At 48.2% G+C, this 112,444-nt stretch overlaps 2 protein-coding genes across 3 annotated transcripts; one reads left to right on the forward strand and one right to left on the reverse strand.

The window, feature by feature from the left end:
* The first annotated feature begins 1,083 nt into the window (after nucleotides 1–1,083).
* vars1 (valyl-tRNA synthetase 1) lies at nucleotides 1,084–87,474 on the forward strand. Its single transcript, XM_041212459.1, has 31 exons — nucleotides 1,084–1,177; nucleotides 3,273–3,657; nucleotides 8,921–9,064; nucleotides 14,573–14,717; nucleotides 15,717–15,886; nucleotides 19,396–19,480; nucleotides 22,831–22,931; nucleotides 24,172–24,296; nucleotides 26,389–26,553; nucleotides 29,208–29,289; nucleotides 34,152–34,271; nucleotides 38,908–39,016; nucleotides 42,523–42,611; nucleotides 45,797–45,887; nucleotides 47,790–47,914; nucleotides 48,732–48,835; nucleotides 50,921–51,079; nucleotides 52,660–52,750; nucleotides 53,850–53,955; nucleotides 56,770–56,840; nucleotides 60,535–60,660; nucleotides 62,221–62,325; nucleotides 64,222–64,290; nucleotides 66,061–66,139; nucleotides 70,746–70,873; nucleotides 74,569–74,724; nucleotides 76,019–76,225; nucleotides 77,671–77,782; nucleotides 78,784–78,956; nucleotides 81,403–81,552; nucleotides 86,955–87,474. The coding sequence occupies exons 2-31, from the start codon at nucleotides 3,295–3,297 to the stop codon at nucleotides 87,021–87,023; spliced, it is 3,819 nt and encodes a 1,272-aa protein (XP_041068393.1). The 5' UTR covers nucleotides 1,084–1,177; nucleotides 3,273–3,294; the 3' UTR covers nucleotides 87,024–87,474.
* Nucleotides 87,475–94,033: 6,559 nt separating this feature from the next.
* Nucleotides 94,034–105,680, reverse strand: LOC121291377 (suppressor APC domain-containing protein 2-like). Of its 2 annotated transcripts, none has more exons than XM_041212464.1 (5): nucleotides 105,527–105,680; nucleotides 102,990–103,136; nucleotides 101,428–101,484; nucleotides 97,952–98,074; nucleotides 94,034–95,573 (listed from the first exon to the last, which is right to left on the reverse strand). In XM_041212464.1, exons 1-5 carry the CDS (start codon nucleotides 105,602–105,604, stop codon nucleotides 95,445–95,447), a joined length of 534 nt encoding a protein of 177 aa, XP_041068398.1. In that variant the 5' UTR covers nucleotides 105,605–105,680; the 3' UTR covers nucleotides 94,034–95,444. The 2 variants fall into 2 exon arrangements, with proteins under 2 accessions (XP_041068398.1, XP_041068397.1); XM_041212463.1 differs by having other exon boundaries at nucleotides 101,428–101,529.
* Between the last annotated feature and the right edge of the window lie 6,764 nt (nucleotides 105,681–112,444).

Genomic DNA, 112,444 nt, shown 5'->3' on the forward strand with positions numbered 1-112,444 from the left:
ATAATCTATGCCTCTATTCTTCCTACCAAAGTGCATGACCTCACACTTCCCCACATTGTATTCCATCTGCCACTTCTTTGCCCATTCTCCTAACCTGTCCAAATCCTTCTGCAGCCTCCCCGCCTCAATACTACCTGTCCCTCCACCTTCCTCTCATTCTATTTCACAAATCCCATTAATTACATCTTACTATATCTTATCGGGTAGATAAGGATCTAGTATCCAGAGACTTGATTTAATGCTCTGAGGACCTGGGTTTGAATCCCACCATGGTAGATGGTGGAATTTGAATCCAGTAAAAATCTGGAATTAAAAGTAACCATGAAACCATTGTCATAAAAACCCATTAGGGAAGCAAATCTGCTGTTCTTACCTGGTCTGGCCTACATGTGACTCCAGAGCTACAGCAATGTGGTTGACTCTTAAATGCCCTCTGAAATAGCCCAACAAGTCACTCCGTTGTATCAAACCGTTACAACCACAGACTGCAGCGGTTCGAGAAGGCAGCTCAACACCACCTTCTCAGGGGCAATAAATGCTGGCCTGGCCAGTGATACCCACATGAAAAGAAAGATCCCTGGAAGATTTTTACAGTTCAAAACTATGTTAAAAATAGTTCCATCCTCTGGTCACTAGCACATAAAGGCGACATTCTGACGCAGAAATGAATCTCGAGTCAAACCCCTGATTTCAGCGGCCTCTGAATGAAGGGGAGACATGGGAGAAACTCGGGCTTTTAGACCAAGGAAGGAGATGTCTGAGGGGTGATCTTACTTAAGGTAGCTCTGAGAACATTACTGGACATTTAAAGTGCCTGTATGAGGAAAAGATGTACTGCTGATACAGAAACAGAAATGCTGGAAAACCTCAGCAGGTGGAGAGAGAGAGAAAAAAAAAACAAGAGTTAACGTTTCGAGTCGGTATGACTCTTCTTCAGAGCTGATAATCTTCCAGTTTCCATTTACTGGAAGGAAAGGTCGCTGAAAAATGTTGCTCGGGTTGTTCTTTGGTTGCAGAACTCCTCTCGCCCGCCAGATGTCACTCGGCTCGCAGCTGAAATCCGCATGCGCAGTTCAGTCAGCTGCTGATGCGTCTTCCTCTGTGCCTGGCCAGAATCAGGGGGAAACAATTTCTCTCTCTCTCTCCTCTGCTTTTCCGCAGCGCCAATAGGCAGAAGGTTTGTACTTTTACCTCAACGAAAACCTCGGAACGGATCGCGTTATCATTCTTACCATTATGCTGCAGAATTTTTTTTTTTGAACGTGCCTGTGCGGGAATCGACTCCAGGCAGGGGAAAGTGGGCAGACCAAAGACATGGGGTCCTGGTTCTGCCGGGAGCACGAGGGTGTCAGTGTGTGTGTGTGTGTGTGTGGGGAGCCGGTGAGTGTCGCCGCGTTCCATTCGAACCCCGCCGGCTGTCGCCGCGTTCCATTCGAACCCCGCCGGCTGTCGCCGCGTTCCATTCGAACCCCGCCGGCTGTCGCCGCGTTCCATTCGAACCCCGCCGGCTGTAGGCAGTGCTCATGCCGATCGGGGAGCGGGGGCGGGGGCGGGGGCAGGTGCACATCCCAGTCTACAAGAGACGTGATCGACCCGTCCTGTTCCAGCCGCAGTCTCCCCGTTTATCCCTTGCGACTGTTTGTTCCTTCCCTACCCCCCCCCCCCCCCCCCCCCCCCCCCGGTGCATCTCTGTTAGGGCTCACCTCCCCTGTTGGGCCCTGACAAGCCGAACAGCTGACGCAACCGGCAGCAGCAGCAGGAGGAAGGGGAGGAGGAGGGATCTCAGCAGCGCGTCCAGCGGGAACATTTTAAAATCTGTCAGATTGAGAAGTATCCTGACTTTGCCACTTTTTCCTCCCACTGTTTCCGATCTCTCCTAGATATAATCTTATATAAAGATATAATCTTCATAACCTATATAAAGATATAATCTTTATAAGGAGCTTGTGCGCTTTCACCTGAAAAGGCAGCTGGGGGAATTTAAACTCAATTAATAAGTTTGAAATTGAAAGCTAGTCTCAGTCATGGTGACCATGAACCATCATCAACGGTCATAAAAACCCATCTGGTTCACTAATGTCCTTTAGGAAAGGAAATCTGCCGTCCTTACCCGTTCTGGCCGACATGTGATTTCAGACCCACAGAAATGTGGTTGACTCTTAACTGCCCTCTGAACTGGCGCAGCAAGCTACTCAGTTCAAGGGCAATTAGGGATGGGCAACAAATGTTGGCCCTGCCGGCAACACCCACATCCCATGACAGAATAAAGAAAAACTCTGAGGTGCCTGAATGCAATTGCAATACACTTGATATTTACAATATATATTCCATGTCAGGCATACAGTCCAAGGGCAAATCTTTTCAGAATGAAAATGACAGAAGGTGCAATAGAATTGAACCTTTCAGCATACAATACCTTTCGCTCTGAGTTGCGCTCAGGTCAGTTGCTACATCTGCCCTGTCAGTCACCAGACCAAACCTGAGATGTGCTGGCGTAGTTTTAACTTACTGCTGTGCCTTCAGCTGCCTGCGGCCCTCTGGAATTCCCTCCACCTCTTTACCTTGCCTCCTTCAAACGCTTCTTAAAACTTTCATCTGACCGACTATTTATTTCGATGTGGCTTGGAGTCATTTTGTTGTTGACTACTGTAAAGGAACTAGAACTAGGAGGCACTGTTTAAAAATAAAAGCTCTCCCATTTATGATGGAGATGAGGAGACATTTTTTCTCTCCGCGGGTCATTAGTCTGTGGAATTCTCTTCTCCAGAGAGCAGTGGAGGCTGGATCACTGAATACTTTTAAGGCTGAGTTAGAGAGATTCTTGATTGACGAGGGAGTCCAGGGTTATTAGGGGGTAAACAAGAAAGTGGAGTTAAGGCCACAATCAGATGAGCCAAACAAAAACAAAAATTGCTGGAAAAACTCAGCAGGTCTGTCAGCATCCGAAGAAGAGTCAGACAGACTCGAAACGTTAACTCTGTCTTTCTCTCCACAGATGCTGACAGACCTGCTGAGTTTTTCCAGCAATTCTTGTTTTTGTTTCAGATTTCCAGCACTGCATTATTTTGTTTTGATGAGCCATGCTCTTATCAAATGGCAGAGCAGGCTCGAGGGGCTGAATGGCCTACTCCTCCTAATCGAATGTCTGACATGCCTTATCGCGTTTTTCCACGTTCAAGGTTACGATACAACTCCCAGCCGATGTTACCAATGTTGTGCAAAGTCGGGAAGAATAGCAATTTAACATTTCCCCTGCTTGTGTCCCCTTGTAGTTCGACTCCTGCCTAACCCAGAATGGCTTTGCCCGCACTCTACCTCTCTCCTCACCCTCACAACTTCCAGAACGCCAAGGTCCTTGTCACGCTGGAGTATGGGAGGTCAAAGGTGAAAGTGGTGGAGATCCGAGGGCCAGCCGCAGGGGACACTCAGAGCCAATTGACGCTGTCCAGGCTGCCAGCAGTGGAAACCGAGTCCAAGCGCTGCATCCATGGAGCGACAGCTGTGGCTCAGTACCTGGCCCCGGACAGGATGAGGGGGTCCAGCAGGAAGGACGCCGCCTTGGTGCAGCAGTGGCTGAACTTTGCGGACAGCGAGGTCATTCAGCCGGCCTGTGCTTGGGTCTTCCCAGTCCTGGGCTTACTGAAGCACAACAAAAAGGTACGGCGAGCACCCGGTTTACTTTTTATAACTTGCTTACTCAGTAACTCGCACACCACCCCGACTTGGAAATATATCGGCCGCTCCTTCACTGTCGGTGCGTCAAAATCAGCATCTCTCCCTGACAGCATTGTGCGTGTACCTACACTACATGGACTGTAGTGGTTCAAGCAGGTGGCTCACCACCACCTTCTCAAGGGATGGGTGTTGAATGCTGATCTTGTCAGCGCATGCTTGCATCACATGAATGAAATTTTTAAAAAGAAATTGCTCATTGCATGAACTGGGAGCTCATCCAGAGTTAGTCGCCGGTTATCAGAACTCACACCAAGCCTCATTTAACAATCAGCCCCCCTCCCCCTCCTGAACGTGTTTTCTGACTGGCTGTTGGTCTAGCAGTGCCTTGAGATTTTAACCTTCTCATCCTTGTATTCCGTTTCATCCACAGCCTTGCGCTTTCCCTATCTCTGTAACCTCCTCCAGCCCCACAATACTCCCACAACTCAGTGTGTAACTCCCAATTTGGCCTCTTGCTTCATTTCACCAATGGCTCCCTTCCACTCGTTGTCCAGGCCCTCACCTCTGGAATTGCCTCCAGCAAACTCTCTCCCTCTTTTTCTCCTTTTTAAGATGCCTCTTAATACCAACCGCTTTGATGAAGCTTTTGGGGTCAGTTGTCCCAGTATTTTCCTTGTGTGGCTGGTGTCATTCTTTAGACTGATCATTCCTGTGAAGCACTTTAGGATGTTTTACCATGTTGAAAGGCACTATGCATTTGCAGGTCCTTATATGCTATTAGTGACAGATTGATTAGATTTACAGCACGGCACTGTTAGATGAGGCTATGGGTGGGGTGGGGTGGGGGTGGAGCTAACCAAACATGACTTGCAATATTAGAGGAATAAAGGAGTGTACAGTTCCAGAAAAGCTGTTGCCATTTAAGAATAAGAAAATATAGAAAAGCAGAATGCTTTTTCAAAGGTGAGAGAACCTGTAAGTGTCGATGTTCAAAAAGTCTTGGTTGTCTCGTACAGGGAACACAAAGTCTTGGGTGTGCTCATACAGGGAACACAGAAAGTTAACATGCAGCTGCAGCAATTAGGAACACAGGTGGCATGTTGGCCTTTATTGCAAGGGGATGGAGTACAAGAATAAAGAAGTCTTTTTACAGTTGTACAGGGTTTTGGTGAGACTACTTGTAGAGTAGTGTGTGCAGTTTTGGTCTCCACATTTAAGAAAGGATAGACTTACATTGGGGTCGGTACAGTGAAGATTCACTAGATTGGTCCCTGGGATGAGGGGGTTGTCCGATGATGAGAGGCTGAGTAAATTGGGTTTATAATCTCTGGAGTTTAGAAGAATGAGAGACGACCTCATTGAAACACACAAGATTCTGAAGGGGTTTGACGGGGTGGACGCTGAGAGATTGTTTGCACTGGTCGGGGAGTCTAAAACACAGGGGCTCAGTCTCAGGATAAGGGGCCGATCATTCGTTCATGGAATGTGGACTAGGCCGGCATTTATTGCCCATCCTTGTTCAGAAGGCACTTAACAACACAATGTTGTCCTATTTAAGCTGGATGGGTTTTTACGACAATCAGCAATGGCTTCATAGCCTTCATCAGATTTTTATTGAATTCAAATTCCATCATCTGCCATGGTGGGATTCAAACCCAGACCCCCAGAGTATTACCCTGGGTCTCTGGATGACTAGTCCAATGATGGTACCACTATACCACTATGTCACCACTACATACATCACCGCTATGTGGAGAAATTGGTTCACTCAAAGGGCCGCTGAGTCAAAACCCTGGAACTCCCTCCCTAACAGCACTGTGGGTGTACCTACAGCACATGGACAAAATGCTGGAACTCCCTCCCTAACAGCACGATGTGTGTACCTACACCACGTGGACAAAATCCTGGAACTCCCTCCCTAACAGCACTGTGGGTGTACCTACACCACATGGACAAAATCCTGGAACTCCCTCCCTAACAGCACTGTGGGTGTACCTACACCACACGGACAAAATCCTGGAACTCCCTCCCTAACAGCACTGTGGGTGTACCTACACCACACGGACAAAATCCTGGAACTCCCTCCCTAACAGCACTGTGGGTGTACCTACACCACATGGACAAAATCCTGGAACTCCCTCCCTAACAGCACTGTGGGTGTATCTACACCACATGGACAAAATCCTGGAACTCCCTCCCTAACAGCACTGTGGGTGTACCTACACCACACGGACAAAATCCTGGAACTCCCTCCCTAACAGCACTGTGGGTGTACCTACACCACATGGACAAAATCCTGGAACTCCCTCCCTAACAGCACTGTGGGTGTACCTACACCACACGGACAAAATCCTGGAACTCCCTCCCTAACAGCACTGTGGGTGTACCTACACCACATGGACTGCAGCATTTCAAGAAGGCAGCTCACCACCACCTTCTCAAGGGGCAATTAGGGATGGGTAATAAATGCTGGCTTTGCCAGTGACACCCACATCTCATGGACGGATATAAAAAATGTTTCCCTGGCTGGGGAGTCTAGACTTAGGCTTTGCAGCCTCAGGATAAAGTGTCGGCCATTTTGGACTGAGATGAGGAGGAATTTCTTCATTCAGAGGGTCGTGAACCTTTGGAATTCTCTACCTCAGAGGGCTGTGGATGCTTCATCTTTGAATATATCCAAGACAGAGTTTAGGAAGGGAATTAAGGGATATGGGAACAGCGCAGAAGATGGAGTTGAGCTGGAATATCAGTCATAATCTTACTGACTGGCGGAGAAGGCTCGATGAGTCCTGTGGCCTACTTCCATCCCATTCCTTCTGTCCTTCGATTTTCCCCCAGTAAAGGACAGATGACCTGGGCCTTTGGAAATTTCACCACACTCATCTCTTTATAGCCCATTAATTACTTCCTCTGCCTTAAATTAGGTATTTGTTTGTTCTGCACTGTCTTGAGTTGTGTGCCGTTGTTCAGTTACCACCCTCTCTGTGTGAAGTAACTATCTGTTTACCTACTTTCCCTCTGGTGTTGAGTCACTGTGTACTGGTTACAGAGTTTCTGTACAGGATCCTCTGTTTAAAGCACATTCTAACAGTCTTTTCATTTAACCCCGTTTGTCAACAACACAACTTTGCCCCAGTACCGCTGCCTCGATGTTTGTTTTAATGTGATTACAGGCTGTGCCAAGAGCACCGTTGTAACTCCGCATGGTCAGTCTGTTCTTCAAATACACTGCCGCTTTGCTTGCTTCCCCTCACTCCCCCTCACTCCCTCCCAACTCCCTCTCTCCCGACCCCCTCACTCGCCCCTGCTTGCCTCTCCCGACCACCTTGCCCCCTTTCCAAAACAGAAAATGCTGGAAACACTCAGCAGGCCTGGCAGCGTCAGTGGAGAGAGGGAGAAACAGAGTTAACGACCTGAAAGGTTAACTCAGTTTCTCTCTTGGCAGATGCTGCCAGACCTGCCGAGAATTTCCAGCATTTTCTGTGTTGATCGCTGTTACCTTACCCCTTTAGGTGGCTCAGTGTCAGATTTTGTTTGATGGCCCTGTGAAGGCCCTTGGGACATGTAACTGTGTTAGCGGTGCTATAGGAATGTAAGTACCAACCAGCACTCTCTTCTCATTTGGTATAAATTGTTGTTCCGTTTACATTTGGTATTATTACGAAGTGTCCTGATCACAGAACTACAGAATTGTAATGGTGTAGAAGGAGGCCATTCGGCCCATCGTGTCTGCACCAGCTGTCTGAGCATTTTAACTTAGTGCCAATCTCCTGCCTTTTCCCCATAACCCTGCACATTGTCTCTATTTAGCTAATCATCCAATGCCCTCTTGAATGCCTAAGTTGAACCTGCCTCCACCACACTTCTAGGCAGTGCGTTCTAAACCCTAACCACTCACTGTGTGAAAAAGTTGCATTTGCTTCTTTTGCAAAACACTTAAAAATTGTGCCCTCTGGTTCTTGATCCATTTACGAGTATCTACTCTGTTCAGACCCCTCATGATTTTGAAAACTTCTATCAAGACTCCTTTTAGTCTTCTGCTTTCCAAGGAAAACAGTCCCAACTTCTCCAGTCTTTCCTCAAAACTGAAGTGTCTCATCCCTGGAACCATTCTCATAAACCTCTTCTGCACTCTCTCCAATGCATCCTATAGTGTGGTGCCCAGAATTTTATGCAATACTCCAGCTGAGGTCTAACCAGTGTCTTATATAAGTTCATCATAACCTCCCTGCTGTTGTACTCTATGCCCCGATTAATGAAGCCTAGAATATTGTATGCTTTAGAAACAGCTCTCTCTACCTGTCCTGCCACCTTTAATTACTTATGTACATGTACACCTAGGTCTCTCTGCTGCACACCCTTTAGAATAGTATCCTTTGTTTTATACTGTCTCTCCATGTTCTTTGTACCAAAGTGCATCACCTCACACTTCTCCGCATTGAACTTCATCTGCCACCTATCTGCCCACTCCACCAATGTGTCAATGTCCTTTGAAGTTCTACACTGTCCTCCTCATAGTTTACAAATCTTCCACGTTTTGTGTCATCCACAAACTTTGAAACTGTCCCCTGCACACCAAGATCTAGGCCATTTATATATACCAGGAAGAGCCAGGGTCCCAATACCGACCCCTGGGGAACTCCACTACAAACCTTCCTCCAGCCTGAAAAATACCCATTACCCATTAGTCTCTGTTTCCTATCCCTCAGCCAATTTTGTATCCACTTTGCTACATCGCCTTTTATTCCAAATAAATATCTAAAAACCTCTCCTTGATTAGTATCAGAATCCCTCACACTTGGTGCCCGTAAACTAATTCAAACCGAGTAAACGATTGCATGCCTCCCCCAACCCCAACAGGAAAGAAAATTGCAGGGAAGGTGTGGGGAAGTGGCAGCTGCTGAGTTGCTCTTGCAGAGACATGATGGGCTGAGTTGCTTCTTGCTGTGCAGTAACCGTTCTATGATTCTAGAGTGTCAGCTCAGGTGCCTGGAGTGGGGCTTGAACCCCGAATCTCAGACTCCCGCTGAGCCACAGCTGATAACCCTTTCTGAGCCTATCCGAAACACCGCAGAGGTAAACAGACCGAGGTGGTGAACATCCCTGGAGCTCGCCACCTGCAGACCTGAAGTGGAATAACAAGCTCTCTGAGCCACTTACGCTCGACGGGTGCTGAGTTAACATTTTTCTTTCTTTTTCTCTTGTCTCTCTCTTTCACTGGTTCTCTCTTCTGTTTTTCCAACAGGCCGTTGAAAGAGCCCAGCTGGACCTGAAGAAGGTTCTGTGCTTTCTCGATGGCCACCTGAAGCTGCGGACCTACCTGGTGGGAGAGGGAGTCACCTTAGCGGACATCGCCGTGAGCTGCTCGCTGCTGCTCCCCTACAAGCACGTACGTAGCAAACCTTTAACCTGCAAACGCTGTCTGACTGCGCGGCAGAGCAGTCCGCTCTGTCGAACCTCGACTGATTTTAGCGTCCGGAATCCGCGGCGGAGTTCCTAACGGACAGCTTCACCCTGAGTTCTGTGTTTGGTGACTGAGAAGGAACAGAAAGCGGGTAGTTAAATAAGCACCTTGACATCGACCTGATGTCCCACATCGTGTGTTTGTGATCTGCCCGCACCTGCCACTTAATATTCTGGAGCATCCCCAGGTGGGAATTTGGCATAATATGCAATTTATTGCTGGTTGTAACTCACACAGCAGTACCTTACTGGAGAAATGTTAAACCACAACCCAGTCAACCTCTTAAAATGCCCATGTGTCTCAAACCTCGAACACAAAAGAAGCCTTTCTTATGGACTGAATTCCCTGGATGTGAAACTCTTACTTATCATTAGGATAGCGACTGCACATCATGTCTGTGCCTGGCTCTCTGCAAGAGCAACTCAGGTGGTCCCACTCCCTCCCCCCCCTGCCCCGCCAACCCTGCCTTTTCCCTCCAGCCCTGCAATTTTTTTTCTCTTCAGATAATGGACCGATTCCCTTTTGAAAGCCTTGATTGACCCTGTCTCCACCACACTCTCAGGAAGCACATTCCAGACCCTAACCACTCAATTGACCCTGTCTCCACCACACTCTCAGACAGTGCATTCCAGATCCTAACCACTCGATTGACCCTGTCTCCACCACACCCTCAGGCAACACATTCCAGATCCTAACCATTCGATTGACCCTGTCTCCACCACACCCTCAGGCAACACATTCCAGATCCTAACCATTCGATTGACCCTGTCTCCACCACACACTCGACAGTGAATTCCAGATCCTAACCACTCGATTGACCCTGTCTCCACCACACCCTCAGGCAACACATTCCAGATCCTAACCATTCGATTGACCCTGTCTCCACCACACTCTCAGATAACGCATTCCAGATCCTAACCACTCGATTGACCCTGTCTCCAACACACTCTTAGGCAGTGCATTCCAGATCCTAACCACTGTATTGACCCTGTCTCCACCACACTCTCAGACAGCACATTCCAGATCCTAACTACTCGATTGACCCTGTCTCCACCACACTTTCAGGCGGCACATTCCAGATCCTAACCACTCGATTGACCCTGTCTCCCCGACACTCTCAGACAGCGCATTCTAGATCCTAACCACTCGATTGACCCTGTCTCCACCACACTCTCAGGCGGCACGTTCCAGATCCTAACCACTCGATTGACCCTGTCTCCCCCACACTCTCAGACAGCGCATTCCAGATCCCGACCACTCGATTGACCCTGTCACCACCACACTCTCAGACAGCACATTCCAGATCCTAACCACTCGATTGACCCTGTCTCCCCCACACTCTCAGACAGCGCATTCTAGATCCTAACCACTCGATTGACCCTGTCTCCACCACACTCTCAGGCGGCACATTCCAGATCCTAACCACTCGATTGACCCTGTCTCCCCCACACTCTCAGACAGTGCATTCCAGATCCTGATCAGTCGTTGCATTTTTTTCAAAAAGGTTTTTCCTTGTGTTGCTTTTGATTCTATTGCCCATGACCTTGAATCGATGCCCTCTGGTTCTTGCTGTATTGCAACCACACATTTTGGTGAAGTGTAGCCACTGTTACAAGGTAACAAACGTGACAGTCAATTTGTGCACAGCAAGCTCCCACATACAGCAATGTGATAATGACCAGATAATCTGTTTTTTGTGATGCTTTGGTTGAGGGATAAACCCTGACCAGGACACTGGGGAGAGCTCCCCATCTCTTCTTCGAAACAGTGCTACAGGATCCTTTACATCCTCTTGAGAGGACGGACCGCCCCTTGATTTAACATCTCATCCAAAAGATGGCACCTCCTACAGTGTGGCACTCACACTTCTCCACTGGGATTGTCGGCCTAGACATTGCGGTCAAGACCCTGGCTGGGGGATTTGTACTCTCAACGTTGAGAGGTGAGAATGCTACCCACTGTGCCGTGGCTGACACTTGCAAGAGCATCGCCCTTGCAGACCGGCCTGTAATGTATATTTCCAAATCCCACCTTTTGCCCACAAACGGCAATTTCCAGTTTTCGTGATTTTTGGTGACTTTGTCCTGATGACATTTCCATTACAAATTCCTACGTCACCACTTCCCACTGATTTTCAGTGCATCCTCTGTCAAGATGCACTCGCAGGCTCTGGCCGTCAGCTTTCTTTTCTCATTCCTTCAAGAAAGGTGGGCGTTGCTGGCTAGGTCAGCACTTTTGCTGCCCATCCCTAGCTGCCCTTGAGAAAGTGGTGGTGAGCCAGCTTCTTGAACCGCTGCCGTCCATGTGTGTACATACGAAACAGGAGCAGAAGGAGGCCATTCAGCCCCTCGAGCCTGCTCCGCCATTCAGTAAGATCATGGCGGATCTGTTTGTGTTTCGAATTCCCCATTCCCATCTACTGCCATTCACCTTTGATCCCCTTGCCTAACAAGAATCTACCTACCTCCGCCTTAAAAATATTAAATAACCCCGCCTCCACCACCTTTGGAGGCAGAGTGTTCTAAAGGGGTTGGTTAGCCCGGTTGGCTGGATGATTGGTTTGTGATGCAGATGATGTCAACAGTGCGGGTTCAATTCCTGTACTGGCTGAGGTCACCATGAAGGCCTTCTCAACTCCACCCCTCACCTGAGGTGTAGTGACCATCTGGTTAAACTCACCACCTCACCTCTCTCTGATGAAAGAGCAGCCCGTGGTCCCCTGGGACTTTGGTGACTTTCACTTCCAAAGTCGCACAACCACCTGAGAGAAAAACATTCTCCTCATCTCTCCCCTAAAAGGGCGACCCCTAATTTTAAATCGTGCCCCCTAGTTCTGGACTCACCCACAAGAGGAAACATCCTTTCCACATCCACCTTGTCAATATCAGGATCTTATACACTTCAATCAAGTCACCCCTCACTCTTCTAAACCCCAGTGGAAACCAGCCCAGTCTGTCAACATTTTTTCATAAGACAACTGGCTCATTCCAGGTATCAATCCAGTGAACCTCCTCTGAACCACCTCCAATGCGTTTACATCTTTCCATAAATAAGGAGACCAAAACTGCACACGGTATTCGAGATGTCTTGTATAACTGAAGCATAATATCCTTACTTAATTTAATGTTCAATTCCTCTTGAAATAAAGGATAGCATTCCAGTAGCCGCCTTAATTACTTGCTGCACCTGCATACTAACTTTTTGTGACTCGCGCACTAGAACACCTAGATCCCTCTGCACCTTGGAATTCTGCAGCCATTCTCCATTAGGTAATACTCTGCTATTTTATTCTCCCTGCTACCGTGAACAACTTCACGTTTTCCTACATTAAACGCCATCTGTCAGATTTTTGCCCACTCCCTTACCTATGTATGTCTGTCTGCAACCTCCTTATGTCCTCTTCACAACAAACTTTCTTACCTATCTTTGTGCCATCTGCAAATTTAGCTACCATGCCTTTGCTCCTCTCATCTAAGTCATTGATATAAATTGTAAAAAGTTGAGGCCCCAGCCCAGAGCCCTGTGGTACTCCACTCATCACATCCTGCCAATCAGAAAAAGACCCATTTATCCAAACTCTCTGCTTTCTGCCAGCCAACCAATCTTCTATCCATACTAATATGTTACCCACTACACCATGCACTTATTTTCCACACTGACATTTGATGTGCCACCTTATCAAATGCCTTCTGGAAATCCAAGTACAATAGATCGACAGCCTCCCCTTCATCCACAGCGCATGTTACTCCTTTGAAGAACTCTAATAAATTGGTTAAACATGATTTCCCTTTCACAAAACTGTGCCTACCCTTCTTGATTACCTTGAGTTTCTCTAAGTGCCCAGCTATAACCTTAATGGTTGATTGATTGTAACACCTTTCCCACAGCAGAAGTCAACTCTCCTTGTAGCAGAGGGATGGATACCTAGGAGATCATGGCTCAGTACAGAAGATATTTGGGTACATGGTCCAGACTGATGGAACCTTTCTAGAATCTAGTAATTTTTGGAAAATTAGCGCCAATGCATCTACCGCCTCATTCGCCACATCCTCTAAGACCCTATGATGAAGTTTAGCTGGACCCAGAGACTTGTCAGGCCGGTTTGGTGTAGGTACACCCACAGTGCTGTTAGGGAGGGAGTTCCAGGATTTTGTCCGTGTGGTGTAGGTACACCCGCAGTGCTGTTAGGGAGGGAGTTCCAGGATTTTGTCCGTGTGGTGTAGGTACACCCGCAGTGCTGTTAGGGAGGGAGTTCCAGGATTTTGACCCAGCGACAGTGAAGGAACGGTGATTTATTTCCAAGTCAGGATGGTGAGTGACTTGGAGGGGAATTTCCAGGTGGTGGTGTTTGCATGTATCTGCTGCCCTTGTCCTTCCAGATGGTTGTGGTCGTGGGTTTAGAAGGTGCTATTGAAGGAGGCTTAACGCACTGCTCATTTCTGTGATTGATTGGTATTCATTACCCAAAACCACAATCACTAGCAATCCGTCACTTGATGCTGAAATTAACTCTCACATTGTTAAAAACCGGATCTGTTCTGTCCAAACTGAGTAAGAGTGTGGAACTACAGTAACCTGAGTGAGTACACCAAACTGTGAGTCTACCAAGCCTGCGTCCTCAGTGGTGGGACCTGGACAATGTACGCTCGGGTTGGAGAAAAGGCTGAATAGTTTCTGCATTCACTGTCTCAGACCTATCCTCGGCATCTCTTGGCAGGACAATGTCACTGACTCAGTTCCTGGTGCCTGCTAATTCCACCGGGATACCATTGCTAAGCCAGTGACATCTACACTTGCTTGGTCATGTTCCTTGAATTGATCATAGCCACATACCCAAATATCTTCTGTACTGAGCCAAAATCTCCTGGGTATCCATCCCTCTGCTACAAGGAAACTTGCAAGTGAGCTATAAAGATGACGGACATTGACACTGACAACTGGGAGACAGAGCCCATGGCTGTGGCCTCTGGAGGCTGACTGTTTGGAAGAGTATTGGAAGTGGTGAGCAGAAAGGGAAAGCTCATCCAGCCAAGGAGAGGGTCCAGAGGAAACAGAGGCCAGGGAATTGTGCACCTTCTCAGTCCCACTGTCTCCCTCTGTAGCAGATGCGGCAGAGACTGCCATGTCAGAGTGTGGCTCCTGGGTCACACCAGGTGATGCACAACGCAGAGTTGATCACCGTGGCACAAACCATTGCCTCACAAGCTTACACCAGAAAATAAAGTTATTAAAGGATTACGGGGTGAGTGTGAGGTATGTGGAGTTAGCAGATCAGCCATGATCCCATTAAATGGAGGAACAGGCTCGAGGGGCCAGAAGGCCATCCTCCTCCTGCTCCTATGTTCCAATGTTGAATTATATGTTGGGGCTAAACTAAGAGGGTCTCGTCCATGGCAGTGAAGGTAGCTGATGCCACTGCTTGTTCCCCTACAGGTCTTTGAGCCTGACTTCAGGAAGCCCTTCATTAATGTGAACCGCTGGTTCCTGACCTGTGTGAATCAGCCCGAGTTCATACGAGCGCTGGGAGAGGTGAAGCTGTGCGAGAAGATTGTACCTGGGACCGCTGAGAAGTGTGCAGGTGCGTGGAGAAGTGACATCGAGGGATGGCATGTCACGGGTTGGAGAGGGCGCAGTGCTGAAGTTGGATGCGAGAATTAAAGTGGGTGGGCACCATTACAATTTCCCAAAGAAAACCAAAGTTAGGAGGGCTCATAGTCACAGAGTCACTGTGGCACAGAAGGAGGCCATTCGGCCCATCGAGACCATGACGGCTCTCTGTAGAACAACCTGGTCAGTCCCAGTCCCCCTCTATCCCCGTAGCCCAGCAAGTTTGTTTCGGTCAAGTGTCCATCTAATTCCCTTTTCAAATCATTCATCGTCTCCGCTCCCACCACCCTCCTAGGCAGCAAGTTCCAGCTCATTACCACTCGCTGTGGAAAGAAAAGTTTTTTCTCACATCCCTCCCTGTATCTCTTGTCCAAAATCTCAAATTAGTATCCCCCTAGTCCTTGTACCATCAGCTAATGAGAATAGTATTTATTTGTCTACCTTATCTAAACCTGTCATAATCTTGTACACCTCTATCCTCTTTTCTCCAAGGAGAACAACCCCAGCTTCTCCAACCTAACTTTGTAACTAAAACCCCCCCACCCCTGGAACCGTTCTGGTAAATCACCTCAAGTATAGAACATTAAGGGATGATCTAATGGAGCGGTTTAAAATAGTCAAATGGGGTAAGGGAGTAGATGGATAGAAATTGTTTACTCTGCTGAGAGATGGGTGATGTCAAGGAAGCACTTGGAGAAGAGTGGGAATCTGGAACTTGCTCCCCCAAAAAGCTGTTTGAGGCTGGGGGTGGGGGGGGTTCGATGGAAAATTTCAAAGCGGAGATTGATAAATTTTTGTTCAGCAAGGGAATCGTGTGGTTAAGGTGGATAGACGGAGTTAACATACAGACCAGCTGTGTTCTAACTGTATGCTGGAGCAGGACCGAGGGGGCTGAATGGCCTCCTCCTCCTGCTCCCACACTGGCTGCTTCCTTTCCTTGCACTGAAGGTGTCTTCCCTCGGCTACACAGGGCAGCAGCTGGAGCAGAATGCGCTCAGTCCGGAACCAGTCCCGCTCGCCGAGGAGCCGGTTAAAAAGACACCGGCGCAGCTGAAAAAGGAGGCGATGAAGAGAGAGAAAATGGAGAAGTTCCTGCAGAAACAGGACAAACTGAAGGAGCAGCAGCAGAAACAGCCGGAGGTCAGTGGGGGTGGCTTTGGGGGGGTGGTTGGGGGGTGTGGGGGGGTGCTGTTGGTGGTGCTTTGTCCATCAGAGGCCAGTGTGGGAATCAGTGTGAAGGTCGGCAGGGAAGTGAGTGAGCCACTGTTGCCAGTTTGGGCTACTCCAGAGTAAGCCACTCTCCTTGTGACCTGTGTTGCTGCCTGTGACCTAACGTGTTCCTAGCCTCCTTCCCCATTACCCTTGTACTCATTGCTTGGCATCGGCTCCAGGTCCAGCAGCGCCTTAAAATCTTCACCTTATTTTCAGATCCCTCCATGGCACTGCCCGGTCCCCATCTCTGCAATCTCCTCCAGCCCTGCAACTCTCCAAGATATCCACGCTCCTCTAATTCCGGCCTCCTGAACATCCCTGACTTTAATCCCTCCAGCATTGGTGGCTGCACCTTCAGTTGTCTAAGTTCCAAGCTCTGGAATTCCCTCCCTGTACCTCTCTGCCTCTCTGCCTAGCTTTCCTCCTTTAAGACACTCCTTGTAACCTGCCTCTTTGTCCAAGCTTTCGCTCATCTGACCTAATATCTCCTTGCGTGGGTCGGTGTTACGCTTTGTTTGAGAATGAAGCTTGTGAAGCACCTTGGGATGTTTGCTATATTAACGGAGCCGTCTTAATAACAAGTTGCAGTTGTGTGAATATAGTTCAATTGTGACTTCCAGTGCTCGCACAACACCCTGCAGAGCAATTACTCTGGCTTTCAATTAAGTGTAGGCATTCCAAATTCATGTTTTTCTGTTTTTTAAATAAAAATTCCTGTTATATTTTCAGGAAACATTATTGTATTGCAGGAAACAACAGCGTAGGGGTTTGCCAAAACAAAAGCACAATACTTTCGACGCTGAGAACCCAAAATCAAAAGAGAAAATGCTAGAGAAACGCTGGGCACATGATGCAGCATTTGTGGAAGGCCCTGGTCCTGAGGGGTTAACCCTTAAGACGAGCTTTACTGATCTCAGACGATCTAATTGCAGTTCCTTGGAAGTCTTCGTCCCAGATCAGTGTGGATGCTCAGGCGTTGAATATGTTCAAGGCTGAGATCAATAACGTTTTCAGACATGAAGGGATATTGCGTATGGGCGGGAGAGAGGATTTTGAGGTTGACAGTCAGCCATGATCTGTTACGACTGGGATGGGAGGAGTGCATGAATTAACAAGCCCCACTACTCCGCAGGCTGTACCACTTAAATTGAGTGTTTAATCTTCTCACCAAAATGGCCAATTGTTTACCTATAGTTCTGGTACCCAGAAGAAAAGAGACTTTGACCAGGCTTCTTTCAAAAACTCAATGATTCATTTGTTTTAAAACACAACTCCTTTCTAACAAGGTGCAAGAACTGGTTAATACATAATTGTCATCGGGAAGTATAACTATCTATCTCTTCCTTAAGAATTCCCCAAGCACACGCACACAGACAAACAAAGGACAAACAGATAGAGTCCCTCTGCAGAGATGGGCTTTGGAGGATGGGCGTTATAAACTAAAGGAAAAAGTCCGAAGGGTCTCGACACTGTCGACCTGGAGTTCTAACGTGTACAGATTGGCTGCTGGTCCCGGTGGACGCCTGGAAGTTCCCACCAACTTTGGAGGTCCAAATGCAGACTGGTTACGCTCATCTGGATGGCCACACACAATTTTAAGCAAGGTAGAGAGAGGGAACCTTCCTTTCTCAGCTTGTTCCCCAACAAGACTGCCTTCAAAACAAGCAGGTTGTTGCAGCTTAAGTTTTTTATCTCCCCTCTCTCCCGTGTGATTTCCAGCAAATTATCAACCCTCCTTTCCAGTTTTGTTTTCTCTCCATCAATTAAGTGGTTGCTTTTCAAAACAAACCACCAGGTCTTCCTCAAGTGCCATAAAGGTCAGGTGATTTCTCGGAAGAGGCCTGCTTGCTGATGGTTCCAAGGTGAATTTATGACCTTTTTAAAAAAAAATCCCAGCTTAGCATCCAAAAGTCCCGATCATGCCATGTCCTTCTCTTTTGTAAAAGAAAACTTCAGTCTTGAGAGATGTGACTCTAATATTACCGAATGGTGGAGCAAGTGTGAACAGCCACGTGGCCTACTCTTGCTCCTCTTTCCTAGGTTTTGAATTGCACCCGGATTATGATCTCACTTGGCAGACGTACTTGGAAAGACGTGGCCTGAGAATTCGTGAAGGCCAGCCTGCCCTCCCCGAGCCCCTTCAATCCCTGATCTCTGAAGAAAGACTTGCACCTTCTCACACCTCCCTGGAAGGACCCAAAGCCAAGTTTGTCATACAGTGAGTTTCCTTGGCCAGGCTGTGGCTGTCATTTGGATAGGGTTACATAAGATATGCAGCACAGAAACAGGCATTTCGACCCAACCCATCCATGCCGGTGTTTATACTTCACTCGAGCCTCCTCCAGTTTTGCTTCATCTAAATCTATCACTTTAACCCTCGATTCCCTTCTCCCCCATATGCTTGTATAGCTTCACCTTAAGTATGTCTATGCTATTCACTTCAACCACTCCCCATTCTCACTGCTCTCTGGGTAAGGAAATTTCTTCTGAATTCCCTGTTGGATTTCTTTGCGAATATCTTATGTTGATGACCTCTAATTATGGGTTCAATGTCCACTGACCGAGGTCAGCGACAGGCATTCTTAGGTTACACTGTGATACGCTTACGATTCCCCAGTGAGGCTGACTTTAACACAACTCAATGGGCCAGAATCCCACTGGATCGGGTGAAATTTCAGTCTTATACCACCCCTCCACCGTACCCCTCACCCCATCCGCTATTGATGTGCCTTGACTTCAAGGGATAGCGAAATTGGACGGGATGTAAAAACTCTTCCCCACGAGAGGGTGGTGGGATGCATCCTGAGATCATGAAAGGTGTGACATGGATGTAAGCTATTTACCTTCTAGCACCTTTTCTCATTGCTGGGGGGGAGGATGGAATTCTTGCCTAACCCACCTGATAAGCAACTGGATTATTCAAATGCACGGCCATTCTTTTTACACCCATCCCCTGAAGTTGAGGGAGATCAGTCCTGGACGGGGTGGTGGGGCTGGGGGGTGCTGAGGTCAGGGGGGTTGGAGGGCTGGTGTAAAACTGAAGTGCCAGCCGATCCAGTGGAATTCCAGCCGCTAGAATCGGGTTAAAGTCACCCTGACAGCCTCACTGGGGAAATCGCAAGCGTTTCGCAATGCAATCTAAGAATGCCTGTCGCTGACCTCGGTAAGTGGACATCCAACCCGTTTGTGCGACCTCCCTCAATCCTCTGTTTTGACACAGCAGGTGGTAACCCTTTTCCCTTACCACCTCCAGCCAGAATAAAGAGTGGGATCTAGTGCAGGGAACAGACATCCGCCCAGATCGGCAGCTGTCAGCACTGGACCTGTGTGGCCCACGCCCTTCTGCCCTCCGATTTAACAGAACCACAGGATGAGAAGCTGATCGATTTTAAACATTTTTCTCCCCCCCCACCCCCACCCCTCTACCACATGTCCAGAAAAAAGCCAAAGCGGAGAAGAAAGAAAAGAAGGATCTGGGAGTGATTACGTATGACACTGCGACTCCTCCTGGAGAGAAAAAAGGTGAGGCGACTTCAGTGTCTAACATCTGATCCCTTGTTAGCTGGGATCATTAGACTGCTACTAGTAGTGGATTTATAGACTGCTTGGAGGCACTGTGCTTAACATTGCTTTGAAATTGAGTCCCCCATGGAGGTCGATAACTTTTTTTAGAAAAAAGATATGAATTTCCCAGTGACCAACAAAAAGCATCACGCAAACATGATTTCACATTTTAAGACTTTTACGTTACCCACTATACAGCTAATGCGCAAACTGCAGAAAAAGACATTCCCTAATAACTCCTTAGCATAACTGAGAACCCCACACCACATTTACATATCACACCGCATTCCCTGTAGGAATGTGGTCCTTGCGTTGAAAGACCCCTAGCTCCTCCCGCTTTCTGCCTGCCCCACTGGGATGAATCTTCCAGCTTCCTTTTAAACAAAGTCCCTTTCACTCGATCTTCTCAGTCTCCTTTGACAGCACCTTCCAAACCTGTGACCCCTTCCATCTAGAAGGGTAAGGACAAGAGCAGCAGACGCATGGGAACACCACCACCTGCATGTTCCTCTCCAAGCCACTCACCATCCTGACTTGTCGCCCCCTTCACTGTCGCTGGGTCAAAATCCTGGAACTCCCTCCCGAACAACACTGTGGGCATACCTGCACCACATGGACTGCAGTTCAAGAAGGCAGCTCCCCACCACCTTCTTAAGGGCAATTGGGGATGGGAAATAAATGCTGGCCTAGCCAGTGACACCCACATACCATGAACAAATATTTTTTTAAAAATACTCAAATGGACTTCCAGGAGCAAGGCACTCACTAACAACTCTTTAGTCTTGAACTCTCCACAATCCAAGCACTCTGCTTGGAAGTTAATTTGAGAACAGTCCTTTCTTTTTGCTTTGCATAGCAGAACCTGGTGTGGGTCTCCTTCCCCAAATCCTTCTGGATTACTGTTTCTGAGAGTCTATATGCAGCAAGAACAGCTACCTCCTTTTCTTTTGTCCTTGTGTTAAAATTTGTACCTTACTTTCAGTAAGTTTTGACCTGGACCCCTGTCCCAATGGTAACCAGATCATATTGGCTTGTCTCTGGGCAGCTTCATAGGAAGTCACATTCCCCCTTTCCAAGCTACTCCATTTTCCCTTGAATCAAAGGGGACAGTTTAAAGTAGAGCCATCTTAAAACGTCCAGCAGACTGATCACCTTCCTTCCCTAAGAAATGAAACGTCATTATCTAGTAATTACTGTGGTAATAATTTCTATTCAACACTGTCAAAATATAGCAACTATAATATTGTACACATCAGTTGTTTGGTAGTGCCGAACTTGAGTATTGCTGAAAAGAGAGACATGAAAACTTTTGTCTTGCACTCTTCAGGACACTCCACATGCATACCAGTATAGGGAGAAGACAGTGTAAATTGTTGTCTTCCCACTATATTGGTAATTTTGCGAAGTGTCCTGAAGAGTGCAAGATGAAAAGCTTTGACATGTCTCTTTTTTCAACAATATTGTACACATTTTAATAACAAACCTACTGCATACAACACCGTTAATATTCTTTCCCCCCACTTTTCACATTTCACTATGAAATATTTTGTTCTGGCAACAATCTAAGGCCATAACAACTGACCGTATGTGATAGTTAAGATCAGCAGGATTCCGTTTTTACAGTAGTGTGTTTCAAAATTTTCTTTCTCCATTATACCCCTGTTTTAAACTCTGGACAGAACATTGGCACTCACATTGCTTTTTCCTGGAACGTGTTGCAACCATTTACCCTAAAAGTTATACATTGAACTGATGGAATAGTCTGAGGTTTTAGGTCCTGAATTTCTTCAAAATCGAAAGTGGGTCATGGTAATATTTCCCCCTGACTGTTAGTCGCTTATGCTTCAAAACTATTGGATGAGCCAGTACAAGAATTAAAGCCTCTTTCTGGATAGCTGAGTACTTCCTTTGATACATAAGAACTAGAGAAGTACCTGACCGGTCATTCTACAATAGTGTCAACATCTAGGAGCGACACTGCTTCTTCCTCTGTGTCACTGACATCAACAGACACTTTGAACGGTTTACTAGAATTTGGCATGGCAAGAACTGGTTCATTTACTAAAATAGCCTTTAACTTCTTAAATGTTGTTTGACAGAACTCTGTGCATTCGATTTTCACATTTTTCTTCAACACATTCGTCCTTACAGTGACTACTGTACTGAAGCTGGGGACAAACCTCCTGTAGAATCTGCAAATGCCCAGGGAACATCATGGCACCTTTTTTTTGTCTTGGGTATAGGGAAGTCTGTTATTGCCTGGATTTTGGCCTTTCTAGGCCTGGATCCACAATATGCCCCAAATTGGTGACTTTGGCCTTGGAAAACTCACTCCTTGCCAACAGTATGAGTAGATTAGCTTTCTTCAGTCTGCCGAACAGAGCTCTTAACTGTTCGATGTGATCTTTCCGGGTATCATTGTATATTAACAGGTCATCAGTATACACAATACAACTCAGAAGGTTGTGAGTTCAAGTCCCGCTCCAGTGGTGGCTTGAGCACATAGTCAAAGGCTGACCCTCCCAGTACGGTACTAAGAAGCATTAGAAATAGGAACAGGAGTAGACCATTCGCCCCCTCGATACTGCTCCACCATGCTAATGTTGCAAATGCTGTGACAGTTAAGTGCATGGCCGAGTTGTGATTAAGAGCAGCTGATATTGGGTAAAAGTTAGGGTAGATACATAAGAATCAGTTCCCAATGTTGGGGAATGTGTGGAAGGGAGAAGTAGTCTGCACTTGTATTCTTCTGTGCTTGAAGGAATCATGTGTCCATCTGTCCCCAGCTGGGGAAACAACCTGTCAGTGCCTGCCCTGTCCAGCCCCTTCAGAATCTGGACATTTCAGTCAGATTACTCCCCTTTCTTCTAAACTCCAGAGAATGTAGACTCAATTTACTAAGCCTTTCATTGTAGGACAGCCCTCTCATTCCTGGGAGTACTGGGGGAGGTGCTGTCTCCTGGAAGTTAAACCGAGGCCCTGCCTGCCCTCTTGGGTGAATGTAAACAATTGCACCATACTGTTTGGAAGAAATGCAGAGGTGCTCTCGCCAGTGCCCTGGCCAATGGTTATCTATCAACCCAGGGTTACGCTCTGCATTCTTTCCCTGAATGCTTGCCAGGGCTACTCCCCCACTCTTCCATTTTGTCCATCCGCCTCCCCATCCCACCACCCCCAACACCTCCCCCCCCACCACTGCCCGCCCAAGTGTATTCTCACACCTCCCATCCCCAACCCCACTTCAAGAGCCTTTCTGAAGGTTGGAGTGTGGGCTGCAGTCCCTAACCTGCTGTTTCTCTGCACTGTAGATGTGACCTGCCCAATGCCGGACTCCTACAGCCCGCAGTACGTGGAAGCTGCCTGGTACCCCTGGTGGGAAAAGCAAGGATTCTTCAAACCCGAGTACAAGGTAAGCTAAACCCGCGCAGTGTCGTTAGTGTTGGTGCTGAAGCGACCTGACCATGTGGCCGTGACCTTTCCCTGCTGCCTCGTCCGGAATATTCACAGGGCAACGTTCCTGGTTCCGAGGTCTTGGACTAGGTAGGGGGGGTGGTAGTGAGAAGTGGCGGGGTGGGGGAGAGTGGACACGGTGGGGGGAGTGGACACGGTGTGGGTATCGGCCACTCTCCTTGGTCTTCACACTATCTGGAAAATACGTGGGCTGTCAGCTGAAGAGAGAGTTAAGCTCGTCTGTGACAGCATCTGCAATTGGCCAGCTCATTGTTCTCCCCACCAAAGCAGAGCTCTGGTACCTTCATTTGCTTTCTTCCCCATAGCCCTGCTATTTTACCCAGCTCCCTTTTGAAAGTTACCATTAAATCTGCATCTGCTGCCCTTTCAGGCAGAGCATTTCAGAGCTTGAGAATACTCTCTACATTTAAAAAAAAAAAATCCTCACCCTGTCTCATGATCTGTCGGCTTTTATTGATACTCGCTCCTGTGAAGCACCTTTCGTTATGTTCAAGGTCAGAGGCTGGGAATCTTGAGGCGAGTAACTCACCTCCTGACTCCCCAAAACCTGTTCACCATCTACAAGGCACAAGTCAGGAGTGAGATGGAATACTCCCCACTTGCCTGGATGACTGCAGTCCCACAACACTGAAGAAGCTGGACACTGTCCAGGGTAAAGCAGCCCGTTTGATTGGCACCACATCCACAAACATTCACTCCCTCCACCACCGACGCACTGTAGCAGCAGTGTGTGTACCATCTACAAGATGCACTGCAGCAACTCACCCAGGTTCCTTAGACAGCACCTTCCAAACCCACGACCATCTAGAAGGACAAGGGCAGCAGACATATGGGTGCACCACCACCTGGAAGTTTCCCTCCAAGTCACTCACCATCCTGACTTGGAAATATATCACCGTTCCTTCACTGTCGCTGGGTCAAAATCCTGGAACTCCCTGCCTAACAGCACTGTGGGTGTACCTACACCACATGGACTGCAGCGGTTCAAGAAGGCAGCTCACCCACCACCTTCTCAAGTGGCAATTAGGGACGGGCAATGCTGGCCCAGCCTAGCCAGTGACACCAACACCCTGCAAAAGAATGAAGAGAAAAATGTTCAAAGCGCTATATAAACGCAAATTGGTGTTATTTAGGAGTTGAACTGATGTCCAAATCATTTCTCTTTTATGTTCCTGCAGCAAAATATCTCTGAGCCCAACCCAAAGGGGATGTTCATGATCTGCATCCCTCCGCCCAACGTGACAGGATCCCTACATCTGGGCCACGCCCTGACCAACGCAATTCAGGACTCGCTCACCCGCTGGTAATGCCCCACCACGTTTGACACAGTGCGCCTGACCTGGGCGCTGCCTCGGCCACCATCTGTCCGCAGTTAGCGGCTGGGCAGGGAACGTCTGCCCATCAGGGACTCGCTGAGCTCAGCCGTGGTCCTCCTGGGAATGATTGGCTGTTCTGGAAAAGGCTCAGCAGGTTGCTCGGTGCCTGGCTGAAAGAGAAAAGACAGCGTTTGGAGTGTGGCTCCAGTTCTTAAAAAGTTTATTCTGTATTGATGGAAAGCTCACAATGAGGGGACCTTCCCTGATGTTGATTGCATTGAATTCAGGGCTTTGGAGGGTTTATAAAGTTGGCTTGAAATAGTGACCTCTCCCAATTCCAGCAGGCCCTCCCCTCCCTTTATCTCGCTCTCGCTCATTTGGTAAAGACGCTAACACTGAAACCCATGGATTTGAACACCCATTATTGATCTGGCTTGGAAATTGGCTGAGCGATAGGAAACAGAGGGTTGGGATAATAACAGGTACTCTAATTGGTTAGTGGTGTCCTGCATTGATCTGTGTTGGGGATTTTTAACTGTGTTTATTAATGATTGGTGTCGATATTGGGATAGAAGGCCACATACACAGAGTTGCGAGTGACAAAGGTAGGCAGCATTTTAAGAAGTATTAAATTATCAAGAGATATTGATTGTGAGGAGATGGTGGCATAGTAGTAATATCTCTGGACTAGTAATCCAGAGGTCCAGGCCATTGTTTGGGGAATATGGGTTCAAATGCCACCATGGCAGCTGGTGGAATTTAAATTCAGTTAAGAAATCTGGAATTATAAAGCTAGTCTCAGTAATGGTGACCATGACAACTATCATTGATTGTCGTAAAAACCCATCTGGTTCACTAATGCCCTTTAGAGAAGGAAATCTGCTGTCCTTACCCGGTCTGGTCTACATGTGACTCCAGACCCACACAAGGTGGTTGGACCTTGGAAGGAGTGCAGCGTAGATTTACCAGAATAATACCTGGATTACAGAAGTTAAGCTACAAGGAGAGATTACACAAATTCGTGTTGTATTCCTTGGAATTTAGGAGGTCAAGATGTGATTTGATCCAATTTTCAAGATATGAAAGGAAACTGATGGGATAGAGAGAGGGAGAGATTTTTGCCTTTAGCTGGGGAGTGGAGGACTCGGGGAGATTAGAGTCAGAGCTCCCAGCAGTGATTAGGAAATGCTCCTGCAAAGGGTGATGGCAGTTTGCAATTCTCTCAGGCAAACATCAACTGATGCCCAAAGAATTGTTATTTTTCAAACTGAGGTTGTTGCATTTTAATTATACAAAGATAATAAGGGACATGGGGCAATTGGTGGAGTTAGGTTGCAGATCAGCCAAGGTCTGATTGAATAACGGAACAGGTTTGAGGGGCTAAATGGCCTCTTTCCATTAGCGCCTCTCTCTCTCTCTCTCTCTTTCTCTCCACTACCCCTTCCTCTTCTTTCTCTATCTCTATCTACTACACGCTCTGTCTCTCTCTCTCTCTCTCTCCATTACCCTCTCCCTCCATTAACCCCTGTCTCTCTCTCTCTCTTCCTCTCCCCGATCCTCTCTCCTCCCCCCCTCTCTCTCTCTCACTCCTCCACCCACCCCTTCCCCCTTCTCTCACCTCTATCCCCTTCTCTCTCCCTTCTCTACCCCCTCCCTTTAGCCCTCCCCAGCCCACAACTCTCTTGCCCCATCCCCCCAAGATCAGCTTTGGGTGTGACGGCCCTTCCACCCCCCCCCACTCCCAGCCACCGTGTTTTTGTAGCAAGTGTTGGCTCGCGCAGTCTGAATTGTTTAAATGGGGAAGCTGAGGGAGAGTGGGGAAGTCTTTGGAGACTATGATTGTTAATGGAATTGCTGAATGGAGGTGTGGGGTGGCAGTGGTGAAAGCAATAAGATCTGCAAGTTGGTTTGTTGCCCTCCCAGTGGGTTCATACCATCGGCGCTCGACTAACTAAAACAAAAGGCCGGTGTCAGTCGCAATTCTCGGTAACCACTCGCCTTGTCTTGGGTGGGATTTTCCATTTGACGCTGACCGGATTCCAATGGGTTCTTGGTGTTTCTTTTCCTGTTTGGAACCAGGCACCGAATGCGAGGAGAGACCACCCTGTGGAACCCGGGCTGCGATCATGCTGGCATCGCCACGCAGGTGGTGGTGGAGAAGAGGCTGTGGCGCCAGTCCAGGAAAACCCGGCATGACCTCGGTCGGCACAGCTTCATCGAGGAGGTGTGGAAGTGGAAGAACGAGTAAGTGCGAGCGAATCTCCCCCCCACCCCCACCCCACCCCCCCCCCAACCAACCCCTCCCCCACCGCATCCCCCATCAGCACTTCCTCTATGGGGGGCTGCACGAATCAGGAGTTGCCGATGCCGGCTGAAATTCCTCCATTTGGTATCGGAGGGAGGATGTGGAAGAACCTGGGGATCTTTCGATTTGGCTGCAGTTGAGTGGTGGTGGTTTCACTGACCAGGACCTGACTCTCCCTGAGTCCGATTTTCAGGGCATTTCATGAAGTTGGCATCCTCGGGCCCAGTTCCCAAAGTTCGGAACACTACCCTCCGCTTTCCTGGGTTGGTGCAACAGGGTGTGCTGGGAATGTGCAGCTCCTTCGCTTCCTTCTCACTCTTTTCAACCTTCATCCTCTCTCACCTCCTCCCTCCTCCGCACTCACCCCCCACCTCCGTACTCATCCCCACCCCCTGCACTCAACCCCACCCCCCACACTCACCAACGCCCCCCCCGCACTCACCACGCCCCCCACACACTCACCCCCCTCCGCACTCACCCCCCTCCGCACTCACCCCCCTCCGCACTCACCCCCCTCCGCACTCACCCCCTCCGCACTCACCCCCTCCGCACTCACCCCCTCCGCACTCACCCCCTCCGCACTCACCCCCCTCCGCACTCACCCCCCTCCGCACTCACCCCCCTCCGCACTCACCCCCCTCCGCACTCACCCCCTCCGCACTCACCCCCTCCGCACTCACCCCCCTCCGCACTCACCCCCCTCCGCACTCACCCCCCTCCGCACTCACCCCCTCCGCACTCACTCCCCATCTGCACTCACCTTCCCCACTCACCCTCCCCTCCGCACTCAGCCCCCCTCCGCGCTCAATCCCCTCCGCGCTCACCCCCTCCCTCCGCGCTCACCCCCTCCCTCCGCTTTCACCCCTCCCTCCGCTTTCACCCCCTCCCTCCGCGCTCACCCCCTCCCTCCGCGCTCATCACCCCTCCACCCTCACCCCCACTCCGCGCTCTCCCTCCCCCACCCCTCTCCCTCCCTCCACTGTCGCCCTCCCTCCGCCCTCGATCTCCTTGCGCCCTTGCCCTCCCTCCCTCCTCCTGCCCTCTCTCACCCTCCCACCACCCGCTGCCCCTCTCCACTGGCCCTGCCCTCCCTGCGTTTAGCCCCCCCTTTGCCCACTCCACGCCCCGCCGTCTTTGGTGGGCGGGGGGGCGATGGTAAAAGAAACTCGAGGAATTATTCAGCCCCCCCAGCTTTTGTGATCCTCAATTCCGGCCGAAGTCAGTGGAGATTTAGGCGGCTCCACCCCACCCCCAACAAGCCCGTAAAACTCCACCCCCTGTTTGTGATGTGGTACTTTCTCTCTTCTCGAGGACACCTCACAGTGAAATCCATAGTCACCTCTCTGATACGGACGAGGGCAGCAGCCTGTCGCTGCACAGCAAGCTCCCACGGCTGGTGGAATGCTGGCCAAGGCAGTGGGAAAATCCCCCTCCCTTCATCCAAACAATGCTCTGCGATCCTCGAACTAAATCCAAATAGGTCCGACGTCTTGTTGGAAAGTTGGCACCGCCGGCAGTGCAGCACTCCATGTGTGCTGCCCTCTGAGGGTCAGCTGAGGGTTTGTGCTCGAGCCTCTGCAGTGGGACTTGAACCCACGTCTCGGAGCCGTGCTACCACTGAGTCACAGTCGGAAGATCACACTCAACACTTGATGTTTCCCTTTTTTTTTGTTCACTCATGGGATGTGGGCTTCGCTGGCTGGGCCAAGCACTTATTGCCCTTGAGAAGGTGGTGTTGAGCTGCCTCCTTGAATCGCTGCAGTTCATGTGGTGTAGGTACACCCACAGTGCTGTTAGGGAGGGAGTTCCAGGATTTTGTCCGTGTGGTGTAGGTACACCCACAGTGCTGTTAGGGAGGGAGTTCCAGGACTTTGACCCAGCGACAGTGAAGGAACGGTGATATATTTCCAAGTCAGGATGTTGACTGGCTTGGAAGGGGACTTCCAGGTGGTGGTGTTCCCACTTATCTGCTGCCCTTGTTCTGCTAGTTGGAAGTGGTCGTGGGTTTGGAAGGTGCTGTCTAAGCAGCCTTGGTGAATTCCTGCAGTGCATCTTGTAGATGGTACACACACTGCTGCTACTGTGCGCTGGTGGTGGAGGGAGTGAATGTGGTGCCAATAAAGTGGGCTGCTTTGTCCTGAATTATAGCAAAGTTCTTGAGTGTTGTGGGAGCTGCACTCATCCAGGCAAGTGGGGAATATTCCATCACACTCCTGACTTATGCCTTGTAGATGCTGGATAGGCTTTGGGGAGTCAGGAGGTGAGTTACTCGCCGCAGGATTTCCAGCCTCTGACTGGCTCTTGTAGCCACATATTTATATGGCTGGTCCAGTTCAATTTCTGGTCAAAGGTAACCCCCAGGATATTGATAGTGGGGGATTCAGTGATGATAATGCCAATGAATGTCAAGGGGTAATGGTTAGATTCTCTCTTGTTAAAGATGGTCATTGTCTGGCACTTGTGTGGCCCAAATGTTACTGGCCTCTCAGCCAAGCCAGGATATTGTTTCACAATGAAGTATTTTATAAAACCACTTTCTCACGTGTAAAATCCACAGTGCTTTTATTTTGTTTCCTCCTTATTTTTTGCACAGGAAGGGTGACCGGATTTACCATCAGTTGCGAAAATTGGGCTCATCCCTGGACTGGGACCGTGCCTGCTTTACCATGGATGCTGTGAGTGTTGGCCGGGCAGGCATTTTTACCAAGGGGCATCGGGAGTGGTCTGAACACTGCGGGGGGAATGGGAATAGCTCTACAACTTTGGTCGTAATCCATTGTGCGTTGTGAAATATTGCAAATCGTTGAAGCAATGCAAAATTAGGGGCGAGAAAGAGATCAGCTCGTGCATCATGTAAGATGCTGAAGGGGGTTGACAGGATGGACACTGTGAGGGTGCCCTTCACTGCCAGGGGTAATCTAGAACACAGGGACACAGTCTCAAGAATAAGGGCCCTGAGAGATCGACTCCCGGTGGCATCTCAACCATTCACGCTGCGTCAGCTGAAGCTGTTCAACGGATTGTTAACCTCAACGCCGAGCGATAACCTCTCCCCAGCATAACGAAGCATATTCTTCACTCAGAGGGTTGTGAATCTTTGGAATTCTCCACCCCAGAGGGTTGTGGATGCTTAGCCTCTGAATATTTTGGAGGCTGGGACTGACAGATTTTGGCTCCTCGGGGAGATTTGGGAAGCAGGCAGGAAGATGGAGCCCAGGTAAATCAGGTGCGATGAGACTGAATTGTGGTGAAGGTTTGAAGGCCCCTATGGGCTACTCCTTCCCCTCTTTCTGCTGTTCTTATCAAACCTGTTGCACAGCATCATGTCTGGAACATCATAACTAGACATTTGCTCTATAAGCCTTTAACTAGACACTGTATAAAATACTTGTTTGGTGTAATCAGGAGTTACAAAGCCCTCCTTCATTAACCTTGCCATCATCTATTAAAGTATGGTAATATTTTAGATGGGTATATTTTATTTTTTAGTGTATTCCGGAATGTTCATTTGCATCTCAGGCGGAGGATTTAATCTCCAGGGGTCTCAGACAGAGGGTTTAAACTCCTGGGATCTAGACAGAGGGCTTAATCTCCGGGGGTCTTAGACAGAGGGTTTAATCTCTGGGGGTTTCAGACAGAGGGTTTAATCTCCGGGGGTTTCAGACACAGGGTTTAATCTCTGGGGGTTTCAGACAGAGGGTTTAATCTCTGGGGGTTTCAGACAGAGGGTTTAATCTCTGGGGGTTTCAGACAGAGGGTTTAATCTCTGGGGTTCTTAGACAGAGGGTTTAATCTCTGGGGGTTTCAGACAGAGGGTTTAATCTCTGGGGGTTTCAGACAGAGGGTTTAATCTCTGGGGGTTTCAGACAGAGGGTTTAATCTCTGGGGGTTTCAGACAGAGGGTTTAATCTCTGGGGGTTTCAGACAGCGTTTAATCTCTGGGGGTTTCAGACAGAGGGTTTAATCTCTGGGGGTTTCGGACAGGGTTTAATCTCTGGGGGTTTCAGACAGGGTTTAATCTCTGGGGGTTTCGGACAGGGTTTAATCTCTGGGGGTTTCAGACAGGGTTTAATCTCTGGGGGTTTCAGACAGGGTTTAATCTCTGGGGGTTTCAGACAGGGTTTAATCTCTGGGGGTTTCAGACAGAGGCTTTAATCTCTGGGGGTTTCAGACAGAGGCTTTAATCTCTGGGGTTTCAGACAGGGTTTAATCTCCTGGGGTTTCAGACAGGGTTTAATCTCCTGGGGTCTCAGACAGAGGATTTAATCTCCGGAGGCCTCAGACAGGGTTTAATCTCTGGGGTTTTCAGACAGAGTGTTAAATCTCTGGGGTTTTCAGACAGAGTTTAATCTCTGGGGTTTTCAGACAAAGGGTTTAATCTCTGGGGTTTTCAGACAGAGTGTTAAACCTCTGGGGTTTTCAGACAGAGCTTAATCTCTGGGGTTTTCAGACAAAGGGTTTAATCTCTGGGGTTTTCAGACAGAGGGTTTAATCTCTGGGGTTTTCAGACAGAGGGTTTAATCTCTGGGGTTTTCAGACAGAGGGTTTAATCTCTGGGGTTTTCAGACAGAGGGTTTAATCTCTGGGGTTTTCAGACAGAGGGTTTAATCTCTGGGGTTTTCAGACAGAGGGTTTAATCTCTGGGGTTTTCAGACAGAGGGTTTAATCTCTGGGGTTTTCAGACAGAGGGTTTAATCTCTGGGGTTTTCAGACAGAGGGTTTAATCTCTGGGGTTTTCAGACAGAGGGTTTAATCTCGGGGGTTTTCAGACAGAGGGTTTAATCTCGGGTTTTCAGACAGAGGGTTTAATCTCGGGTTTTCAGACAGAGGGTTTAATCTCGGGTTTTCAGACAGAGGGTTTAATCTCTGGGGTTTTCAGACAGAGGGTTTAATCTCTGGGGTTTGAGACAGGGTTTAATCTCCTGGGGTCTCAGACAGAGGGTTTAATCTCCGGAGGCCTCAGACAGGGTTTAATCTCTGGGGGTTTCAGATGGAGGGTTTACTCTCTGAGGGTTTCAGACAGGGTTTCATCACTGGGGGCCTCAGACAGAGGGTTTAATCTCCAGGGTTCTCAGACAGGGTTTAATCTCTGGGGGTTTCAGACAGAGGGTTTAATCTCCGGGGGTTTCAGACAGAGGGTTTAATCTCCGGGGGTTTCAGACAGAGGGTTTAATCTCTGGGGGTTTCAGGCAGAGGGTTTAATCTCTGGGGCTTTCAGACAGAGGGTTTAATCTCTGGGGGTTTCAGACAGAGGGTTTAATCTCTGGGGGTTTCAGACAGAGGGTTTAATCTCTGGGGGTTTCAGACAGAGGGTTTAATCTCCGGGGGTTTCAGACAGAGGGTTTAATCTCTGGGGGTTTCAGACAGGGTTTAATCTCTGGGGGTTTCAGACAGGGTTTAATCTCTGGGGGTCTCAGACGGGGTTTAATCTCTGGGGGTTTCAGACAGAGGCTTTAATCTCTGGGGGTTTCAGACAGAGGCTTTAATCTCTGGGGTTTCAGACAGAGGGTTTAATCTCTGGGGGTTTCAGACAGAGGGTTTAGTCTCTGGGGGTTTCAGACAGAGGGTTTAATCTCCGGGGGTTTCAGACAGAGGGTTTAATCTCCAGGGGTTTCAGACAGAGGGTTTAATCTCCGGGGGTTTCAGACAGAGGGTTTAATCTCTGGGGGTTTCAGACAGAGGGTTTAATCTCTGGGGGTTTCAGACAGAGGGTTTAATCTCTGGGGGTTTCAGACAGAGGGTTTAATCTCTGGGGGTTTCAGACAGAGGGTTTAATCTCTGGGGGTTTCAGACAGAGGGTTTAATCTCTGGGGGTTTCAGACAGAGGGTTTAATCTCTGGGGGTTTCAGACAGAGGGTTTAATCTCTGGGGGTTTCAGACAGAGGGTTTAATCTCTGGGGGTTTCAGACAGAGGTTTAATCTCTGGGGGTTTCAGACAGAGGGTTTAATCTCTGGGGGTTTCAGACAGAGGGTTTAATCTCTGGGGGTTTCAGACAGAGGGTTTAATCTCTGGGGGTTTCAGACAGAGGGTTTAATCTCTGGGGGTTTCAGACAGAGGGTTTAATCTCTGGGGGTTTCAGACAGAGGGTTTAATCTCTGGGGTTTTCAGACAGAGGGTTTAATCTCTGGGGTTTTCAGACAGAGGGTTTAATCTCTGGGGGTTTCAGACAGCGTTTAATCTCTGGGGTTTTCAGACAGAGGGTTTAATCTCTGGGGGTTTCAGACAGAGTGTTTAATCTCTGGGGGTTTCAGACAGAGGGTTTAATCTCTGGGGGTTTCAGACAGAGGGTTTAATCTCTGGGGGTTTCAGACAGAGGGTTTAATCTCTGGGGGTTTCAGACAGAGGGTTTAATCTCTGGGGTTTTCAGACAGAGGGTTTAATCTCTGGCGGTTTCAGACAGCGTTTAATCTCTGGGGTTTTCAGACAGAGGGTTTAATCTCTGGGGGTTTCAGACAGAGTGTTTAATCTCTGGGGGTTTCAGACAGAGGGTTTAATCTCTGGGGGTTTCAGACAGAGGGTTTAATCTCCAGGGGTTTCAGACAGAGGGTTTAATCTCCGGGGGTTTCAGACAGAGGGTTTAATCTCTGGGGGTTTCAGACAGAGGGTTTAATCTCTGGGGGTTTCAGACAGAGGGTTTAATCTCTGGGGGTTTCAGACAGAGGGTTTAATCTCTGGGGGTTTCAGACAGAGGGTTTAATCTCTGGGGGTTTCAGACAGAGGGTTTAATCTCTGGGGGTTTCAGACAGAGGGTTTAATCTCTGGGGGTTTCAGACAGAGGGTTTAATCTCTGGGGGTTTCAGACAGAGGGTTTAATCTCTGGGGGTTTCAGACAGAGGGTTTAATCTCTGGGGGTTTCAGACAGAGGGTTTAATCTCTGGGGGTTTCAGACAGAGGGTTTAATCTCTGGGGGTTTCAGACAGAGGGTTTAATCTCTGGGGGTTTCAGACAGAGGGTTTAATCTCTGGGGGTTTCAGACAGAGGGTTTAATCTCTGGGGGTTTCAGACAGAGGGTTTAATCTCTGGGGGTTTCAGACAGAGGGTTTAATCTCTGGGGGTTTCAGACAGAGGGTTTAATCTCTGGGGGTTTCAGACAGAGGGTTTAATCTCTGGGGGTTTCAGACAGAGGGTTTAATCTCTGGGGGTTTCAGACAGAGGGTTTAATCTCTGGGGGTTTCAGACAGAGGGTTTAATCTCTGGGGGTTTCAGACAGAGGGTTTAATCTCTGGGGGTTTCAGACAGAGGGTTTAATCTCTGGGGTTTCAGACAGAGGGTTTAATCTCTGGGGTTTCAGACAGAGGGTTTAATCTCTGGGGGTTTCAGACAGAGGGTTTAATCTCTGGGGGTTTCAGACAGAGTGTTTAATCTCCGGGGGTTTCAGACAGAGGGTTTAATCTCTGGGGGTTTCAGACAGAGGGTTTAATCTCTGGGGGTTTCAGACAGAGTGTTTAATCTCTGGGGGTTTCTCATGGAGGGTTTAATCTCTGGGTCCTCAGACATCGAGGATTAATGGATAAGCCTCTTTTTCTCCTTGAATAGAAGCTCTCCAACGCAGTTGAAGAAGCTTTCGTCCGGCTGCACGATGAAGGTGTGATCTATCGGAGCACACGGCTGGTCAACTGGTCCTGCACGCTCAACTCTGCCATCTCCGACATCGAGGTACTGACCAATAATCTGCAAAACTGTTCTGACGCACACTTCCTAATGCATTAGATGTTCCTACACATCCACATATCCTGCAGGTTTAGCTGACACTGGTCGCAGTAGAAAAAGTCAATGCCGGAACCTCAAAATAATCAGTCAGCTTTTTTTGTTCGGGGGGGTGAAAGTTGGGGGTGAATTCTTCCATCGGACTCGTCGCACCTCGATGAAGGCTGATAAGCCCCTGGGACCTGATATTCTACGTCCCAGAGTATTGAAAGAGGTAGCTGTAGAGAGATTGGATGCATTGGTGATCATCTTTCAAAACTATATAGATTCTGGAACAGCTCCTGTTGATTGGAAAGTAGTAAATGTCACCCCACTACAAACCTGTTAGCCTTGCATCAGTAGTAGGGAAAATGTGGGAATCAATTATAAGAGATGTGATAAATGGATACTTGGATAATCATGATCTGATTGGACATAGTCAACATGGATCTATGAATGGGAAATCATGTTTGATGAACCTGTTGAGTTCTTTGAGGGTGTTACTAATAGATTTGATAAAGGAGAGTCGATGTACATAGTGTACTTACATTTTCAGAAGACTTTTGATAAAGTCCATGATAGGAGGTTGGTTAGCAAAATTAAAGCACATGGGCTAGGAGGTAATATACTGGCGTGGATTAAAGATTGGCTGAAAACAGGCAGAAAACAGAGAGTACAAATAAACGGGTCATTCTCGCGTTGGCAGGCTGTGACAAGGATTAGTGCTTGCACTCCAGCTGTTCACAATATTTATCAATGATTTGGATGTGGGGACCAAATATAATATTTCCAAGTTTACAGATGACACAAAGCTATATGAGAATGTGTGTTGCAAGGAAGATGCAAAGTGGCTTTAAGAGGATAAAAGCAAAATACTGCGGATGCTAGAAATCTGAAACAAAAACAGAAAATGCGAGAAAAGCTCAGCCAGTTTAGCAGCATCTGTGGCGAGTGAAACAGAGTTAATGTTTCGAGTCTGTGTGACCCTTCTTCAGAGCTGAAGAGAAGTAGAAATGTGATGAAATTTATACTGTTTAAGGAGGTGGGACAGGTGGAGCTGAATAGAAGGTCAGTGATAGGAGGGGACAAAAGAGGGAACAAGAGGATTTGGGCAGACTTAGTGAATGGGCAAGAACATGGCAGATGGAATATAATGTGGAAAAATGTGAGGCTGTCCACTTTGGCAGGAGGAACGGATGTACAGAGTATTTCCTCAATGGTAAGAGATCAGAAAGTCTAGGGATCTGGGTGCCTTCATCAATGAGTCACTCAAAGCTAACATGCAGGTGCAGCAAGTAATTAGGAAAGCTAATGGTATGTTAGCCTTCATCGTAAGAGGGTTTGAGTAAATGTTCCTATGTTCCTCTGATCTCAGTGGGTAGCACTCTTTCCTCAGAGTCAGAATGGTGGTGGCTTCAAATTGCACAGCAAGATCCAACCCCCAGATCCAGGCCGACTCAGGTACAGTCCTTTTACTGCAGTGTTGAAGATGCTGCCAGTCAGAGCGGACGTTAAACAGTTCCAGTGGATGTCACTAAGCCGTTCGTTTAAGACCTACCGCTTTGACCTAATTGATCACCTGTCCTATTTTTTTTTCCACCTTTACCCTTTCGTGAGATGTGGGTGTCGCTGGCAAGGCCAGCACTTGTTGCCGATCCCTAATTGCCCTTGAACTGACTTTCTCGCTGGGCCATTTCAGAGGGCAGTTAAGAGTCAACCACATTGCTGTGGGTCTGGAGTCACATGTAGGCCAGACCAGGTAAGGATGGCAGATTTCCCTCCCTAAAGGGCATTAGTGAGCCAGATGAGTTTTTACGATAATTAGTGGTAGTTTAATGGTCACCATTACTGAGACGAACTTTATATTGAACTTGAATTCCACCAGCTGCCATGGTGGGATTTGAACCCGTGTGCCCAGAGCGTTAGCCTGGGCCTCTGGATTACTAGTCCAGTAACGTTACAGCACCATCTCCTTTACTATGTGTCTTGGTGTTAAGTTTTTGATAATCGCTGCTGTGACATACCTTGGTGCAATTTACTGCATGGAAGAAGCTGCTTAAATGAGAGTTGGTGGTGAGTTAAAAGATCCTATTCCACTTTTTGTTCCAAGTTGCTACAAGTTTTTCCCAGAGGCCCTATTGCTCAGTCATCCTTCCACCAAAGCTGACGACAGCACCTTAGGTCTATTTTTGGAAATCACAGTATAGTACAGCACACAAGGAGGCCACTCAGCCCATCGAGTTGTCGCTGGCTCTTTTGAAAAGCAACCCAGTTCTTCCCCCCACCACCGCCCCCCCCGCCCCACACTCTACCTTCCAGTCCTGCTAATTTTTTCTCCTTCAAGTGTTTATCCAGTTTCTCGACTGAGCCCTGCCGCTGAGTCTGTTTCTACACCCAGGCCCCCAATCAGGCAGTGCACTCCATATCCAAACTGCTTGTTGTACAAAATGGTTATCGCTGAAAAAAAGAGACCTTTTCGTCTTGCTCTCATCAGGACAACTCAGAAGAAAATTCCAATGTCAGAGGAAACAACAACTTTGAAACCGGATGAGAAGAGTTGGTTAGCAAGTGAACTCTGATTGGTAGAGGCGTTGCCAAGGAATAATGTCTCTTTTTTTTTCAGCATTATTCAAGTTCCGCACTACCAAACGACTAAAATGGTTATCCCTCTGGTCACATCTGATGCTTTCACTATCTTAATTTGAAATAACTCTATCACGTCTCCTCTCGGCCTTCTCTGCTCCAAGGAGAACATCACCAACGCCCCCCCCACCCCATCCGTCTCCATTCTATATCCTCATGCCCAGAGCAATGTGGCTGACATCTATGAGATGGCCCCAGCAAGACACTCCGTTGTATCCCACTGCTACAAAATAGCTGAAATAAAATCAGAAAGTGTTGGAAAAAAAACTAAGCTGGTTTGGCAACATCCGTAGAGAGAGGAACAGAGTTAACGTTTCGAGTCCAGTATGACTTTTCCGGTCCCGAGTCTTCAGTTCCCAAGAAGAATTATGCGGACTCAAGACGTTAACTCTGTTTCTCTCTCCAAAGAAGCTGGCCACACCTGAGCTTTTCCAGCACTTTCCCCTTGTTGTGGTGGAAACAACACTCGGACCTGTAAGCTGCAAATAACCAAGGACTCCCATTTACAAGCATGTGCTGGGAGGACACAGCCTGGTTCTACAGACTCTCTCATACAAAGGCTGCGTAACATGTTTATATCTTCATACTTCACTATACTGTCTAGTACAACTTCCATTTGCATACCTAATGAGGAGAATTATTCAGGCTGCAGATGTCTCTCTGTTATCTCCCCAGTCTGTGCTCTTACCATCCTAACATTTGTTTACCCATCCTGTGAAGGTCATTATGTTTATGACTTGTGATTGTTGGTTGGGTTCCTACAGTACCATACCCATCATGCCTGTGTGTTGGCTATATTTCCCATCATGCTTGGAAAGAGCTCTCATAACTACATTTGCCTATTCCAAATACATGCACATCCTAGTCAGTTACCCCACTTCACGTTTTTATTTCAGATTTCTAGCATCCGCAGAATTTTACATTTATTTTACCTCTACAAAGCATCCCCCTCCCTAACAGCACTGTGGGTGTAGCTACACCACATGGACTGCAGTGAGCCGCCACCTACTCAAAGTTCAGTTAAGGATGGGCAATAAATGGTGGCCTAGCCAGCAATGCCCACACCCTATGAATGAATAAATTGAAATAAACCATCCGGTAAATCTCTCCTGTAACCTGTCTGAAATCGCCACTTCCTTCCTAAAGCATAGTTCCCAGATTTATATTTGTTTTACTCTTTCGCGAGTTGTGGACGTTGCTGGCAAGGCCAGCAGTTGTTGCACATCCGTAGTTGCCCTTGAGAAGGTGGGCACAATGTTCCCCTGGAGCCGAAGTAGTGTTTTATGCAGTTTTAGTGTAATTTCCAGACTTTTGCACTATCTGCCCCTATTTGTAAAGCCCAGGATCCCACAAATGCTTTGTTTGCTTGTCCTGTCATCTTCACTTGTCCACTGGCAGCCTCAGGTCTCTCTTGGTACCGGCACCTGGAGAACAGCATTAAATCATAATGACATATGCTACTGTTTGACAAAGCAACTAAAGATGGCATGAGCACATTTTTATGCAGTGTAAGGTTTGGACCTGGAACCTACCTGACAAGGTGGTGGAGGCCTGACCCGTCTGTCTGTAGTTTGCTCGCGAAGGCAAAGGCGACTTTGTTTTTGTGGTTCCCAAAGTTCTCCACCACTGGGGTTTTCCCCATCTTGTGTCTGGGTCTGCTGCAGACTAATGGATACAGATTGATTGCTGTGATTTGGTTACTGTTGTATCGTACCTCTACCAGGGCGGAGACGCTTTACACACGAAGCTGGAAACATTTGGCCTGTTCACCAATGGTGGGATGTAGAATTGGTGGGGGTGGTGGGGGGCGTGGTGGGGTGTGGCATAAGCAGCCAGAATTGGTGGAGAACCATTATCACGCCTCTTACTACCTTACCGGCTCAGATCAGCACAGCCCTGGTGAGTGTAATGACCCGAAGAAAGCTTGGCTGAGTTTCACACTGCGATGTGTTTGTTCCATCAGGTGGACAAGAAGGAGCTGACAGGCCGCACGCTTCTCCCCGTGCCCAATTACAAGGACAAAGTGGAGTTTGGGGTTCTGATCTCCTTTGCATATAAAATTGACGGATCGGGTGAGTCACAGTGAAAGCGGAGTCACTTCAGATGCGCACAGCGCTGATTAAAGTTGTATTTCTGCACTGAGATCAGTTGCACCAAATTACTACTCACTTGAATGAAGGAGGCCATTTGGCCCATCGTGCATATGCTGCTTAGCCCCCTCCACATAGCCCTGATACCATTTGGAACACTTCTTCCTCCAGTCTGGGAAAAAAAAGAAACCCTCCACCAACGACTCTACATTCTGTCTCTTTTTGCCAATTTGTACCCATGCTGCCGGTGCCCCTTTAATTGCATGGGCTTCAATTTTGCCAACCTGCCTGTCGTGTCGCATTGTGTCGTGTTCATACAACATCTACCGCACTATCCTTGGCATTCCTCTTCATTATCTGGCTGAAGACCTTGACCAGGTTTGCCGGACGTGACTTTAACAGATCCACGCTACCTATAATTTTATTAAATCCACGCTATTTCCTGAGTTGCAGGAGGCGCTCGGCAGATCAACACTAATCTCTGAGAAATTGAACACCGTAAGTGAGAGATGTTTGGGGGGGTGGGGGGGGGGGGTCCAGGTTATTTTTTTTATACGTGGGATGGTGGTGTCGCTAGCTAGGCCAGCATTTATTGCCCACCCCTAATTTCTCTTCAACTGAGTAGCTTGTTAGGCCACTTAAGAGTCCACCTCAGTACTCTGGGTCTGGAGTTACCTGTAGGTCAGGCTGGGTAAGGATTTCCTTCCCTAAAGAGCATTAGTGAACCAGATGGGTGATTACGACAATCGACAATAGTTTCATGGTCATTATCAGACTTTTAATTCCAGGTTGAATTCAGATTTCACCATCTGCTGTGGTGGGATTTGAACCCAGAGCATTACCTTGGGTCTCTGGATTACTAGTCCAGTGACAATACCACTACACCACCACATGTTTTAATAGTGTGGTTATGAAAAAGGCATGTAGGTTACTTGGTTTTATAACTATCGGAATAGACTATAAAGGTGAAGAGATCATGTTAGGACTTTAGAAATTGCAGTTGATGTATTGTGACAATTCCGGGTTCCACATTTCAGGAAAGATGTAAAGACATTGGAAATGGTACCTAGGAGGTTGACCAGGATGTGACCAGGAATGAGGGACTTCAGCTATGAGGAGAGATTGAAAAAGTTAAGACTGCCCTCCTTGTAGCAGAGAAGGTCCAGCAGGTGACCTCATGGAGGTTTTCGATATGGTGGGAGATCTTGATAGAGTAAAGAGAGCAAAACTGTTCCCTCCTGCGAGTGGGTCATTGACTAGAGGTCACCGGTTCAGCCTCATTGACGAGAGATCTAGAGGAGAGATGAGGCGAATCCTTTTCATTCAGAGACTTGTGGCGAATCTGGAACGCTGTACCCGAAAAGCTAATTCCATTCACGATTACAAAAGGGGCTTGAGCAGGTACATGAAGATGAGGTACTTGCAGGGTCACAGATGAATAAATGGGAAGAGTCATATTGGACTCGAAACATTGACTCTTGTTTCTCTCTCCACAGATGCTGCCAGACCTGCTGAGCTTTTCCATCACCCTCTGTTTTTATTTCAGATTTCCAGCATCTGCAGTATTTAGCTTTCACTCCAGTGACGTAAGGAATGAGCTGATGGGAGTAAAGCCCTTTGACAGTGATTGTGATCGGAGCTGGTTGTTTCCAGGCTGCGAGCAGCGCTGTCCCTGGAGCTCTGTCCGCTCTCGCTACCTGTTTCTAAAACTAGTAAAGTGGCAGCCGGTCTCCGAAAAACTGGAGATGGTTTGGGTGGACCTGGCACAGGTTTTTGTGCCCCAAATGAAAGCCCTGTCTCCCCACCCCCCCTCCATTCAGAGATGGACCAACGACTTTGTACATACTTACAGAAGTTCACCCCTGGAAAGACATGACAGAACGATGCACAGTGCAGAAGGAAACTGTTCAGCTGAAAGAAGCTACCCAGTTAGTCCCACTATTCTGCTTCTTCCCCCATAGCCCATGCGATCTTTTCCTGTTCCGGCCCTAGAGAAAAATTGAAGTAGGGAGGGAGGAGGCTTGTGGAACCTGTCACCTCAAGGATGGATTCTGGTGAAAAGCATGGACGCATCTAAGGAGAAGCTAGATAAGCTCATCAGGGATAAGGGAATAGAGGAATAGGCTGACAGGGTTTGATGAAGTAGGGTGGGCGGAGACTCATGTGGCATGATCCAGATGGGCTGAGTGGCCTGTTTTGTGCTGTAAAATTCTATGTAAGTATATATCTAATCCCCTTTCAGGCAGTGAATTCTAAATCCATCCAAATTCCAAATTTTATCGATTCCCTTTTTAGAGAAAAAAAACTACAAGGCTTCCTTTCCTCTTCGTTTTTAGGCGGGTGGGAATGTTTATTCCCGCGTGTTCACACTCTCTCTCTCTCTCTCTCACACACACTGTCTCTCACTCCCTCTCTCTCCCTGAAGACTCATCACTGGGATACGATTCCCGGATCTTTTGAGTGTGTCAGTTCTGTAAACGCAATAGCCAGCAGGAGGCGGAGTGGAGGGGGTGGGAGGTGCGGTGGTGGGCAAGTGGGGGTGGGGGGAGGGGAAGTACAATAAGGTCCAACCCAACCTCCCATTGTATCGTCTAATCAACCTCCCTGTTCATCTCATGTCCACTTTGCTGTGGGTCTGGAACCACACGTAAGCCAGGCTCAGTAAGGACAACAGGTTTCCTTCCCTGAAGGGCAGTTAGTGAAGCAGATGTGTTTCTCTGACAACGCAGTTGTTTTTTTTTAATGATGATTAGCAATGAGACTAACATGTTATTCCAGATTTATTAATGAATGGAGTTTAAATTTAAATGATTTGAACTCGTGTCGCCAGAGCATTAATCAGGGCTCTGGATTATTAGTCCAGTAGCGTTACCACTACATACAAACATACAAATTAAGAGTAGGAGTAGACCATTCAGCTCTTCGAGCCTGCTCCGCTAGGCTGTAAGATCATGGCTGATCTGATTGTGGCCCCGATTCCACATCCCCACCTACCCCTGATAACCTTTGACTCCCTTGTTTGTCAAGAACCCCTCTACCTCTGGCTTAAGAATATCCAATGACTCTGCCTCCACTGCCCTCTGGGGAGGAGATTTCCAAAGACTAATGACCCTCTGGCAGAAAACAATTTCTCCTCATCTCTATCTTAAATGGGAGTCCTCTTATTTTTAAACTGTGCCTCCTAGTTCTAGTCTCCCCCACAAGGAGAAACATCCTCTCAGCATCGTCCCTGTTAAGACCCCTCAGGATCTTATATGGTTCAATAAGATCACCCTCATTCTCCTAAACTCCAATGGGTACGGGTCCAACCTGCTGGACCTTTCCTCATCAAATATAACTGCTGCTCCACCATCCCCTCCCCATCCAAGGTGTCGCCAGTTTTTCTCTCTGCTTCTCCCTGTGCTGGTGGTAGTTGATTTAGTGCCAGATTAACAAATGAGCAGTTATCACGGCACAGGACAGTGATGACCTTTTCTGTGTCTTTGCAGATGAGGAAGTGGTGGTGGCGACTACACGGATCGAGACGATGTTAGGAGACACCGCTGTGGCTGTACACCCGCAGGACCCCAGATACCAGGTAACGCCCAGACTCGGGGAGCACTTGGACCCTGTGGGCAAGCTGTCGGGTCAGCCCTATGGAACAGAGCCATATATTTGAAGCCTCTTAATTGTCGCTTATATCTGCTCTTCCAGTTCTTAGGTTAAAATCCTACTACTTTGTTGCTTAAAGGGAATGTGTCAAAACTTCAGCAGCAGAACAGAGTATCCTATTTTGGGTCGTATATTTTCAATATTCTTGGATAATAGTGGACACTCTTGACTTAGCGTGAACAACTCCGCATTTTTTAAAAATTAATTCACGGAATGTGGGCATCACTGACTAACCAGCATTTATTGCCCATCCCTAATTGCCCCTTGAGAAGGTGGTGGTGAGCCGGCTTCTTGAACCGCTACAGTCCATGTGGTGTAGGTACACCCACAGTGCTGTTAGGGAGAGAGTTCCAGGGTTTTGACCCAGCGACAGTGAAGGAACGGCGATATATTTCCAAGTCAGAATGGTGAGTGACTTGGAGGGGAGCATCCCAGGTGGTGGTGTTCCCATGTATCTGTTGTCCTTGTCCTTCTAGGCAGAGGTCATGGGTTTGGGAGGTGCTGTCGAAGAAGCCTTGGTGAATTCCTACAGTGCATCTTGTGGATGGTAGACACACTGCTGCTACTGTGCATCAATGGTGCTGGGAGAGAATGTTGAAGATGGTGGATGGGGTGCCAATCGAGTGGGCTGCTTTGTCCTGGATGGTGTTGAGCTTCTTGAGTGTTGTTAGAGCTGCACTCATCCAGGGAAGTCTGTGTTCGTGTATGAGAGACACAGGAGCAGAAGGAGGCCATTCAGCCCATCCAACGTGTTCTACATTAATTTAGATCATGAGCAATCTGTATAACTCCATTTACTCATTTTGCATCTTTAACCTTTAATTCTCTGCCCCCCACAAAATCTATTAATCTCAGTTTTGAAATGTTTATTTGACCTTCAGCCTCACCGGCTTATTGGAGGGGAAGAGGTTCCAGATTTCCACTAACCCCTGTGTGGAAAAAGTCCTCCCTGACATCACCTGTGAATGGTCGAGCTCCACGTTTAAGGTTATACCCCCTTGTTCTGGACTCCGCACCAGAGGAAAATTTTAATTACCCCGTCAACTCCTTCAGTCATCTTGAGCACCTCAATTAAATGAACCCTTAACCTTCTAAACTAGGAGCCTAGTTTTATGCAACTTGCCCTCATGAGTTAACGCTTTTAGGCCTGGTATAATTCTGGTGAATCCATGCTGCACCCCATCCTGAAGCAGTACGAGTCAAGTACAGGTCAAGTATCCTTTATCTGTAAATCAGAAAACCACATGCGTTCAAAGACTACACTTTGTTCGAACCTCATGGACCTTTAGCGTGGGAAGTCTAGTTGTTTGTCTGCACTGTTTACCTTGCAATTTTTTGTGGTGAGCATGTCAAAAGGAAACTTATTACAGACACCCCTGTGTTTACTATTCATCTTGTTTGTCCAGTCATTTTATTTACTTCACACTATAGCTAGCCTAGGTTCAGGCCATTGGGGTGTGAGTTTATATGCGGTATCCAAAAAGCGAAGTGGCCTGAAATCCAAAATGCAGTCAGCTCCGAGGGCTTCAGATGAAGGATAGTCAACCTGTCGTGTGTACCAAGATTCATGCATGTCCATTTCCTCGGTAATGGTTATGTTTCATCCTTACACAGATTTAAGGGTTTGGGTAAGAGGTACGGTGGTGGGGGTTGGTGGGGGGGTGGGGGGGGGGTTCGGTTGGCACGGGCAATGTGAGGAAGAACCTTTTTTTAACACAGTGAGTGATAATGAGCTGGACCTCGCTGCCCATGAGTGTGGTGGAAGCAGAGAGGTGAATGATTTCAAGAGGAACTTGGACGGGCGCTGGAGGGAAATAAACATTCAAGGTTACAATCGACAGGGGGAATGGGGCTGACTGAGGTGTGCTACAAGGAACTAGCATAGCCCGATGGGCCGAGTGGTCTCCTGGGTTCCATGACCTTGGAATGCCCCAAAATGCTTTGTATAATGTACTGCATTATAACTTGTCATTGGTCCAATCTGGTTGTGCGTTCAACCCTGTTCTTGACCTTCCTACCTTTGTCTCCCATTTCCATTCAAAACTGTGGGCGGGGGTGGGTAGAAGAAAAAAAAAGTCATTTCTTTTGTAATTGGAGTTCCTGGAGGCCAAAGCAAGGTTTTAAGCATATTTCTGCAAAAAAAAAAGCAGCTGGAGTTTAGCCATGGAGTTACATTTGTGAGGAGAGACCTTCCTTCAAACTTGTCTTCTGAAGACCTGAGCATCTCCTGAAAGCCTAGGCTTAAATTGAATGTCTTTTTCTCCCCGTAGAGTTTCAATAGTATCAGGTATAGAGAAGATGGTGGCGTAGGGGTGATGTAACTGGACTGTTAACCAGAGGTCCAAGCTAATGGCCTGAGGACACGGGTTCAAATCCCAACATGGCAGCTGGCAGAATTTAACTTCAATTAATAAATCCAGAACTGAAAGCTCGTCTCAGTAATAGTGAGCATGAAACTATCCTCGATTGTTGGGAAAACCCATCGGATTCACTAAAGTCCTTTAGGAAGGGAAACCTGCCGCCCTTGCTCAGTCTGGCCTACGTGTGACTCCAGACCCACAGCAATGTGGTTGACTCTTAACTGCCCCTCTGAAATGACCTAACGAGCCAGTCAGTTCAAGGGCAATTAGGGATGGGCATTAACAAATGCTGGCCTTGCCATGAAAGGGTAAAGACAGGACAAAAGGAGGCCATTCAGCCCGTTGTGTCATATTCCCACTTCCCCTTGCTCTTTCCCCATGGCCTTGCAGATGTTTCTTTTCAACCAGTGAATCCCCTTCCCTTTTAAAAGTTGCTGTTGAGTCTGCTTCCACCGCCCTTTCAGGCAATACGTTCCAGATCGCCACAAAAAATAAAATCTCCTCGTCTTTTTGTTTTCTTTTTTTTGCTAATTATCTTAAATCTGTTGCCTCCGGCCACTGGAAGCAGTTTTCCCTTATTAAACCCTCTATGTGATTTTGAGTGCATTGGTCGAAGGGTTTAGAGGGGACAGCGGGGAGTCACTTCATGCTGCAAGGGAGAAAGGCCCCTTCTAAGAGATTCTAACTCACTTAGTCACAAATGGATGTGGATTGAAGTAGCAGTGACGTGTTTTTGCTTTCCTCCCTGTAGAATTTGAAAGGGAAATTTGTCGTTCATCCTTTCTGTGACCGGAAAATGGCCATTGTCTTCGATGATTTTGTGGACATGAGCTTTGGAACAGGTAAAATCTCCAGTGCCAACCCCCCCCCGCTCCTCATTTTTATTTTCTTTGGGCTTGCATTCCTGTAGCGCCTTTCACGACCTCAGGACTCCGCAGAGCATCTTACAGCCCGTGCAGTACTTTCGAAGTGTAGCCACTGTTGTAACTTAGGACGTGCAGCAGTTGAGCTGTGCACAGCAAGATTCCACAAAGAGCAATGTAATAATGGCCAGATAATCTATTTTAAGTGATGTTATATAAAATGTCAGCTTTCACGTGTATGCTGACGGCAACCAGCTCTCCCTCGCTTTCACTCTCTCAACACCTCCACCGGTGCTAAATTATTGGACTGCTTCTCCGACATCCGGTACTGAATGAGTAGGGATTTCCTGCAGTTAAATACGGGGAGACCAAAGCTTCAATCTTTACCAAAAGCTCCACCCCCCTCGCCGCTAACTGTTTCCACCTCTGTAACATCGCCTGCCTCTGTCCCTGTCCCTGTCTCAGCTCATCTGCCACTGAAGCCCCTTCATTCCCTTGTGACTCGACTGTTGGTCTCCGAAATTCTACCCTCCGTAAACTCGAGGTGGTCTGAAACTCCGCTGCCCCTGTCCTGACTTGTTTTAAGTCCCCCTGCCCTATCACCCCTGTGCTCTCTGACCCACGCTGGCTCCCAATCAAGCAATGTCTTAGTTTTAAAATTCCCACCCTTGATTACAAATCCCTCCATGGCCTCACCACCCCAAATCTCTGTGACGTCCCCTCCAACAATTCTCCACAATCCTCTAATTCTTGTCTCTCGAGCATCCCTGATTTTAATCGCTCTGCCATTGGCGGCCATCCCTTCAACTGCCTGGGCCCCAAACTCTGGAATTTCCTCCTTACACCTCTTGGCCTCTCTACCTCGCTTTCCTCCTTGAAGGCACTCCCCAAAATCGACCTCTTTGACCGAGTAACCCAAGCTAATAATTCCTGATATTGCTCGGGGTCATATTTAGAGACACAGGAGCAGGAGAAGGCCATTCAGCCCACGCTATCCCCAAATCCCTTCATGCCATTGGCATTTAGAAATCTGTCCTTCTCTGCTTTAAACATACTCGATGACTGAGCCTCCACAGCCCCCTGGGGTAGAGAATTCCAAAGATTCACGACCTTCTGAGCTTAAAAAAAAAATTCTCCTCATCTCGGTCCTAAGTTTTATTTTATAATGGTTTCTGCGAAGCCACTTGGGATGTTTCATTCTGTTAAAGGTGCTGCATAAATGGAAGCTATTGTTGTTGTGAAGGACCACCCAGAAACAGGCCATTCAATCCCTTTCCTGTGCTTATCAAGTTTCCCATTAAATGCATCTATGCTCCTTGCCTCAACTGCTTCATACAGCAGCGAGTTCCACATTCTCACCACTCCCTGTGGTGGAGGAATTTCTCCTGACTCCCCTGTTAGATTTATTAGTGACTCTCTTATATTGATTTTGCCTAGTCTTGGTCTCCAGGCCAAGTAGAAACATCTTCTCTAGCTCTACCCCATCAAGCACCTTCATAATTTTAAAGACCGCTATCAGGTCACCCCTCAACCTTCTCTTGGCAAATTAGGTTGAAGGATATCTACTGGCCTGAGCTTGGATAAGAAATAGGTTCCACAGACCTCTTATGACAACCTGAGGGGGCAGAGTGGGCCCCAATTTCATGTCTCATCTGAATGATGGTTGTTCTGGCAATGCAGCGTCCCCTCAGTACTGCACGGGTGGTGGGGGGGGGTCAGCCTAGATTGTGCGCACAAGCCTCTGGAGTGAGGACTTGAACCCAGGACTAAACAGAGGCAGATTATTCTCACCAGTTGGGATATCCTGAGATATTTGGGTGTGGCGGCTGCGAATGGTAGCCAGGCAGCTCTTGAACTGTTCTTAACGTTCCGCTCTTTCAGGTGCCGTGAAGATCACCCCAGCTCACGACCCGAACGATTATGAAGTTGGTTTGAGACATGGCCTGGAGTTCATAAATATCATGGACGATAATGGCTACCTCATCAACGTCCCAGAACCTTTCTTGGTAATTAATTATTTTCTGTTCTCTGCTTGTAGAGGTGATGGATGCAAAAAAAAAAGTTCTCCATTTGAGCACATCCAGGTTGTGTTCTTAGTGAATGGCTGGAGGCATCAAACACTCCCAGGACAGGTACAGCACAGGGTTAGATACAGAGTAAAGCTCCCTCTACACCGTCCCCATCAAACACTCCCAGGACAGGTACAGCACGGGGTTAGATACAGAGTAAAGCTCCCTCTACACCGTCCCCATCAAACACTCCCAGGACAGGTACAGCATGGGGTTAGATACAGAGTAAAGCTCCCTCTACACCGTCCCCATCAAACACTCCCAGGACAGGTACAGCACGGGGTTAGATACAGAGTAAAGCTCCCTCTACACTGTCCCCATCAAACACTCCCAGGACAGGTACAGCACGGGGTTAGATACAGAGTAAAGCTTCCTCTACACCGCCCCATCAAACACTCCCAGGACAGGTACAGCACGGGGTTAGAATCAGAGTAAAGCTCCCTCTACACTGTCCCCATCAAACACTCCCAGGACAGGTACAGCACGGGGTTAGATACAGAGTAAAGCTCCTTCTACACCGTCCCCATCAAACACTCCCAGGACAGGTACAGCACAGGGTTAGATACAGAGTAAATCTCCCTCTACAATGTCCCCATCAAACACTCCCAGGGCAGGTACAGCTCAGGTCAGCCACCATCCTTTGAGGCATTCCCTGAGTGGAATAATGAGTACATTTGAGAGAACCCATCTCACCCGCAGTGATTAGCGTGAACTGTGTGAGTTTTAATTTGTTTTGTATTGCTGCCTTACCCAGGGAATGAAGAGGTTCGATGCTCGTAAAGAGGTGCTAGAAGCTTTGATGCAGAAAGGGCTCTTCAAAGAGGTGAAGGACAATCCAATGGTGGTGCCAGTCTGCAGGTATGGACCAGACCCGACCCAACCCGACCCGTTCTGCTCCAGGATGGGACCGTTCAGAAACAGCCATGTTTAGAAAGAAAATGCAAATATCGGCCAGGCTTGTGAGGCGAGAAATTTCATCATCACTGAGCCTGTGAAGGATGGATTAGAGGTCATGGTAAATTGGGATGTGGGGATTAGGAGACGACCAGGGATTTGGGTTTTTATAACCCCGCTGGATGAGAACTCTGAGGGAGAGGAGTTTCCTGACCTCCATGCCCTAGCGACTAGAGATTCACTTGCTTGCTACTGAACTCAGTCAGAGAACACCCGCTAGCTCTTTGCTGAAGGGTAGCTGCACGTGGTTAGTGAACCGGCTGCAGTGACAGACAGGGAAAACCTGTCTAATGATTTATACAGGTGGATAAAGCTATCTTTTCCGGGTGGCAGGTCGGTGTAAAGTGACGCCCTTTGGATGGCTTTCTCCAAATAAAGAAAGGAGGAAGGATCTCCCTTCATTGCTTGTGGTCTGAGACCCAGGTATCCCAGCTCTTCACTCCAAGCCGACCGTCCCTCTGCTACGAGACTGGTTCCTGGGATGGTGGGGTTGTCCTATGAGGAGAGGGTTCTTTTTTAATCCTTTCATGGGATGTGGGCATCACTGGCAAGGCCAGCATTTGTTGCCCATCGTTAACTGACCTTGCTCGGCCATTCCAGAGGGGCAGTTAAGAGTGAACCACGTTGCTGTGGGTCTGGAGTCACATGTAGGCCAGACCGGGTAAGGAGGGCTGATTTTCTTCTCTAAAGGACGTTAGTGAGCCAGGTGGGTTTTAGCAACAATCGAAAATAGATTCATGGTCACCCTTACTGAGATCAACCTTATATTCCAGATTTATTAATTGAATTTAAATTCCACAAGCTGCCAGCCTGAGCCTCTGGATTACTAGTCCAGTGACATTACCAGTACACCACTGCCTCCCTCGATTGAGGAGACCGGGCCTGTGCTCTCTAGAGTTTAGAAGAATGAGAGGTGATCTCATTGAAACTTATATCATTCTTACAGGTTCGCCAGGATTGATACAGGAAGGATGTTTCCCCTGACTGGGGGGGTGGGGCAGTGTCTAGACCCAGGGGTCAGAATAAGGGGCAGGCCATTGAGGACCGAGATGAGGAAGGAATTTCTTCACTCAGAGGGTGGTGAATCTTTGGAATCCTCTGCCCCAAAGGGCTGTGGAAGTTCAGTCATTGAGTACGTTAAAAACAGAGATCGATAGATTTCTGCATATTAAAGATATCACGGGATATGCGGATAGTGCGAGAAAATGGATTTGAGGTAGAAGATCAGCAATGATCTGATTGGAGCAGGCTGGAGGGGCCGAATGGCCTGCTATTATGTTCCGATACTGTACCACAGTTAGCCCAGGGAGGGTTGCTGTACACTAGAGCAAGTGTTATTTGAATTCCTGGCTGTAATCTCTGCTTTATTTGTTTCCTTAACTTACTCATTTTAAACTTTCACAATTAATAGTTGGAGACGAGGTGGTGGTAAAATGGCAGCGAGGGGGAAGGCTGACATGTTCCTGCTGTTGGGGTTAGTCCCACTGTTGGGAGCGGCAGCGACACATAAGATCACAAGAAATAGGAGCAGGAAGGGGGCCATTCGGCCCATCGAGCTCACTCCACTATTCAATATGATCATGTCTGATCTGATTGTGGCCTTAACTCCATTTTCCTGCCTATCCCCCATAACCTTCAATCAAAAATCTGTCTAACTCAACCTTGAATATATTCAGTGACCCAGTGTCCACTGCTCGCTGGGCAACACAAACGACCTCTCAAGAATTCATGTCGAATCCGCTGTCTCTTCAGGCAGGGCGTTCTAGATCAGAATTGGGCCCTTGCGCAGTTCCGAACTCAGACGAGGAAGAGGCAGCTTAACAACGAGCGAGCCGTGACGCCGGCGATAACTGTAAGAGATGGTGAGATCGTAGGCGTTAGAACGGGAATGAAGGGGCCAGAAGTGAGATGGTCTCTTCGCAAGCTGAGACGCTGAGGTTATACGCATGTGTAGCGAGCGCATGAAAAGCTCTGCCCCTTCCTTTCCAGCCGCTCCAAGGACATCGTGGAGCCCCTGTTGAAGCCTCAGTGGTATGTGCGCTGCAGCGAAATGGCGAGGTCGGCAGCTGATGTGGTGCGGAACGGAGATTTGAAGATCATCCCCGAGATTCACCTGAAGACCTGGTTTCATTGGATGGACAACATCAGGTATGGACACCGCACTGGACCCACCAGGTAGACTAAGCCAAAATAGATGGGCTTGGAGATAGAAAAACATGTCAGCTTTGTCAGTCTAGATGACCAGCAGGAGGGCCGTTGTATGTCGATATACAGTAAAATATTTATTATCCAGCAGGCGGTGGGGAATGGGTGGCGCTAGTTAGTCAAAAACACCAGTTAATGGAGAGTCCCATTTACCAATGGAATACAATTCAACACTTGGAGCATTAACTGATATGCAAGTATTCAAAAAGTAAAGAACAGTATACCTTTCTGCTTCTAAATCTTCAACGGTACATTAAAACATAAATTAAAGTATAAAATAATACAGGTACCGGTCCAGTTAGCTTCAGAATTGTTTCCGGTTGGTAACCTGTTAGGAGAGCATCAAGCGTTCTGGTTAATAGAGAATTCAGGTTGGTAAGAGTGCTGAGTAACACAAACTTTACCACGCTAGCTAGTCGGATACCTCTTGGGTAAACCTTCAACTCTAATTCCAATCCCAGCGCCGTCCCAGGGAAGTACAGGTGGCCAATGTCAAATGACTTCAGAATCATGGAGTTGTTACAGTGCAGAAGGAGGCCATTCAGTCCATCGTGTCTGTACCAGCCCTCCGAGCGAGCAGTTTGCTCCGAGCAAATCAATCCTCCCAGCTCATGAGTCCTGATGGAAGGTCACCTCTCCCTGAAACATTAACGTTGTTTCTCTCTCCACTGATGCTGCCTGACCTGCTGAGTACTTCCAGCACTTTGTGTTTATTTCAGATCTCGAGCATCCGCAGTAATTTGTTTTTGGATTAGTGTTCAATTCGAAGAGCAATTGTCCTGTTTTCTTTAAATGGAATACGCTAATAGACCAATAGGTGGCGATGTCACACCACATACACTGGCCGGGCATGTTTTATTCTTTCATGGGATGTGGGTGTTGCCCAACCCTAATTGCCCTTGAACTGAGTTTCTCGCAAGGCCATTTCAGAGGGCAGTTAAGAATCAGCCACATTACTCGTCACATGTAGGCCAAACCAGATAAGGGTGGTAGATTTCCTTCCCTGAAGGGCGTCAGTGAACCTGATGGGTTTTTAATGACGATTGATGATAGCTTCATGGTCACCATTACTGAGATTAACTTTATAATTTCAGATTTTATTCATTGAATTTAAATTCCACCAGCTGTTGTGGTGGGATTTGAACCCAGGTCCCCTGGGCTTCTGGATTACTAGTCCAGTGACATTACCACTACACCATCGCCTCCCCTGTTGTTTGCATGGTTATAAACATCCCTCTTTAATATAAACGATAAAGGCTAAAATGTTGACATAGGACGTCAAATGTAACACACACAGTCAGGCTGTTCGACCCATCTCGCCTGTGGTGTTTGGACTCAACATGAGTTTCCTCCTAATCCCATTGACTCTAAACGAGCTAGAATTCAAGTACAACCCAAGTCTCTTTGCTCCTGCAGCCTCTTTAAAAGTGTATCCTTCATTTTATTTCAACTCTAATTTCATTCTTCCTACCAAAATGCATTAAATTTCAGGAGTGTTGCTGACGCTCTCTCTCTCTCTGCAGGGACTGGTGCATTTCCCGGCAGCTGTGGTGGGGCCACCGTATCCCGGCGTACTTTGTAACGGTGAACGATCCCGCTGTTCCAGCCGGAGAGGTAAGACCCTCGCAAAACCCCCTCCACCGCATTTCACAATCTCAGCACGTCCCACGGCGCTTTCCAGTGAAGGAATTGTGAAGTGGTTCGAAGTGTACTATTGGCAGCGCAGGAAAGGTGGCAGCCAATTTGCGCACAGCAAGCTCCCATGGACAGCAACGCGACAATGGCCAGATTGTTGTTGCTTTTTTTTGCGTGATAAATATTGGTCAGGACCACCGGGAGTTTAATCAGGAGCCCAGGTTGCACAGATCAGATTTGTGTCCCTTCAAGCACTCAAAGGTAATGAGGATGATCTAACTGAGGTGTTTAAGAGTGAAAAATGGAACAGGAGTAGGCCATTCGGCCCCTCGAGTCCGCTCCACCATTCAATAGGATCATGGCTGACCTAGGTGTGGCCTCAACTCCACTTTCCTGTCTGTCCCCCAAAACCCCTGACTCCCTTGTAGATCAAAAATCTAACTGAACCGTCAATATATACTCTGCTGCTCTCTGCGGAATAGAGTTCCACAGACTAACGAACCTCCTGAGGGAAGAAATTCCTGCTCATCTCCGTCTGAAATGGGAGACCCCTTTTTCTGAAACTGTGCCCCCTGGTTCTAGATTCCCCCACGAGAGGAAACATCCTGTCAGCATCTACCCAGCCAATCCCCACCACCCTCCCCCTTAGAATCTTATAAGTTTCAATGAGATTGTCTCTGGTTATCTTAAAAGAGTTGATGTGGTCGGTAAAGAGAGGCTGTTTCCGGTGGTGGAGGAGACCAGAACCAGGGGACATAACCTTAAAGGTAAAGCCAGGTTGTTCAAGGGTCTAGTCAGGAAGCAGTTCCCCACATGAAAGGGTAGTGGAAATCTGGGACACACTCGCCCAAAGAAGCGGGGGTTGGGGAGATCAGTAAAAAACGTTGAAATGGAGATAGGCTTTTGTTAGGTCACTAGGGGAGATAGGTTACAAATCCAAGGACGGATCACGTTAAGATCGGCCATGAGTTGACTGAACGGCAGAACAAACGAGAGGGGCTCAGTGGCCTCCTTCTTTTCCTCTGTGCCTACAGTGATGGATGTTGTAACTTGACTTGAACCATCTTTATCTTTCCAGGACGCTGACGGGAATTACTGGGTGAGCGGCCAGACAGAGGAGATCGCCAGGCAGAAAGCAGCCAAGAAATTCAACGTCTCTCCAGATCAGATCTCACTCCGACAAGGTACGTGGGGCGTGGGGGGGGGGTGGGGTGGAATGAGCTGCGTGTCTGGTGTTTCCTCTCCCCCCCCCACCCACTCCCCTCCCCCCCATGCTGCTCTCCCAGCGGGTGGTTGGACCCAGCTCTGGGGTTTCAGGCCTGACTGTCCTCTCCAGTGTGACCTGTTTATGAAGGAACAGATGGAGAGAGAGAGAAGTGTCACAAGAGAGTGAATATGGTGACGCCCGGGTGTTTGCTGACGCTTGACAGTCTCAGAGTGAAAATAACTGTGCGCGTTTTCTTATGTGGAAACGACCAGTCAATGATTTCGAAAGGGCACTTGAAGGAAATAAACTTGGAGGGCTAGAATGGAGGAGAAATGGGGCTGATTGGATTGCGCCACAGGGAGCCAGCATGTCTTCGATGGGCCAAATGGCCTCCTTTTGCACCGTAATGACTCTATGACTGTATAACTGTTAAGGTTGGAACCGTACTGCGGGTCCATCGATATGCGAAGGACTTGCATTGGTACAGCTCCTTTTGCAATCTCAGAACATCCCAAAATGCTCCATGACCAATACAGTACCGTTTCTCTGTGTTGCTCCAATCCTGGCTCCTTGATCATCCTGGATTTTAACCGCTTTTCCATTAGTAGCTGTGCCTTCAGCTGCTGAGGAACCTATTCAGCCCTTCAAGTCTGCTCTGCCATTCAATAAAATCATGACTGATCTGGTTGTGGTCTCATCTCCACTTTCCGGTCTTCCCCCATAGCCCTTGACTTCCTTGCCTATCAAAAATCTGTCTAACTCAGCCTTGAATAAATTCAATGACCCAGCCTCCACTGCTCTCTGGGGGACAGAATTCCACAGACTAATGACCCTTTGAGAGAAAAAGCTTTTCCTCGCCTTTGTCTTAAACAATAGACGTCTTATTCTTAAAACTGTGTCCCCTGGTTCTAGCCTCTCCCACAAGTGGAAGCATCCCCCACCCTGTCAAGTCTCCTCAGGATCTGATATGTTTCATTAAGACCATCATCTCATCCTTCCAAACTCCAATGGCTCTTGGCCCAACCTGTTCAACCTTTCTTCATAAGTTAAGCCCTTCATCCCAGGGATGAGTCGAGTGAACCGTCTCTGAACTGCTTGTAGCGCAGCTATACCTTTTTTTCAAATATGGAGACCAGAGCTGTGCACAGTATTCCAGATGTGGTCTCAGCAATGCCTGTACAACTGTGGTAGAGCCGCCCGACTTTTATATTCCATTCCCCTTGCCTCCCTCATCACTTGCCGTACTTGCATACTAACTCCCTGGGCTCCAGCATTCTGGAATTCACTCCCAGAACCTCACTGGCTCTCCTACCTCTCTTTCGTCCTTGAAGGTGCTCCTTAAAGGCTTTTGTCCATCTACCCTATGTGCCTCTACCTTATGTGGCTTGGTATCAAATTTTGTAAATAACACTCCTGTGAAATGCCTTGGACTGTTTTCCAATGTTACAGGCCCTATGCAAAGGCAAACTTTTCTTTTGACATTTTGGTAATGTAGGAAATAAGGGAGTAGGTTTTGGGAGTGACCTTCCAGCATTTAATACCAACTTGAGGGTTTTTTTTTAATATTCTTTCATGGGATGTGGGTGTCACGGGCAAGGCCATCACTTTTTGCCCATTCCTAATTGCCCTTGAACTGAGTGGCTTGCTCAACCATTTCAGGGGGCAGTTAAGAGTCAACCACATTGCTGTGGGACTGGAGTCACATGTAGGCCAGACCAGGTAAGGACGGTAGATTTACTTCCCTCAAGGACATTAGTGAATCAGATGGGTTACAACAATCGATGATAATTTCATGGTCACCCTAGCTTTCAATTCCGGATTTATTATTGACTGAATTTAAATTCCACCAGCTGCCGTGGTGGGATTTGAACCCATGCCCCTAGAGGGCCTCTGGATTGCTCGTCCAGTGACATTTCCACGATGCCAACACCTCCCTTAAACTCTAATGTTTGTATATTAGACACCTAGGTTTATGAAATTAAGAGAGGAGGTGCGGTTTTTCAGGTATGGTCACTTGCGTTCAGAGAATGAGCATCTTAACCAGGCCTAACCAGCAGTTGCCAGCTCTACCTATTGTTGGTTCCACCTTTAATCCATGGTCGATTTACATACTTGACCTCCTGACCCCCTCCAGCGGGACTCCCACCCTCCTCCTATTGCAAATGCTGCACCTATGAGAAAGAAAGACAAGCATTTATTTTGTGCCTTTCGCAACCTCTGGCATTCAAATGTTTTGTTATTTGATGTAAGTGTGGGGGCGATGGTGGTGTAGAGGTAACATGTAGTGGACTAGTAATCCAGAGGCCCGGGATATTGCTCTGGGGACATGGGTCCACGGCACCTGGTGGAATTTACACTCAAAAATTATATCTGGAATATATAGTTTAAGCATGTGTACAAAACCAGATAAAGAATATACAGTAAACATATAAAGAATGATCACCAACTGTTGTTGAAACTCTGCTTCACCCGGTCTGGCCTATATGTGGGTCCAGTCCCACAGCAATGTGGTTTACTCTTAACTGCCCTTTGAACTGGCCGAGCAAGCCACTCAGTTCAAGGGCAGTTAGGGATGGGCAACAAATGCTGGCCTTGCCAGCGACACCCACATCCCATGAAAGAATAAAGAAAAATAATAATAGTCTGTTGAACCTAATAGCCCGTTTCTGGGTTATAAAATCGATGTAATTCCAGTCGTGTTTTGCAGCTCAAAAACCACTGGGGTATGGAGTGTGCCTTACCCGACGTGTTTGTTGTATGTCTTTTAGTCACTGGTGTCTTTGTCTTCCAGATGAGGATGTGCTGGATACCTGGTTCTCTTCCGGTTTGTTCCCGTTCTCAATTTTTGGGTGGCCAAATGAGGTGAGTTTGTCACAAAAAAAAATTGGGAGGTGAAGACTCATTTTCTAAATTGCTGTTAGGGGGTGATTAAGGAAATTTGGGTGCCCTCCTGTACAAATCACTGACAGCTAATGTACAGTTCCAATAGTTAATGGAAATTCAGCCTTTATTTCGGGCGTATGAGAATGCAGAAGTGAAGGAAGTTATGCTGCAGTTAAACATATAAATCCTGTGGCTACAAGAGCGATGAGCAACTCACCTCTTGACTCCCCAGAGCCTGTCCACCATCTACAAGGCAGAAGTCAGGAGTGTGATAGAATGCTCCCTACTTGCCTGGACGAGTGCAGCTCCAACAACAGTCAAGAAGCTTGATACTGTCCAGGGCAAAGCAGCCGCTTGATTGGTACCCCATCCACCACCTTAAACATTCACTCCCTCCACCACCGACACACAGTAGCAGCAGTGTGTGTACCATCTACAAGATGCACTGCAGGAACTCACCGGGGCTCCTTCGACAGCACTTTCCAAGCCTGTGATCTCTACCACCTCGAAGGACAAGGGCAGCAGACACATGGGAACACCCCCAGCTGGAAGTTCCCCACCAAGCCATGCACCATCTTGACTTGGAAATATATCGCCATTCCTTCACTGTCCCATGGACAAAATCCTGGAACTCCCTCCCTAACAGCGCTGTGGGTGTACCTACACCAGAGGGACTGTAGCAGTGATGGGCAACAAATGCTGGCCTAGCCAACGATGCCCACATCCCATGAAAGCAAAAAAAAAAAAATGAACGGATCGTTAGAACCTCTGGAGTAACTTTGTTCAGCTCTGGGCAGTTTCAGCAAAGATACACTGACTTTCGGAGGAGGTGCAGCACGTGAGTTAACACAGGGTTCAGTGGGTTAGATTATGAGCATTAGATGCACAAACCTGGCTTGTAGTCTTTTGAATTTGGAAGAAGTAGTGGTGACCGGTGACCTAAGGGGTGTTTAGAATGATACAAGGAATCGACAGGATACATTCAGAGGAGCTGTTGCATTTCATAGGGGAATCCAAAACAAGGGGACGTCATTTTAAGGTTAGAGCTGGACCATTCCAGAGTGAAACCACCTGGCACTTTTACACACCAAGGGGAGTGCAAATCTGGAACTCTTACCTCCCTCCCCCACTCCCCCAACAGTAGGTAGAGGAGGTCAGGCACCCATTGGACCTTTCAAAACTGACGGCTGGTAGACTTTTATTGGCTGAGGAAGATGGTGGAAGCGGAGGCGATCAACGATTTCCGAAGGAAATTGGACGGGTACTTGAGGGAAATAAATTTGCAGGGGTACGGGGATAGAGCGGGGTTGGGGAATGGGACTGGCTGGATTGCTCCACAGAGAGCGGGATGGACTTGATGGGCCGCATGGCCTCCTCCTGTGCCATAATGACTCTGACTCCTGAGGGATGTGGAGCAGAGATGCTGAGGTACGGATTGACCATAATTTAATTGAATGGTGGAACAGGCCTAATAGGCTGAAAGGCCTCGTTTGCATCTGTGGCACAAGGCCCTCAGGAAGGGCAGGCGAGGTGCTGACGTTGGGTTCAGGGAGATGGTACGATGTGGAAGAAGGGTTAAGTGATGCAAGATTTGAGGTCCTACGTGTTAAAAGCTTCAGGGCTTTTGAGGGGAAACTAGGTAAACGCATGAGAGGGAAAGGAATAGAAGGATGAGCGGATGGTGTGAAATGAAGAGGAGGAGATTTGTTAATTTCATTGTTAAGGTTAAGAGAAACATGTGATGAGTATTCGAGCCCATATAAATAGGGGATAGCTGGGACCACTGGGCTGTGTGGGAGGAGAGCTGAGAGACTGAGCAAGTCAATAAACTCTCTCAGTAAAGAAAAGCTCCATGTCTCGGTTCACCAACCAGCTTGGATTCTCATTCACATGGTTACTGGATGAGTTAGCGAAGGACTCAGAAATATACAGAACAAAAAAATGACCCTTTTGGTTCATTGAGCTCAACCCAGAATTCAGCAACAGAATATCTATAGCTGGCTCGCTGGTGTGCGTGTAATGGGTGCATTAGACTTCCATTGTTCCTCATTGGAGCTATTTTTTTGTCCCTCCATCCCTCTGATGATCTCTGACTGAGGAAACAGAGATTAAGTGAAAGCAATAAAATCAGGGTAGGTTTAGGGTATGGCTGGACTACAATAAGGAATAACTTGCACGTTTATATATACACACATATATATAGCAGCTTCCGCAATCATAGGATGCCTTAAGGCGCTTTAATGTCAAGTGCTTTTATGATGTTCCATCACTGTTGTGATGTAGGAAATATGATATCACACAGCAAGCTCCCACAAACAGTAATGAGATGAATGCCCTAATGATCATTTTATTGTGATGTTGGCCAAGGGATGAGTGTTGGCCAAGGACATCAGGGAGAACTCCTCTGACCTTCTGCGCAATAGTACAGTGGGGTCTTTAGCATCTGCCCGAGAGCGCAGCCAAGTGGCCTTGGTCTGACATCTAGTCCAGAAAGACAGCGCTTCCGACAGTGCAGCACTCCCGCAGTGGTGCACCGGGAGTGTCAGCCTGGAGTGTGTGCTCTTGTCCCTGCCGCAAGGGAGGCGATCAAAGCGGTGGTTGGGGTGGAGGTAATAACAAGCTGAAAATTGGAAGGAGAAACGGGCGTTGTGGAAAAGCGCAGATGGTCTGCGAGAAGGGACAGGGCTACGGGTGATTATTTGTCCAAACCTCACCTTAACCTGTCTTTCTCTCCTTAAGCGACTGATGCAAGCTCGTGTTTGCTTTGGTGCGTTTGCAGGCACCACAGCCGCTTTTCAAAGACTCCTGCCCGAACTGAGAGGGTAGACCTGTCAGGAGAGATTGTATGGGCTGGGCCTCTTTTCCCTAGGGTCTTTAAAATCCTGATGGGGCTGAAGAGGGCTGATGTAGAGAAGGTGTTCCCACTTATGGATGAGTCCGAAACCAAGGACCATGAATATGAACAAATGAATTAGGAGTAGGCCCCTCGGCCCCTCGAGCCTGCTCCGCCATTCAATAAGATTGTGGCCTCCTGCCTACCCCCCCCCGATAACCTTTCACCCCCTCGTTAATCAAGAATGTATCCAGCTCGGCTTTAAAAATATTCAAAGATTCTGCCTCAACCACCCTTTGAGGAAGAGAGTTCCAAAGACTCAGGATCCCCGGAGAGAAAATAAATTCTCCTCATCTCTGTCTTAAATGGGTGACCCCTTATTTTTAAATAATGACCCCTAGTTCTGGATTCTCCCCCAAGAGGAAACACCCTCTCCACATCCACCCTGTCAGGACCCCTCAGGATCTTATATGCTTCACCCTTGAATGAATCTAAGATCATCGCTAATAAATTCAGTAAGGAATTCAGGAGGAGTTTCCTTACCCAGCGACTGATTAGAACGTGCGACTGGATACCACATGGGAGTGGTTGAGGTGAAGAGCTTCGGGGATGTTGAGGGGAAACTAGATAACCGCGCGAGAGAGAAAGGAATAGAAGGATGAGCGGATGGTGTGAAATGAAGAGGAGGAGGTTTATGTAGAACTTATAGACCTGTTGTAATGGGCCTATTTCTGTAGGGTGTGTGCGTGCACGTGTGTGTATGTGTGAGAGTCTGTGTGTGTGTGACAATGCTGTTTTATTAGATGTAGGATACAGCTGACTGGAGTTTTCTCCCTCCAGACAGAGGATTTGAAAGCCTTCTACCCGGGCACACTGCTTGAGACAGGCCACGATATCCTCTTCTTCTGGGTGGCCAGGATGGTGATGCTGGGATTGAAGCTGACGGGAAAACTGCCTTTCAAAGAGGTAAAGTTGGGCTCTTACTGCAATCGGTTTGCACGGACTGGGCTTGTATCCCTCAAGAATATTAATGTGTAATAAAGGTGATCTGACTGAGGTGTTTAAGATGGTTGCAAGAATTTACAGGGCAGATGCAGCGAAAGTATTTCCTCTCGTGGGGTAGGGTCCAGAACAAGGGGGGCTGGGGGTGGGGGGGTGAGTAATCTTAAAGTTAGAGCTAGGTTGTTCAGGGTGACCTGTGGAAGCACTTGTCACACAAAGGCCGGTGGATCCCTGGAACTCAGTCCCCGGAAAGCACTTCTGACCAACCCCAGCCTCAATCAAAACTGGGATTGGTAGATTTTTATTGGCCAAGGGTAGTAAGGGTCACGGAATCAAGATGGAGAAGATGGAATTAAGGTCCAGGTCAGCTATGACCTGGCTGCTTGAAGGAATAGAGGGGCCGAATGGCCTGTTCCTGGTCTTCTGTTCAGTTGTCCCAGGGAAGCTAAAAAGATTCCCAGTGCCAACGCTCGACACAAATCCGCTCGAGTGGAAACGAGATTAAAAAAAAATCAAAAAATATAAGAAAGGTAAAAGTTACTTCACAATGTAGTTGTGGAGCGAATGCAAGGCTCATAAATCTGCTTCCTTAAGGAAGTACAATGATGGCCCGGGGCACATGCTTTAAGTGGACGGATAAACCACTGCACTGCCTAAGTCTACATGGACCTTCAAGTATTGAAGTCGGAGCTAATTTCAATATCATTAATTACAAAGTGGAGAGAGAGTTACAGTGCAGGTAACTTCTTCTCTTGGTACAGTGCGAGGAACTCCTTTCCCCTCACAGCCCAGTGCTTCAAACCCTCTGTACAGTGTGAGTAGCTCCCTCCTTTTCATAGCCCAGTGCTTCTGGCCCTCTGTACAGTGCGAGTAACTCCTTCCCCTTCATAGCCCAGTGCTTCTGGCCCACTGTACAGTGCGAGTAACTCCTTTCCCCTCACAGCCCAGTGCTTCAAACCCTCTGTACAGTGAGTAACTCCCTCCCTTTCATAGCCCAGTGCTTCCGGCCCTCTGTACAGTGCGAGTAACTCCTTCCCCTTCATAGCCCAGTGCTTCCGGCCCTCTGTACAGCGCGAGTAACTCCTTCTCCTTCATTGCCCAGTGCTTCCGGCCCTCTGTACAGTGCGAGTAACTCCTTCCCCTTCATAGCCCAGTGCTTCAAACCCTCTGTACAATGCGAGTAACTCCTTCCCCTTCATAGCCCAGTGCTTCCGGCCCTCTGTACAATGTGAGTAACTCCTTCCCCTTCATAGCTCAGTGCTTCAAACCCTCTGTACAGTGCGAGTAACTCCTTCCCCTTCATAGCCCAGTGCTTCCGGCCCTCTGTACAGTGCGAGTAACTCCTTCCCCTTCATAGCTCAGTGCTTCAAACCCTCTGTACAGTGCGAGTAACTCCTTCCCCTTCATAGCTCAGTGCTTCAAACCCTCTGTACAGTGCGAGTAACTCCTTCCCCTCACAGCCCAGTGCTTCTACTGAGATTGTTTCTTTTGTTAATCCCGGTGTCTTTTTCCTCAATAACTCAGGTTTACCTTCATGCTATTGTTCGCGATGCTCACGGGAGGAAAATGAGCAAATCTCTTGGCAACGTCATTGACCCCCTCGATGTGATCTTCGGTATCACACTGGAGGTAAGACCCTGTGTGTGGTTTGTTTGGGATTTCTCACTTCTCACCGTGGCTGTGGCTCGACGCTCAGTGCTGTGGGTTGGACAACGCATCAATCTATTAGCAAGACTTGTCACTTGGAGTTAGAGGTTTAATTGAACTAGACAGCGGTGAAATCGGCCTTGGGCGGCAACACCAAGCAACAACTAATGAATTAGTCGCCCGTTTCACACTTAATCTGGTTTTCTTTCTACTTGAAGCCACAGGCGGGGAAAAAGTTTGACCAGGTGGTTTTTGTGTGCGTGCGTCTGTGTGCATGCGTGTGTCTGCGTGCATACATGTTTTTGTCTGTGTACATGCCTGTGTGTGTCTGCGTGCGTGTGTGTGTCTGCGTGCGTGTGTCTGCTTGCGTGTGAACCTGTGTCTGTGTATTTATCTCAAAATAAGTGTAACCTGGTGCCTGATCATCTTGAGTTAGCTGATCTCAGTAGGCAGCATGGTCAGGCTACTGCAATTGACCTTGTCTGTGTAAGACCAGGCCATAGGACCCTTTGAGCTGCTCCTCCATTCAATAACATCATGTCTGACCATCCACATTGGTGCCGCCCAGCTAGCTTAGTTGGTAGTTAATGGGGCTCTTTATCCCAGGGTCGTGGTTTCAAACCCCACATTGGGTGATGGATTTTTCTCCCTTTTAAGACGGAGAGGAGGAGAAATGCCTTCTCCCAGAGGGGCTGTTAGTCTGTGGGATTCTCTTCCCCAGAGAGCAGCAGAGGCTGGGACTTTGAATTTATTCAAGGCAGAGTTAGACAGATTTTTGATCAACAAGGGGAGTCAAGAGTAATGGGGCTGGGGGACAGACAGGAAAGTGGAGTTGAGACCACAAGCAGATCAGCCATGATCTTATTGAATGGTGGAAGGGGCTCGATGGGCCGAGTGGCCTACTCCTGCTCCTAATTCATGTGTTCCTATGTAATTCCACAAGGGGGCACAGTCTCAGGATCATTTAGGGCTGAGGTGAGGAGAAATTACTTCAAAGGGTTTGTGAATCTTTGGAATTCTCTACCCCAGAGGGTTGTGGATGCTCCATCGTTGAACACATTGAAGGCCGGGGATAGACAGAATATTGGTGCCTGGGGGAATTAAGGGATATGGGGAGTAGGTGATAAAATGGAATGGGAGCCCAAGATCAGCCACAGGCCCTGTGGTCTACTGCCCCCTCTTTTTTCGTTTTCTTCTGTTCCACTCCCCTGACCAATCCCCATACCCCTTGATTTCCATAATGTCCAAAAATGTATCAGTTTCAGCCTTGAATATATTCATCGACTGAGCATCCACACTCTCTGAGGTAGAGAATTTCAAAGATTCACAGCCCTTGAGTTGAAGAAATTTCTCAGTTCAAAATGACCCACCCCCACCCCCCTTATGGTGAGATTACAACCCTTTGCTCTAGACTCTCCAGCCAGTGACAGAACGTCCCAGCCTTTATCCTGTCAAATCCTGGAAAGAAATTTGTAAGAGGTCACCTCTTGATCTTCTAAATTCCAGAGCATATTTGGTTTGTGCATGGGGTGTGTGTTTGTCTGTATGTGCATGAATGAATGTGGTGAGACCTGGCTTCGTATGTATGTCCTGTGCTGTCTGAGCGCGCACTCGGAGACTGGACGGAGCAGGGGATTTGCCAGCGCTTGCCGAACCATCTCCGGAAAAGGAGAGAAGTATTATTTTTAAACACAAAGTTTTGGCGTGGGACTGGAACAGAGCTTTGGCTTAGACCCTGGTTTCCACTCAGGTGGCCCAGAGGGGTCGATTGGAGGGCCTGTTTCTGTCACAGTGTCTACGCTAAGTGGCTGCAACGTGAAGGTCTGGTTAAAGTGGCCACAAGTCGCTCACTTGCCTTTTTTATTGCTGCTTCCACAGGGCCTGCATGCACAGCTCCTGGACAGTAACTTGGACCCGGTCGAGATCGAGCGAGCCAAAGCGGGTCAGGTAAATGCGAGAGTTTTGCGAGATAACATCTCCCTCTGTCCCCTGCGTTCAACCGGAGAGTGGTAAGAATGAGGAACGCGTTACCACAGGGCGTGGTTGAAGCGAAGCTAGATAAGCGCATAAGACGGAAGGGAATTGGAGGACATACTGATGGGTAAGAGGGAGGTACTGTTCAAACATACGCACATGCAAATTAGGCCATACGAGTCTGCCCTGCATTCAATAAGATCTTGGCCGATCTGCTTGTATTTCGAATTCCACATTCCCACCTATCCCCAATAACTTTTGATCCCCTTGCCTAACAAGAATCTATTTGCTTCTGCCTTAAAAATATTCAATGACCTCTTCTTCCCCCGCCTTCTGAGGCAGAGAGTTCCAAAGTCACACAAGCCTCTGAGAGAAAAAAATTCTCCTCATCTCTGTCCTAAAAGGGCGACCCCTAATATTAAAACAGTGACCCCCTGGTTCTGGACTCACCCAAAAGAGGAAACATCTTTTCCACGTCCACCTTGTCAAGGCCGTTCAGGATCTTGTACACTTCAATCAAATCACCCCTCACTCTTCTAAACTCCAGTGGAAACAGGCCCAGTCTGTCCAACCTTTCCTCATAAGACAACCCGCTCATTCCAGCTATCAATCGAGTAAACCACCTCTGAACTGCCTCCAACACATTTACATCCTTCCTTAAATAAGGAGACCAAAACTGCACACAACATTCAACGTGTTCTCATCAATGCCCTGTATAACTGAAGCATAACATCCTTATTTTTATGTTCAAATCCTTGTGCAGCATACTGGTGAATTTACTTTTGGATGTGAAGGGGCAGGGCTGGCAGAGAAATCTGTTCTCCTCTCCCTGTGCCCCAACACAGTCTTTGACTGAGTTCCTTCCATTTTCATTGTTAAGTCTCACTGCTCCCTTACCACCTAAAAGGTCATAAGTGCACTGTTTTCTGCCAGGGGCTCAGTGGATAGCGCTCTCTCATCTTGAGTCAGAAGGTGGTGGGTTCAAGTCTCGCTCTCGACTGGTATTCCCAGTACAGGGCTGAGGGAGTGCTTCACTGTCGGAGATGCCATCTTTCGGATGAGACATTAAACTGTCTGCCCTCTGGGGTGGATGTAAAGATTCCGCAGCCAAAATGGGGTGGAACCATCCCCGGGGTCTTGGCCTAAATTTATTTCTCAACCAACATCGCTTTTTAAAAAAAAAATCTGCTCACTATCACATTGCTGTTTGTGGAGCTTCCTGTGTGCTAATTGGCTGCCACATTTCTACATCACAACAGTGACTGCACTTTGAGGGGAGGTGATGACGTAGTGGTATTGTCACTGGACTAGTAATCCAGAGACCCAGGGTAATACTCTGGGGACCCGGGTTCGAATCCCACCACGGCAGATGGTGGAATTTGAATTCAGTAAAAATCTGGACTTAAAAGTTTGATGATGACCATGAAACCCATTTGGCTCACTAATGCCCTTTAAGGAAGGAAATCTGCTGTCCTTACCTGGTCTGTGGCTACATGTGACTCCAGACCCGCAGGAATGTGGTTGACTCTTAAACGCTCTGAACAAGGGCAATATTTAAACGCTCTGAACAAGGGCAATAAATGCTGGCCTAGCGATGCCTACATCCCATGAATGAATAAAAAAAGCTTCAGAAGCAATTCAGTGGCTGTAAAACACTTCGGGGTTTCTTGAGTTTGTGGAGGGCGCTATATGTCTGCTCATCCAGTATTTAACTCCATCTGTATGTTTTGTTTTGCCCATTAGAAATCCGATTATCCTGTTGGGATTCCTGAATGCGGGACAGACGCCCTTCGGTTTGCTCTGTGTGCCTACACGTCTCAAGGTAACACGGCTGTGAAATTAGCCACTGCGATCCATTTTCTATTCGTTCACCCATCTGAGTCTCTTCGCTGAAATATAGCAGCAACTTACTCAGCTGGGAGTAAGAGAGGAATGTTGGCCTTAATTTAAAAGGGAATGGAGTATAAAAATAGGGAACCTTGCTAAAACCATACAAGGCATTGGTTAGAACACACCTATAACACTGTGAACAGTTTTGGTCCCCTTATCTAAGGAAAGATAGATTGGAGGCAGTCCAGAGAAGGTTCACTAGGTTGATCCCGGGGGTGGAGGGATTTTCTTATGAGGAGAGGTCGAGTAGGTTGTACTCATTGGAGTTTAGAAGAATGAGAAGTGACTTTACTGAAACATATAAGATTCTTAGGGGGCTTGACAGGGTGGATGCTGAGAGGTTGTTTCCCCTTGTGGAAGAGCCTAGGACCAGAGGGAATAATCTCAGAGTAAGGGGGCGTCCATTTAAGACAGAGATGAGGAGGAATTTCTTCTCTCAGGAGGGTAGTGAATCTGTGGAATTCTTTACCGCAGAGGGCTGTAGAGGCTGGGTTGTTAAGTGTATTCAAGGCTGAGATAGACAGATTTTTAATCAGTAAGGGAATCAAGGGCTATGGGGAAAAGGCAGGAAAGTGGGGTTGAGGATTCTCAGATCAGCCGTGATCTCATTGAAGGGTGGAGCAGACTCGATGGGCCGCATGGCCTACCTTCCGCTCTTACGTCCTATGGAGGAAGGCAGCTCACTCCTACAGTCACACAAAAAGAGTTATACAGGTTATTATTATCAGAGAGAGGCCATTCACCCCTTCATGTTCATGCTCACTCTCTGTAGAGCAATCCAGCCAGTCCCATCCCCTGCTCTATCCCTCCCTGTGGTCCTCTATCCCTCCTAAGTGTCCATCCAATTTCCTTTTGAAATCATTAATTGTCTCTGCTTCCTCCAGCCTCGTGGGCTGCGAGTTCCAGACCATTACCACTCACTGCATAAAAAAGTTCTTCCTCACATTCCCTCCCCCCCCGCCCCCCCACCCCCACATCCCTTGCCCAAAATTTTAAAGCTGTGTCCCCCAGACCTTATACCATCAGCAACTGGGAACAGCTTTTCTTTGTCTACCTATCTAAAGCTGTCATAATATTGTACGCCTCTATTAAACCTCCCCTCAATTTCCTGTACTCCAGGAAGAACAACACCAGCGTCCCCAGTTTAACCTGGTGGCGCATGCTTCTACGTATTAAAATCCATCTGCTACTTGTCTGTCCATTCTGCTAGCCTATCTGTGCCCTGTTACAGTTGATTGGTATCATCCTATTTGTCTGCCACGACTCCAGGTTTGGTATCATCGGGATTTGACTGTATTCCAGTACCTAAGTCACTTTTTACATCTTGCTTGAGAGAAGCACGAGCCTCTGTTGGTGGAAACACTGAAATACTCTTGCCTCTCAGGTTAGAAGGCTGTGATTTCAAAGTTCACCCCTGTGCACTACCAAGGCAAGAGGCACCATCCCCTGGCTGAAACACAGTATCAAGAGTGCTGGGGTAGATGTTAAATAAATCCAAGGTGACATTATTCATTGTGTGAAACACTTTGAGACAGTTTGACCTGAGAGATTTAACACAAGCGCTGTACCTGTATTGCTTTGTTTTAGATTGCCTAGATTTTTTTTATGCGTTCATGGGATCGGGTGTCGCTAGCTAGGCCAGCCCTTGAGAACTGAACGTCTTGCTAGGCCATTTCAGAGGGCCATTGCTGTGGGTCTAGAGTCACATGTAGGGCACAAGGTAAGCACAGCAGATTTCCTTCCCTAAAGGGCATTTGTGAACCAGATGTGTTTTTACGACAATCGACAATGGGTTTTATGGTCCTCCAGATTATTTTTAATTGAATTCACATTTCACCATTATTATGTCATGTGCCAGGCGGACCCAAATCCACGAGGGAAACTTGGTACGTGATCACGATGGTTTTGCAATTTGTATTTATTACGAGAAGACTGAGCAGTGAAATCAGAAGTAATAAGTCCACCAAAACCTTGCGAGATTTTTTTTAATGAAATTAAAATATTTATTGACAAAAGAAAAGATGTCAAACACTTGCATAAGATTCCACTAATTTAATACTATAGCAGACACTAAAATTCATACCTAACCTGACTCCCAAATACACCCCCTTGTAAGGCAACAGTCCGAAATAGATTTTAAAGTTAGAAAACCAGGCCAGCACAATTCGCACCCTGAAGGGCTGGATACAGCAAACTCATGCAGACAGAGCTTGGAGGTGTTTCTGAGGCTGTTTTGCAAGCTTCTGCTAGATGTCACAGGGCCCCTCCCAACAGAGCCTTTCATTCCCCCTTCTTTACGTTTCTGTCTTTTTAATCTGTAAATTCCATTGTCCCATATGCCTTTGAAAATATACTTTCCCATAATATGAAACTTTTCATGGTGCTAATATTGTCAGTAACCTTTGGGAAAAATAACCACACTGCCTGGCCTAGTTTCTCCGGTGTAAACATCCTGCTATCCCTTCGAAGTTCAAACTGCTCTGACTTATCTAAAAATGCAAATTCTCCTCACGACTTACATTCTAAGACTTCAGCTATGTTTACATATTTAGCATTTCAAACCCCTAGCTTCTTTTATGAGTCAAAACATCCATACCAGCTATCTCCAATTCAATTAATCTCTCCCTCACACACACACACACACACACACACACACACACACACACACACACACACAAACACACAAACTATCCAAACCCCACTTTAATCTTTTACAATAAATCACCATCATATTATGAAAATCATTGTACTTTCATAACACCATCCGCAGTGGTGGGATTCAAACCCGAGTCCCCCGAGCATTACCCTGGGTCTCTGGATTACTGGTCTAGTGACAATACCACTACCTCCCTGTTCATCAGAAATGTTTAATTTGTGTATATTATCGTCAATTAACTCCACCCACCTGTTACTGAAACCCTCATTCAATGCCTCTTTTACCTCTAGACCTGACGCCTCAATGCTCTCCCACCTGGCTGCTCTCCCATTTCCCCTCAACTTCCAAACCTCTTCTCCCTGTAGCAAGACACCAAGTCCCGTTCAGCCATCACTTGTCCTGGCTGACGTACATTGGCTCCCTAGTCTGACAGCATCCTGACTTTAAGTGCCTCCCATGGTCTTGCCCCTCCCTGTCTCTGTAATCTCCTCCAGCCCCACAACCTTCCATGATCCCTGCGCTCCTCCAGTCCTGGCCCCTTGAGCATCCCCCCCCCCCCCAACCCCGATTTCAGTTGCTCCACCGTTGGCGGCCGTGTCTTTGGCTGCCTGGGGCTTGAAGCTCTTGAACTCCCTCCATTTAACCTCTCCCCCTCCCTACCCCCCCTTCACTGTCGCTGGGTCAAAACCGCCACTTCTGCAACAAACTGTGGAACGCCACAACGTTCGCCATCCGGGGCCTTGGGGGGGCAAACCTTAAACCAGAGGACCCTGTCCGGGGGCGTAGAACTCCACCCCTCCCTCCGCCTTTCCCCCCCCCCCCCCACCCCTTCAATAGCACTGTGGGTGTACCCACACCGGATGGACTGCAGCAATTCTCTAAGGCAGCCCACCACCACCTTCTCAAGGGCAATTAAGGATGGGTGATAGATGCTGGACTTGCCAGCGACGCTCTCGTCCCAAGAAGGAATCAAAAATAACCTTGCTGCTTGCTCAAGCTTCTGATCACCTGCCCGAATGCCTCCATGGGCCTGAATTTTATGCTCCCCCCCACCGGCGGGAGGGGTTGAGCGTAAAATTCCTCGGATGAGCTTCCTGCTGGGATCCCGCCCGTCCTGACCTCTGCAATTCTGCCCTGGGGCAGGTGAGGCCTCGGTTGGCCCTGTCCTTGCTCCGATTTGAGGCCCTTAAGTGGCCAGTTATTGACCACCTAAGGGCCTTTTCCCAACCAGGCTAATTTTTTTTTTAGGCCGGTGGGAGGAGTTTCCGGGTGTGTGGGAAATAATTGGGTTCAGGCCTTGGGCAGAAAGTGGGGTTCAGGGGTGCTGGAGGCTCCATCGGGGGCGCCCCCCCTTTTAATATGGGGCGCTGTCCCCTTAAGGCCTGGTGGCCGCTAAACTTCACCCCCCCCCCCCCCCCCCCCCCCGGGCCTATCTCACACACCCCAACCTCCCACTATATCCACATCCCCACTGGCACTGAAGGGATTAGGGAGCTGCCGGCCAATCAGATTGACCGGCAGATCTCTTAAGGTGGGATCTCCTTCCGGGTGAGGGGGCAGAAGTCCCATCTCCAGCCAGTGGACGCTGGTTGGAGCGTGAAATGGCTGAGAGGCAGGCAGTGTCGGCGTGGGTGTGTTCCCTGACTCCTTGGATGGCAGGAAGGGAATCCCCGCCGCTGGAAAAATCCTGGCCCGTGCGTGGCTTGGTGTCAGGTTTTATTTAACTAAAACCTGGGAAGCACTTTGGGGTGTTTTCGCTGCAATCCAATAGAATTTTAAGGTGCCTTCTGATTCCCCACGGCAGAGACTGTGCCGGTGCCAATGAGGCGGGTTTAAAGCCGTGATTCAGCGGCCGGTGAAACATTTCTGTCTGTGCCAACAGGCCGGGACATCAACCTGGACGTCAACCGGATCCTCGGCTATCGCCACTTCTGCAACAAGCTGTGGAACGCCACAAAGTTCGCCATCCGGGGCCTGGGGGCACACTTCAAACCGGAGGACCCAGTCCAGGTGGGTGCCAGCCTGTCGACCGGCAGAGGGTCGGGGCGGGCAGGGGAGGGGGTTGTAGCCTCTGAGCCCTGGGGAGCTGAGTGCGGGAGGTCCAGTCCCCAGTGTTTAAACAACCAGACGGATTCAAATCCCATAACAGAAGCTGGAGGAAAGTGACGTGTCGAAGCTTTTCGTCTTGCACTCATCAGGACACTGGCAAGAATGCCCATGTAAGGGGAAAACAACAATTTATACTGTATGTGAAGAGAGTGCTGATTGGTTGGCAAGTGGCGTTGCCATGGAGAATGCACAGCTGATGGTGACTGACAGTTAACTGCCAAGCATTGTTTGCCATTTAAACCAGGCAGCTTGACCCTGATTGGTCAAGGCATTGCCCTGAGGACTGAGTCAGCGAATGGCTGTTGCTTATTTTGTTTCACTTAAACAGGCGCAATGTGTGTTCATGCTCTTTCTGTCTAAAGAACAGGGCCCCGTGTATTAATATATGTAGCTTCCAGGAATGCAGATGTCCCATCTTGCAAGCCTAGCTGACAATCTTAAATTGGTTGTCCGTGTAATTGTTAGCACACTGAGGATTGTTCAGCAAGTGTTGTCCAATCCATGGAATCATATCTAATGTTGGAAACACAGTGTCCATTGGCTGTAAAGCACTTTGAATTGACCTATAGTGGCCATATAGGGAGTGCAACGGAGGTTCACTAGACTGATTCCTGAGATGGCGGGATTGCCATATGGAGAGAGATTGAGGAGACAGGGCCTGTTTTCTCTAGAGTTCAGAAGAGTGAGGGGTGATTCATTGAAATGGGCTCGACAGGGTAGATGCAGGAAGGAGGTTTCTGCTCGCTGGGGAGTGGAGGGGCCTAGAACCAAGGGACACAGTCTCCAAATAAGAGGAAGGCCATTTAGGACCGAGATGAGGAGGAATTTCTTCATGCAGAGGGTGGTGAATCTTTGGAATTATCTGCCCCAGAGGATGGTGGTAGCTTAGTCATTGAGCATGTTCAAGATTGAGATCGATAGATTTCCAGATTCCAGTGACATCAAGAGATATGGGGATAGCACGGGAAGATGGTGCTGAGGTAGGAGATCGGCCACAATCGAGGTGAATGGTGGACCTCTGCTCGAGGGGCTGACTGGCCTACTCCTGCTCCCATGTTCCTATGTCTTAGGACAGTCCAGGATCACTCCAGGAATGCACCGCCTGAAGGGGTGCGGGAAGCAGATTTAGTCGTGACTTGCAAAAGGGAATTAGGTGTGCCCTTGAACTGGGAAAAGCAAAATTACAGGGCTGTGGGGAAAGGGGGTCAAATTGAGCCAGCATAGGTGTAGTGGGCTGAATGGCTTTCTGCTCTGCAGCAGCTCATCCATCACCTTCTCAAGGGCAATTAGGGATGGGCAATAAATGCTGGCCCAGCCAGCGACACCCACATCCCCTGAATGAACAAATACAAAAAATAAATATAGGGTTTTGTGACATTTGTAGGGAACGTTAAGACAGTCTGAAAATCGAATGAGAATTGTTCAAAACCCTTCCCATTCGGGTTCAGTGGGAGCAGCTCCACACCCAGTCAGAAGGCGGGGAAGCTTTCTGTGTGAACGCAATGGGTTTAGCGTTTCGCTAACGTGCATGACACAGAAGACGTCACCCCCCTCGCACCTCTCTAGGGAACCGTCAGGGTAGATCAAAAGAAGGCAGAAACTAGAGCCAGCCCATTCGGGAGTGCAAATCATAGAGATACGCCTACACCCCAAAGGGTGGGGAGAGGGGCTGGCGCGCTCATCCTCAAATGGCAATCGAGGCTGGGTCAATTGTTCATTTTAAATCTGATTAATAGATTTTTGATTACCAGAATTGAGGGATGTGGGACGAAGGAGTCAGCTCGCAGATCAGCCATCCAACTCCTTGTACGGCAGGGCAGGTTCAAGGGCCTCCTGCCGTTCCCAGATTCCCGGTTATTCTCTGTGTTTTCTTTATTCATTCATGGGATGTGGGCTTCGCTGGCAAGGCCAGCATTTGTTGCCCATCCCTAATTGCCCTTGAACTGAATGGCTTGCTAGATCATTTTCTGAGGGCAGTTACGAGTCAGTCACATTGCTGTGGGTCTGGAGTCACATGTAGGCCAGACCAGGTAAGGAGGCAGATTTCCTTCCCTAAAGGGCATTAGTGACCCAGATGGGTTTTTACAACAATTGATAGTTTCATGACCCCCCCACCCCCCACCGCCCATGACTGAGACTCGCTTTCAATTTGAGAATTATTTTTTATTAATTGTATTTAGATTCCACCAGCTGCTCTGGTGGGATCCCCAGAGCATTATCCTGGGCTTCAGGATTACTAGTCCAGTGACATCACCACTACATACCTCCCATAAACCAAAAAGCTGGATCTTAAGTTGTGGATGTCCATAAACATCAGATAGTCACTTACAGGGAATTCAGGAGAAACGTCTTTACCCAGAGAAGTGGTCACGCTGTCGAACTCACGACTGCAGAGAATCATTGAGGTGATTGTAATAGATGCATCCGAGGGGAAGCTACATCACTGCAAAATGGAGAAAGGAGTAATGGGATATGCTGATAGTAGTAGGGTGAGAGGAGACCCGTGTGGAGCATAAACAACGGTACAGACCTCCTGGGCCAAATGGCCTGTTTCTGTGCCAAACAAACTCCCAGTGGCACAGGTACTTGTTGGCACAAGCAAACATTGGGTGGCTCACTCCACCACCCCTCCCCAATTCCAGCCCTGGGCTGTGCACACTCGGGTACAAGTGTTGGGATTACAGTCCAGGGAAGTTCAGGGTAGACCAGGTAAAAGCTGGGATTGTTCTCCATAGAACAGTAAAAGTTAAGGGGAGAGGGAGGAGAATCTAGGACACAGGGTCACAGCCTCAGAATAAGAGGCCGGCCATTTGGGACTGAGAATGGGCGAAATTTCTTGACTCGAAGGGCCTGTGAATCTTTGGAATTTTTGTCTTTATTCTGTCATGGGATGTGGGCGTCTCTGGCAAGGCCAGCATTTATCTCCCATCCCTAATCACCCTTGAACTGAGTGGCTTGCTCGACTACTTCAGGGGGCATTTAAGAATCAACCACGTTGCTGTGGGTCTGGAGTCACATGTAGGCCAGACCAGGCAAGGACGGTAGATTTCTTTCCCTAAAGGGGTATTAGTGAACCAGATGGGTTTTTACAACAAATGGATGATAGTTGTCATGGTCACCATTACTGAGACTAGCTTCCATTTGCAGATTTTTTAATCAAGTTTGAATTCCTCCAGCTGCCGTGATGGGATTTGAACCTGTGCTGACAGAGTTAGGCCTCAGAGTTAGCCTGGGGCCTCTGGACATTACGTCTACACCAGCATCTCCCAATAGAGAATGCTCAGCCATTGAATGTATTCAGGAGAGGGGTGAATAGATTTGGATATTGAGACAATTAAGGGTTATGGGATAGTGTGGGAAGATGGAGTTGAGGCAGAAGATCGGCCGCAAATGATGGCATTGCCTAGAAGGGCCAAACGGCCTACTCTAGCTAGTCTTTCTTATGTTCTTATCCGATAGACATGATCGAAATAGGAACAGCAGGGTGTGTAGACAGGCTGAGATGAAGAGCAGAGGGCGGAGGAGGTCTGCATTTAGCATCGGCCGAGGGGCCGGGTTCTGCACTGTAGACTGGATGTCATCGTATTTCTCTGCAGGACTTGTCGAGAGGGAGTCTGATTGATCGCTGGGTGATGAGTCGCCTGAGCCACGCGGTGGAACTCTGCAATTGCGGCTTCAAGCAGTACGACTTCCCAGGCATCACCACCGCCGTCTACAACTTCTGGCTGTACGAGCTTTGCGATGTCTACCTGGTGAGCCTCTTGGTGACCGTGACAACAGCCACTTACATGTTATAGCCCACCAAAGGATAACTCATTATCCCCTTAACCGCTTTACCTGTTGCCCTTACACGGAGGTCGTGAAGTCACGATGGCACAGAAGGAGGCCGCTCGGCCCATCGAGTCCGTGCCAGCTCTCCGTAGAGTAATCCCATCAGCCCCATTTCCCCACTCTATCCCCGTATCCCTGCAAGTTTTCCCTCAAGTGCTCGTCCAATTCCCTTTTGAAATCATTCATCGTCTCCGTTTCCACCGCCCTCGTGGACAGAGAGTTCTAGGTCATTGCCACTCGCTGACTAAAAAAGTTCTTCCTCCCATCCCCCCTCCCTGCCCTAAACCTTAAACCTGTGTCCCCTAGTCCTTGTTCCATCAGTGAATGGGAACAGATTGTCTTTATCTACCCTATTTAAACCTGTCCTAATCTTGTGCGTCGCCCTCAAATCTCTTATCAAGAAGATTAGCCCCAGCTTCTTCAACCTAACCCTGCAATGAAACCACCCCCCCATCCTTGGAACCACTCTGGTGAATCTCCTCCGCACCCTCTCAAGGATCCCCTCACATCCTTCACTAAAGTGGTAATTCCAGCATTGTTATCCTGTAATCTTATCTCTCCGACAAGATCGAGGACAGGGAAACACTGAAACTCCTGTTTCATTTTTCCTTAAATCAGACCTGGACACCTGCAGAGTTAAGAGCAGAAAGTGCTGAAAGATGACGCAATTGGCTGTGTAGGGGACTCACCTGTACTTGTGCCTGTAGCTGCCTTTCAGATGCTGATTGGCTCGTGCATTTTCTAACCGATACGACTTCCCTGAAGTTAGCTTTGGGGTGCAAATTCCCCGATCTCTTCGCAACCTCCTGCAGCCCCATAACCTCCCCGGGAACCTCTGCGCTTGTCTACTTCTGGCTTCTCGAACGTCCCTGATTTAAACCTCTCCACCATCGACAGCTGTGCCTTCAGCTGCCTGGGTCCCAGGCTCTGGAATTCCCTCCCTAAACCTCTCCACCTGTCTGGTCTTCTCTTCCTTGCTTTCAGGCGCTCCTCAAAATGGAATCCTTGGCCAAACATTTTGTCACCCATCCCAATAACTATCATGTCACTCAGTGTCAAATTGATAATCATTCCTATGAAGCACCTTGGGATGTTTTAAAGGCGCTATATAAATGAAGTTCCTATTGGCAATGGAAAAGCCTCTCAATCGCCACTTGTACTGGAACGTGAGTGGGAGGCAGGTCAATTTTTTTCTTGTCTTTCCTCCCGCTTCAGGAATGTTTGAAGCCCGTATTTGCCGGCACGGATGAGAATGCAGCATGCGTCGCCCGGAACGTTCTGTACACCTGCCTGGATGTGGCCCTTCGCCTCCTCAGCCCGTTCATGCCCTTTGTTACAGAGGAGCTCTACCAGAGGTTACCACGGCGATCAAATCAGGACCCCCCCAGTATCACTGTGACCCCTTATCCTGAATGTGAAGAGGTATGTGTCTGTCTGTCTGTATCTGCCCCTCTCTGGATCTTTCTCTCTCTCTCTGTCCCAATCTCTCTTCCTGTTTTTCTCTCTCAGTCTCAGTCTCCCCTTGGTCTCTGTCTCCCGCTCTCTCTCTCTGTCTCCCTTTCTTTGTCTCCCTCTCTCGCTTTCTCTCTCTCCCTTGCTCTGTCCCTCTTTATCTCATGCTCTCTGTCCCTCGTTCTATCTCTGTCCCTCTCCCTCAGTCAGTCTCCCTGTCCCCCTCTCCCTCCGTCTGTCTCTCCTTCCCACTCTGTCTCTCGCTCACTGTCTCTTTCTCGCTCGCTCCTTCTCTCGTTCTGTCCGTCCCTCGCTCGCTCACGCTCTCTTTCATACTCTCTCGTCTGCTCTCTTGCCCACTCACTTGCTCCATCACCCACTCGCTCGCTCTCGATTGCTCTCTCGCTCGCTTTGTCTCTGTCAGTCGTATTTGCCTTCTCATGCTCGCTCACACTCTCACTCGCTCGCTGTCTCACCCACTCGCTCGCTCTCGATTGCTCTCATGCTCGCTCGCTTTGTCTCTGTTGCTCGCATTTGCCCACTCGCACTGCCTCTCTCGCTCGCCTCTCTGTCTCGCTGTTTCTGTCTTTTTCTCTCTCACTCTGTGTCTCTCCCTCCATTTCTCTACCCCTCCACCTCTCCCTCACTCCGTGCCTCCCTCACTCTGTGCCTCCCCCACTCGCTTAGTGCCTCCCTTGCTCTGTGCCTCCCCTGATCGCCCCGCCTCTCTCTGTCTCACTGTGTCTATTTTTTTCTCTCTTGCCCTGTCTCTCTCCCTCCCTCACTCTGACTCTCTCCCCCCGCTTCCCTCTCTCCGCCCCCGTTTCCCTCTTTATTTCTAAAAACTAGTACTCTTCAAAACCTCCAGACTAGCTGGCTTTAATCCAATTAAGACACGTCAACAGACTAAACCTCTATTTTAAAAGAAAAATGTTTTCCAATAATGTTATATACATTAATAGCTTCATGACAACAGGGGTGGGGGAGGGGTGCTCCCATTCACTGACCAGTGGAGATTGGGGGAGTGGGTCTCCCTTTACTGACCAGTAGAGATGGAGGAGGGAGAGGCGGTCTCCTATTCACTGACCAATGGAGACGGTGTTGGGGGAGGGATGTCTCCTGTTCACTGACCAATAGAGATGGGGGTGAGGGTTCTCCATTCACTGACCAATAGAGATGAGGGTGAGGGTTGTCCATTCACTGACCAATAGAGATGGGGGTGAGGGTTGTCCATTCACTGACCAATAGAGCTGGGGGTGAGGGTTGTCCATTTACTGACCAGTGGAGATTAGGGATGGGGTTCTTATGAACAAGAGCTCAAAGTGGGCAATAAATGAATTATCAGTAGTTGAGCTCAAGATTCCTGAATCTAATCAGTTTCGCAGCATTTTATTTTGCTGTCTCTTTTCCTGCAGTACTCTTGGAGGGACGAGGAACTGGACCGTAATGTGGAGTTTGTCATGTCTATCGTTCGTGCCATCCGCTCCTTGCGAGCTGACTATAATCTCACCAAGACCAAAGCGGATTGTGAGTCGACTTACTCCTGTGCTGTTTCACCCCTGCGAGCGCGTGATAGAAAACATTGTCCATGTTAATTCAACTCCCAGCCAGTTGGTGAAATATGAAAATAGACACGTACACTTTTCTTGATGATAACTTTATTTACAGAATGCAGCATTATACATGTCTGCCTCCTAGCAGCTGGCCTCATGTCCCAGCAGTCTCTCTTTACAAGTGCTTTATGTTGCTTCTGGATCAGATATTACCTGCTGCGGCTGTAGAGGCCGATACATGAGTGGCAGTCCCTCCTTCGGCTCTACAGATGAATGGCGCTAGCCTGAGGTGGACTGATGTTTTGTCTCTTTACCACCATCTTTTGTCCTCTGCTTTTTCCACATCCTCCCTGACTGCTTGTCTCCAGGCTCTCCGGTCAGCAGCAAGGACTTCCCATGCATTGACTCCAATCCCGGTCAACTAACCCCAAACCAAAGCATGGGGGACAATAGTTCCCTGGTACATTCTCCTGGCAATGTGGTTGAATCTTAACTGCCCTCTGAAATGTAAGACAAGTCAGTTCAAGGGCAATTAGGGGCGGGTAACAAATGCTGACCTCGACAGCTACACCCACACCCCCATGAAAGAATAAAGAAAAAAAGCAAATCACTCTTGCCCCCTTTAACTGCACCCATTTTAATTGCCTCAGTTACTCCCTGTGGTGGCGAGTTCTGCATTCTAACCACTCCCTGAGCAGAGAGGTTTCTGCTGAATCCCCTATTGTATTCATGAGTGACTATCGTTGTTGTTGGTGGGATCTTGCTGTGCACAAATTGGCTGCTGCATTGCTCTCGTTCCAACAGTTGATAAGACACTCCACGTGGAGCGGTTTTCGTTTGTGACATCCTGAAGCTGCGACGGGTTCAGCCTCAATGCTGCTGCTGCTGCTTCCTTTAGCCATTCCCGTTAAATTCCTCGTCTTCCCGAGATCCGCGGCTGTTTGACCTCCTGCTTCCTCTCACCTTCGTCCGCAGGTTACCTGACGTGCTCGGACGAGAGTACAGCTGCCCTGGTGAGCCTGTTCTCCTCCTACATCCAGACCCTGTCCTCCTCCAAGTCGGTGACCGCTCTGGTGCATGAAGAGTGCCCAGCCGGCTGTGCCTTGGCTATCGCTTCCGACCGATGCACCGTCCATCTAATGCTGAAGGTAAGTGCGGTGGCGGGGGCGGGGGGGTGGTGGCGGTGGGGGGGGACAGTTAGCGCTGGCTGCTGACTGGCCGGGTCCCGTATCTCTGCCCCCCCACTCACACGCCCGCCAACTGCTCGCTCTCCCTCGCTGCCTCGGCTGTCCGTTTTAAAAGGAGTTGTTCAGATTTAGAAGTAATCTGTTGATATTCTGTGTGATTTTTTTTTGCGGGTGGAGGAGGGGCACTTTAATGGAACCTTCCTGTGCAAACTTGATGGGAATGGGCGCTGTGTTAGTTCTATGTCTTGCCACAATCTTACTGCGTATTGAAATCTTTTCACCCCTTGAGTGTATCCTTCAATCCTGCCCCCCTTGAGTGTATCCTTCAATCCTGCCCCCCTTGAGTGTATCCTTCAATCCTGCCCCCCTTGAGTGTATCCTTCACTCCTGCCCCCCTTGAGTGTATCCTTCAATCCTGCCCCCCTTGAGTGTATCCTTCAATCCTGCCCCCCTTGAGTGTATCCTTCACTCTTGCCCCCCTTGAGTGTATCCTTCAATCCTGCCCCCCTTGAGTGTATCCTTCAATCCTGCCCCCCTTGAGTGTATCCTTCACTCTTGCCCCCCTTGAGTGTATCCTTCAATCCTGCCCCCCTTGAGTGTATCCTTCAATCCTGCCCCCCTTGAGTGTATCCTTCACTCTTGCCCCCCTTGAGTGTATCCTTCAATCCTGCCCCCCTTGAGTGTATCCTTCACTCTTGCCCCCCTTGAGTGTATCCTTCAATCCTGCCCCCCTTGAGTGTATCCTTCAATCCTGCCCTCCTTGAGTGTATCCTTCAATCCTGCCCCCCTTGAGTGTATCCTTCACTCTTGCCCCCCTTGAGTGTATCCTTCAATCCTGCCCCCCTTGAGTTTTATTTTTATTCATTCATGGGATGTGGACATCGCTGGCTGGGCCCAGCATTTATTACCCAACCCTAATTGCCCCTTGAGAAGGTGGTGGTGAGCTGCCTTCTTGAACCGCTGCAGCTCATGTGGTGTAGGTACACCCACAGTGCTGTTAGGGAGGGAGTTCCAGGATTTTGTCCGTGTGGTGTAGGTACACCCACAGTGCTGTTAGGGAGAGAGTTCCAGGATTTTGTCCATGTGGTGTAGGTACACCCACAGTGCTGTTAGGGAGGGAGTTCCAGGATTTTGTCCGTGTGGTGTAGGTACACCCACAGTGCTGTTAGGGATGGAGTTCCAGGATTTTGTCCATGTGGTGTAGGTACACCCACAGTGCTGTTAGGGAGGGAGTTCCAGGATTTTGTCCATGTGGTATAGGTACACCCACAGTGCTGTTAGGGAGGGAGTTCCAGGATTTTGTCCGTGTGGTGTAGGTACACCCACAGTGCTGTTAGGGAGGGAGTTCCAGGATTTTGTCCGTGTGGTGTAGGTACACCCACAGTGCTGTTAGGGAGGGAGTTCCAGGATTTTGTCCGTGTGGTGTAGGTACACCCACAGTGCTGTTAGGGAGGGAGTTCCAGGATTTTGTCCATGTGGTGTAGGTACACCCACAGTGCTGTTAGGGAGAGAGTTCCAGGATTTTGTCCATGTGGTGTAGGTACACCCACAGTGCTGTTAGGGAGGGAGTTCCAGGATTTTGTCCATGCGGTGTAGGTACACCCACAGTGCTGTTAGGGAGAGAGTTCCAGGATTTTATCCATGCGGTGTAGGTACACCCACAGTGCTGTTAGGGAGGGAGTTCCAGGATTTTGTCTGTGTGGTGTAGGTACACCCACAGTGCTGTTAGGGAGGGAGTTCCAGGATTTTGTCTGTGTGGTGTAGGTACACCCACAGTGCTGTTAGGGAGGGAGCTCCAGGATTTTGACCCAGCGACAGTGAAGGAATGGTGATATATTTCCAAGTCAGGATGGGGAGTGACTTGGAGGGGAACTTCCAGAGAGTTAGATAAATACTTCATATACTTATGTAACCCCCCCTCAGCTGGAGAGCAGGCTTACAATCGCCCACCGGCCAGGCTGACACTTTTACATTTCTTTCCGCGTCAAATCTCTTGGTTGCAAAGATTCTTTTACCAGATTTTTGTTTTAAAGTTGATATACTTTCCAGGAACGTGGACATCACATTTGTGGCCCACTCCTAATGTGTGTCGGCCTGGACTTCCTCCTCAGGTCTCTGGAGCGGGGGTTAGAACCCTCCACCTTCTGACTCCGAACTCGAGAGTACTGCCTGCAGAGCCAAGGCTGAGGCTTCGGGGGGGACTGGCTGCCCCCACCTTCTCCCCAAGCCGCTCCCCCCTGCACTCCCTGCGTCTTCCCCGGCCCCCCCCCCACCGCGATCCCTCACGCTCACCCCAAGCACCCCGCCCGGCTCCCCAACAAATTGCCCCGGCTCTGGGCTTTCTGGTAGTCGTGCAACGATGACATGTCCGAGCTTAATGGTCCAATCGCTGTTTATTATTAAAAAGGGGCTGATCGATGCTGAAAAGGAAGTTACAAAGCTCAGGAGCAAACAGGGAGATGTTCAGAAACAGATCACAAAGCTCAGGGAGAAAATCTCCAAATCTGACTACAGGACCAAAGTGCCTCAGAAAATCCAGGAGATGGATGCGGAGAAGGTAAGGGGACTGAAGCAACACGCCGGGGGAGGGGGTAAGGGGGGTCTGCTCTTGGATATTGGTTGGAAGACTCCTATGTGAAATGGGTCTGCCCCAGACTTCATCTCGTTCATTGGGTACAGGGCGGGGGAAGGGCCCTTACGTTAAAAGCAGCCCCGAAACTGGAGGCTCAGTTGATGAGCAGCTCAGAGGTCGCAGGATGGCTGACTACAGCAAGGGAGTGTCGGTCTGGTCACTGCCGGACTGGCTGGTTTTCTGCAGTGTCATAACAACTATATTCTAACCTTGTGCTGTACCTGTCCTGGGAGTGTTTGATGGGGACAGTGTAGAGGGAGCTTTACTCTGTATCTAACCCCGTGCTGTACCTGTCCTGAGAGTGTTTGATTGGGACAGTGTAGAGGGAGCTTTACTCTGTATCTAACCCCGTGCTGTACCTGTCCTGGGAGTGTTTGATGGGGACGGTGTAGAGGGAGATTTACTCTGTATCTAACCCCGTGCTGTACCTGTCCTGGGAGTGTTTGATGGGGACAGTGTAGAGGGAGATTTACCCTGTATCTAACCCCGTGCTGTACCAGCCCTGGGAGTGTTTGATGGGGACGGTGTAGAGGGAGATTTACTCTGTATCTAACCCTGTGCTGTACCAGCCCTGTGAGTGTTTGATGGGGACAGTGTAGAGGGAGCTTTACTCTGTCTCTAACCCCGTGCTGTACCTGTCCTGGGAGTGTTTGATGGGGACAGTGTAGAGGGAGCTTTACTCTGTATCTAACCCCGTGCTGTACCTGTCCTGGGAGTGTTTGATGGGGACATTGTAGAGGGAGATTTACTCTGTATCTAACCCCGTGCTGTACCTGTCCTGGGAGTGTTTGATGGGGACGGTGTAGAGGAAACTTTACTCTGTATCTAACCCCGTGCTGTACCTGTCCTGGGAGTGTTTGATGGGGACGGTGTAGAGGGAGATTTACTCTGTATCTAATCCCGTGCTGTACCTGTCCTGGGAGTGTTTGATGGGGACAGTGTAGAGGGAGCTTTACTCTGTATCTAACCCCATGCTGTACCTGTCCTGGGTGTGTTTGATGGGGACGGTGTAGAGGGAGATTTACTCTGTATCTAATCCCGTGCTGTACCTGTCCTGGGAGTGTTTGATGGGGACGGTGTAGAGGGAGCTTTACTCTGTATCTAACCCCATGCTGTACCTGTCCAGGGGAGTGTTTGATGGGGACAGTGTAGAGGGAGCTTTACTCTGTATCTAACCCCGTGCTGTACCTGTCCTGGGAGTGTTTGATGGGGACAGTGTAGAGGGAGCTTTACTCTGTATCTAACCCCGTGCTGTACCTGTCCTGGGAGTGTTTGATGGGGACAGTGTAGAGGGAGCTTTGCTATCTAACCCCGTGCTGTACCTGCCCTGAGTCATAGAGACATTGTTCTTTTCCTTGATACAAGACCCTGATTCCTACTTGTGTCAGTCCTGCCCCTCCTTTTCGAGGGCAGGATTCCCGGTGGGGCTGGGATGGGTAGTGGGAGAGGGTCGTTTGAGAACACCATACCCTCCCCTAGGCTCCAGAAGGCTCTACTGGGATGGGCGGACGGGCAGGATCCAGACAGCAGTCTTTGCCATCTCTCCAGCAGGAGCCACTGCACCCACGACAAAACTTTATTGAAAGGTTGGGAGGGATCGGCCTCAGCTGGAGGATTCCGTCCGATTCTGGGCAGCACACTTTAGGAAGGATGTGGGGGCTTTAGAGAGAGACATTGCAGAAACGATTCATCATAATGGTTCCAGGGATGAGGAACTTCAGTTATGTGGTTAGACTGGAGGAGCTGGGGCTGTTCTGCTTAGAGAAGAGAAGCTTGCGAGGAGGTTCGATAGAAGTGTTCAAAACCACGAGGGGTCTGATTGGAGTCGATCGAGAGAAACCATTCCCACTGGCTGAAGGGCTGTGAACCAGAGGGCACAGATTTAAGGTGATTCGCAAAAGAATGAAGGGAATTTATTTTTAGGGAATGAGTGGTTAGGATTTGGAAAGCATCGCCCGATAGGCTGGTGGAAATAGGTTCATTCGTCACCCTCAACAGGGAATTGGATAAATAATTGCAGCGGTACAGGGAAAAAGCAGGGTAGTGGGACCACCTGGATTGCTCTTCAAAAGAGGCCGGCACAGACGCAATGGGCTGAGTGGCCTCCCTGTGTGCTGTGCTGGGACGAGGACCAGCATTCAGGTTTTGCCCCCATTACCAAGTGCCCCCTGCCCTCTCTGCTGAAACCACTTCCTGAGCTCACTTGTTTAAACATTCATGTGAGAATGATAGGGCCATCTGGGTTAATGCTGTTGGTCGAGGGACAGATGTTGACCTAGTGCCCTGGGGAGAACTCCCCGGCTCTTCTTCAAAATAGTGGCCGCAGGGTCATTTACCTCCGCCCGTGCGGGCAGACAGGGGTGTGGGGGGTGGGCCCTCGGTTTAACATCTCATCTGACAGACAACGCCTCGGACAGTGCAGCCCTCCCTCAGCATGTGAAAGCTGAGACTTTTGTGCTTGAGGTCTCTGGCGTGGGTCTTGAACCCATGACCTTCGGACTCGGAGGAGAGGGGTTGGTGCCCACCGTGTTCTAGCTGCCATTGTCCGCCTGCACGTGTTTGCTGTCCCTGAACTTCATACTGAGGCAAGGGAAAGGGACAGAAGTAGGCTGTTGGCAGAATCGTAAAACCGTAAGATGCAAGCCAGTTCCCGCAGTCACACGAGTTGTGGCTCTTACAATATTTACAGCCAAGAAACAGGCCATTCAGCCCGACTGGTCCATGCTGCTCCTTGTGCTTCCACACAAGACTCCATCCACTCTTTCTCATCTGATCCCGTCAACGTATCGTTCTATTCCTTTCTCCCTCGTGTGCTTCAAGCTTGAGAAGAGTATCTAGAATTATATTCTCTGGAAGGTAGAAGGTTAAAGGCTGGTTGGCTTGATGTTTTCAAACAGATAAAGTAGACAGAGGAGAATTATTTCCACTGGGTTAGGGAGGCACGGCCTAAATATTAAAGCAAAACCTTTCAGGAGTGAATTCAGGAAACATTTCTACACATAAAGGCTGGTAGATATTTGGAATTCTCTTCAACAAACAGCAGTTGACGCTGAGCCATTGGATACTTATAACAGATTCACAGAGTTTTTATAGCACAGAAAGAGGCCAATCAGCCCATTGTGTTTGCATTGGCTCTCCAATTGAGCAATTCCTACAGTGCTGTTCTCCCACCTTCTCCCTGTAACCCTGCATGTTCTTCCTTTTCAGATAACAGTCTCATTCCCTTTTGAATACTTCGATTGACCCTGTCTCCACCACACTCTCAGACAGTGCATTCCAGACCCTAACCACTCGATTGACCCTGTCTCCACCACACTCTCAAACAGTGCATTCCAGATCCTAACCACTCGATTGACCCTGTCTCCACCACACTCTCAGACAGTGCATTCCAAATCCTAACCACTCGATTGGCCCTGTCTCCACCACACTCTCAGACAGTGCATTCCAGACCCTAACCACTCGATTGACCCTGTCTCCACCACACTCTCAGACAGTGCATTCCAGACCCTAACCACTCGATTAACCCTGTCTCCACCACACTCTCAGACAGTGCATTCCAGACCCTAACCACTCGATCGACCCTGTCTCCACCACACTCTCAGACAGTGCATTCCAGACCCTAACCACTTGATTGACCCTGTCTCCACCACACTCTCAGACAGTGCATTCCAGATCCTAACCACTCGATTGACCCTGTCTCCACCATACTCTCAGACAGTGCATTCCAGACCCTAACCACTCGATTGACCCTGTCTCCACCACACTCTCAGACAGTGCATTCCAGATCCTAACCATTCGATTGACCCTGTCTCCACCACATCCTCAGACAGTGCATTCCAGATCCTAACCACTCGATTGACCCTGTCTCCACCATACTCTCAGGCAGTGCATTCAATATCCTAACCACTCGTTTGACCTGGTTTCCACCATACTCTCAGGCAGTGCATTCCAGATCCTAATCACTCAATTGACCCTGTCTCCACCACACTCTCAGACAGTGCATTCCAGATCCTAACCACTCGATTGAATCTGTCTCCACCACACCCTAAGGCAGTGCATTCCAGATCCTAACTTGTCTCCACTACACTCTCAGGCAGTGCATTCCAGATCCTAACCACTCGATTGAACCTGTCTCCACCACACCCTCAGACAGTGCATTCCAGATCCTAGCCACTCGATTGATCCAGTCTCCACCACACTATCAGACAGTGCATTCCAGACCCTAACCACTCAATTGATCCTGTCTCTACCACACTCTCAGACAGTGCATTCCAGATCCTAACCACTTGATTGACCCTGTCTCCCCCACACTCTCAGACAGTGCATTCCAGACCCTAACCACTCGATTGACCCTGTCTCCACCACACTCTCAGACAGTGCATTCCAGATCCTAAGCACTCGATTGACCCTGTCTCCACCACACTCTCAGACAGTGCATTCCAGATCCTAACCACTTGATTGATCCAGTCTCCACCACACTATCAGACAGTGCATTCCAGACCCTAACCACTCAATTGATCCTGTCTCTACCACACTCTCAGACAATGCATTCCAGATCCTAACCACTTGATTGACCCTGTCTCCCCCACACTCTCAGACAGTGCATTCCAGACCCTAACCACTCGATTGACCCTGTCTCCACCACACTCTCAGACAGTGCATTCCAGATCCTAAGCACTCGATTGACCCTGTCTCCACCACGCTCTCGGACAGTGCATTCCAGATCCTAAGCACTCGATTGACCCTGTCTCCACCACACCCTCAGACAGTGCATTCCAGATCCTAACTATGCGCTGCGTGAATAAGTTTTTCCTCATGTCACTATTGTGTCTTTTGCCAAGCACTTTAAATCTGTGCCCCCTCATTCTCGATCCTTTCATGAGTGGGAGCAGTTTCTCCCCATCTACTCTGTCCAGACCTCTCATGATTTTGAGCATCTCTATCAAATCTCCTCTCAGCCTTCTCTTCTCCAAGGAAAATAGTCCCAACTTCTCCAAGCTATGCTCGTAACTGAAGTTCCTCGTCCATGGAACCATCCTTGTGAATCTAAATCTGAGATTGATGGATTTCTGTTAACTTAAGGTATTGAGGGATATGGGGCGAAGGTGGGTCCGTGCCTTTGGGTCACAGATCAGCCATGATCCTATTGAATGGAGGAACAGGCTCGAGGGGCTGAATGGCCTCTTCCTCTTCCTAAGTTCCCCTTGAATGCAGTTGTGCTGGTTGGCTCACTCCACCCCTGTGTGGTAGCCTGAGCCAGATTTCCACTGTTCCCTGGGTAAAAAGGTTTCCTGCTTTTCATTTGTATTTGCTGGTTTGTTTCACAGTTGAAGCAAATTGAGACGGAATTGCAGAAGGTGGAAGCAGGTATCGAGAACTTTGAGAAGATGATCTGACTGATAAATGGAAGGAGCCTCACATGGAATTTATCCAGACCTCTTCCTGCGACCCCTGGTCATCGTGAGGCTGTGTGCCTGGTCGCAGGATGCGAGCTGAATTCTGATTTGGGGTTGGGGAAGTTCGGGTTGTTGGATTGTGGGTTACGTTAAGATAAGAGCAGCATCTGCTCCCCTGCCCTGCTCACGCGCAGGTTCCTGCTCTTTCACTGAGTTACAGGCGCCGGATGTTGTAATGCCCTGGCCTGGGAGGGATCACCCTGCTCTTCCTGCTTAGGCCTGGATTTTCTGCTCCGATGTTCTGGCCCCTGACACAATTCGGGAAGTTACACTCACACTCGCCCTCGCTCTCTCACACTCGCCCTCACACACTCACACTCACCCTCGCTCTCTCACACTCGCCCTCGCTCTCTCACACTCGCCCTCGCTCTCTCACACTCGCCCTTTCTCTCTCACACTCGCCCTCGCTCTCTCACACTCGCCCTCACACTCGCCCTCGCTCTCTCACACTCGCCCTCGCTCTCTCACACTCGCCCTCACTCTCTCACACTCACCCTCGCTCTCTCACACTCGCCCTCGCTCTCTCACACTCGTCCTCACTCTCTCACACGCCCTCACACACTCACACTCGCCCTCACTCTCTCACACTCGCCCTCACTCTCTCACACTCGCCCTCACACACTCACACTCGCCCTCACTCTCACACTCGCCCTCACTCTCTCACACTCACCCTCACACACTCACACTCGCCCTCACTCTCTCACACTCGCCCTCACTCACTCACACTCGCCCTCACACACTCACACTTGCCCTCACTCTCACACTCGCCCTCGCTCTCTCACACTCGCCCTCGCTCTCTCACACTCGCCCTCGATCTCTCACACTCGCCCTCGCTCTCTCACACTCGCGTTCACTCTCTCACACTCGCCCTCACACACTCACACTCGCCCTCACTCTCACACTCGCCCTCACTCTCACACTCGCCCTCACTCTCACTCGCCCTCGCTCTCTCACACACCCTCACACACTCACACTCGCCCTCACACACTCACACTCGCCCTCACACACTCACACTTGCCCTCACTCTCTCACACTCGCCCTCACTCTCTCACACTCGCCCTCACACACTCACACTCACCCTCACTCTCTCACACTCGCCCTCACACACTCACACTCGCCCTCGCTCTCTCACACTCGCCCTCGCTCTCTCACACTCGCCCTCGCTCTCTCACACTCGCCCTCGCTCTCTCACACTCGCCCTCGCTCTCTCACACTCGGCCTCGCTCTCTCACACTCGGCCTCGCTCTCTCACACTCGGCCTCGCTCTCTCACACTCGGCCTCGCTCTCTCACACTCGCCCTCGCTCTCTCACACTCTCCCTCACTCTCTCACACTCGCCCTCACTCTCTCACACTCGCCCTCACTCTCTCACACTCGCCCTCATACACACACACACTCTCACACGCTCAATCTCTCTCACACTCAGACAGGCACACATGCGTACTCTCTCAGACACACACACACACAGATTCAGACACAGATAGACACACACACACACACACACATTCAGACAGACATACAGACACACACACACACACCTTAACAGCCAATATGTTATTAATCGAGGGCTCCGACTCTCCAGATGTGCAGCCTCCCAGCCTGGCTGCTTGAAATGGCAGATCCCTCTCTGGTTCCAGTCACAGCTGGAAAACACCATCCGGAAAATGTTGACGTTGTCTGAGAGAGTAAAGCAACGGGATGGCCCTTCACCGGGGACCTACTCCAACACTGAGTAACCTGCTGTGGCCTTGTAGCATTTTCCCTCTTCATTTCCAGCATGTTTTTGTTTTATTCCCCTCCCCTCCCCTCTCTATCTCTCTCTCTGTGGTTTTTCAGAGGGGAGCTTTGCGATTCTAATATCTGATGCTAGGAGACCATCACGCTGGACATACACAGCCGAGAAAGCTGGAAATGCACACGGGCAATTTCAGCGCTGGGCAACTGACGGGATCGGCTGCAACGCTGGTTTCGCGCTGCGCCCCGATTTTACCGGCCGCTGGAATGGACGGGAAATAACACCGGCTGTGGATGTAAAGCCGGAACTCCACCCGATCCTGTGCGATCCTAAATCAATGCATTGGGTTAAAACTTGCCCCTGGGACATCATCAGAAGGAAGCCGGGCTAACGTTTTGCTTGGCGACTCCTTGATAGTACCTCAAACATGACCAAGCAAAGGAGGCGCCAAGCGGGACAGGTGCATTTCTGGTGGCAAGCTGAGACTTTGGGGGCAATTTTTAAGCGACTGGTTAATTTTTGGGTGGATTTTCGGTATAATACATCCCCAGGCGGATTTTGTGTGGTGTTGGGAACTTGACTGGACCCTCATGGTGTTGAGTCGTAGCGAAACACAGAGATTGAGACAAGGCTCCTGTTATTTCACTCCAGACTCGTTGACCAGCGTTGAAATGCTTCCTTTTAAAATGTCAGGCAGATGTGCTTGTTCCCTCGCACCCCCCAACTTGGAACCCCCTCTCCCGACTGTGCTAAAGTTTGGAGTGAGTGGCGTTGATGTGGATGGGCAGAGCACGGATCTGTTTTTGCTCTTAAGAAGTTACTCTCTGCATGTGGCAGGTGCAGATTGTTGGTTAAAGCGGGTGTGGGGATTTGTGTATTTGTGTGTGTGTGTGTGTGTGTGTGTGATGGGCATTGGGTAGTTTGGAGTTTCATTGGACTTCCTAAATGAACTTTCACTACCAGTCAGCCCGAACCCGAATGTGGAATAGGGAGACGATTCCCTCCCAAACTCGGGGTTTTGGTTTTCCCTCTCCTCCGTGAGATTTCAAGAAGTTTGACGGGCGCTGTCGAAATAACCTTGTTGCAACAAAGAAAGAGACCCTCAGGTTTGCACCCTGGCATTCATTCCCCCTGTCCCCCACCCCCTCACTGCTTAAATTCAGAACTGATGATTTCTGCCACCTCTGGCTGATGTTATGGGTACAAGGGGACCTGGTTGGGGGGGGGTGGTATTGGGGAAAAGAGGGAGAAATCCTGCCCTGGATGAACCAGGAGGGAGGGTGGAAGAGATGTTTGAAACGGTTGATAGTCATTGTCATGAACTACACAGGCGCTGCCTTGCAGGGAAAGAACAATCAGCAAAGAAAAATATATTATTATTCTTCATGGATCGAAGTGTCCAGCAGTATTGGGTCTGCTGCAGCATCAGTGCAGGATGTTCAGTGTTTTGGTGGGACTCAGACCTGTGTCTCACGGTGGTAGTTTTCTATTGTACCTTCAACCGGCTCTGAAGGTCTTGACCTGATAACTACCGTCCTATTTAACTCCTTCCCACCCAGTTCCCTTCCCGCCTCCCCGACCAAATTCAACTTCCTTCACCCCTCCTCACTCCTCCTCCCCCCTCCAGCTCTATACAGTTTGCTACAGTTGTCCGCTTGAAAACAGGCAGAGTGACGGTATTTAAATAAAGTTTATTGTTTCATTAGAAATCCTTGTCTTATTTTTATTCAGTCTTCAGTGCTTTTTTTCTGTTGTTAATGTCTGACACCAGAGGGGGAAAGGACAGTGTCTGACCCACTGTCCCACTCAGTCCCAGAGGGGGAAAGGACAGTGTCTGACCCACTGTCCCACCCAGTCCCAGAGGGGGAAAGGACAGTGTCTGACCCACTGTCCCACTCAGTCCCAGAGGGGGAAAGGACAGTGTCTGACCCACTGTCCCACCCGGTCCCAGAGGGGGAAAGGACAGCGTCTGACCCACTGTCCCTCCCGGTCCCAGAGGGGGAAAGGTCAGTGTCTGACCCACTGTCCCAGAGTGGGAAAGGACAGTGTCTGACCCACTGTCCCACCCAGTCCCAGAGGGAGACAGGACAGTGTCTGACCCACTGTCCCTCCCGGTCCCAGAGGGGGAAAGGACAGCGTCTGACCCACTGTCCCACCCAGTCCCAGAGGGGGAAAGCAAGGACAGTGTTGTATTGAGAACCATCGCCATCCTACCTGGCTGCAGAAACTGATGGTCAATTATTAATTTCAGAGCTGTGGGTGAGCAGCAGTTAGTTGAATCATTACAGTTTTGTGTTCGGTTGCAGCCACGATGTTTAGAGTCTGGGATCCCTCTTGTTCACAGAACAAAATGTCGAGCAGTAATAAGGGACAAGAGTTTGCATCCATTGAAGGTATGATAGCTCATTATTATCCTCTCTATGTATTTATTATTATTTCTCTCTGTGGCTTTTGCCAACAATGATGTATTGATGCCAGAAATACATAGTCTGTAATTATTTTGGTGCCTGTAAAGTTTCTTTTTATAGATCAGTGAAGCCATGCGTCTGTGGGAAATGAGGATAATCTAGTTTTGCCTGAATGTTGTAAAAACAGTAATCTCTCTCTTCCATGTTAGAAGTACAGCCTGAGTCGCTTGGCTTCTCAAAATAATTGTAATAGAAATGCTTTCATAATTCATATAGATAAGGTAATGAATTAAAGGGAGGGAGGGACTAGCCGTAAGCAGCCTGGGAAACAGATGGGGTTTGTAGATAAGTGCCCCAGGGCTCAGTCCTGTAAGCTGCAGCCTGTAAATCTGTCTGCAGAGTGGGTGTCCAGCTCCCTTGTTTAACCATTTCTTCTTCCATGTAGGCCCTCAAGCCTGACTGGAGTACCACTCAAAGGTTTGAGAGCAGGACTGAGGGAGTGCTGCACTGTCAGTGGTGCCGTCTTTTGGAAGAGGTGCTAAAACCCATGAGCCCCACGGTCTGCCCTCTCGGGCAAATGGAAAACAACCCTTGGTCAAAATTACAGAGAGGACCGTGCTCTGGTGTCCTGACCAATGTTTATCCCTTGTACAGTGACAGCACTCATCCATTCCATTTCCTCCTCTGTGTGTGAACTGGAGACTCAATTGTAGTCCAGTGTGGACTGTTGACAACAGGATGGAGCCAGGCAGACTTATGAGTGACAATGGGACTCTGAGCAAGAGAACCGAACAGCACAGATTAAAGCCATTTGGCCTATCTGTGCCAATTCCATTTTTTCTTTTCAAGAGATATAGTCATCGCTGGCAGCGCCACTATTTTGTTGCCTATCCCTAATTGCCCTTGAACTGAGTGGCTTGCTAGGCCATTTCAGAGGGCAATTAAGAGTCAACCACATTGCTGTGGGTCTGGAGTCACATGCAGGGCAGACTAGGTGAGGATGGCAGATTCCCTTCCCTAAAGGACATTAAGGAACCAGATCGATTCTTACAACAAATGGATGATAGTTGTCATGGTCACCATTACTGAGACTAACTTTATAATACCAGGTTTACAGATTTAATTTAAACTAGCCTGGTGATGATACCACTACGCCACCACCTCCCTCTCTCCTTTTCTCTTTCTCTCTAACCTATCCAACTTGTTGGGAAATGGACCATCAGCAGCAGAATTGTATGCAACCACCATCTGTAACCTCACGGTCCAGCATATCCCCCACTCTACCATTACCACCAAGCCAAGGGATCAACCCTGGTTCAATGAAGAGTGCAGGAGGGCATGCCAGGAGCAGCACCAGGTATACCTAAAAATGAGGTGTCAATCTGGTGAAGCTATAACACAGGACTACTTGTGTGCCAAACAGCATAAGCAGCAAGTGGTAGACAGAGCTAAGCGATCCCACAACCAACGGATCAGATCTAAGCTCTGCAGTCCTGCCACATCCAGTTGTGAATAGTTGTAGACAACTAAACTAACAGGAGGCGGAGGCTCCACAAATGTCCCCATTCTCAATGATGGGGGAGCCCAGCAGATCAGTGCAAAAGATAAGACTGAAGTATTTGTGTTCAGTCAGAAGTGCTGAGTGAACGATCCATCTCGGCTTCCTCCTGAGGTCCCCAGCATCACGTTTGCCTGGCTCCAGCCATTTCGATTCACCCAGGCCCTGACAGCATCTTGGCAGTAGTACTCGTGGCTTATGCTCCACATCTTGACCATCTACACCCGTCTCTGCCCCCACCAACACCCACCCCCCGCCAATTCCCCTGCCACCACATCTAGCCAAGCAGTCCCAGTACAGCAACAACGCTGGAACTTACCCAAAAAATGTGGAAATTTGTCCAGGTATGTGCTGTGTACAAAGGGGGAGGACAAATCCAATTGTGGTCTGTCACTCTACTCTCGATCATCGTAAAACTGATGGAAGGGGTCATTAAGAGTGCTTTCAAGTGGCACTTGCTCACCAATAACCTGCTCACTGACGCTCAGTTTAGGTTCTGCCAGGGTCACTCAGCTCCTGACCTCGTTACAGTCTTGGCCCAAACATGGACAAAAAAGCTGAACTCCAGAGGTGAGGTGAGAGTGACTGCCCTTGACACCAAGGTAGCATTTGACCGAATGCGACATCAAGGAGCCCCAGCAAAACTGGAGTCAATGGGAACAGTGGGTGGGGTGGGGGAGCAAACTGGAGTCATACCTAGCTGAAAGGAAGATGGTTGTGGTCAATGCAAATGGTTGGCACCACCTTAAACGTTCACTCGCTCCATCACTGACACACATTAACAGCAGTGTGTACCATCTACAAGATGCACTGCAGAACTCACCAAGGCTCCTTAGACAGCACCTTCCAAACCAGTGACCTCTACCACCTAGAAGGACAAGGGCAGCAGATACATGGGAACACCATCAATGGAAGTTCCCCCCTAAGTCACTCCCCATCCTGACTTGGAAATATATCGCTGTTCCTTCACTGTCGCTGGGTCAAAATCCTGGAACTCCCTCCCTAACAGTACTGTGGGTATTCCTACACCACGTGGACATGCAGCAGTTCAAGAAGGCAGCTCACCACCACCTTCTCAAGGGGCAGTTAGGGATGGGCAATAAATGCTGGCCTTACCAGCAATCCATGAAAGAATATTAAAATACTGTTCCACTAGATTTCAGGGGATTCCTGTCCAGCAAGTAAGGTCAAAAGAACACCACCCACCTCACCCCCGCCCCATCACCAAGAAAGATGTCTACAATCAGGCCACAGAAAAGCAAGGACCTTTATTTAAGCAGCAATCTTAAAGGAGTGTGATATCTAAACAGGTGAGGCAGTACTGCATTTGAGATACTCGGAATCATCCCTAAATCTCTGCATAGACATAGTCACAATATCTGTTCATTAATGCATGGCTGTTACTCAACTGGTATTCACCATGGTTTTAAACTCTGGAATTGCTAGCCTCAGACAGCGTGCAAGGAGCAGCCAAGATAGCATGGAGCTCGACTCAGCAATTTTATGAATGGGGACCTTTTCTATCATTCATGGCCACTATTTATGATGCCAATGGGCAGGGCTTCATGATGGGCAATCATGCCCATATCGAAATCGAAATTAGGGATTGTGGTGAAATCGCCAATTTCAGCGGCATTGCCCCTCCCTACCTCTAACTTCCTCAGGACCTGCAATCTTCCACAAAACTCTGCTCTCCTCCAATTCTAGTCTCCAGCGCATCCCTCAGCTCCTTCATTCTAGCAACGGTGGCTGTGCCTTTAGCCTAGACCCTTAGGCTCTGGAATTCCCTCCCTGAACCTCTCTACCTTACTTCCCTCCTTTAGGGCGGCCCCTTATAAACCTATCTCTTTGACCGAGCTTTGAGTCACCCATCTTAGCGTCTCCTGATGTGGCTCGGTGTCAGTTGATTTTCTGATTGGGCGCTTGCAAAATCGACGAGAATTCTCTCATTTTGGGTGATTTCTGATGACAGTCGGTCAAGTGTTCTGCTGACACCACCCCCTCAAAACTGAGATTGTTATCCTTCGAGAAGAGAAGATGAAAGGGAAATTTAATGGCGGTGAACCAGAATCATTGCTCTTAGAATCATAGAATGGTTGCAGCACATGAGGCCATTTGACCTGTTGTGGTCCATGCTGGATTTCTCAACTCAACTTGTCCCACTCCCCTGCCTTTTCCCAGCTGCCCTATAATTACCACCCCCCACCCCCACATAATTGTTCAGTTCTCTTTTGAACGTCTCAATTGAACTTGCCTCCACCACGCTCTCAGGTAATGCATTCCAGATCCTAGCCACTCACTGCGTTTTATTAAAAAAAAGAGGTTTTCCTCATGTCGCCCTTGCTTCTTTTTCAGTTAGTGGCCTCTGGTTCTCAACCTTTCTGCCCATGGAAACGGGTTTCTCTTTCTCTGCTCTGTCCAGACACCCCCCCTCGTGATTTTCAACACCTCTATCAAATGTCCTCTTAACCTGCTCGTCAGAGAACCAGCACAGACACAATGGGACGAATATCCGCTTGCGTTATAACCATTCCTTGATTCTTTGATAAAACTCCCAACGTATAATATTCCAGCTAGACAAGAGGCCTGGGGAGCTGGGAAAATTCAGGGCAATCCTGACCCCATTGGTGAACATGTTAACCGGTGTCTCAAGCACTGGCCTAGACAAAGATGGATCTGCTCCAGCTGGATTGAGCATGGCCTTCGAACTGAGCCTCCAACAGCTGTTTGATGAGGACCGCCTTCTCCTGTTCCAGCTGTGTGATCCACTGGCTTTTCTTTGACACTTCCTGTTGAACAGAAACTCAGTCAGCATCATTGTCCATTTGCATTCCCATATCAGGACGTAACCAGACGGGGAGCTGGAAGCTTTAGGTGTACTGGTAATGTCACTGGGCTAGTAATCCAGAAACCCAGGCGAAGGCCTTGGGAACATGGGTTCAAATCCCACCAAGGCAGAATTTAAAATCAATTAATAAGCCTGGAAATGAAAGCTAGTCCCAGAAATGGTGACTATGATAACCATCATTAGTTATTGTAAAAACCCATCTGATTCACTAATGTCGTTTAGGGAAGGAAATTTGCCATCCTTAGCTGGTCTGGCCTACATGTGACTCCAGACCTGCAGCCACTCAGCTCAAGGGCAGTTAGGGATGGGCAACAAATGCTGGCCTTGCCAGTGATGTCCACATCCCATGAAAGATTCAAAAAAAAAGCTTTAGATGCAGAACTGAGTGTAGCACCAGTGGTGAAACATAGAATCATGCAGCACAGAACAAGGCCATTTGGCCACTGTGCCCTGTGCCAGCTCTTTGAAAGAACTATCCAATTAGTGCTCTCCCTGCTCTGCAGTTTTGCCCTTGTCAAGTATACCTCCAAATCCTTTTTTGAATGTCACTGTTGAGTCTGCTTCCACTGCCCTTTCAGGAAATGCATTCCATCAGTGTCGATTACCAGAGGACACAGATTGAAGTTAATTGGCAAAAGAACTGAAGGGGAGGGAGGAGAAGGGGAGAATTTCGTTTTTAACACTGAGGGGGTGTTATGAATTGGAATGCGCTTTCTCCAAAAGATTTCTCGATGAATCTCAAGATTATTGGGTAATCCAAGTTTGTTGCTGACACGGACATTGGTGGAAGGGTAAGCAGCTTAGGGAGGAGCATAAAATTACAGACAGACGTTAACAGGTTAAATAAGTGGGAGAAATCGTGGCAGATGGATTTTAAAGCAGGTTCAATGTGAGGTCATCCATTCTGAACCAAAACAGTATAGATCCCAGTAATTTTTAAGTGGTGAACAGCTAGGACCAGTGGAGATCCAAAGAGAATTAGGGGCCTCTGAACATGGATCACTAAAATGCAATTGTTACATACAAAAAAAGACCAACAAGGCTAATGGAATGTTAGGCTTTGTAATTAAAGAGTGAGAGAGTATAAAGTTATACAAAGTCCTTGTTGGACAGCATCTGGAGTACTTTACATAGTTCTGACCACAGCACCTTAGAAAATAATATATTGGTCTTGGAAGGAATTCGCAGTCACCAGAATGTTACCATCGTTCCAACTAGATTACAAAGAGAGTTTCATTTTATATTCGTTCATAGGATTGGGTGTTGCTGGCAAGGCTAGCATTTCTTGCCCATCCTTAATTGCCCTTGAGAAGGTGATGGTGAGCTGCGTTTTTGAGCTGCTTTAGTCTATGTAGCATATGTACACCCACAGTGCTGTTAGGAAGGGAGTTCCAGGATTTTGACCCAGCGACAGTGAAGGAACGGTGATATATTTCCAAGTCAGAATGGTGAGTGGCTTGGAGGGGAACTTCCAGGTGGTGGTGTTCCCATGTATCTGCTGCCCTTGTCCTTCTAGGTGGTAGTGGGTTTGGAAGCTGCTGTCGAAGGACCCTTGGTGAGATGCACCTTGTAGATAGTACATACTGCTGCCACTGTGTGTCGGTGGTGGGGGGAGTGAATGTTTATGATGGCTAGGGTACTGATTGCATGAACTAAGCTTGTGTTCTGTAGAATATAGATGGTTATAGATGATTTGATTGAGTGTTATAGGATATTGAAAGTAATTGTTCGGGTAGATAGAGAGAAATCTTTTCCTTTAATTGGGAAACTTTAGGACAATGTGGTGCAACCTTAAAATCAGAACCAGGCGATTCAGGAGAGAGGTTAGGAAACAATACTTCACAAAAAGGGTGGTAGAAGAGTGGAACTCTCTCCCAAAAAAAAGCATTAGATGATAGCTCAATTATAATTAGAAGCCTGAGAGCGATCATTTTTTGCTAGCCAAGAGAAATGGAGTCTAGGTGGGTGGATGGAGTTAGGGTACAGGTCAACCATGATTTCATTGAGTGATGGAACATGTTCAAGGGGCTGAATGGCCTCCCCCTGTCCCTGTGTCACCCTTAAATTTCCTGCTGCCTGAGCTCCAGAGGTGCTAAGGGCCAATACCTGCCACCTAATTGTTGGCAAGATCACCCAACTCAGTGACACCTCGTTGAGCCTGTGGCTGAACACCAGACTGGACAGTGTTTTGTTTAAATTGACACTTATCACTGAAAAATGCCCATTGACCCCTACTGCTCCAAAGTTACCTCCGTGTCCTCTAATGTTAATGGTTTCTTTGGAGAAATTGATCATGAATAGTCCACATACACTTTATACCTTGGTCAGCAAATAATTTTGTTGTTTAAGGGAATCCAGGGTCCGTTGCTGGAATCTCCTGCCCTTCCCTCTTGGCAGATGTTCAGCATCAGGCTGTGCAGTCCGGTGGTGAGGCAGCAACATCTGGAACAAACAGTGAATATTCAGGTGTTGAGAAACCAAACTAAGCTTTTTAATTTGCAGTTTTTATTCCTTTAATGCCTTATTTAAATAGTTTGAGCCACTCTCATAACTAATTAAACACCAGACTGATTAATTTAAGAATATGTGTGTTCCTGAAAAAAGAGACATGCTGTCGAAGCTTTTCGTCTTGCACTCATCAGGACAGCATCGCAAGAATACCAAGTTTCAAAGGGAACTACAATGTATACCGCATGAGAAGAGGGTGCTCTGGTGGAGGCGTTGCCATAGAGAATCAACCAGGGAACAGTTAACCGCCAAGCTATCGCAAGCCCACCTTTACTGGTCAATATGCACATTGGGATTCCGACAGTTCCACGCGCTATAACATTGGCCTTATTGGCAACCTCTAAATAGAGCCTGAGCCATTTGCTCACTGTGCAAGTTTGATGCTGAAATAGGGCGCATCAAAGGCACCCTGCGAGATAATGGCTACCCCGGTCAGATCACTGCTTACTGTATATTGCACAAACTCATGAATGGGCCTAAAGCTGCCACTTTTGCTCTTGAAAAGGGCCCGGTCTACCTCAAATTGCTACCTCGGTAGCAACATGAGTGGTGTTCTTTATTAACAGGATTCTGCCATCAAGCCAAAAACACATTCCGCCAACCACACAAATGAGAAATGTGGTACATGAATTTCAGTGCTGGTGTGATGCTAGGTATGTAGGCCATTTGTCCCAAGGACTGGCAGATCATTTCAAACAGTTTTTCCCTATTTGCTATTCGCAGCAGGCAAAGTACTAACCGTACCCAACCAGCCCATGCTTGCAAAACTCAAAACATAGTGCCCAACATTAGATGTCATTCTCCCGATTGGACAACACATGTTAAATAATCCTGGAATATGCTAAGAATTACACTGACAACCAATTCAGGATTATCAGTCAGGCTTGCACTTACATATGCTAGAAGCTACATATATTCACAAACGGCCCAGTCCTTTGCAAAAAAAAAGAAAAACAAACATGTCCACAAATTGCACATTTTTCAACTAAACTAAAGTTTGGGGGAAAGCCACTCCCCTGGATCATTCCCCATGGCAATGCCTTGAACAATCAGATTAATCTTGCCCGGTTTGAATTTAAATAAAAGCTTGGCAGTTAACTGTTCCCTGGTGCATTCTCTATGGCAACACCCCAATCAATTGGGATCCACTTGCTAATCAATCAGCATGCTCTTGTCATGCAGTACAATTGTTGTCCCCTTTGAGATTTGGTATTTTTGAGAATCTGTCCTGATGAGTTCAAGACAAAAAGCTTCAACAGCGTATCTCTTTTTTCAGGAATTCTCAAGTTCTGTACCACCAAGCAACAATTTAAGAATAATTTGGGCTAAGGTAAGGGTCATATTTGAAGCTGCTAACAAATATTTTTCACCTTCTGTTCAATGTGTTTTTCTTGGGTGACAAGGAAATTGGGATTTTAACCTGTAGACTGCATCATGGTGAATCAATTGCTTCCCAATACTTCCTAGTTAACTGTGCCAATGTAAGTAATTAAAGGAAAAGAAAGAATTCATTCTTTCATGACCTTCGGACATCACCTTACAAATATTGAAGTACTTTTGAAGTATGATCACTAGTTTAAAGTAGGAAACTCTGCAGCCAATTTGCATTCAACAGTGAGATATTGACCAGATAATCTGATTTTTGTGATGATGCCCATGGGACAAACATTGAGCAGGTAAATCCCCCCACTGTTCTTCTTCAAAATTAGTGCCTATGGGATCTTTGACTTCCAACTGAGAGGACAGACCAGGCCTCTGGTTTAATGCCTCACCTAAAAAAACTGCACCTCCAGCAGTGCGGCATTCCCTCAGTACTGAACTGGGGTTGGAAGCCTAGATGGGGGTACTGGTTAATAACACAAGAGAATAAGTGCTTACACTCAATGTAATGTCTGTGACTCTTGGCCATGGCATTGTCTTCTGTTGTTTTTAATTTTTCTGGAACAGCAGAAGCAGATTAGACTATTGGATCAAGTTAATACTGAAGGCCACCTGTTCAGAGCAGAGGGGATTAGCATGAGCAGATGCACAGCAGCTCACTGCTCTCCTCTTGGTCCCTCCACATAGTTGAGTGGCATCCTGGCAGTGGAACGATTTCCTGCCGCAAACCCACATTCCAGGGTTCTGGAGGAAGTAGTGGAGGCCTCAGAGTGAATCCGTATTCCCTGTCTACATCCTAGCCCAGAGATAAAGGAGCTATCAGCCATCGCTCAGCAGGTAGCACACTTGCCTCTGAATCGTAAAGTTGTGGGTTCACATCACACTTCAGAGTCTTGAGAACAAAACTCAGGTTGACACTCGCAGTGCAGGGCTGAGGGAGTGCAGCACTTTCAGAGGTGCCATCTTTTCAATGAGACATTGAAACATAGAAAACAGGAGCAGGAGTAGGTCATTCAGCCCTTCAAGCCTGCCCCGCCATTCAATATGATCATGGCTGACCCTCTATCTCAATACCGTACTCCCGATTTCTCCCCATAGCTCTTGATGCCTTTAGAGTCCAGAAATCTATCTAGTTCCATCTTAAATATATTCAGTGACTTGGCCTCCACAGCTTCTGTGGTAGAGAATTCCATAGGTTCACCACCCTCTGAGTGAAGATGTTTCTCCTCATCTCAGTACTAAATAGCCTACCGCGTATCCTGAGACTGTGACCCCTTGTTCTAGACCCCTCTCAGCCAGAGGAAACATCATCCCTGCATCCAGTCTGTCCATCCCTGTCAGAATTTTATACGTTTCAATGAGATCTCTCATTCTTCTAAACTCCAGTGTATACAGGCTTAGTCAGCCCAATCTCTCCTCAAACAACAATCCTGTCATCCCAGGAATCAGTCTGGTGAACCTTCACTGCTCTCCCTCTATGGCAAGTATATCCTTTCTTAGGTAAGGAGACCAAAACCACACATAATACTCCAGGTGTGGTCTCACCAAGGCCCTAACAGCTGCTGTAAGATGTCCATGCTCCTGTGTGAGATGTTAACCTGAGGCCCTGCCTGGCTCCTCAAAAAGGTCCCATTGAAATGTTTTGGGGAAGAGCAGGGGAGTTCTCCCTGGTGTCCTGGTCAACAACTACCCCTGCACCAACCTGACGAAAACAGATGAACATTATTATAACGAATTTCTTTTTTGGTGCGTCTCCTACCTTACAACAGTGAAGACGCTTCGAAAGTACTTCATTGGCCGCAAAGCGCTTTGGGATGTTCTGAGGTTTTGAAAGGCACTTTCAAAATGCAAGTGTCTTTTTTCCTTTATTTAAGCAGGGCTAACAATACAAAAAACAAGGAACTGACCCTCTCTGCGTTGGATATGAAATCACAGAGGCAGTAGTTGACATGCTGGATCTTGTCCTGAAGAAGAGAGACACGGTTTGGGCGTGAATTGGAAGCATAATCCTGAGAGAAGGGGGGAAATGTTATAGATGACAATGCAAGTTAATATTTAGGTGTCAGCTTTCATACCCCAACTCCCAGCTCCCTTTCCTTTTGAAAGTGCCAATAGTGCACACAAGCGTTGGAATCTTTCCCAAGTCCCTCATATAAAATGTCATTTAGGATCAGCGTGAATGTTCCTTTATACGCACATACATACATGTGAACATACGAATTAGGAGCCTGCTCCGCCATTCCATAAGATCATGGCTGACCTGATTGTAACCTCAACTCCACATTCCCACCTTCCCACCAACATAACCTTTCGCTCCCCCCCACCCCACCCCACCCCCCCCTTATACCCTGGCGCACCCCGTGACCACATTCCTCACCATCAACTTGAAATTTTCAGACACCCCAGTTGCCAGAGGCCACTCTCGTGGAATCGTAGAAACTTACTGCACAGAAGGAGACATTTCAGCCCATCATGTCCATGCTAACTCTTTGCTTGATCAATCCAGAACTAACCCCAATTGATTGGGCAGGATGGAAATCCAGCATCGCACTGGATCCCATCAGTTTTTGATTGGTGGGTTAGGTAAAAATTGCCCTCACTCACTTCATCAAAGCCCATATCAGGTTGCCACTGTTGGGGGAGACTGGGCTAGTAATCCAGGAGCCTAGGGCCACAGGTTCAAATCCTGCCAAGGCAGCTGGTGGAATTTAATTAATAAATCTGGAAAATGAAGCCAGTTTCAATAATGGTGACTATGTACAACCATCATCATTTATTGTAAAGGGAAGGAAACCTGCTGGCCTACACGTGACTGCAGACTCACAGAAATGTGGTTGACTTTGAAATGGCCTAGGAGGCCACTCTGTTCAAGGGCAATTAGGGATGGGCAACTAATGCTGGCCTTGTCAGTGATGCCCACATCCTATATATATGTTCAACCTCCTCTTAGCCTCAATCCTGTACATCAGGACATAAAAATAAGAGTAGTAGTAGACCTTGTGGCTCCTTGAACCTGTTCTATCATTCAATAAGACCACGTTTTTAAATCATTCTCGGGACATTGGCGCTTATAAAAGTGGTGGTGAGCCACTTTTCTGAGTCATCAGAGTCCATGCGTTTTAGACCCACACACATTGCTGTGAGAGAGGGAGTTCCAGGGTTTGGACCCAGCGATGATGAAGAAGCAGCGATATGGTTCCAATTCAGGATGATGCATGTGACTTAACAGGTAACTTGGAGGCGATGGCATTCATTGCCTTTGCCATCATTGTCCTTCTAGGTGGTAGAGGTTGTGAATTTGGGAGATCATGCCTGATCTTCTACCTCAACTCCACTTTTCCCTCCTATCCCCATATCCCTTGATTCTGCTACTATGTTAGGTCTCTGCTCCTAACTATGTAGTTATCTTTCCCTGGTAATTAGCCTTCCAAGAACAGAGCCAAATCTAATGTTTCCATATGGTGCTCACATTATCTCCCAAACCCTCACTGCCATGCCGCAGTCTCTGGTCTACGCCATGGATCTCCTGATGATACCAATCCCGTGCCCGGTCCACCATCTCCAGCCCATGCCATAGGACATCGCGCTGCTGCTCCAGCTCCTTCATCCGCTTCAGCTGAAAGAGATATCAGTTTTCCGTCACTAACTCTCATGGATCATGTGGGAATGAAAGGACTCAGTGAGTTACAATCTCCTATCGTTTTTTTTATTGGCAGGGCTTTGGGTGGGTGGTCGGGAACATACGCTCGTGCAGACCTGGTTTGCCCACTCTACGCCCGTTATGAAGCGATAACGTTATGGGGAGGTCGCCATTGCTTGATGCCAGTGGATCTCTGACGCCATGTAATCGGTTGCTTGCTGAAACAGTAGAGGAAGGAGCCAGGGACAATTGAAGATGGTGTGGACCTCACCAGAGCCCTGGAATTGCTGCAGAAATGCACCACTGAGAAATTCCTTGGTGTCAATATTTGTCCAAGTATGTTCCAGTGAATCACCTTAGGATATTTCACTTACCTTAGGGTAAGGGGAAATAGTGGGGTAGTGATCCAGTTATTGAGGCTAGTATTTTGGGGGCACAGGTTCAAATCCCACCATGGCAGCTGGTGGAATTTAAATTTAATTAATAAAACCTAGTCTCAGTAATGGTGACCATGACAACTATCGTCTATTGTTGTAAAAACCCATCTGGTTCACTAATGCCTTTTAGGGAAGGAAATCTGCCGTCCTTACCTGGTTTGGCCTACATGTGACTCCAGACCCACAGCAATGTGGTTGACTCTTAACTGCCCTCTGAAATTGCCTAGCAAGCCACTCAGTTCAAGGAACGTCAAAAGTGAAAATTTTAATTGGTTGTGAAGCACTTTGGGATGTCCTGAGGTTGTGAAAGGTGCTACAGAAATGCAGGATAAGCAGTGTGATCCTCAAGGATATGATGTTGCCCAGTTTTTGTTATAGTCACTTCCGGGCAGGGGCCTAAAACTGTGGCTTGGTTACGCCAAAGACAACATTGCAAAAAAGCCTTTTTCACGAATATTTCTATGCATGGACCCCTATTACTGTTCAAAGTGGTTCTTCTCACTGCAGTTTCAGGGCTACGGTGACTCATCTATTTTTAGTGCCTGTTTAAAATGGTGTTTAAATGCCTTTCATGCACTAAGATTGCTTTTAAAAAAGGATCTCATTGAAAAGAGTGCAGCCGCTGTGGGTCCCTCCAACAATGGGTTCACAAGCCAGTGAAACCTGATTGAATTTCCCCCCTGCAATAGTTATAATTGGGGATCCTGGTTTTTGCTAACACAGATGAATGATTTGGGAGACTGTGTAAAGAGTTTGGGTGCAGTGGGCCTCAATTTGATACATTGCAACATTAGAAATTACAAGAGGAGGCCATTCGGCCCCTCACTTTGGGGCGAGATGATGTTGTGGTGATTATGTCACTGGACTAGTACTCCTGAGGCCTAGGCTAATGCTTCTGGGAACATGGGTTCAAATCCCACCATGGCAAATGGTGAATTCAATTAATAAATCTGGAATATAAAGCCAGCCTCAGTAAGGGTTTCTATGAAACTATCATTGATTGTTGTAAAAACCCATCTGGTTCACTAATGTCCTTTAGGGAAGGAAATCTGCCTTCCTTACCCGGTCTGGCCGACATGTGACTCCAGACCCACAGCAATGTGGTTGACTCTTAGCTGGCCTTGCAAGCCATTCAGTTCAAATGCAATTAGGGATGAGCGACAAATACTGGACCTGTCAGTGACGCCCACATCCCATGAAAGGCAAAAATAAATTCTGCATTCAATTCAATCATGTCTGATCTGCATCGCAATTCCATTTATCTGCCTTTAATCCCTTCACCTCCCAAAACCTATCAATCTCAGTCTCAAAAGCTTCAATTAGTGGGTTTTGTGCGAGAGAGAGAGAGAGAGCGCTCTAGATTTTTTTTTAACCACCTTTTGTGTGAAAAAGTGCTTCCTGATTTCACTCCTGAAGGCTCAAATTTTAACATTACAATTTCAAGTCACTTTAAAGGCAGTGGGGGGGGGTCTCAATATCAGGGCCCTTTGTACAAATGGATTCTCGGTATCATCCCAAAGGGCGTTTTACAACTTCTGTCAGATAATGATGTCAGTGTCTCAATATGCACTCGATAACAAACAGCTGCATCAACACTTCTTTCAAAGGCATTCATCTCTCAGCCAAAATCACTAAAACTTCCACTAAGTTTGCAGATGCGCGTAAACAAAACAAAAGATCGCCAGAGGTGATAGCCGGCTTTGAAAACTATCGCAACTTCACTGAACTGCCCCTGTAGCGAGGGAGCGCTGCACCTTTAAGGACGGCTGAGCTCCCAGCTAGTGGGAGGAGGGGGGTGGGGGGTGGGAAGGAGGGGACACACGATTAGAGCTACCCAAAAAAAAGAAGGTTCAAGATATACAACTTCTTCCTGTGCAGACTACGAAGCCGAAATAAAAAGGGAGCGGTGAAGAAGAATAAACAACTCACCCATAGGAAGAAACTGGTTGCTTCAAGGCTGCTGTGCAGAGGGATGATGAGGAGGGTGTAGCCAGATTGCAAAGGCATGGGGGAAGGTGTGTATGTATGTGTGTGTGTGAGTGAGTGAGTGAAGCTCAGGTCCCCTCCTCACCCCCCACCCCTCCCCCACGACCAACAGCAGCCCCACCAGACTCTCCGTCAGAGGGGATGAGTGGTCAAAAAAGCTGGTGGGTGCATGCGATCACTGTGTCTCCGGTGCACGCAGACACACACACGCACACACACACACACACACACACACACATGCGCCGACAGGGGCGAGGGGAATCCACAGCTCTCCCAGGCTGAATCTAAGGCCCAGAGGGTTGAGGCACAGCGAGGGAGAGAAGTGAGTTGCTGCAGCCTGCCCACCGCTCGTCATCCAGCAGCCTTGCCTGGCCTAGGCTGCAGCAGCAATGAAAGCAGACGAGGTTGCCCCACCTGTTAAGGGAGATAAAACAGGCTCTGGATTATAACCAGAGGCCAAACGGCGGCTTTGATTTTTTTTTTTCTCCCTCTATTTCCAACAATCAACATTGCTGACTGCAGCAAAGCCAGCCCTGCCAATGCAGTCCAAACTTTTAACTCTTTCTTGACTCTATTCTGTAGTTTTCTTTTCTTTTCTTTTTCAATAAGAAAAAAATCTCTTCCCCCTCGCTCCCAGTTTTCTCCCCATTACCATGGCTGGCACTGTCTGAGGTGCCATCTTTGGAGATCCTGGTTCCGCCCTCCCACAGTGGGTGATGGTGCCATAGTGGTAAAGTCACTCGACTAGTAATCCAGAGGCCCAGGCTAGCTCTCTGAGAGCGCGGGTTCAAATCCCACCACGGCAGCTGGTGGAATTTAAATTCAATTGATAAAATCTGGAATTATAAAGCTAGCCTCAGTCAGGGTGACCATTAAACGATCATCGATTGTTGTAAAATCCCATCTGGCTCACTAGTGGCCTTTAATCCTCACATGTGACTCCAGACCCACAGCAATTTGGCGGACTCTTAACTGCCCTCTGAAATGCCCTAGCAAGCCATTCAGCTCAAGGGCAATTAGGAGTGGGCAACAAATGCTGGCCTTGCCAGTGATGCCCACGTCCCATGAAAGAAAAAAGGAACAAATGGATGATATAAATGACTTCACCCCCACCATTTGGGTGAAGAGCAGGGGAGTTCTCTTATCCCCTCAACCAACATTATTAAAATAAAGATCAGTTCATCATCTGACTACAATTGGTGAAAGCTTTCTGTGAGCAAATTCGCAGCCACATTTCCTACATTACAATTCCTGCACTTCAAAAGTATTGTGTTCGCTGTCAAGCTTTGTCAGCCATCTTGAGACTGCGAAAGCCGCTATATAAATGCATATTCCATATTTCCTTTTCTTTTTGTATCTCCTTCTCTGGCTCTTTTCTTTAATTTTCTTGCAAATATTGGTCCTCGCTGTGCTCTGCAATCAGTCGTGGCCCCTGCAACTTAACCCTCCCCTGACCAAGGTGTGGGCAAATTGTGTGTGGTGCAGCTGGGGGTTAAGTGAAAAAGAGTGCAACCTGAGAAAGTTAAACAAGGACACTGAACAGGATAGTCAGACCAGGATGGATTTTCACCCTGGAGGTAGTTAGCTCACCGCACCCTCCTAGGGTAAAAGTGTCCGCAAAGGCGGTATTTTCATTCCGGGTGGGGTGAGGCAGGGAGGAGGGTGCTAGCTGGAATCCGGCCTGCAGTCCCCTGAAAGAGTTTGGAGGCGGCCATAGAGGCTGCCAAGTGCTGAGGTGGGCTGATTAAAATATTTAATATTTGGCCCTCACACACTCCCCATGCCCCACCCTTGCCAACTCATGCTCCTCTATACAACCATCTTGCTTCTCATACACCATTGCCAACTTATGCCCCTCTACCTACCCCCCCATGGCATCTCATATGCCCTACACCCACCCCAAATGCCCTTTCATACCCTCCATGCAAACTTCTGGCATTCCCATGCCCATTCATCTAGTATACACTCAGAACCAATGAATGCTCCAGGAACAATGGTACGTATGGAAAAGCTTTACGAAAACATTCATTCATTCATTCATTTTTCATAATTTCCTTAAAAATTCTGCTTTTGCTACAATCCTATAAAATGTCAATCACCCAGACCTTTACAGTGTCAATGCCAGAAACCAGAAGCACTTGACATCTCTCTGTTTTGTGCAAATAAACATTGTACATTTGACAAAATAGCTGAAAGAGAAAGAATTGTCAATCAAGAAATGATTTCCCTTGGGTGCAGTTGTTTCAACAGACTAATGGATGTCTGAGCTCTCAGCCAGCACCATTATGCATTTTTTAATAAAGTTATGAATGAATAAATGACTGTTTTGTTAAAGTGTTTCCACACACGCCATTGTTACTTCAGGGTCCATTCGTTCTGTACAGACCAACTACTGGGTGAATGGGCATAGAAGTGCCATAGGTTGCCAGGAAGGTTATGAGGGGCCGTTGGGGGTGGATGTAGGAACATTGGTTGGCAAGGAGGCATGGGTAAAACCTTTTGAACTTACCTTTCAAAAGCATCCCTCATCCAGATTATGGTTCATGACACTCCTGAGGGGCCGTGAACCCGAAGTCTTTGAAAAGCTGGCCCGACTCTACGACAATTGTGGGGTCTAGGAGATGCTTATCCCTGCAATGGAGCTAGCCAGGTTGAGAGTGTCGGATGTGGGCTCATGACATGTGCCAAACCACACCCTTATACAGCACTGATAAAAATTGGGGGCATCAGGAATGAGGCCCAGAATCCCAGAATCGCCACCTTTGAAGGGCCAGAAAAGATTTTGGCTCTGCAAAAATCAAGCTCATTAAGTATAAGGTTCTTGAGAAGAAACAGTAAGATTCAGTGAGAAGCAATCAGAATCAGAAATACCTGTGCAGTTAAAAGATGGATTCCTTTATTCTTTGTCTAGACTCCCTCTGCTGGTACATGTTTATGGTAGCCTTACATGGGAAGAATGGGCAATGTAATTTTCAATACACTACATTAGGAGAGCCACCTCTCAGACTAGTCAAGCATCAGCCTGACATACTCAAACATACGGAATCATATCCTGCAAGCAATGTCCCAGACACCACCCTCACCATCCCTGGGTGTGCCCTGTTCCTCCAGCAGGACAGACCCAGCAGAGGTGGTGGCACAGTGGTATAGAGTCAGGAGAGAGCTTGCCTGAGAATCCTCAACATTGATTCTGGACCCCATGAAATCTCATGGCATCAGGTCAAATATAGGCAAGGATTACCACGTATCGCCCTCCCTTAGCTGATGAATCAGTGCTCCTCCATGTTGAACACCACTTGGAAGAAGTACTGAGGGTGGCAAAGGAACAGAACGTACTTTGGATGGAGGAATTCAATGTTCATCACCAAGAGTGTCTCAGTAGCACCACCACAGACCGGCTGAGTCCTAAAGGACATAACTGCTAGGCTGGGTCTGTGGCATTTGGCGAGGGAACCTACAAGAGGGAAAAACATAATTGACCTGATCTTCACCAACCTTCCCCCCGCAGATGCATATGGCCATGACAGCATCAGTAAAAAAGACCACCACACAGTCCTTGTGGAGATGAAGTCCCATTGTCATAGTGAGGATCCCCCCATTGTGTTGTGTGGTGCTACCCCTGTGCTAAATGGGATAGGTTTACAACAGGTCTAGCAACTCAAGACTGGGCATCTATCAGGCGCTGTGGGCCATCAGCAGCAGCAGAATTGTACTCAACCATAAACTGTAACCTCTGGGCCCTGCATATCCCCCACTCTACCATTGCCATCAAGCTGAGGGATCAGCCCTGGTTCAATGAAGAGTGCAGGAGGGCATGCCAGGAGCAGCACCTGGCATACCTAAAAATGAGGAGTCAACCTGGTGAACCCACAATCCCACAACCAATGGATCAGATCTAAGCTCTGCAGTCCTGCCACACCCAGTCATGAATGGTGTTGGACAATGAAACAACTCACTGGAGGAGAAGGCTCCACAAATATCCCCATCCTCAATGATGGGGGAGCCTAGCAGAGCAAGGCAAAAAATAAGGCTGAAACATTTGCAAACATCTTCAGCCAGAAGTGTCTAGTGGATGATCCATCTCGGCCTCCTCCGGAGATACCCAACATCACAGATGCCATCTTCAGCCAATAAAATTCACTCCACGTGGCATCAAGAAATGGCTGAAGGCAATGGATACTGCAAAGGCTGTGGGCCCTGACAATATTCCAGCAATAGTACTGAAGACTTTTGCTCCAGAACTTGACCTGTCCCTAGCCAAGCTGCTCGAGTACAGCTACCACACTGACATCTACCCAGCAATGTGGTAAACTGCCTAGGTAGTCCTGTCCACTAAAAACAGGACAAATCCAACCCGGCCAATTACCACCCCATTAGCCTACTCTCGATCATTAATAAAGTGATGGAGGGTATTGTCGACTGTGCTATCAAGTGCTATCACTTGCTTAGTAATAACCTGCTCACTGGCGCTCAGTCTGGGTTCCGCCAGGGCCAGTCAGTTCCTGACCTCATTACAGCCTTGGTTCAACCATGGACAAAAGAGCTGAACACAAGAGATTGGGTGAAAGTGACTGCACTTGACACTGAGGCAGCATTTTACCGAGTGTGGCATCAAGGGGCCTGCTGGTTGGAATCATACCCAGCACAAAGGAAGATGGGTGTGGTTGTTGGGGGTCAAGCATCTCAGCTCCAGGACATCACTGCAGGAGTTCCTCAGGGCAGTGTCCTCGGCCCAACCATCTTCAGCTGCTTCATCAATGACCTTCCCTCCATCATAACGTCAGAAGTGGGGATGATGATTGCACAATGTTCAGCACCATTCATGACTCCTCAGATACTGAAGCAGTCCACGTCCAAATGCAGCAAGACCTGGACAATATCCAGGCTTGGGCTGACAGGTGGTAAGTAACATTCACACCACATATCTGCCAGGCAATGGCCATTTCCAACATAGGAGTATCTAATCATCTCCCCATGACATTCAATGGCATTACCATTACAGAATCCTCTGCAATCAACATCCTGGGGGTTACCATTGACCAGAACTGGACCAGCCATATAAATACTGTGGCTACAAGAACTGGTCAGAGGCTAGGAATCCTGTGGCAAGTAATTCATCTCCTGACTGTCCACTGTCTACAAGGAGCAAGACAGGAATGTGATGGAATACTCTCCACTTGCCTGGATGGGGGCAACTTCAGAACAGAGCAGTCCGCTTGATTGGCACCACATCCACAAACATTCACTCCCTCCACCACCGACGTACAGTAGCAGCAGTGTGTACCATCTACAAGATGCACTGCAGGAATTCACCAAGGTTCCTTCGACAGCACCTTCCAAACCCGCAACCACTACCATTTCGAAGGACGAGGGCAGCAGATAGATGGTAACACTACCACCTGGAAGTTCCCCTCCAAGCCACTTAACATCCTGACTTGGAAATATATTGTCGTTCCTTCACAGTCGCTGGGTCAAAACCCTGGAACTCCCTCCCGAACAGCACTGTGGGTGTACCTACAGCAGTCCAAGAAGGCAGCGCACCACCACCATCTGAAGGGCAATTGGAGATGGGTAATAAATGATGGTCCAGCAAGCGATGCCCACATCCCATGAATTAATTTTTTAAAACCCATTAAATTGTATTTTTCTCTCTCTCTGTATCTTTGTTGCATCCATAGTCTCATGTGCCTTCTAGACCAAGGAGAAGTGCCTGGTTAATTCAGCCCACACGCCTCCTGCTGTGCTGTTTGCATAAACTCACCAGGGAGAGCAAGTGAGTATATCAGGGAAATTCTCCTTCTAATTTATTCCACTGCATCGCCCAATCCCAGATGGGGAAAGGACAGTGTCTAATCCAGTATCCCACCTGGTCCCAGAGGGGGAAAGGACAGTGTCTGACCCACTGTCTCACCCAATCCCAGAGGGGGAAGTGCCTGCTCCATTTCCCAATCAGTCCCAGAGGTGACAAGGACAATACCTAACCTAGTGTATTAACCACTCAGTCCCCCTTGCACATTCACAAATGAACTGGGCCTCAGTTCGTAAACAGTTTATCTATTACCAAGGTGAGTAGAGTACCGTTGGTGACTCTATTGCTGCAGACCCAGCACTGTTCTGATAAGCTTATTTTCTCACTGAAATAGAGAGAAAATAAGGTTCCCCCTTCCGTGCTCTGACCTGCTGGTTGTCTGCTTGTTGCATTGCGCCATTGTGTCGGCTCACAGAATGGTGATCAGTGCACAATGTGCTTGCCGACTTCTGTTGGACGTATTGCTAGAGGTTTCATCACTTGACCGGCCACCCCCCACCACCCCAATTCCCCTGCCATTGTACCCCGACATGACCATCCTCATCATTCTGCCATTTCCACCCCCTCATCCAATTTTAAAGTGAGCAGAATCTTCATTGAACACTTGGGTGATCCTAGGCTGCCAGTCCAATGGCCTTTTTCCCTTAATTCCAGTACTTATCAGATTTATAAGCAAAAGAAAAAACACTGTTTGAATGTAAAACCAAAGGTATTGAAATCATGCCAGTGGTGCTATGATTTGCATACAATCCCACATTGCACTTTGTTTAAGAGTGGCTTGGGAGCACAGAGCTTGAATGGTATTGAAAAGAGAGACATGTTGCTGGCATTTTTCATCTTGCACTCACCAGGACAAACACAAGAATGTCAACTTTCAAACCAACTTTCAAAAAGGGGTTTGATTGGTTGGCAGATTGATTCTGATTGGCTGTGGCATTGCCATGGAGAACAGAATGCTGCCATCAGTTCGAAATGACCTTCTGCCTGCCACACAACTGAGCAACATTGTGTATGTATTTAAGTGCTGATGCGATGTCAGGTACTGAGACCTT

The sequence above is a fragment of the Carcharodon carcharias genome, chromosome 19 (genome assembly GCF_017639515.1).
Source record: "Carcharodon carcharias isolate sCarCar2 chromosome 19, sCarCar2.pri, whole genome shotgun sequence".
Taxonomy (NCBI): domain Eukaryota; kingdom Metazoa; phylum Chordata; class Chondrichthyes; order Lamniformes; family Lamnidae; genus Carcharodon; species Carcharodon carcharias.

What these genes read in the sequence shown, in the direction of transcription:
- LOC121291377 (XM_041212463.1), bottom strand. Translation starts at nt 105,604, where the DNA reads ATGCCTTTGCAATCTGGCTACACCCTCCTCATCATCCCTCTGCACAGC. An exon ending in CAACCAGTTTCTTCCTATGG is followed by an intron (nt 103,137 to 105,526) that starts GTGAGTTGTTTA and finishes TATCTCTTTCAG; the next exon opens with CTGAAGCGGATGAAGGAGCT. An exon ending in GTGAGGGTTTGGGAGATAAT is followed by an intron (nt 101,530 to 102,989) that starts GTGAGCACCATA and finishes CCCTTCTCTCAG; the next exon opens with GATTATGCTTCCAATTCACG.
- vars1 (XM_041212459.1), top strand. Translation starts at nt 3,295, where the DNA reads ATGGCTTTGCCCGCACTCTACCTCTCTCCTCACCCTCACAACTTCCAG. An exon ending in CTGCCATCTCCGACATCGAG is followed by an intron (nt 34,272 to 38,907) that starts GTACTGACCAAT and finishes TTGTTCCATCAG; the next exon opens with GTGGACAAGAAGGAGCTGAC. An exon ending in GAAAACTGCCTTTCAAAGAG is followed by an intron (nt 60,661 to 62,220) that starts GTAAAGTTGGGC and finishes TCAATAACTCAG; the next exon opens with GTTTACCTTCATGCTATTGT.